A 144,179-nucleotide genomic window follows, 5' to 3' on the forward strand; every position below is an offset into this window, starting at 1 on the left:
ACATTTAGATGTCAGAAGTGAGCATGTTGGGAGGCGTTCCTTCTTCCATCATTGAAGGTTAAGTGACATACTGAAACACTCACTCTGATTTCTTAGCATGTTTCTGAAATCCGTTTCAAGTAAAAACGTCTTGCAGTGGAAATGAGAGTTGGTGCTAGTTCGTTCGCATATATATGAAAGCAGCGTTGTTTCCCTAGTCCAGAAACTGTTGGTTCCCAACGAGCTAGGTGAAGGACGGCTTCCATACATATACAGGTTTGAAAATAGAGCATGTGTAGAGGCCTTATTTCACCCAGCATAAAAGGCAGAGTGACATATAGAAACACATTCTCTGATTTCTCAGCATGTTTACTAACGCCGATTTCAAAGTAAAAGTAGTTAGCTGTGGAAATCCACGTTGAAGCGAGTGCCTCCCCTTAGACATGTTAGTAGCGTAGTTCCCCTAGACCAGAAACAATGGGTTTACTGCAAGTTAGGTGAAGGACAGTTCCAACACACATTCAGCTGTCAGACGTGAGCATGTGGAGATGCATTCTTTCATCCAGCATTGAAGGTAAAGTGACATACAGAAACATTTACTCTGATTTCTCAGAATGTTTCGCAAAGCCGGTTTCAAGTAAAAGCAGTTTGCATAGGAAAACCGAGTTGGTGTTAGTACATTGCCATATATATGAAAGCTGCGTAGTTTCCCTAGTCCAGAAATTCTGTGTTCCCAACAAGCTTGGTGAAGGACGGCCTCCACACTTATACAGATCTGAAAATAGAGCATGTGGAGTGATGTTCTTTCATCCAGCATAAAAGGCAGAGTGACATGTAGAAACACATTCTCTGATTTCTCAGCATGTTTACTAACACCGATTTAAAAGTAAAAGCTGTTTGTGTGGAAAACTGCATTGGAGAGAGTGCCTCCCTTTAGATATGTAAGCAGCGTAGTACCCCTAGACCAGAAAATCTTGTTTTCCAACATTTTAAGTGAAGGACGTCTCCAACACTCATCCAGCTGTCATAAGTGAGCATATGGAGAGGCGTTCTTTCATCCTGCATTGAAGGTTAAGTGACATACTGAAACACTATCTCTGATTTCTCAGCATGTTTCTCAAAGCCGGTTTCAAGTAAAGCGGTTTGCAGTGGAAATGAGGGTTGGTGCTAGGACGTCCCCAAATATAAGAAAGCAGCGTAGTTCCCCTAGTCCTGAAACTATGGTTCCCAACAAATAGGTGAAAGAAGGCTTCCATACATATACAGATTTGAAAATAGAGCATTTGGAGTGGCGTTCTTTCATCCATCATAAAAGGCAGAGTGACATGTAGAAACACATTCTCTGATTTCTCAGCGTGTTTACTAACGCTGGTTTCAAAGTAAAAGTGGTTTGCTTAGGAAAACCGCGTTGGAGCGACTGCCTCCGGTTACATTTGTAAGTAGCTTAGTTCCCCTAGACCAGAAACTCTGGGCTTCCAACAAGTAAGGTGAAGGACACCTCCAACACACATTCAAATGTCAGAAGTTATCATGTGGAGAGGCGTTCTTTCGTCCAGCATTGACGGTTAAGTGACATACAGAAACACTTACTCTGATTTCTCAGTGTTTTTTTCAGAGCCGGTTGCAAGTAAACATGGTTTGCAGTGAAAAACCGTTTTGGTACTAATGCATCCCCATAGATATGTATGTAGCGTAGTTTCCCTACCCCAGAAACTGTGGGTTCCCAATTAGCTAGTTGAAGGACAGCTTCCAAACTCATACATTATCTAAAAATTGAGCATGTGTTGTGGAGTTCTTTCATACAGCATAAAAGGTGGAGTGACATATAGAAACACTAACTCTGATTTCTCAGCATGATTCTGAAAGCTGGTTTCAAGTAAAAGCTCTTTGGAATGGAAAAGCCAACTGGAGCTTGTGCCTCACCTTTTATAAGTAAGTACCGTAATTCCCCGAGACCAGAAACTGGGTTCTCAAAAACCTAGGTGAAAGTTGGCTTCCACTCACATATGTTTCCAAAATGGAACAAGTGTAGAAGAATTCCTTTGTCTCACCTAAAGAGCAAGGCTAAATCTCAAGCACTTACCATGATTTCTCTGCATGTTTACTTGAGTAGATTTAAAGCTAAAAGCATTTTTCGCTCAGATACCTAGTTAGAGCTTATTCCTGCTGTTATATATATCGGTCGTGCAGTGCCCCAACACCACAATTCTGTTTTCCAGCAGTGTTGGTGAAGGGTGGCTTCCACACATATTCAGTTTTCTCTCATCCTCATTCTTCTGCTTAGACATCAATGCAGGTTGTGTATTGTGGAAGCCAAGGAAATTTTTTTTCATTTAGGATCAGCCTCGGAGAAAACTGAGACCTGCTTCTGCTTCTTTTCCCTGGTAGATTTCCTCTTGGTGCATTACCAATCCTCAAGAGTGAGTTCCTTTAACCAAGTAATTATTTCAAAAAAATGAGCAGGTTTCCATATGGCCATTACTTCTTTTATATTCTTGCTTTTTAATACCTCTCTTCCATCTCTTTATCTCCAGGTGTCTTATTTCTATGTCCTTTGGTTTGGGCTGATGGCTAATCAGCATTAGTGTAGAAATTGTTGCTTGATATTACTGATCTATATTCTTTCCATGGATATTTGATTTATCATTGGATTTTAGGGAAGATAGTTTCTTTAAAAAATCTCTGGTAAGTAACTTGCAGAGGACCCTGATTCTGTTGGTCTAGAACTATAATGCTTAATTTCTGAATAAGTGATACTTTCACAGAGCTCAAAATTCCAAAGGTTTGCGTGTCACCTCTGTCCCGAAGACTTTCAAACTTTTCTTTGGGGGCACTCAGAACTGAGTGTGTGTGTGTGTGTGTGTGTGTGTGTGTGTGTGTGTGTGTGTGTTTGTGTGTGTGTGTGTGTCCTTCTGGACTTAGTTTAGCCTGAAATGAGCAAAGGCAAGTACCCCCCATTTTACACAATCAATAGACGACTTTCACAATTTGATACCTTTTAAAAATATATGAACTGTAATGTTGTAGAATTTTACAAGAGGCAGTGACCTTCAGGACTGTCAGCAATGGAGGCAGAACAGTTGGAGGGACAGCAGGTGCTCGTGCTCAGTGGCTGAAGTCACACAACATCCACGGCCACCTCTGGTTAATCTTATAGAGTGGGTGCTGTCTGCAGGCTTTCAGGGCTGTGCCCCCTCCCCACCAAACATATATATTAGGAAAAGTGGTGAGCCTCAGTATGAGAAACAATAAAGAATTTGTAGGGGAAATTGAGTTTATTGTTTTTAAAAGAAAAATTAACATCCAGGTAGTTTAATTTCAGCTCCTAATAGACTGATGTGTTGACATTCACAAGGATGCGTAAACACCTGCAAGATCATGGGGCAGGACCGGAGACTCTGAAGCAGCAATCACCACACACAACTTCCACTGCTGTCCTTGATAGCCTTATAGAATTACTTGATTAAGAAAAGGCCATAGATTTTAAATATCATCATTTTGAGAAACCAGTACTTTTGAAATCTTATATACTAATGTAACTGAATTGGATAAAGAAATGTTAAATGTGTAATAAAGCATCCAAAGAGGTAATGATTACTGAAAACACCACAAATTGAAGAGGACCACAGCATAATGTGCATATATATTTTAATGATCTGGAAGAATCAGCTCAGAAGTCTATTCGAGACATCTAGAGATGATGTCAAAAGTGGGTGTCCTTGGATAGCTTTTTGTGAATGTTAGAGTGAAGTCAGGGTCAGGTACACAAAATTAGTTTAAAAACAAAAGGTGAACCAGATTTCTTTTCAAAAATCTATTGTGTCTTGTTAGAAATCATCAAATCCAGTGTCAAGGGAAGGAAAAAAAAAACCTAGTGACCACGTGACTGTTTCAGGAGCTGGTAGTAAAATGACAGTTGACAATTTTGTAAATTAGATATGATCTTGATGTCCAACTGACCCAAAGATTTTTAGTCCATGTGCCAATAATATATCAAGGAATAAATAGTGATATATGTTTTATCAGCTCTGTTATCCCCCCTTCAAGCCTGCATTTTGATTGGGAAACTAAGAACTTCTACTGCAGGGAGGGGGATTTTCAAAAATGGAGTGTCCCCCAACCGAGAAAATTAAGAAAATGTAGCCATACACTGTAGAGACACAGGGAGATCTGTTGAGCCAGATGACACTTGCTTTACTGTCAACTAGTGGAGGTGCAGCTTTTTGAAGACTTGGGTACCACGTTGCTGCCTTTCTCAAGGTATTGCCAACGGCTCTTGAGAAGCGATGAAGTGAGGCCAAGGAATTAGCCTCCGAATGCCCTTTGCCATGGATGTTGTCTCTATTCGCCACTTTTAAGCTTTAGCTTAGACAAGTTGCCGTGTCTTGCCAAGTGAGCTAAATACACTAAGTACATCTTGAAGCACACGACTCTTTCCTCCTCACTGCAGCAGAGGACCTCTGCATTGGAGCATCCTGAGATGTCATCAATTGTCATTTTTTATGTTCGGAATCATTAAGGATGCTATGTCCACATGGATGAGGAGGGTAAGATTTCATTCTCTAAAGTGTCAATGATGGGTTGACCTTTTCACTTAAAGGGTCTCACATCAACAAATGCGTGTCTGTTCTGGACCAAGAAGAAACAAGTGTTTGAAAAAGAATAGCTTGAAAGGTCAGTGGGACATGTCAGGCATCTTCTTCATGTCCTCAAGTTCGGGTATCCAACATGGTTTTCCTATCCTGAGTGATACTGACAATTTGCCGTGCTCTGTGCCACATGTATACCAAAGGCTTTCCTAAATAAAATATCTAGAAATGGTAACATTCTTGATATGTGTTAAACCGGGGGATGTGAAGGATTTAAAATTAGTCCCTAATGTGCATTGATTTTTTTAAAGACATCAATTTTATAGAAACTTTTGAAGAATTAAAGTGACAGAAAATTACAAAGCACCTTTTCCTTCTGGTAAGAAAGGGTTCTGTATTCCTTTATTGATGAATGTAACATAGAATCAGTACTAATATTGTTTGTATTGTACTTAGTGTTTACAGAGTGATTCACAGATATTCTCCTATTTCATCTGTGCAATGACCTCTGGAAGATAAGATTTCCTAGTTATGCTTTTTAATGTCTATTTTTAACTCTGTCTAAAAGCAGATTGAGCCCCATTTGCTCAATTTAGAAGGCTGGACTGATATTGTGTCAGAACATTCCATGAGGCAGAGGAAAGTAAGAGACTGGGGTTCTACATGATGGAAGCTGCTCCTGAAATGATTTGACCAGCAGTCTTATCCATTTTTCCCAAGGCTGGAAACAAAACATAACCCAAGACAAGGAAAACAAGGATCCCATGTGACTCCAGCCTTGGCACGTAGAGTCACTGCTGTCTTTCTGTGCCTTGGAGAGGAGGATGCTTTGGGACTGTGTTCTACAAACTCTGTTTTGTTTATCTCCACAGTGTCTTGTTTTACTGGCATATGCTGTAACTTGATTTAAATTTCATAGCTTTAAAACAAAAATCAAGATCTCTTTATCATTTATTAACTATTTGGTAAAGAGTTTTTGGTGAATATTGAACTTTATTATTAGGTCTTACCATGGCAATGCACAACACCTAGTTCCCCAGATAACAGCAGTGTCTTAAACATGCTAAAATTGTATTTCCCTCTTACATAAAGAAGTCAAGCAATCGGTAGCCCAGGGCTGGTTTGCATGATGGCCCCTGGGTCAGAGAACAAGATGCCTGTTATCTTCAGCCCATCAACCTGATGGCCCAAAGTGGCTGCCTGAGGGTCAACCATCAGGTCCACATTCCAGGCAGCAGAGAGGAGGGAAGAAAGGTGCTTCAGTTCCCTTTTGGGATGGTTCTGTAAAGTCCCAGGTAGCTTTCCTGCTTTTATCTTGTTTTAGACAGAGGGCTGAGAGACAGCTTGCTATGAGGTAAGCTCAACTCAGGACCAGCCTTCTCCCTCGAGGGGAGGGGAGGGAGTGCGCGGGGAGGAACCGATCATCCTGCACATGGTGTAAGACACCACGATGAGCCGCCGGGGGCCTCTGCAGTCCGCCCATTGCTTTGGGCTGCACTGAGCGGTTGGTAACGATTGAGATTTTCACGTAGAGGTGCGTGTATGCTTGAACAATTGCTCGGTTCATTTAAACTAGTGGCTACCAGAGCACGTTGGAGAACACATTTGTTCTCACCTTCTAGCCAGTGACCCTCCCGCCAGGTTGCTGTCCTGCTGTTCATTTCCACGTTATTTTCCAAGACTTCCAGAGGAAATGTAAGCAGCCTGATGCTCAAATGCTTTTCTGTGTGATTCCCCCCTTGTTCTTTGAAGGAAAAACAAATTGCCCAGAGAAGAGTGGACAAAATTCCAACCCTCCATTTCTTTAAAGCTCTGAGATTTGGTGTTAGGAAATAGAAGAAAATTCCAGAAACACCGTTAAGAAACATTATTTCTTTCAAATGTGATTTTTAACAGCAAAGGACAATATAATTTATAGAACAACTTTTAAGACAATTGAATTGGCAGTAAGTTCACATAATGAAACTTCCAACAAGTCTTTATATTTCTCCTGGAAATTCCTTGGCTATTGGTGTAAATTATTAATAATTAATATCAGCTTTCTATTCTTTCTCTTCCTGTAGTTGTAGAGTTACATGAAAATAGCTTGTTGTGTCACTGAGAAAGCCTCCTGGTCAGCCTTCTAGTTAAACAGCTTGTGTGTGTTTCGGTGGCAGGTGTGCTAAATAGTAGTTTTCAGGCACTTGGGGGATGCCCATCACACCAGCACTGTGGGAGCCTATTTCTCACCCACGACCAGGTGAGACCCTCCTTTCCTCCACTGCCTCGCCCAGCCCCCCGCATTCTGGTTATTTCTCACCACCCAATTTCATCAGATTCAGCCCTGCACAAGCAGAACAAGTCTTGGTTTCTCAAAGACCAGGATCTTAGTTCTAGGTTTTCTGTTAAAGGACAGTGTATAAAATCAGGCAAATTTATGTGTCTATTGAGGCCTCGGGATCTCTGCAATTAAAACAAGAAGTTGAGTTACAATACTATTCTTTTCCACTTCTGAATTTCTATAACTCCACACAATAGCTTTTTTATTAATTAGCTAAAAATTTTTCCAGAATATATTTTCCTAAGATTCACAAATATCTGTTACTTTATATTTAAAGATGCTATATTTAAAAAATGGAATAATTATTTACTTTTAAAAAGTAATTTAAGTCAAGAAATGTTTGATACTGAAAGTTTACTATGAGTCCAAGTATGTAAGCTTAATTTTTGTGGTACTGTCGTTAAAACACACAACGTGAGAGTTGTGGGTTAAGTTTTATCTGGGGCAAAATGAGGACCAGAGCCCAGGTGTCAGCATCTCAGAGAGCTCGGAGGAACTGCTCTGAATTTGAGGGGGAGTTCAGCATTATATGAGATTTCATTGAATGCTGACGTGCAGTCAAGTATACGTTAAGTCAGAGGCTGCTGCTATTCGAGGAACAGGTGTCTCTGTTAATGATTTTAGTGCTTTTCTAGATAGGAGGAGATGCAAGAATTTGGGCTCATAAAATTTCCTGAAAATGTATAACTATCTGAAAGATTTTCTGCCCATTTTCCCAGAGCACAGAGCGCCCCATTCCTGATCTCCACCCTGAACTACTTTCAGAGGGTGTTCAAGGTCAGCAGCTGCAGCGGCTCATGACTTAATCAAATCAGAGGCAGATGACAAGTGCCAATTTTTAGTTGACAATATGTATATATTGTAGGAAAAAATGTTACTTTCCAACCCTACCCCTGTTTTACTTTTAGTTAGAGGTCAACTGATAACTGTTAGATGACTTAAGTCAGATGAGGGGTGAAGGAGTCGTCTCGTGAGCCGGCCAGTGCTCTATGTCAGCCTCCTTGATCACATTCAATTTTCTTTCTGTTCAAACAGCATGCATCTGATTTTATGAAGTTTGGAGACTGTCCTGAGCACATGGGGTCTGGAAGTGGCCCTGTTCCTGTGGTCTTTGTTTATTCTGTGAATTATGGTGTGAATCTTTATGTGCCCAAGCTTCATCATAATTTCAAACTTTAAGGATTTAAATATGAGAGATGGATGCCAAGTTCTGGGAATAGATTTTCAGGATAACAGCCAGGATTGGTAAAAAGTAGGGAGAATGGATACAGCCTTTAAAAAAGAAAAGTTATTTTACAATTTCTGGCAGATAAATTAAAGTCCTTGTTGGGATTCTATCAGGAATGTTTAATTGGGAGACCTACCTCCCATTTTCATGAAATAAAATAATTTTATTATTTGTTTAGTGCCTACTGTCTAACAAATAAGTATCCCCTTTGCATATATTTTTATCATTTAATCTCTACAAAGATTCCCTGGAGAACACACGTGTCACAGGTGAGGGAACCAAGATCATCCAGGGTAAGTGGCTGGAAGGCAGATGGGTTGGAGGGCTTACCCTCCTTCAGGCTGAGACAGAGACACCAAGGTTTATTGACAAGCGTGTAGCTGAAGTGGTTTATTTAATACTTTGCTTCCTTGATGAATTGGATCTCTTGAAATTGTTTATGTCTGTCTTATCTTCCCCTCTCTCCTCTGCCTCAGGACTTCTCCTCGTAAGTAGTATGAATTCAGCCTGAGCTGATTCAGGAAAATCAGAAAATAAAAAATTAGCCCACACAAATGACTTCTTAGTCCTTGTAATTCAGTACTTCCTAAAATTCTCAGAAACGCAAGGAAGGTGTGTTACCTCGGGGACTGAGTGCATTTGAAGTGTGAGAAATATTAAGTGTGATCTGGTAAAGGCTTTCTTTGGCTTCCAATAAATTTGCAAAGCCGTCTCCTTCAGTCGATTTCTGATGAGTTGAGTTGGGAGGGGCATGTGAAATTGGGGCGGGCAGAGAGGTGCAATGAAAACTAGCCACCATCTGATTACCTTTCATTTTTTGTGGGCCAAAAATGCTTGTCTTCTTTTCTTTTCTCCTCCATTCATCCCTTCAGGTCAGGGAGTCGTCTTCAAGAATTTCTTCCTAAAATGTAAAGTAATGATGAAGGCAGTGTGTTTCTGTGGTTGATTTCATTTGATTTGCTTTCATTGTTAAAGATTTTCTGGTGAGGTTCTTATAGCTCTTAAAAGCTGGAAGAGCAGCAATACCAAGGAGAGAAAGTCAGAGAAATGAGTCAGCGGCCCCTGTGAGGTCTGGGGGACGAGGGCAGGAGGTGGGGCGGAGGCAGCACCGTGGCCTCACCTGCAGCCCTGAGGGCAACGTGCGCATGTAAAGCCAGCGTCTCTTGTCACCATGTGTTCTAACAGGACTCCCACTAAAGGAATGCGAGGAGATTTGGGGAGGCCTTAACTTTTACCCTCTTGCCAAACATCTTTAATGCTGACTGTATTTATTCAAGATGACACAGAGATCACCTGCAGAGTGTGAGGAAGCGGTGCTTGCTTCCTGTCTTGCCCGCCCCAGGCTCACTCATCAGACACCTGATTCTTGCAGGCACTGCAGTGCCCGTGGGGGGAGCTCTGCTCCTCGGGGAGCTGGGCACGGCAGTGCGCACATTGAAGCCGGCCGCACCATCGCTGATCCCACTCCAAATGGTGAGATGAGCCCTTTGTGTAAGTAGTAGAGGTGGGATCCAGAGTCTTCCTGTGTTTGAGTTTTGCAGTAAAGCCAACTTGGAGGAAAGAAAGAAAATGCCTACTGTTCCATGACTGTGTCCTAAGGGTTTAAAGCTCACTGTGGAGCACACGTGAGATCTCATTCAGTAAATACTCTGGGGTCTTGATTCTGACTTGTCTTGAATTTGGCATTCTCATGTTATTTCTCTTAAAATATGTCTAAGCAATCATTTTTGTTTGATGGTTATGTGTGCATAAGGGTCCTGAAGAAACTGTTGTGGATGGAAGTGTGGGTACCAGAAGGGCTGGTGGCCCTGGGGGCTGCCCGAGCTCCACACCATTTGTTACCAGCAGTCTTTCAGATTGCATCTTATTCCAGAGCTCATCGGGGCTCCCATCTCTCACTACGTGACTTTAGAGAATATTTGTTCAGAGGGGAGGGGACGGGGTGCTTCCAAGTTTGGGTTCTGGGGTTCCCTGTCTAAAGGTGGCACTGGAACAAATCATTTATTCATGGAGTAATGAAGCCCCCAGTCTCGTGGCTAATTGGGACTCCCAGTCCTTCTTCATTTTAGGAGCTGGAGGGCTTGTGTTAGGCCCCCAAACCTGTTTTTTGGTGAGCTTTCAGTCCTATAACTCCACCTGGGTTGTCCCGTTTCAGTCACATGACTTTGATTTTTGCAGGTAGGTGTGAATCCTGGATAGTGCCTGGGACTTCCTGGTTTCCCCTACAGTAGGGACACTGAAGAAAGTTCACCCCATAAGGTGTGTTCGGGGGCCTCGAGGACAAGTAGGGACCCACAGACAGATGTCTGGATGGGTGGTGATCAGGCCCAAGTCTTGGAAGAACAGAGATTCCATTACTGTTTTAACAGTGAAATTGAAGGAGTAATTCTGGAAGGTCTGATGCAACTGAGATTTAAATTATTATATGGTTTTTATTGTTAGCAGGAGTGGTTTTTAATCCTTAGACCCAGTCCCCCCTATTGACAATAAATATTTTGTAACCTTTCTTTTCTGGTGCCCGGAAGTGAACGTCATAGAAAATGTAACCTAACTATAAATATGATAAACAAATAGACAGGTAGATGGAAAGATGTTTTGCCTAAATTCTTATATTATGGGGTATTTTATATTCTATGCTAATTAGTGACCACTCAGGACAAAAGGCACATACAAAGGGAGTCACTTCTAATAAACTATTTTTCCAACCCTTACCTAACTGGGAAACAAGTGGCTTCAGAATGTTAGAGCAACTCCCAAGTCCCTGGGGAAATCTCCTTGTCAGAGTTACACTTGCTTATGGTGTCCTGTGCCAAGTGCAAGCAGATGCGGTTCGGAAGCTGCCCGGAGGCTGACTCCGGGGATTCCTTCTCCGTCGCAGCTGTGAGGGAGCCTGTCTTTCCTGACCACAACCAAAGAGGCGATTTTGAATCTCTTAAAACTGCCATACCAGTGTATATCACAACCCTCACAAGATACGTTGAATAAAGTAGAAAACTTTAAGTGTCTCCTTTAGGATAGAAATAGGGTATAAAAGAAATAAATTAAAAAATTCTAGTGCCCGAATAAGTGCTACATTACACTGGCTGCATTATAAGGTTAGAAAACTTCATTACCGCTTTACATACCACATCTTGTATTTAGATTTTATTTATCTTTTTTTCCCTAAAGAAAAAACAATCATTTGATGAGTTCTTGTGTCAGAGGTGATGAGCAGAGAGCAAGTGTAAAACCGGGAACCGTGGTGCTGGTTAGTCTAAGACCATCTCCGTCACTGCGCAGATCATCTTTACTCATTTTACTGCACTTTTTGGAATCACCTTCTCACTTGGAAAAACTCCCGTGTCAGTTGGATTTGCTAGTAAAACAATTCTTTTTCTTACCTAGAACATCAGTGATGTTTTCAAGATGATAAAAAAAATTTGCCCATGGCATTTAAACAGTTGCTTGTTCTCGTAACTCATGGCTCACGGTCTCGTATTTGTCACAATTGGAACTGTGTTTTCTTCGTGCAAATTCTCATTGCTTTGGTGACGCAGGGACACTTGTCCTTACTGGATGGAATATGATAGTAGTTTTTTGCATTCTCTCCCTAAATCTGGAGTCCTGTGTTATGTTTCCTGTTAACTTAAAAAATAGGAATATTGTTATTTACCTAAATATCTAACCTCACACCAGTGGTGCATATCAAATTGGTCCAAATAAGAATTCCAATATTAAATGAAACAGTAATTTCACAACCCACTTTTCCAAAAATTTGGATTGATGGTTCAATTATACCAGGGACATTAGCTGTTTTAATTGAATCAATCATTGCTTTCTTCAATAAAATTTTCCATTCCATCTGCTCTTTTGGTTTATTGTTCTTCAGTGTTTCATTTGCTTTCTTTCCCAAAAATATATGATTTTGGCTTTTGTCATTGAAAACCCTTACTGGTTTTGCTACCTCATGCTGGAGAGGAAGGCTTGTGACTGTTTTATAGTCACTGGTTTCATGGTTGTATGAGTGCTTAATGCCACGTTGCAGGGGTGTGGAGACCTAATGAATTGTGTACATAAAAGGCTTAGTCTACACTGAGTGCAGGGTTAGTGTTCACAGCCCATGTCATCAGTATCATAATTAATCCATTACAATCATCCTCTATTAATCAGTGTTTTCCTTCTAACGTCTCCAGGAGAGGAAATGTAGTAGTCTAAATGCAAATCTTTGCCAAACTTTCAGTCAATTCAAAACCTTTAAAGCTTTGCTGTCAATAGGACTGTGTGCCTTCTATCCCTAATTCTGCTCCTCCTGACCCAGGACGCGGTCTCCACAGCTGATCCATGAGACACTGGATTCTTGGTCCCATGGCTCTGTGTGTTCTGGGACTTCTGGGGACTTCAGCACTGTTTTAGGGGCTTTGGGTCCCACCTCTTCATAGCATTGCTGAGATGAGATCTGTGGGTTCACCCTCATTCTTGACTGTATGGTGCATTTTTTCTAGAACCAACACACGCCACCGTGGCAGCACTACTTTGAACACGTGCTGGGGCAGCGTGTGCTTGTCAGTTCTTGGGTTTAAATTTTCTGTTCTAATTTCTATAATGGGGTATATTGACAGATACACTCCATTTAAACAGAAGCTCTGTGGGGTATTCAGCAACTTCTAAGAACATAAATATTCCTGAAGCAGCTAATCTTCCTCCCAACAAGTGAGGAGCAAGCCGGCAAGTCCTGGGGGCCTGTGGCGGCCAAGCTGTGCAGCCCAGGCTGCTCACCGAGGAACAAGGAGAAAATCTTAAAAACCTACTTCCATGCTGTCTTTCACAGAATCTCAGAAATGAACGTTTTAATATCTAAAGAGGGGTGTTTTTTTAAAATAAATTTTTTATTTTTTTCCTTTTTCAGTTTTATCAGGTAGAATTTTTACAGTTCAACTTCACATACACATATTGCATGTAAATACATGTATAGAGCATACTGCATTTTTTAGTTTACATATATGTACTAATTATTGTTTCATAAGAACAGATTAGAGCTTTAGATTTTTAAAATTAGTTACCAGAGGAATAAGGACATCTACAAAAGAATAAACAGAATATGGTAATCCAATCACAAAGGACGGTCAGATGTGCTTGCATATATTCAAGAAATCAAAACAATATTTAGTTCATTTGTGGTCTTATTATTATTGCTATTAATTTTAGATTCCCCATAAATGAAGTCATATGGCATTTTTCTTTCTCTTTCCACCCCACTTCACTTAGAATGACAGTCTTCAGGTCCATCCATGTTGCTGCAAATGGCATCTTTTATGGCTGAGTAGTATTCCATTGTATATATGTATCACCTCGTCTTTATCCAGTCATGTGCTGATGGACATTTGTGTTGTTTACATGTTCCTTGTTCTATGTCCCTTCTGGCAACAATTACGGATTTTAAATATTTTCCACCTTAAAATCCTTCCTGAAGGAGATGTGGTAACTGGAATCAAAAACAGTTACAGCACAGGGTTGTTTGTGATGGCCTTGGGGGCTTGGTAGAAAGGTTGGCAGAAAGGATTTCAGATTCTGATCAAATGAGTCCTCCTCTTGTAGCCCTGCTGACCGCCTCTCTCACGGCCTGCCCTACAAGTCTGACCAGTCCCTTCTGTGAATCCTACTGTATTGTGCACAAATTTTGTCCAATTGGTGTCATCCAGTATGGACCTTAAGTGAGGCACCCAAGCTCCTGTGTTGGTTTCTTCCATCAGCCCTTACTTCCTTGGGAGCCAGGACTGTCTCATTGCCCCAAGGATCCCTAATGCCTAGTGAGATGCATGATAAAGCTGGTACTTAATGAGCACATGGGTCAAATGGAAAAACCTGATGAATAAAAGGCCCTCATTTTTCAGACATGCCTACTTGAGCACATAGGGTAAAATGACATGTCTTCTTGGATTTGCTGTCAAATACTTCAACAAAGGACAAATAAAAGAACAAAGGTCTGAATAAAGGAAATATGGAAAAGTTTGTGAATTCCTTAATCTGGGTGATTGGCTTATTGTACTATACTTACTCATGTATACTTAAGTTAGTTTATAATTTTACTGTCATTAGCTGAATAGCAAGTATTAATGCGTATTAATTGAAATCCTTAGAACTGAACAAACTTACCCCACACAAAATCCTTAATATCCTAGTAGTTTGTCTTTCAGAAATCTTTTCCCACAAAGACAGGAAAAAAGGGAAAGGCAGATCCGTGCAGTATTTCCACGTTGTCAAAAGACCAAAGGCCGATACAAAAGAAGAGATTGTAAAAAAGATAAAGAGGCTGAAATCAATGTCCTGAAAACCTAGCTAACAATCCTAAATGGCCCAACTTAACTAACCTCAGCACTGCTGCATCAAGAATGGGGCAAATAGCACCTAGTGGATTTTTTTTTAATAAATAAATAATAATCCAGTTCCTACCACAGGCAATTATGATAAGACTGAGTATAATTTCTAACACCAACCAGTGTACAAATCATAATTTCTACTTGATTCAAACTGCTTCTTCTATAAAATTTGAATCTTTTTATTCTTAAGACAGATTTGTGGCCTATGACCTAGTGATAAAATTTTCAACTGGCTTGTATTAAAAAAGGTTCACCATAGTGAGAGTTTATTACATCAAGTATTCCTTTTTGGGAAACCCATGTGCCTTGTCATTCTCTTTCATAAGATTTCCTGTGGAAAATTCAATCCTTCATTCAGGAAAAGGCTGAGCAATATATCTCATGGGAAAACCTTCATAAACTGCAACACAAGAAAATGAAAATGACAGTGAGCAGCCCGTGAAGCCGGCAGACACACAGCGCACGGCTGTGTTCCCGCCTCGAATTTCTTTAACCAGCAGGGAAAATGTGCATTTCAAGAAATAGACATAAACAATTTTCAGGACCTGAGCACACAATTTCCCTTTCAGGGTTTAGTGGGCTTCCATTTAATTCTATGAGAAATGTTTAAAACAACAGAACAACAGCTGAGATAGGGTTTAAAGTAACTTTTATGTCTTAGTGAAAATAAAGCCAACTGATAGTTATCATTTTTACTTTATTTGATCTCACTCTCTTACTTTACCTCCCCAACCTCCTCCAGAAAATGATTGTGAACATCCCCTCCTGTGTCAGAAGGCTAAGTAGAAAGTACCAATCAAATGGAGGTGGGCTTTGTTGTTTTATTTTTCAAAACAAACAAGTTTAATTCACGTGATTTAATAATTTACATCAGAAACAAATCTACTCAATAAATGGTAGCCAACACATGTCATCATAGCTGCTCATCAGGTTTGGCCCCACGTTACACACTTTTACATGGACATGTGCCATGTGCTGTCATGGGAAATGGTGAGTGGGGACAGGGCCTCTGCTCTCACAGGGCAGACAGCCTGGTGGGGGAGGCGGTGTTCAATCATTGCCCTTTTTTTTTAATATAATTACAAATTATGGGAAATGCTATTTAAAAAGAACAAAATGAGTCAATGAAAGTGAAAAATACAAGGACAGTATTTAGGCTGAGGGAAGACAGGGAACCTCTTTGAAGAGCTGACACTCCACTGAGACCCAAAGGACAACTCCGGTGCTGCAGGTGAAGGGCAGGGACACATTGATAAAGGGCTGATATCCAGAATATACCAAAATCTCTTTAAACTCAACAAGAAGGATGAACAACCTGATTAAAAAATGAGCAAAATTCCTGACACAGACCTCATCAAAGAAGAAATCTAGATGCCAAAGAAGTCTATGGAAAGATGCTCCACAGCATCTGTCATCAAGGGGCTGCAGACTGAAACAGCGAGGTACCACTGCACACCTGTCAGAACTGCCAAAACTCTGAACACTGACAGCACCGAATGCTGGTGAGGATGTGGAGCGTAAGGAATTCTCATGCATTGCTGGTGGGAATGTAAAATGGCCCAGATACTTTGGAAGACGGTCTGGCAATTTTTTACAAAACTAAACGTACTCCTAACACATGATCCGGCAACTGTGCTCCTTGGTGTTTACTCGACGAAATGGAAACTTATGTCCACACACAAAACTGCATACAGATGTTAATAGCAGCTTTATTCATAATCACCAGAACTCAGAAGCAACTAAGCTGTTCTTCAGTAGGTGAATGGATTAACTGTGGTCCAGCCAGAAAATGGACTATTTTTTGGTGCTAAAATGAAATGAGTTATCAAGGCATGGAAAGACATGGAGGAACCTTAAATGCATATTACTAAGTGAAAGAAGCCAATCTGGGAAGGTTCCGCAACTGTCTGATTCCAACTGTATGGTGTTCTGGGAAAGGGAAAACCACAGAGACTAAAAGATCAGTGGCTGTCAGAGGCTAGAGGGGAAGGAGCAATGAATGAGGTGCAGCACGGAGCATTTTAAGGTCACTAAGACAGACTACTCTGTATGATGCTGTGACGGTGGATACATGTCATTGCACATATGTCCAAACCCACAGAGTGCACACCACCAAGTGTAAATCCTAGTGTTAAGTCTGGGCTCTGGGTGATGATGACGTGTCAGTGCAGGTTCACCCATTGTCGCAAATGCATGCTCTGGTGCAGGCGTCAATAGTGAGGAGGCTGTGGGGACAAACTGCAGTTCATACACTGAATCCAGTCCCAGACACCGCTGTTAATAAAGCTCTGTGGGTGTGTGGAATGTCCGGATGCTCTGGCGTCTGAACAGCAGAGCTGAGCAGCTGCACCAGAGATCAGGAGGTTTGCAGACCCTGAAATATTTACTCCCAAGCTCTTGACAGAAAAAGTCTGCTGAGCCCTATTCTAAACGAATCAGAATTCACCCTGATGAGACAGGACAGCAGGGCCCAAACCAGGCATGGTTAATGGGACTGAAGCAATGTTTTAGTTCCAACACCTTTGCTGAAGTCCTGCAGATCCAGCGACAGACTGTAGCCAGGAAGCGTCTGCAGAAGGAGTCGGTAGAAGACCTTCCCGCCAGGCTCCGGGATGCCGGGGGCCGCGCGCTGCACGGGGGCCAACCGCTTGAAGAAGGCGGACTTGCGGTGGAAGCCGATCAACTCATAGAGCTCGGAGAGGATGCTGCACTGCTGAATTCTCTCCTAGGAATGCTGAAGCACAGGGAGAAAAGCAACAAGCATCTGAACGAAACATGTAATGGAAAAAAGACCCGTAAAAAATTTTCCCTTAAAACAGAGACCGAACGACACAGGAAGGAAGAGGAAGGCTGACTTCATGCACTGATGGGACCGGATGCAGAAATGCAGGGAAGCAGCGCTGTGCGGATGCTCCAGACCCCCTCTGGGCCCCACCTTTCCGCGTTCCGCCTCTCCTTTTACTAGAAAGTTCCGTATTCCCTGAAACAGAGGAATCTGCTACCTAAACATGGGACACAGAGAAGGGAAAGAGGAAAAGGACGGGAAAGTAAAGGAACAACAGTTCATCTACACCCTAGGGTTTGGGCGGGACTTTCACCAAACACACAACCTCTCAAAGCACAGAGCACACAGTGAGAGGCTGACAGAGTGACTGCGACTTCTGCTCCTTAAACACAAGCAACCTGCCAGCACACGCTGTACCCGTTACTGAATCATTACAATCATTTCAGAAACTATTACTACCCCAGCTCACAGGCAAGGAAATCTGAATCTCGGGGAGGATTTATTATCATCCTGGACAAATTCCCATGGCCCAGAAGTGTCAGAGCCTCCGGCAGACCCTGGACTAAAATGCTCCTCATCACCACGGGCCCTGAGCCTCAGGCTGAGGCCACGTTAGGTCTGCACCGGCCCAGAGCACGAGTCTGTGGGACAGGGAGTGGTCCCATTTGAAGTGCCAGGCCAAGGCCCTCAGTAACATATGTAATGAAACCAAATACCCAAACTCATTTCCAAGCACTTCCCTGTCCGGTAGGACTGCTCAGCACATCTGGCTTATCACCTGTGCACAGGCTGTGCAAGGGGCCCAGACAGTGACGTGACGTCCCCATGGAAGTGGCTCAGAGACCGCTTCATCACAGGACAGACTCTCCCGGCTTCCAACGTTAACTCTTCATTCCATTTCCAACTGGAAAGTAAGTTTAGACTTGTTTTCCTCTCCAGAAACAAAGACAGTGGTAACATCAGCGGGAAACTCAAGACTGAGGAAGAGTCTCCTGGACATTTGGAAGGATAGGCTGGGGAGGGAACAGAGATAGGGATCAGAAAGACCCGTGTTCCAGTCCAAAGTCTGCACATCACTCGCTTTGACAGTTTCCTTATTAATACAGGTGATAAAATCTAATTATGATTGTTTTGAAAACTAAAAGAAATAACGTATGCCACTAGCATAGGTGTAAAATCCTCCATGAGTGTTCCAGAAATGGACGTGACCATGGTTAGATACTGTCTGCCAAGTCTTGTGTGCTAAGCTCACATCAGCCAGCCAGAGATGTGCCAGAGAATGCCTCAACAGCCAGCAGCCTTCTCCAACTTGGAAACTCACAGTGTCCGAAGAACAGGCAGTGGTGGATGCTTTGGGACACTGTGGAGGTAGCACTCCAGTGATGACTTTAAAAAGCTGGGGAGAATTTAGGGGACCATACAGTTCAAATACAGTAAACTCATTCCATGTCTACAAATATTCATCTGTAGCCATGGTGATTCAGAGAGGAAATACATATTGAAACGTACATCATTTTCCCACATAAGTGCATCAAAACAATTTGGAAAGAATGTAACTTTCTTCTCTAGATCACACAGTGGGGATTACAAGGTTTGTATTGACAGCACTACGTGTAAATCATCTGCAAACGTAACTGGGTCCATTATCAGTCATCATCATTTGAAGGGAAGGATGGAAAAGAACAAAGCCTAGCTAATACGCTCCGGTAATTTGTTGGGTTACGATGTCACAGAGGAGACGGACAGCTCAACAAGGAACCACTCTGCCGTGATCACGGAGCCGAGGAACGGGATGGGCGGCAAGATGTATGGCGCAGCCGTAGCTGTGCCCGCCCTTCTAGGCAGGTACCCAGTCACTTTGACAAGGTGTCAAAAGTGTATGCCCACGTCCTCATCACCTGTCATGCATTAAAGAGAAATGGAAACCTATAAACGGCCAATAACCTCGGTGGGTACACCGTCCAAAGAGCAACGTCACAGTTTGACAACTGGCCATCCCGGTTCCCTGGGCTTCATTCTTGGAGAACCTTAAAAACCACTCCTCTGTCCTCAAGAAGTGCTGCCTACTTGTCCTATCTTTGGCTCAGGGATACAGCACGTTCACGTGGACTTTAATGTCTGCACAGATTTGACTGTCTTTCTCCAGGTTCACTTGTCCATTCTGAAGAGGCCTGAGTTAAGTCCAAACTCCATAAGATCAATTCCCTCCAGTGACAACTCAACGAGCCTGCAATTACAAACCAACTGAACAGGACTGTCCTCAGCTAAAAATGTCACCCGCCCTTCACTGCTTTCTTAATCTCCTGTCCTGGCTAATTGCAACAGTCTAACACCACCCTCCACCAAGTTCCCCAACTATGTCAAATAGAAAGTAAGGTCCATAAAAGAGGTGACAACTCCATAGTCACATCTGAATTCCTAGCATATATTAATGTCAATAAATAGAACTATGATTATGTCTTCTTTCCTTTAAAACCTTTCTGGTTATTTAAATGAGACCATGGAAGGGAGGTGTTTGGGTCCAGTATCTTGATCCAGAAGACTCTGGAGACATTTTTCTAAATGGCTGCCCACTGATTCATTCAAAACACAACTTCTCTTTCCAGGAGGAGCTGTGATTTTCTGCCAGTTTGTTGTCAGTCTCATGCCAGAAGAGATTTAAACTAAATACTTACATTGGATATGTTATTTTTCCCCGCTTCCAAAAAAATTGACTTTCCTTACTTCCTTGCCTTGAGGAATGCTTTTTTACTTTTCTTTCTAATTCACCCTTTTATAAAGCAGGATTCTCAGGATGTGCTTGGCCTTACATAAGAACAGCCATCCAACTCCCAGTGTGAGAGGCCTGGGGCTCATCTCCTGACCTCCTGTCAAGGCAACTGAAACTCAGTTCAGGAGCCAACTGGCCCCCAGGGCTTCTAAGGCTCGTGTATCTCCCAGAATCCCTGCTTTCTGGTTGACTTGGCTTCTGAGGATTTCCCCTCACTTTCTTGACAATTAGCTGTGCAGCTTGAAAGATGAGGAAGGAAGGTCTTATTTCTTAATCAGCATTTTAAGGAACTTATGTAATGAAGGTTTTCAAGAGTTTCTAGAACCCTCCATTGCGGAGACAGAAAACACACTAGATATATTCTAAATCTAGCTATCATGTGCATTTTTTATTTGCTTTTGTTTTCTTAACTGCTAACAGACATTTTTGAATTAAAAAATAAAATAAGGCCCCAAATAGGATAGAACATTGAAGAGGAAACAAAATTAAAGGGCAAAGACAGAAAAATGATAAGTACTCTACAAAGTTAATAGAAAAAATACACTATGGATCAGATCAGCAGTTCTCAGTAACAGCTAATTGAAACCTGACCATGAGGTAAAATGTCTCTCCTGTCAGGAGACGGCCAACAGAAAACAGAATTAAATCAACAAACTAAAATTCTAAGTCTGGCGAAGTAGAGAAGTCTACCAGCTAAATGTGTTTTCTTCTGGAAAAGAGGGAGACTCACAAGATCTTTTCTGTGGAGCCTGAGCCCAGGTGAGGATGGTGAATTGAGCTCTGTAAGTACCCAATTAGCAAAGTGAGTGATGAATAAAGAGACGTGAGCTTTGATGACAGAGATGATACTACTATTCACTTGTCCTGTAAGTATGTCTTCACGTTCAATGATCAATACCTCGGCGTCCTCAGGGATTGAGATTATAGGAAAATGCACAGCCCGGGCCTAGACCTCCTCTGTGATTGTGGCACTGCACTTAGATGTTTCAAGGGCACCACCAACTCCACCCTCTGCCTCTCCCAGCTCAGTCCCATCACTCACAGATGTGACTGGACCCCTCCTTCAGGGCCCAATTTCCTCAGTCAATGAGTCACACCACCCACACCTCACCTACAAAGTTCTCACTGGCACTCCCTCAGCACTGACTGTGTGCTGGGGACCACGCTGCACATTGTGCACACGTTATCTCACTGGATCTCCACAGAAGTCCTGGGAAGTCGGTATATCACTGCTTCAAGTAATAAGATAAATTGTTTCACTTCCTTGAGTGCGTCATCCAAAGTGACATGGCTACTGAGCCACAAACCTGGGACTGAAAACCATTTGAAAATTGAACACTGCTACACCTCATAGCCACCCTACTCTGACTTATCACATCACCTCCTGCCGAGCCTTCTAAATGTTTCTAAGCATTCTACAAGACAAAAGTGATCTACGAGAGCACCCCTCTCCCCTACTTAAATTCTGACAATGACGTTCCACTTCCCTTAGGAGAAAGCCCCACCGGGCCTGAGCACAGCCCAACGGCCCGGCATCCGCATTCCCTGCGCGGCAGCGCCGCCTCACCCACCACGCAGTGCTACACGTGCTGTGTCCAGGACAGGGATGCTGACTCCGTACAACCCTGGGCTCGTCTTACTCAAACAATGATCAACCTCTTCAGTGCTGACTCTCAGAAAAATGTTTTCTCTGGATGAATCAGTATCTTTTTCCTTACAACTTCCCATCATTGATAATGAGCTCCCCCCAAAAGAGAGAAAACCTAATACTCAGACTCCTTATCTGTAAAGTGTGAATAACAAGGAAATATGAGAGGTTTTAAGCGGAATAATATTCATGTGAGGCTGAGGGACAATTCCCAACATACAGTAAGCACTCAATATGTGCTTACTTAATATTAATAAAATAGATTCCATTCCAGCAACCTTAAATCAATGCTTTATGGCTTTGTCCAAAAGACTACCGACAAACTATTGGACGAACCCCTTTGAGCAGATCCACCCAAGCGTACTGGGATAGGTAAGACTTGACTCCAGTTACAGCTGCAGCCAACCAGCACTACGGGGCGGGGGCAGTTTGCTCAAACTCTTACATGTTGTTTGAGCATTTAGTTGTAGTTATTGAATAAAGACAGGTATTATATAGTCAAAGCTCCTGAAACATAAATCTTCAAAGATTGATGCAAATTAGTTTCAAGTACAACACTCTCACTAGAAATTATTTGAAAATTATAGTCTTAGCTCCTCCACACATCGAAAGGGCATTTTCTTAATGTATCTGACTATATACACTGAAAGGATTGTTTAAAAGAAATTAAGATGAAGCCATAATGAATAAGCTTTCAGTATAATCTGCACAAAGCCCCACCCAAGGGTCTCACTTCTCACTTCCACATAAGTGTTCAGGTAGCTTAACCTGGGTCTTGGTTTCTTATGACACGGGGGTGGGAAGAATTGTGGATAGATTTATGTAGCAAATATAAATCTAGGGTATTTGCTGTGTAGGAATCCTAGAAATAAATAAATTGATATATAGTCCCACCCTTAGGAAGCTCAGCCTTTCCAACTACAACAGCATTAAAAATAAAATGAGAGATACATTTAAGAAAATTTTACAAGATTTGCACATTGAACATTTTGAAGTATCACCAAAAAAAAATTAAAACATCTACATATATGGAAGGCATCCCATGTTCATGGAATGGTAGACAATATTGTTAAAAATGTTAAGACTCCCGAAAGTGATCTACAAATTTAATGGAATCCCTATCAAAATTCCAGCTGACTTCTTTGCAAAAATTGAAGAACTGATGCCAAAATTCATATGGAAGTGCAAGGGACCCAGGTCAGCCAAAACAATCTTGAAAAAGAAGAGCAAAGTTGGAGGACTCACTCAATGGTTACTACAAATCTATAGTACTCAAGTCATTATGGTACTGGCATAAGTTTGGATGCATAAATCTATGAGAAACAATAAAAAATCCAGGGGGGAAACTTACATTTACAGTCATTTTTCCAGAAATGTGCCAACAAAACTCCATTGAAAGAATAGTCTATTCAACAAATGGTGCAGAGACACCTGGGTATCTGAAGGCAAAAGAATGAATCTGGAATCTGGACCCCCGTATTTTATATAACAAATAAAATATTAATTCAAAATGGATCACAGACGGAAACGTAAAAACTAAATGTATAAACATTCTAAAAGAAGACATAGTTTAAATCTTTGTGGTTCAAGGATATGCTATGGCTTCCTAGATACAATACCAAGAGCACAAGTGAAAAAAAGAAAGATAAAATTGACTTCATCAAATTTGAAACCATTTGTTACAAAGGACATCATCAAGAAAGTGAAATGAAAGGGGAAGGGTGTAGCTCAAGTGATAGAGTGCGTGCTTAGCAAGAAAAATAAAATGAATAAATCTAATTACCTCCCCTAGAAAGAAATTGTTTTAATGTTTAAAAAAACTAAAGTGAAACGACAATCTGCAGAATAGGAGAAAAATTTTGCAAAGCATATATCTAATAAGAGACTAGTATCCAGGATATAAAACAAATGCTTACAACTGACCAATACAAAGAAAATCGACCCAATTTTTAACTATGCCATGTATTTAAATAGATACACAATTGGCCAATAAGCATATGAAAAGATGCTCAGCATCACTAGCGAAATCAACATCAAAATGATATCTGATTTTACACTCACTAGGATGGTTATAATCAAAACATGGACAATAACAAGTGTCGGTCAGGAGGCAGAGAAATGGGAACCATCAATACGCAGCCATTGGAAAGGGGCAATGGTGCAGCTTCTTTGGAAAAGCCTGGTGTTTCCTCAAAAGGTTAGAATTATATGGCACAGCAATTCCACTCCTAGATATAGAGTCATCCCTCAGTATCCTCGGGGGGTTTGTTTCAGGAACCCCCCACCCTGGATACCATAATCCAAGGATGTTCGAGTCCCTTTACAATCAGCCATCTGGATCCATGAAGTGGAAACTACAGAAATGGCGGGCCAACTGTACAGCCAACAGAATGAAAATATATTCTCACAAAAACTTGCACATCAATATTCATGGCAGTATCATTCAGAGTAGCCAAAGGTTACAAACAATATCCATCCATCAATGAACGGATAAACAAAATTACCAAGAATAGTCCCACAAACTTTTGGTCATTAAATTTTTGACAAAGTAGGTGAGAACATACAATGGAGTAGACAGCCTCTTCAGAAAATGGTGTAGGGAAAAGTGGACAGTTGAATGTAAATCAATGAAGTTAGGCCACTCCCTCACAGCATACACAAAAATAAATTAAAATGGCTTAAAGACTTAAACATGTAGACAAGACACTATAAACCTCTTAGAAGAAAACATAGGCAAAACATCTGACATACATCTCAACAATGTTTTCCTAGAGCAGTCTACTCAAGCAATAGAAATTCAAGCAAAATAATACAAGTAGGATCTAATTAAACTTACAAGCTTTTGCACAGAAAAGGAAACAAAAAGCAAAACAAAAAGACAATCTATGGAATGAGAGAAAATAGTTGCAATAAATGAAACTGACAAGGGCTTAAATCCCAGAATATGTAAACAGCTTTTACACTTAATAAGAAAGAAAAACAAACAATTCAATTCAAAAATGGGCAGAAGTCCTAAAGAAACTTTTCTCCAATGAAGACATACAAATGGCCAATAGGCACATGAAAAAAATGCTCAATATCATTATCAGAGAAATGCAAATCAAAACTGCAATCAAGACTCAACTCTCACCAGTCCGAATAGCCATCATTCAGAAGTTCACAGACAGTAAATGCTGGAGAGGCTACGGAGAATTGGGAACCCTCCTGCACTGTGGTGGGAATGCAGTTTGGTGGAGCCATTGTGGAAAACTGTATAGAGGTTCCTCAAAAGACAAAAAATTGACCTCCCATATGACCCAGCAATCCCACTCCTGGACATATATCCAGAAGGAACCCTAACTCAAAAAGACACTTTTACCCCAATGTTCACAGCAGCACTATTTACAATAGCAAGACATGGAAACAACCTAAATGTCCACTGAAAGATGACTGGATAAAGAGACTGTAGTATATTTCTCCAATAGACTACTATTCAGCCATAAAATAATAATAAAGTAATGCCATTTGCAGCAACATGAATGGACCTGGAGAATGTCATTCAAAGAAAAGTAAGCCAGAAAGATAAAGAAAAATACCATATGAGATCGCTCACACGTGGAATCTTAAAAAAAAAAATCAAAAATCAAAGACACAGAAAGATAAACTTATCTACAAAACAGAAACAGACACAGAGACATAGAAACCAAACTATGGTTATCAGAGGGGAGAGGGTGTGGGAAGGAATATATTGATAGTTCAAGATTTGCAGATACTGAGTATGTATAGAATAAACCGCAAGTTTATACTGTATAGCACAGGAGAATATATTTAATATCTTATAGTAACTTATGTTTAAAAGAATATGAAAATGAATACAGGTATGTTCCTATTTAACTGAATTGTTGTGCTGTACACAAGAAACTGACACAACATTATAAACTGACTAGACTTCAATGAAAGTATTTTTAAATAGACCAAAAACGAAAAAAAAGAAAAAGGATATTATGAAACCAAAAGAATAAAGTACTGACTCAGGCTACATTATGGATGAACCTTGAAACTTTATGCTAAAATAAGCCAGACACAAAAGGACAAATAGTGCCCTTTAAGGTGAACTGTATCTAAGCGTTTACTGTACTACTTCTGTAAATTTTCCGGAGGTTTGAAGTCTATCAATATCAAAATAAAATGTATTATTCATTAAAATCATAAAACGCTTCCTCACAGGAGGGCTTTAATTATTAAATGCAGAAATGCATGTAAAGCTCCTGGAAAAACACTATGCACGTCCACACACAGACACTGCTGTCACTGCCGCTCAGAGGGTGGTGCCAGCGCTGATGAGGGCTGCCTCCACTCGCTGCCCTGCAGACAGGAGTGAGGGCCTGGGCTCTGACAGGCAGGGTGAGCGTGACCCTGGGTCAGACACAGCCATGCCCCATACTCTGCGTTACCCAACTTTCTTATACAAACTGCAACATGTAATGTAAGGCTACAGGGATTTATCTTACAACACAGGGAATACAGCCAATGTTTACAGTAACTATAAATGGAGCATCTATTGTACACCTGAAACATATCATATTTCAAATCATCTATATCTTTGTAAAAAATTAAAAAATAATTTAAAAATGTTATCACTTTAATATTCAATTCGGTATTTAAGTAACTACTAAACAGCTTAGAATGTATAAAAGCATTTAAGTGTGCTGTTTGTTTACATATTTATTTACTTTCAGCCTCCTGCTAAAAGAGAAATTAAACAATTTTTTTAAACACACCTTAACAACCATAACAACAAAAAGGCAAAACTGAAAGTGAAGAGAAATTGGAGATTCAATACTTAAATGAAACCTGGGGGAGGTAAAGTCATAAAAATGGATTCCCTGGAGTCAGGGCAAGTGTTAAAGGCCGACTAGAAATTCAGCTGTAAGATTCTTGGCAGCTAAAGCAAAAAGAAAAGATCATGGGGGGGTGGTAGAGGGTGTGCTTAGCGTGCACGGGGTCCCGGGTTCAAGCCCCAGGGCCTCCACTAACAGATAAATACACCTAATTACCTACCCCCCCAAAAGAGTCCCAAAGAAAAGAAAAAGAGAAATTTCTTTCCAAAAAAACCTGATATTAAATTTGGATTAAATACTTAAAAAAAAAAAAAAAAGAAATATAGAAAAGATGAATGACACTGTGAAGGAAAAGCCCAGCTGGGCTAACGAGCTAAGTCACAAATCTAAGTGTGATAAGTGTCGGTTTACTGATCTAAGTATTGCTGGGCTAACTCGTAAATCTGAAGTTTAGTGTCAGTTGAATGGGCTAATAAGCTAACTCGTAAATCCAAGGTCAACAATTGTCAGTAAAGTGATCTGTTCCAAATTCATAAGCTTCAGTGTACTGATTCCTTGCTTTTTGTTGTTTGAGCCTTATTGGCTAATAGCCCCTTACTTGTAATTAACCCTATAGAACCTCATGTGCAGGTCTTGGAGGTGCTCAGATCTTCAGAACAGAAGCCCCTCTGAGCCCGCCGGCGTAATAAATCTCAGTGCATGTTTCTTGGCTGGCCTGTTGTTTCTGTAACAACACAAGCGATAATGTCCTTGAGATAAATCTGTGATGGCTGCTGGCAGGTCCCCATGTCTCACGTGGCAAAATCTGAAACATCTTTTTCACCACTCAGAGTCATCATAAGCCCACTCCACACTTCCTGCTGTTAAATGCAGGAGCACAGGCAGGTCCCGGCCTTTGCTCTCTCTGTGTCATCACAGTGAGACAGGATGGAAGGGGCAGAGCACAGCCATTCAAGGAAGGCCACAGCAATTAACAACAAAATGGTGAAGGATTCAACCCCCAGTAGGCCTTGAGGCTCAGGATGAAGAGATTTAACTTCTAGCAGAGCTTGAGCTTCATTATACACCCATTGTAATAGTAACATGGTGAATAACATGCCCCAAGGCACCATGGCAGTCCCAAGGCTAGCCACAAAAGGTCAAAGGGTGGGAAATGGCCAACTCCCTGGGAATCCCAGCCCATTGCCCTTAGGCTGGTCCTTCTATATATTAGCAAATGAAACCACCAAGCCCAAGAAAACGAGCAACACAGCGCCACCTCGCGGTCACCCCTCTCTCTCCCTCTTCGGAGAAAGCCCACACTCTGTGGAGTGTGTACCTACTTTTAATCTGAGCACCCAAACCCCACACCTCGTGGCCTTTCTCTTGCCTTTCAATGTGTCTCTGTGAATAAATCTACCTTTCCTCAACACTGGCTTGCTCTTGAAAACTTTACTGCACAAAGCCAAGGAACAAAATCTGGTGGGACACATCCCAGGGGCTCAACCAAAGCCTGGGACACAGCCCTTCTCATGCCTCACATTTTATTCCTTGTATCAACAGGACTGGGTTGTGAAGGGAGCTCTGAGGCCCCAGCTAAGGGACAGAAGCTGCCCCCAGGGCTCGAATTGGCGGGCAGCCTCTTCCCCAGCAGGAGCCTTGAGGTCTGCACGGTTCTGTGTTTCTCTGTTGTGCTGACTCCACAGCCACAGAGCGTTCTCCCTAGGCCTGTCCCCACAAAACCCTTCTCTCCAAAATACAAGCACATCATGTCACAGTCCTCTTGTTCAACCAGGAAATGCTTAACCCACTTTTTCCCTCCACAGTAAAGTACCTAACTGTCCTCCCTCCCATCCCAACACTTCTTTCTTTGTGAGAACTCTGCACTCCCCACACACCATCCTGAATGCCGGTGCCTTGCTGGCTGGGACCGAGATGTTTCAGTCTCACACAGCCTGCATCCTTTCACTTTCCCCTTGTTACCATAAAAAAGCGTTTCCTGAGTCACCCACAAATCTGATTCTGAACTTCATAAAGTGCTGAGGTTGCAGTCACTGTGTGCATACCTCCCAGGTTTTGACTAAGTTTCCTTCACGAGATCTTCATTAAGGAGCTGCATCAAGAAGTTGAAACAGAATATTCTTACATCTGAGCGGAGGAGCCTGCAAAAAATTTAAATGGCTTTGAAGAGAGAGTTAACCAGGGACAGAGAGGTCGCAGGTCCTAGTCAACAGTGTCATGAGGCAAAATGTTCTTCAAAGGCTCAGAGTGGCTTCTGAATGCGGAGACGGCAGGGAGGAGGTGACACGCAGTGAGTGGGGTGAGTGACACAGGGTACGCTCCCCCAGCTGGGGAAGAATTGGATTTTGTTCTAGTTTTCCAAACAAATTCTTACTACCTTTTTCTCCTATTGTCACATACCATTTCCTACGAATTAAGAATATCAATGTCAGTCATTTGGGACACTTGGGAGAAGCAACACGATGCCATTCACAGGGCTGGGACATGACAGCCACACCAGTCTAGGTTGAAAGACCAGTGGGGGTATTTCCATGGTGATCACGGGCATGCAGCAAACTGCTCAGCTTCAATGACCTCATCTCAAAGGTGGGGCAATAAAACTACCAAGAAAAGTGCGTGATGATTATGGAAGACATCTGTTTACTAGGTAAGTGCCCGTGACAGCTGCAGCTTAATGGGGAATGAGTATGATTAACAAGGCCCTGTCTACCTGGCCACACGCTCCCTGCCTTCCTGCCTTGGTGCAGCAGCAGAGTTTGTTTAGCTGAGATGAACGCCCCCAGAGCAGCCCCGACGGGAAAGCTCGCAGCTCTGCATTGCGAGGCGTGTTCCTTTCCTTCTCAGTGCTGGTCACAGTTTGCTGTCATCTGTTTTTATGATTATCCCTTTTGTAACTTCCTCTCCTCCGGAGTTTTTGCTCAAGCAGTGCAGAGCCAGGTGTGTCTTGTGGCCTGCCCGATATTCTGGGCTGGGAAACAGCCGACTCCACATCTGGTTCTGGTGCTGAATGGAGAGGGCAGAAGGCCCTGGGGCCCATGCTGAACAGAGGCCCCTGCACCCAAAATTATGGTCTGACTTTCGGCAAATTACACAGTCTTCTTTACCCTGAGATTCCTCATCTGTCCATGAAAATAACTTCCCATGGCACACAGAGTTACCAAGATTAAAGGGAATCACCATACTCACAACCTATACAAGGGGCTACCAGTGCATCCTCAACAGACACATGCTGCCTTTACGGCTCTGACACATGCCAAGCGGGGCGGCCGCACACAGTGAACACTGCTAAGTGCCAGTGTGTTAAGTGCTTCATGTGTGCTACAATACTCTTTAGAACTTACAACAATCCCAGGAAGAAACGAATATTATCATGCCCATTTCACAGATTCACCAACAGGTTAAGAGAGGTTGCATTCTAGTCCAAGGCCGTATGGTGAGGAAATGCCGATTTAAACCGGAATCTGGGCCCAGGCCTAGGCTCCGTCTCTCTCCCATCCACCTGACCATTTGCCTATGAATTCCACCTGTCCAATACACAAGTTTGCAGCCGGCCAGCTCTTAAATGCAATGTGTGCCACCATTTGTCAATGTTGGTTAATTACCATAAACTGTTCTCAGAAACCACTACAGAAAAGAAAGGTGGACTTAAGGAATTCTGCATTGCCTTCTCCTGTATTGTGCAGAAACCATTCCCTACACCACCAAATCCAAATGTATGCTTCCTCCATGTTTATGTTTGCACACGGCTTATTAAAGAAGAATGTACCTGCAATAATTCCATTTCGGTTGCTTTCCAAGTTTGCAGATTATCCATAATCAGTCCGTGAATGAAAATACTACAATGTGAATGAAAATACTGCAACCATGTCAGTAAACAAAGAGTGCTGAAACCAAGTCATTAGCGGCTGCCGCCAACTCCCAGCGAGGACAGGCCTGCAGCCCAGCAGCTGCAGCAACTCACAATGGTGCCCTCTGAGCAGACATAGAATAAGAAAGGACAGGATACTGGCCCTAGGTAGCTAGGTGCTTGTTTAAAGAATGAATTCAGGGAGTCCAAAATATTTGCTTCCTCCCATACATAGAAAAGCACTAAATTCTTGAACTTGAGATACCTGGCTTTCTTTAGATAACAAGCAATCTTTTACTGTTCCAACAACCTGGTCTTTGTTGTAAAGCTCCTATATATCCTAGCTCCTCCTCAACCTCTTGGGAGCAGTCCCTCAGAGAGATCTGAGAGGCTGTCATCACGGCTCGAGTCGTCCCGCCAAGTAAAACATAACTCTTAACCTTTAGGCTGCACATGTATTTCAGTCAACAGTTTTGGACACCATGAAGGGACCCAGAGCAGACTTTCTCCACCTGAACTCTCCGAGTATCTGGAGCCTTGGTACCATAAGTGGCCCTTTGTGCCCATCTGCCTCCTCGGGGGGTCCAGATGAATTTGGGTGAGTCTCTCTTGGTTCTCGGAAATCACATATTGTTTGATGATCCTGAGTTTTATTTGGCGGTGTTTCCAGGTAACTGGCCCTCCAGTTGAAAGATACTGTGGTGAATTACCCACCCAGTGGAGACATACTGGGTGGGGCCTGGTTGAAAGATAACGGGAAATACCCACCTTGCGGAGACGTCCGATGTGGGGCTGGTGGAAACATACCAGGAAAATACTCACCCAGTGGAGACGTCCTGAGTGTGTCCAAGTTGAAGGACACTGGGTTCAGGGCTGAGTGGTTAGGTAAGAGGTTGGTCTAATGTTTTCCTCAATTTGGTTACCTCCTTTGAATTTTTCAGGATAAAAGTAAAACTCTTATGAGTAATCTTTCAACTCCAAAAATGGGACCCTCCTCCTGGCTGGTAGCAGCTTTCTCTGGTGACAGAGAATCTTGCAGGAGTGGTAGAGGCAAAGACTTCATGCCATAGAGTTGTCCCTGAGGGAAATCTTACTAGCAAATTTATTGTGAGAACCCGACCTTACAATGTGGAATAGAACTTTCAAAAAAAATAAAAAACAGAAAAGAAAAGAAAAAATGACAGATTGCCAGCCTCCAACTATTACCCCAGCCAGGTTTATGTATGTACAAAACTTACAGCATTAATTGGGAATTAGAAAAAAAAAAAAAACCTCACTATGAAAGTAACTAACCAGGCCTGATAAAAACATTTTTTGGAATTCTGAACTTATACAAACAAAATTCCCGTTAGGGGGAACTTGGATTTCTCTTCCTGTGTCCTTGAAATGTAAACGTTTTATCTTTCTCTGGGTTTTTAAGTGTGTGTATGTATGTATATATAAGTTTACTTTTTTTTAAAGGAAACCTTGGACTCTGCCATACAAAAGGTTCAAGTATTGTGTACATATGGTGGCCACACAAATAAATTGGGATTCTAAGCAATTCTTTGTACCAATTGTCAGATATTTTGCCATCTTAAACTTTGTTTCATCAGCCTGGACCACAAAGGCCTTTAGCTTTTGAAGAGTAAACCCTTGAATTTTATTTAGGCAACACCCCCACTCTCATGTGGAAGAGCCTCTTCATCTTATTGGTTTAAAATCACTATATATATATTATATATATATATTATATAATAATAATATATATATTATTATATATATATATATAAAATGATGGCCATATGATGGATCCTTTAATTTGGAAAAACTTTTAAATTGGTGAGAGTTGAAAGAGATCTCATTATAAACAGCTGTTTTATTGGTATCTATTAAAATCAATTTTAAAGGTAGAAAAATATATCTAATGTTTAAGCTAAGAACTTAGTGAAAAAAATAAAACTGGTTTGAAAAGCTACATTTGTGTTTTTCCTTTCCGATAAATGGTTCTAGGGATGCTAATAAAAACTTAGAATAATTTATGTTAATTAGGTTGAATAACTGGAAAAAGGATTGTTAAAATGTCGAAAAAAAAAGATAAGGGGCTTAACCCAAGTGGATAAATATTTTTATATGATTATTTTGAATGAGATAAATAAAATGGACATTTTTGGATTTAGGTACAAGGTTTTGATACTACACTACATAAAGTAAAAATAAAGGGCCAAAGAGATCACCTACTGCCCCCCAACATTAAAGTTCAAACAAGTCCGTTTTATTTGCCGCAGTTTAAAATATATGTATATATAGACTGAAATACTTGATCAATGATTGGGACAACAGACCAATTAATCAAATTAAAAATTGAGAAGGGTCTAAGCTCTTTGGCTGAAACTTGGGCATCCTAGAGACTTTTCTATAAAATTAGATACAATGCACACACACAAAAAAAATGGCTTCTGGCACTCCTTCTATAAATAAGAATTATTGATTTAAACATAAATATAAAAATTAAAGGTATAAGATTTAATAAAATTGAGATAAAAGTTTGTAAAATTGGTATATTTAAATGGTCTTTATATAAACCTTTTGCTTAATTATGTTGTGGGATAGATCTGTTTCAATGGAAAAACGCTTCCCCTTCTTGGTTTTATAAGTCTGGGCACAAATCTGTCCCTCAGAAAATATTAATTGAACAAAGTAAAAGAAACCAACAGAGTTACATGAGCCGTCCAGTATAACGTAAAACTAAAAACTAATATTCAGTGGCTAATAAAAAAATATAATAAGAGGTTTACCCTGGGTTTAACTTATAACTCAAGGAAAAGAGACCTTACTAAATGCCTTATGCAAGCTTTGGAAAACATGATAAATTAAACCTTAAGGTTTTAAAAGATTGAATTCTTTGTTTACAGCTCTTCTCACTGATAAAAAAAAAAATGCCAATTAAGGAGAGAAAATTGGGTCTGGGTGACAGAGCAGTTCTCTGGGGAATTGGAAGATTGTGTCTTTGTCTTGCAGATCAGAAATGGAAATACAGCAAACAGTGACCTAGGACTGAGCCTAATTAGCTCAACGAAATAAAACTTAAGGCCAAGAAATTTTTGGCATTTTAGAACTCAGAACTCTGACGTGTCCTTCAGACTTTGTCAAGAAATCTTAAATGTCTGTTTCATAAATAGCAAGCCTCAGTGATTTGAGCAAGCAAATTCACTTTACTCCAACTATTATTATACCTATCTTATAAGTAAGTTTTAAAGTGAAGCTATGAGATCTCTAGCTTTTGTCTGTTTATAAGACTGTGTACACATTATTGATGTGAGATATTTCTACAGCTAAAAAAAATCAAAGTCAAAGAGATCTGCTTAATTGACGTAAAACATAAGAGCTTGAAAATTAAGTATTTTTAAAATAAAAACTGAACAAATTGACTTTCAGCGTCACGTGAACTGGAAAATATTCAATATTAAGATAATATTTGATATTGTTTAATTTAAGTATGTTCTAATTAATATAGACATCTTTAAAGTCATCAATATTAAGTATAATGCATTTACTGTACCTAGGTTTAATGAAAGTCAAATAAGATCCTGTTATATCTGTTGCAGAATTGTCAAGAAAAAAAACAGTAATGTGGTGTGGTAAAATTTTAAGTAAATTAAATGCAAATGAGATGAGAGCTTTGGGTAAATTTTTAAAATATATTTTTAAAATGTATGCTTAAGATAATCTCTAAATGTTTGGTATCTTTAAATTCTAGAGTTGTGCTAAATTAAGTCAAATGATAGGATTTTATTAAATAGCTATGCCATTTTCAGATAAAATAAGATTGATATATGAATTACTTTACATATAACTTCCTCTTACAGAGAAAATAAAGGTGTTTAGAAATACTACTAAATGGATGATGCCACACTGAAATAGTCTCAATTATTAAGGGAATGATCTCAGTATCCTAGGAAAGTAAGTTAAATGTGTAAAGGAAATAATAAGAATGGAATTATATTTTGTTAATGAAAAATAGTGACTTTCTTCTGAAGCTGGTTACTTCTGAATGGAAGAGAAAATAAGGGACACACTAATATGAGTATAGAAAGCTATGGAAGGCTTGTGGAAGAGGAACCCTGAGGAAAGAGTTTCATACGTGGTCGGAATTGGCTAAGTTTAGAATCAACTTGGGCAAAGTAAATGAAACTTAGAAGTAAGCAGGTACAAGACTAGATTTGGTTTTCTCGCTGTTAAGAGGAAAAAAATTTCTTAAAATGTTAATCCACCTTCAGTAACAGATTGTAAAACTTCTTATACCACTTAACTGATCTGTTCTGCCATTACCTTTGATGCATTTTCTTGTTAATGAATTAGTACTACGTTACAGTGATCTATATGTTTATCTGACCAAGTGTTCTGAAATCTTTAACAAGCTTCCCAAATGTCAATTTCTAATTAAAGTTCTTTTAATCTCCAGTTAAGTTTGGGATGCTACAGATGGCCCCTGAAACATCCCAAAGAGAGATTTTAATCTAGTAAATTTCATTTGGCATGTTAAATAACACGGTATTGTCAAATGAATAATAAATCTTCTAAGGTTATATTGTATGAGAAAATATTATTAATATAGATATTGTAGAAATTATATGGACTCCCTAAAATTCTGGTATATCTGAAATGTTACCAGTGATAATTCTGGGTATAGTGACCAGGTTTCTTTATCGATTATAGTGTAACGGTGTTTAATCATGATTTTAAATCTTTTGTCATTTATAGACAGTTAATGGTTGTCTTCTGATGGTTTTGCAAAATGCTTGCTCTTCAAGGAGATTTACTGATTTCTAATAAATTTCAAACTATAGCAGTGAACTAAACTGGGTAAGAAATTTTAAATTTCCAATGAAAACTGTGATTAAAAGAATTAGTTACATGGGACTGAGTAAACTGGTGAATATGGTTATAATTTTTGATTTTGTTTAAAATACTACTGGCTTTTAACCTGTTTCCCAGACATAAAGAATCTCTTCTCTTTAAGCTAGCTATGATTAAAAGCAATTTGATAAATTATACCTATGTAATCAGACTTGGAACAGTTATATTTTCTCTCTATCTGATCCCTCAATAGACTAAAAACTCTTAGGTCCCCAGTGGCTCTATCAGACAAATGAGGAAGATCATCTCCTATCAGATATAAGAATCTCAAGGTATTTTAAGGATTTTAAAGAGAAAAGAATTTACCTAAATCTGTAAGGCAGAAATCCATGACAAGCCCTTGACGGGGCTTTCCTGGCCTTAGCAAACTTTATTAACATTCTACACTGAGACTCCTAATTAAAAGTTCCAACACAGCCAATTTAAAAAAGCCTATATGATCAAATAATCAGACAACTTGTAAAGCAATTAATCTTGACATGGCTTTATTTGAGAAAAATGAGGGTAACTTTAGAGAGAAAAAAGATTATATTTTAGTGGATATTAAATTCTAGCTTTGTTAATTGACTTCCGTATTTACTAACACACTTCCCAATCATTCCTTGCTGTTATGTCACATTGCTGTACAGTTTAACTGAATTATTAATAGGATACTCTAGCTTTGTTTCTGAAGCTCACTAATCTATCCTTGGGTAAAGTTCCAATGCCCCATGACCTGCAGCCAGGGGATTATACAAACTGGAACAGGCATGACTTAAAGAACTGTCTCCAACCTGAATGGAAGGACCCTTTATCAGGTACTCTTAAATAGACCATACAAACCAAAGTTGAAGGAAACGGACTTTCGGGTTCATTTCCTATCAGAAATAGCCCCTGCAATGCACTGGCCTATAGAGCACTGCTCACCTTAAAACAATGCCCAAATGGAGAAAAAGCTACCAGGCCAGGATGAGAAGAAGACGATATCTGAGGTAGACAGCTGACCCAAGACACCGTACCAGGCCTGCATAAAAATTACTGTGATAATTTCTCCTACCTTTGATTATGAACTACTCCAATTGTTAAGTTTATGGTAAATTACCTATGTCTAGTTCTTCTGTGTTACCTTTGTGAGTTTCCCTACTCCAAGGCTCTAACTAGATAGCCCTCAGAAACGTTATTCTAAAAAGAAATTATAGTTCTGTTTAGGCCTCTGTTGATCTTACAAGGTGGGAGACCTCACCTGACCAATTAATACCTGCTCTGAGACTGACCATAAATATGAACTTTCTCATAAGATCACTCAAACTCAATCAGAAACACAAGCAAAATTTTAACCCCAAAATACAACTTCCCGACTATTAAATTCTTAATCGTGACTTTATTAACGTTACTAGCTGTATTACTTATATCCTATCTATTTTATAAAATTGTCTGTTACATTTCCTAAAGTGTAACTAGGCCTACAAAATTGATGATGACTAAACATCTTGAAGAAATAGATAAAATTTATAACCCTGAATAAAGTAATTGTAATAGTGTGATTCTAAGTATGGGAATGAGCAATGAAGGGAAAACACTTCCTGGATCATAACAAACAAGTAAGACAGGTGATCCAGAGAATTTTTAGTATCAACAGGGCCTGATAAAAAACTAGCACCTTGAATGGCAACTCAGAAGATTCTTCACCTGAACTAGGATTGAGCCATCCTAGCACCATGGGACAAAATTGGTCATGAAATGTCTCTCAAAACATTGGCAGAATTTAGGACCAAGGGGGAGCACTGTGAATGAAAATACTGCAACCATGTCAGTAAACAAAGAATGCTGAAACCAAGTCATCAGCGGCTGCTGCCACCCCCAAAGAGTGCATGCCTGCAGCCCAGCCTCTCAGCCACTCACAGTGGTGCCCTCTGAGAGGACTCAGAGTAAGAAAGGACAGGATACTGGCCCTAGATAGCTAGGTACTTGCCAAAGGGATGAATTCAATGACACAAATGTTTGCTTCCTCCCATACATAGAAAAGCACTAAATACTTGATCTTGAGATATCTGGTTTTCTTTAGATAACAAGCAATATTTTATTGTTCCAACTACCTGGTCTTTCTTGTAAAACTTCTATATATCCTAGCTCCTCCCCTACCTCTTGGGAGCAGTCCCTCAGAGTGATCTTAGAGGTTGCCATAACGGCTCGAGTCCTCCAGCCAAATAAAACATAACTCTTATCATTTAGGCTGAACGTTTATTTCAATGAAGTCCCAGAATAGACACAACTCATCAATTCTGTAATGGAACACACTGGATCAGGAAACAAAAGCTTGTTTTAGTCTGGAAAAACTACGGTTTCCTCTTTCTTCCTGACATTATACAATCCCACCAGAACTCATTAATTTGCTGTCTGCTCATCTGGCAACGAAACTCAGAGGAGTCAACTCAGCAGAGTGCTCTACTCGGGAGAAAACCCCGCAGCAGCACTGCAGGCTACCTGACTTCCCGCACTCTCTGCTGACCCTTGGTGTCCTCCGTGACAACCAGGAAAACAGAGCTGTTCCCAACAGCTGCGAAGTCCCACACGTTAAATAAATCATTTTAATTTATACGATATTTTACGTATATACCCATCTCTGAAAACAGATTTGCTAGAAGCCCAAATCTTCAGCATCAATCTGCAAAGGCAAATCCGGTCCGCAAGGGAAAACAAGACTTAAGACGAAGCTAAGGCGTCCAAAGTACTCTCCACGACCTAAGGCCTCCAAAGTCCCCTGCAGGACCTTCAACCAAACTGCCTGCAGGCCTGCAGCTGCAGGCGGCAACATGTCTGCTTTTAAAGCAACCCCTTCCTTCCCTCGGGCACTACAATGTCCCTCTACGCCCTCCCTTCTCAGGGTAAGAGCAGCCGCTGCAGAACCTCACAGGGCAGCACTGACAGGACTGGACACAGAGGATCAGAGCTAAACTAAGCCTTCTGATTACACGAGCTTGTCACTCTGTCACTTTACAGACGAAGATATATATATAGAGAGGTGGGGTGATCTTGCTCAAAGTCACACAGCTAATAAGTGGCAAAGTCTATAACTCTGCTCCTCCCTCCAGCGTGACGCCCCAGCTGGGACGCCCACAGGGTTCTCTCATGCCTGCCTGACCAGTCCTTTACTGGCACTCATAAAACACCACAGGGTCTGACCCTTGCCTACTTTTTCAGCATCTTTTCCCTGCAGTCTCGCAGGAACAAGGCGGTTCGGGCCATTGTATGACTTCTGGCTCCCAGAAGCCTCCGTGCTCAGGCTGGTCTTGCCTGTGCATCCAGCACCCTGCTCAGAGGCTCTTCCTCCCCTGCAGGAACACGTTCCCACTCTCCGCATGACACCCCCTCAGGGAAGCCCTCTTCTCACCCTCAGCTCAGCAGGTGTCCCAGGCCACATCCCGAGCTGCCCCATTAGGACTGCGGGTGCCTAGGTTTGCTAGTCAGACCAGCAGCCTCAGAGCCAGGGATTATGCCCGGGTCACCCTGCAAACCTACTGCCCGCCTCACAGCCCCCAGCCAGCAGGTCACCTGAAAGTCGCAGCAAGTGCCCCACCCAATCCCGAAGTCTCTTCATTTGCCAGCACCGCTGATGACTGGTCTCCAAACTTTGGTCAGTTTTGCACAAAACAGCAGCTTCCACTGTGAAGCAGGGGGTTTTCTCTTCTGCTCCCCATCCTTACTGGAAACGTCTAGGGAAATGAAAAGGCCTTTTCTCAACCCTTTTCTGATGACACCCACCCACCCACAATACTCACATGCTCAAGAGTTTTGGGTCTACCTGATTTTGTTTCCCTTACGCTAAGGGGCTCAAAACACTGCGGGATTCTTTCTCTTTTGAGGGTATTTTTACTCAGGTTATCGGCTTTAATCTGTTTTTGTCTCTCTCTTCAATATCCCTAGAAGTTGCCACTTCTTATTCCCTTCAGCAGCCTCCCTCCCAACATCTAGTCTATGAAATCAGCTGTGATGAGGGGCCCGGGGGAAGTCACAGATGATGCAACTAAGGCACAGAGAGGTGACTTAATTTGCCCGAGAAGATCAGCTTCAAGCCCCAACACTGTGTGTCACGTCCCTCTGTTTAACTCTTATGCTAAGCAAGCGATCTATTTGTAGATTATGTTTATAAACAGATGAGGTATGAAAATACATACAAGGACACACATCAACTCTAAGATGTTCATTATCTCCACTATTTTGTTTCTATTTATTTTATTTCTCTTAAAAAAAAAATTAAGAACCTCTGCAGTCAATATAGCAAAATGTTACTGGGCTTTAAATACAGAATATAGAGGTTTTAAGTGTGTCATTACTCATTCTTATTTGTATGTTCACAAGACAAACTGATTTGAAAGTCTCTCTCCCCTCCCCCTACTCACTACTGGCTCTCACCTGAGCTCCCAAACCACACATCTAACAGCCTTTCACTTTACCCACAGCTGTACTCATCAGTTATCCCCCAGAACTCCCTCTACAGCTTTCCCTCCTCAGAGCACAGCAGGATCATCACTTACCTCATTAATCCACCCAGAAACCTGTTCCTTCCTCCATCCTACCTTCACAGACAGCATTCATCCTTTCCTTTTTACCATCTAAACATGCCTTCAATCTGTTCGCTTTTACCCACTGACCATCCCACCGGTCAAGTGGAAGCCACCAACACTGCCCACCTGGACTCACGAGTCTCCCAAGTGGCCCCAAAGCCACTCTCCCCTACTTGAGACAAATGGGATTGTGTCACTCCCACGCTTTTAGGACTGATTTCAAACCCACTGTTCTTAGAAGAAAGTCAAGTTCTTCACCTGATGAAGGTCTTGCCCATCAAATTGTCAGCTCAGGGAGGGGAGGACACGCCCTCTCCCCTAGGACCCGCCCTCTGGCAGAGCATCAGCTTGGGAGGACCTGCTGAGCTACACCAGCCTGTATTCTAACCCTGGTCTTGAGTTCTTAGCAAACTGCTTCACTTATCCATACAAATCCAAGGTAGATTAGAAAGATATTAGATGTTGTGCTAGACTATTGATTTGGGGATTTTGCACTAGCAACCTGCAAGTACATGTTCTAATGATTCTGTCTTCTTAAAACCACACCCAGATTTAAGTAGTATTTTTGGAATGTCTTCGGAGTAAATGGGACTGTAGTTTTACAGACTTTATGTTTTATACCATGAACAACCCGGACAGGGTCACAATTTGAACCGCCTCAGAAGTGACAGAAGACAGGTGAGAGGCACAAAGCAACAGGTCACAAAGATGGTAAGAGCAAAGTTGTTTCTCCAACCCCCCAAAAAATTTTTGAAAGAACCGAAAACTCTGAATTTTGTAAGTAAAATACTATCATATAAAGAAATAAAATAATCCTCTTCATCAGGGTTTCAAGGTCTGACTCCAGAATTTTTAGCATGCCATATTGAATCCAAGCACAGAAAAATCAGATGGACTAGTGGTGAGTAAGTTCCAGGAAAACTGCAGTAATTCCTCCACTTGTAAAAGGACATAAACTCACCTGTCGAAGATGAATGTAAACCGCATTCTGGAGAAATTCGGTAGCTCCCAGGCTCCGCTTCTGGATGGCAAGGACATGGACAGCTTCGAAGCATGCTTCTAACTCAGTCACCAGCATTCTTACACTGCAGGGGGAAACGGAGGCCCTCAGTCAAGAGCAGAGGTGTTCCTGTCGTGTCTCGCAGGCCGTGCCTCGGGGACTCAGTGCCCTGTAGCAGCCCGGCCCCAGGCGAGGACCCGCAGCATGGCCCACCCAAGCAGGAGGTACACTGTGCTTGAGAAAGCCCATCCCCGATGGGGGCAAGAGTGGCTGGTGGTTTTGAGTGAACATATAAATGCCCATAGAAATATGCCTGCATTCATTCAAGTGATACAAGCAACAGTAGCAGGCTATTTAACAAAATTTCAACTGTCAGTGGAAATTTACCATTCCTTTCCACTTGTCCCCTGCACTCTGAGACAGGCTTAGGCTCTCTCACACCGGCAGCTCTGATGCAATAGTTGTGAAGTCGTTTTACTTTGCTGCAAGTGTCCTCGCTCCCCGTGTGGCTGTGACTGTCGTCTCTTAACACAGTCAGATGTCTTCCTGAATCTCTCCCTGCGTTCCTTGCTCCTGCTCCTCAGATCCTAAGATAAAGGGCAAGTGAAGACACATGACCAGAAAAGGCACCGTGGACTTGAACGAAGTCCTCAGTGATCCCCTAGGTGAGTGCTGCCCACTCCTTACCTTCGATTCTCAAGGTTCTGCCCAGGGTGACATCCAGACAGGAAAGCGTCCTAGGCCAATTTAAAGCTGTGTGACTTGGGCCCTGGGACAGGTGCAGGAGCTGGTTCCAGAGCCGTGCCCCTCCCCACCTCTGCTCCCCTCTCTCCCAAGGACCCACTGCCAAGCCCCCAGGTTCCCTGATATTCTGTCCTTCTCTTCTAATCTAATCCAAGCCCTTTTCCTCTTCCTTTATTCCCTAATTATCACCAGCTGAAGTGGTTTTTCAGTCACATTATCTGAAAAAATTTCCGGCAGCTGAAAAAGGTCTCCAGAGGTCAATGCCCATATGCTGGTTCCTGAAGAGAGCCCCTGGTTATGGGGTCCCTCACCAACACCCACGGGGCATCAGACATGTTGCAGAGTCGACCACCCCCAAAAAGAGTTTGCTGTGACCCCAATGCCCACACAGAATCCCTGCTCTCATAAATGTATTTGGCCCACTTATCCGTTACTAAGAAGCAAAAGTAAAAAAATTGCTCATGTTTCTTACTAAAATTATTTATGTGGTGGAAAAAGTAATTGTAATAGAAAAGAATAAATTTGACTGCATGTTAGATCTGTTCATTTGGCTTTAAACCTTTGCTGTTTTCTAGGCTCAGACTTGGTATCTCTGTACCTTTTGTAAAAGAAAGTTGCCTTTAGCCTGAAATATCCAGGAGAGTCTATTCTCCGGGCTCTGATCTTTCACGATGTTAACTCTTCTGCACTTATGTTGAGATGGCAAGTTGCAAAATAGAAAATCAACTTTGGTTTTTTTTGGAGGTTTAAGAGGGGCACCATGATTTGACCCACGTGGACAGCTGCAAGAACAAAGAATTCCAAGGAGAAACAATTCGTACCGCAAGAAGTTTGCAACAACCAACCACATCCCCGCCCCTTTTTAGTATAAAAGCGGACTGATTTCTGACTTGGGGGAGACGGTTCTCCAGCATGTCATTCAGCCATCTTCTGGGTCTGCCAGCTTTTCAAATAAAGTCACTATTCCTTGCTCCAACACCTCAATCTCCCGATTTATTGGCCTGTCATACAGCAAGCAGTACGAGTTTCGACTTGGTAACAAGATGACTGCATTGGAGGTAGTATGTCTCCACTCTTTCCTCGTTTCCAATATGTAACATTCACATCATTTATGATCTAGTTCAAATAATTCATCAAAGACAACCACAAAAAGAAACTACACTCACCTAGCTATGAACACTGAAGTCACAACCTATCAATTTTATATGCTGTTTAACAACACAACTAAAAAACCTAACATAGGGAATTGATTCCACAGAAATAAAATTATTTCTACTCCTTCAAAACATTTTTTTCTTTTCTATTTTATTTTGTTTTGCATATTGAAAAGAAAATAAAAGACAAATCATTTTATTTCACGTATTTTGTTATAGCTACATAATTTAAATACTACAAAGATATTTAAATTGCAATAAAAAATTGTTCATATATTGTACAAAGATATATACACAATCAATGTGGATAAGGAAAGGAATGGACATTTACTAAAAATCCACTGCACATCCAGTTTTTTACAAGCATATCCTGGAATATAAGCTCTATGATCCAGGGGTCCCCCACCTGCATTCTCACTGCTGAGTCCCTTAGTAATCTTCTACCAAGGCACCAGCATAGAACCACGCGATCAGTATTTTAGGTATAAATGAGGAAATTAGCTCATTCAATTCTAAAACAAAAACCCTAAAATAAATACTGAACTTATTTACAGATAAAGAAAATTGGACACAAACAAGTACAGTTTCTTCCCCAAGTTCACAAAGCTAATAACTGGTAAAGGCAAGATTTGAACTCATCTGTCTGATTCTAAAAAATTAGGTGGAAATCCCTTTCGACTGGGGAGGGTCCAGCAGCACAGCCTATCACCCTATCTTTGTTCAGATCTAGCCTTAGACAGCCTGAGACAGCACCCCATTCCTATGGAACTTGAGGGCAAATGATAACAATAAGGATTTTATATCCAGTAGTTTCTTAGGTATCATTTATATAAACTGTCAGCAGGACAGCAGAAAAACTCTGGGAAATATGAGTGGGTCCAGGGCTTTTTGCTGATTAGAAACTCAGTCTTTCAGGACAGATTGACCTTCCCATGAGAGGCCACACGGACCTAAACTAAAGACAGCTGAGCAATGAAAACTAGCAAGACCCTGGAACTCAAGCAAGAAGGATCCCTGCCATCTCCCTCCCTGTTGCCTCTTCATCCACGTGGACACGAAGACAGAAGACCCGGGTTCTTGTCCAAGTTACACCATCATGGATTCTCACCCATAAAATGTTACGACTCTATGCTGTCCTAAGTCCTTTCCAACTCAAATATTTTGACACCAATATCTCAGCAGAATGTCTATGTCTCCACATCCTCTCTTTTATAAGAATAGTTCTATGGCCACAAAGCAGAAATCCAATTAAAAACACCATGCACTAAGCAAGGTGAAAGTCTGCATAAGAGACTTTGCTCTCACGCTCAGTGAATGAAAACTCAGAAAAATTGGTCCTTCTCCCTCAGCAAGTGGTAGGTAGGCTGATTGTGTGTGTGGGTGGGTGTGCGTGTGTGTGTGTAAATCAAATACAATGACGTCTGGGATCTGTACAGATTTTTTTTAAGTTACTGTTATTTCATGAGGATGAGACACCCTTTAAAGTAATTTGAATCAAGTGTTCTGAGAGAGTCTCAGGATCTTTTGGTGGAGGAGGGGAAAGGAAAGGAGGAAAGAAGTAAATGAAGCAAAGGAGTAAGATACTGCAAGTGAAAGGCAAGACATTAATTTTGTTCCTACTTGCATCACAAACAAATTACGGACTGGCTTTGCCCCGATGTCCTGTCGAGCACTGAGTTGCAGATGAAGAGGTGACAGCCCATTTCTCACTGAGCTTGTGACTGTACGTGGCATCTTATAGAAACAAATCATTTATCCTGATCAAACACTCTAGCAGCAGGCCGTAATTCTCCTATTTTGAGAGATAAGAAAATAGGAGTTCAAAGAGGGTAGATAACTTGACAAAAGTCAGAGGACCAGTAAACAAGAGAGGATGAATTCAAACTCAGATCTGAATGCAGAGTCTGATCTTCCCACTCCCAGGACTGGGAAATCCTTAACAAACAGACTCCCCAGCTCCCCTGCAGTGTTCCTGGCGCCAAGCATTTCCCATGGCGATGGACTCCAGTTCTCACAGACACAGTGCTCTGTGCAGCCAATGACCTTGATCAGACCTTGATCATCTACCTGCCACGCCCACCAGGCTTCACCATACAGGTAGGAAAGCTGGCTTTCAAGTGCATACAAAGCCACCCTTGGTCTAACCTGGGCTCTTCTGGGGCTTCTCCAGCCTAAAGGCAGCCATGAAAGTGCTCACAGTTTGTACATGAGCCACACTACCTCTCTCCATCAGTCTCCACACCTATACTTCTTAGCTATGACCATTTTGATAATATTGGAAACAAATATTTAAAAACACAAAAGAAAGGATCCTGGAACAATTACTTAATACTTACAATTTTAAATGATTTGTTACAAAGTGAGTATTTACAAACCGAATCTGCCTTCCTAGGTGTCAGTTTAAACAGTTAAAAAATATAATAGCAAAAAATTCTCACTTAAAAAATTAAGAAAAACATCAACAATAATCTGGAATAAACTCAAAATTAATGCCCATGTTGTACATGGAGAAAACTACAGGACTGTACTGAGGGGTAAATAAGAGGTGTGAATGTAGAGACATCAACATATTGCATGGAGGAAAACAGTTTTGTAAATATGGAAGTTCTCCTAAAAATAATTCAAAACTTAATAAAAATCCCATGAATACTCTTATCTGACTTTTTTTTAACTTGAACAAAATATTTTAGAATTCTTTAGGAATAATAAAGTCATAATAATAGCCAAGAAAGTTTGGGATGGAAGAAAAGAACAAAAAAAATCGCACTGTCAGATAATAATTAATTTTTACAATATGTAAGATATGGCGCTGGAGTAAGGAAGTATGATTGACAGAAATATAGCATGAGCTCAAAAAGAGACTCTAGTGTACATAAGTATTTTGTGCATGTGGGATTTCAAATCAAAGAGCAAATTGTGAATTCAATAATTGTCCTGGGACAATCAGAGAATCACCTGGAAAGAACAAATTCTATTCCTGTCATAATGACCACAAAAAAATTACAGATAGTGGTTTAAATATTAAAATACTAATAACAGCAAATACAACTCATTGCTCACATTAATTCAACTTCTCCTCACTATAAAAAGTACTATTATCATCTCCATCTTAGACATTAAATAAACCTACATAAGATATTTATACCATTATAAGAAAGTATTTCTAAGAATAATAACAAAGATAAAACCCAAAAGGAAGACATTTACTATCTTAAGAATATTTTGAGCCACAACAAATATAAACCTACTGAACAAAATGAAACGAAAGAAATGACAAGGAAAAACTCTGTGATAGATGTTGATGAAGACAAGGGATTAATGTTCATAACATACAAAGAGCTGTCACAAATCAAAAAGAAGCTTCCTCACTTAAATTTGTGCAAAGGACAAAATGGATCATTCACTTTTCAAAAGTCAGATGGCTAATGAGTGAAAAATGCTCAATACCTCACTGGTCATCAAATGCAAACTAAAACAATGAAAAAGCACTTTTGCTCATCTTATTGGTAAATATTTTTAAAAGATATTGTAGCTAGTGTCCATCTGTGGGAGAAAAAACTGTGAGCGACCTTTTTGGAGGATGACATGTCAGTGGATATGTAAACTCTGAAAACGTGTGTACACACTGATTCAACCCCACTTCTAGGAATCGTTTCGTTTAGAAAAAAAATCAGTTCAAATAGATGTAGTGGTTACACTGGTGGGAAGAAAAGCTGAAGTGAAATCATATCCAGCAATAGAGAATTGGTTACATAAGTAATTCTACATTTTTCATTCCACACTGGAGAAGGAATTTCTAGTCACTTGAAAGTAGCCTGTGATGAACATAAATGTCACATCCAGGGACTAAATTTCCAGAAGACTTAACTAAAGGCATGCTCATACAAGATCACAGGAATGTTTGTTAAAGAAAGATGCCAGTCAAACATCCTTTCTGACAGTGGAAAATGGAGAAAACTTAAGTGTCCACCATCAAGACAATGATGCGGTAAATCACGGCGAGTTGTGGGCACTGAGGGGGCCGGCGTTTCCCCGTGGCCCAGGGCCTTGTCCACAGCACTCTCCCACCAATGGTGTCCTTGCACAAGAGACCACACCTGCACATCAGGAGACCCCTCCAGTCTATCTGAAAGGACCGGGTGAGTCTGGAGTGGGAGGACGTCTATGATATACCCCTGAGTGAATAAAGCGAGCTGCAGAAAACATATAGTATGGCCTTATTTTTCAAAAAAGCATATATACACACATATACATAGATTTCTCATATGTATGTATGTATCTATGTATGGGTATATATATATGTCATAGGCATAAAGGTCATGAAATATATACACCATATTGGCAACAGCTTTTACACTCAGGAAATAATGGGAAGGGAGTTAGGGGCCTTCCTCTACCACCACAGTTCTCTTTTCAGTATTTCAGTTAAGTACACTTGGAATTTAAAAGTTTATTTAAGTCCGAAGTAAAATGGACAATGCCTCCAAAGACATAATGCTATACTGGTCATTAAAAATCATGCCAGGGGAGATAGAATATTGTAGAAAAACATGTAATAAGCTGAATGGAAAATGGAGGTCTCCACACAGTAAACAGGCACAGAGTGCTCATTGGTTTTTATGACAGAGCTGATACACACTGATGAAAAGAACAGAAAGTAGATGTTAAAGTGTTCATTATTATTTCTGAGTAGTGGGACCTGGATAGCCTCTTTTGTCCCTTTTTTCAGACTTATTATATTAAATATACATTATTTTTCATCTGTAAAAAGCATTTTTAGATGTGTAGTAACACACATTGGAGAATAATACACGAGTACTTACAGAAACAAATAACTAGGAGACACCGCAGCAGCGCCACACAATGTAGAACGGGCGATCCTGATTAACACCGCGCAGTTACATAAGGACCCACAAAGTGAGAGCACCTGCTGTAACAGGGCGCGGCCCCCTTCTATTTGTCACTTGTGTCTTCAGGGCTGAGGTAGTTCTGAGCATGGCCAGTGTCAGTGTTGGTGTCTGGATGGATGCCACTGGATGTGAGGGCACCTGCAAGCCGAGAGGAATAACAGAAATCATCCTCTGCCTTTTCTGCCTTGTTTCTGTGTTACTTTAAAAGAGAGGCATAAATAAGATAAACTGTTTATCTTCCCTACTGAAATTTCTGTAATGAAACCGTTTTCAAAGTGTTCACAACTTATATTCTGCCTATAACAGACTTTTCATCAAAGCTTCATATTTATTAAATGTTAATTAACTCAGTTAATTAACTCCCTTTTGAAACCTTCTACTATAGAACATGAAATGCACTATGTGAAAGGACCACGCCTGCAGTGACTAGCTTGGCTGTCTTGACGGCAGTGCAGTCCGCCCCCAACATCCCGTGGCTCTGAGCTCCTGATGCTGCTAAGAGAGCACGCTGCCGCCTCAGATGGAGAGAAAGTGTGAAAGCATTTCCTGAAATCTACAGCACTGACAAAACATAACTGACAAATCCCAGGCTCCTTTGAAGCTGTCATTTTCGGTTTCTGGCCAACCCCCGTCAATGAGCAGAACCACCTCATTCCCGAGCAATGGCACTCACTTGGTAAGAAGTTCTGGAGAAATTTCCAGGTATAGAATGTAACCAACTATACGTAGAACTCTGACAAAAGAAACAATGCAATACCCTGATTTTGGAAGACACTCAAAATATTCTCCTAAGCCTTTGTAGCTGGAAAGGTTGGGCTTCTCCTGAGCCACTTATTTATTTCACAGCCAGTGAGCATCTCCCACAAACCCTGTTACCCTGTGTCTGCTGGGAGCATCAGGTACACTCATGCTGTCGATCTTATAAGTCACAGGGCAGAGGCGTGTGTCTCATGGCTGCAGCCATCACACAGGCTCGCCTCCTAGCCTCATAGTTTGAACTTGGCCCAATTTTCTAACCTGTTTATTTGGTATCTGTTCTTCTGTAAGCTGCCTGAAATGCTTTTTGGAACAAGTCAGAAGAATGAGTGGGTAGATAAATGGACAGATGAACAGGTGAGAGATGGGCAGACCGAAAGAGAGACTCCAGGAAAAGGGGAACAAATAAAATTTCCTGTGCAAAACCCTCTTCTAGTCAGGGAAGAAAACCACCACGGAGAAGAGTGAAGAGGCAGGTAGCTTAGGACTGTTTCCTGGATTCCATGAAAAGTCACACCAAGAGATGAGAGGGTAGAACTATAAATAATAAAAGAAATAAAGCACACATGCTTGAAAAATATATCTACAATATGTACTTTCTAAAGAATAGATTCAAATCAGCAGGGCCCAATACCACAATCCTTGGGTATTTACAGAAATGAGAATCCCATCTCCAAACCACAAGGCATCCCTTTGGAGCACTGAGAGTCTACACGGGGCGGTCATAAAGCCATCACCGCAAAATCTATGCTATCCTGCACTTACGAGGAACGAGCAGTTGTGCACGCGTGACAGTTACACCCCACAGCACCTCTAAGGGGGAGGGAAGCCTAGCGAGCCCCATCTCTGCAGGACAGAAAACCAGTCCTGGAGAGCCTAAGCCGACCTACCAGTTCTCCATCTCACAGGACTGGTCACTCCAGAGCAGGACTCGATCTCAGACCCATGTTTGTAACCACAGTACTACCGTGCTTTATGTGCTTTTTGTGTGTATAATACATTTGTTTCTGCCATGAAAGGATATTTAATAAATTTTCGGTTGTCTTGTCTATCTCATTAGCTCACAATCAATCTTTATACTGTTGAATTGTACTCTTTTCCTCTGGAGAAAAGAACGGAAAGAGCGGGGGTCAGAATGTGGTGGAGCTCCATTCTTTATCTGGTATCTCATCTCATCCAAGTCCCCAACCAGGGAGAAGGAGACAATGTTCTCTTCATCTTTTAAAGAGAGGGGTCCACTGATGATGACTTACTCAACCCAAAAACCAAGGCTGGGGGAAGGGCACATGTAGCAACCAGAGCAGTATCAGATGTAGGAAAGTGAAAAGAGCTCACGGGAGGGCTCAGGGGGTCAGCCTGATTTAATTTCAATCGATAAAAAATACCACACTGTAAAAATACTAGCATGCAATGGATTTGCTCTTTCTTGACATCTAGCAAGTTTCCACAGCCCACATGTAACATTATCGTGAACCAGTGAAAGGAAGAGTCTACAGACAGGGAAAATCAATGTCACAGGCAGGTTGAAAACCAGGCTGGAGTTTAGGAAGAGAAAGGGCATAGTTAAGAATTGGGGAAAGGCTGGAGGAAAAAATCATCACAAGGACTCTCAAGCATCATCCTTCAATCATATAATCATTCATTCAAGAGAGAGTTACTGAGGTCCTATTTTGTGCAAGATTGTACACAAGGCAAAGCAAGAGCGCAGCGACCATGTTGGCAGCAAGGGGCGGGGCTAAAATACACTTCTGATCCCGGTACCTTGCACACTTGTCCTCAGTATAAAGGCAAAGAAAAAAAGTAAAATAATATTCTGTAAACTCAAAGCATTGCTGAAAAAAAATTAAAGAAGGCCAAAATACCTGGACAGACACGCCACGTACATTCCTGGATCAGAAGACAGTGCTCTTGGAATGGCAGTGCTCCCCAGAGTGATCCGTATATTCTACGTGGTCTCGATCACAATCCCAGTGGGCTCCTCTGCAAAAACTGATTAGCTGCTGTTATAATTCATATGGGAATTCGAGGGTCTCAGTAACCAAAACGATCTTGAAAAAGAAGAACAACATGAGAGGACTTGTAATTCTCAATTTGAAACTTTACAACTGTATCTCTAGGTGAGATTAGAGGCCATTTTTAAGTTATTACTGTGTTTATCCTTATTTTCTAAATTCTCTAGAATGAATATAATTGTTATAATAAGGAAAATAAAAAGTAAGTTATCTTTTAAAACATGCACACCGATTCATTCATTGGAAATAATATATTCTAACTATAAAGAGGTAAACAAATATCTAGTGAAAAAGGACTACTTAAAAACGAGTGCATTTACATTTTTAAGAAATTGAAAACTGAAAAGCACAAACACATCAAGTTTCTAGGGAGACAAATACAACATATTAACACTTATTTTCAAAAATTCTAATTGAACAATGAAAATTCAAGAAAGGGAAAATCGCGATTGACAGCCAAATGCAAACACATGGAGAGCAAAGGCCTAGAAATCACAGTTCCTTTAACTCTGCTACTACCTCAGTAGGGGAGGAAATTCCTCACTGAGGAGACAGTGGAATCCCATGCATAAGACAGGATACACAGTACAAACTGCACTAGAATCGGGGGTGATTTTCTTAGAAGAATTCTTAAGTTAGAACATTGCAGAAAAACTATAAATACACTGACAGAAAGATTAAAACACACAGTCATATATATTATATAGAAACATATGAAGTCTGCTCCCATGTTACATAGAAATACAAACATATTTGTTCATTTATGGGCACTGATTACTTTTTCCCAGGTAGAATATTTCAACTAAAACAAATAATCAATATTACACCCCTCTAGTCAAAACTAGTTGATAAGTTACTCTGCTATGTAATCATAATATGCCTAAGATAGATCTAAAATAAGTGAAAAAGATCTTTGTATGGTTTCTTGAACTCTTCTCAACATTCCAAACTTAATTTTAAAATAGATCTGAGCAGTATTTCTATATTATCTTTTCCCTCGTGAAATGACCAATACAGTCTGTTGTCAAAATTCTGTCCTTACAATGATTCACGAACATCGTATCCTCACAAAATTGCTGGACAGCAAGTCACTATCCAGACACTGTGACCAAACAAACGAAACACAAGGAAGACAGTGACCCTATTCTGGAGGGCTTACCGTCTGCGTCAACACCGGGGTTTTTATTTGATTGGTTTGATTGGGTAGCAAAATAAAATCAATCAATTATTTTCTTCTTTGAGCATTCTGTAAGTCATGACTCCTTTCAGTGTCATGAGCAGGAAAGACTTAAGCATGACTTGATTAGGTCAAATAGCAACAATAATCACCGGAGAGTGAGTAATAAAGAAGTAAAATGATAGCAATTCTTCTGCCTACATGAGACCTAAAATAAACCTACACTGATATCCGAAAGGAAAATGAGGAGATGAGGTTCCCAATGAGAAAACAAACAAACAAGAAACCAAAAAATGAAAGACTTTTTCATTAACGATTCCAGGCAGTAGTGGAGCATGGTGGTGAAGAGCACAGATGCTTGGGGACAATCATGAGGCTCTGAACTCCCACAGCACTGGGTAGCTTTGACACTCATAAGTCAGTGAAATTTTCTGCATCTCAGCCTCCTATCCATAGACTGGGGATAACAACAGCACCCGTCTCCTAGGACGGTCCTAAAAATTAAGATATTTTATATGTAAATTTTAAATAAAATACCTCAGATTTTAAATATTGCCCCAAAAGCACAAGGAAAAAAGAAAAAGAGATAAATTTGAGTTCATCAAATTTAAAACTTTGCTTCAAAGGACACCATCCAGAAAGTGAAAAAAACAACACTCAGGAGAAAATATTTTCAAATAATTTATCTGATTAGGAATTTGTATCTCCAAATAAAAAACAGTTCCTACAATTCAACAAAAAAGACAACTAAATTAAAAAATGAATAAAGGATCCGAAACGGTATTTTTCAAGGAAAATATACAAATGGCCAATAAGCACAATGAAACGATGTTCAAAATCATTAGCTGTAAGGGAAATCATGTCAAAACTACTAGGAGAAACCGCTTCACACTCACTACATTAGGTTATAATTAAAAAAAGAATAACAAGAACTAATGAGGACAAACAGGAATCAGAGATAGCAGCCCTTGCTGGTGAGAAGTAACGCTGCGTGGCTACTTTGGAAAACAGCCTGGCAGGACCTCAGAGAGTTGAACAGTTGGTTTCTGAATGACCCAGCAATTCTGCTCTGTGGGCACACACGTAAGAGAACTGAAAACAAATGTCCACATAAAAACTCCTACAGGAATGATCAAGGTGCCATTATTCATCACAGCCAAAAAGAAGAAACAACCAAAATGCCTATCACCTGATGAATGGGTAAACAGAGGGGCCCAGCCATACAGTGGAATATTATTCAGCAATAGCAAAGCATGGAGTACTGACCCAGGCAACAACATGGACAAACATTGAAAACGTTACTCAGTGTGAAAGAAGTCAGTCACAATAGACGGTTCCATTTACATGAATTGACTCGATTTACATGAAATGTCCAGCACAGGCAAATCCACAGAGAGAGAAGAGTGGCTCCCTGGGGCTGGGGGAGGATGGGGAAGATGGGAATGAGTGCTTATGCATATGGGGTTTCCTGTTAGGAGGATGAAAATATTCTAAGATTGACTGGGATGCACAATTCTTGGCATAGAGTAAAAACCGGTGTAAATATTAATGGGTGAATTGTATTAAAACTGTTAAGAACAAAAGCACCTCGGGCCAGTACCTTCCCATAGTAGATGCAAATTGCTAACTTTTATTACAGGAAGAAGAAACTGCCCTCAGCATGAAAGCAGGAGATCAGCAAATGTGAGTTAACTGAAACTGGACAAGAGCAGTTCACTTGAAACAGTTGCTGAGTGTATATGAAATATTCAGAATGAAGAAAATCAGTTTGACATCAAGATGAAGCATTCTGCTTCAAATGCAGATCAAGGATTCGGCAAGCCCACCTGCTAGAAATAACCAGAGAAGAAACCTGGTTCTTAAAACAAGCACCACATCCAACAAGGAAATGGTGGTGAGGAAAGCAGTCAGCCAAAAAACTGGAACAGTTTGCTACAAATAATTTCTCCACTGAAATTTCAAAAATAAAATGAAAGTGATGCAATGCTGCGCTGCCCTCACGTGAATGGGCTTCCTCCGGTGCTCGACAGTTCTGTAACCCCGAATGAGAGACTCAGGAGAATCAGCATGGCTCCTGGGAGTCCCCAGGTGACTGCCCACCAGCACGCTGACCACCATCACATCTGCCAGGGTTGAATTGTAGAGAAGAGACCAACTTCTGAAAGGCACAGGAAATGTTGGCAAGGGAAAAAATGGCTGCAGTCAGTCCTGGGACAGAGGCCCTGACAGCAGAGGCCAGAAGGCTGCAGGTGAACTGGAGTGGCCCTGGGGAAGAAGGGACCACAAGGGAGCAGATCTCAATTCTCTTCTCTCTCTCCCTTGGGTAGGAGAGATAAAGCCTGCATCATTCTCACCTGGAACTGTGGGTTATGGCTGGCAGAAGTCGTACCGACATGGAATGATTATTCAAGACTCTGTGGGAAAAGTCCAGAAAAAGAGAAGGAGTAGGGAGCCAACTCCACAAGCCTCTCAAATGCTCCTATATTTACTGTGTATAACGAAAGGAAAAAGTCATTAACAGTTGTGTGATAGTAAGTAGGAACTTGAGGAAAGACAGGAGGAGACAGAGATTGTAGAATCCACAATGAGTACAAAGGCTTAGTGTATCTTTAGGGAAGTCATGGGGTGAGGGGAATAAGATATATTCTTTAGATATGTGAATTACAAAGCAGACCACGAGACCAGCCAGGTCCTTGTTTTGGGGATAATAGACTATCTAAAAGCACACAAGCCCAGCTTTTATAGCTGAGGGCCTGGGTCCTTGCTTTGAAATGAGCAGAGTGCTATCTAAAGCATCAACTATGCAAGCAAAGCATTGTCTCTGCTTTTTAAGGCAAGGAGACAGGAGTGAGGATGCACAGGCTCCTGCTTGCAAAGCAGTTACTAAGCACACATTTTTCTTCTGAACATTGACAGGCGGCTGGGGTCTGTTACAATTTAACCTAATCTTGGGTTCCCACATGTAACCATTAGGGAACCATTATGGAGGACACCCTAGGATAACAAATCCTAGCCCTGGGTCTTTTCCTGCCACCTTCAGACACTCTAGCAGGATCTAGACACATCCCTGACTAACGATCCCACAGAACCACCCAGACTCTTAACTCCTGGTGCTTGAAACTTAATTTTAGCTCTACACAACTTAACAAAGAAAAGTTTCAGAAATAGAAGATATTACATTCTTTTATATCTCATCATATGAACTAATTTTTCTGATTGCTCTAAGCTGCTTCTAATTGGCAAAGCACCTAATTCTGCAGGTGAATTCAGTACTTTCCATTGGGCATAACTTGCCAGTTTGGGCTCGCTGAATTCTCTTGGTCAAATACTGATACACTTAATTGATTTCATTGTTCATCAGTTTCAGCCGGGAGGAGAGGGAGTGTCACTCTGTTCCTCAACCCACCCTCAACTCTTTTCTCATCAGCAACTCAGGCCTCCTGAAAATAAAACAAAGAATTTGTTTCCCTTCTACGCTTTCCACAAACCCAACAGTAAACATCAGCCTGGAGAAAGAATTCAACAAAAATGTTCAAACAAAAATCTATAAAACCTGAAGCAACTCCATCTCCGAATCATGATACACAATGACATGAAAGTAAGTGTGTCAAGCACAAAGCATGCGTGAGCCTGACCACCTCATTTCTATTCTTCAAAGGAAGGAAGGTTTTCATATATTTTATTATCACTCTTTCTCATTGCGTCTGATTAAGCCAAAAATTAGTTTATGAAATAATTAAGCACTGCAATAACAGATTTTTATTGTATCAAGTATAGATGGCATTCAGAGGGGATAGGAAAACCCAGCTCTGTAAAAAATGCAAAATTTCTTCCCCTGTTAAAAACACGTATACAAAATGCAACAGAGAATTCAAATTCTTGCGGAGAGGAGCAAAAGCCACAGAATCAAAGCAAAGTCATTACTATGAGTCAATTCAAAATTCACTAGACAAGCATTCAAAGAATTTTAAAGGCACACTGCAAACCATTCACTTAATGATCTGCAGGCTAGAGGAAGAATTTCCCTCTTTAACAGACAACAGAAATCAAAAGGGTGCCCCTCCAAACAAAGACGAAAGATCAATCAGGTTTTTAACAGTTCTGATAAATCAGCATGTTCTAAAGAACAAAATTCAGAAATTTTAAACATTCATTCAAACCACAATGAAACAAGCACTTAAAAAAAAAGAAAAAAACCCCAAAGAAACTAAGCACATTGATCATGCACTTGGATCAATGAGAACGTCTTTTACCCTTCGAAGAAAGAACAGGCTATAGCCTTTTACTTGAAAATTAACACTACTTTAAAGATAACTCCTAAAACGGATTTCATCATTCATGTTGCCTTGAAAACTCTGAGGCAGTTGTATCTTATCAGAAAAGCAATTCTGAGTCATAGTATGTTACAATTCAGCGCCAGTTTGTTTTAGAATAAAAGAAAAAAGAAAGCTACTGTTCCTCAAATCCTGCACAAAGTGTGAAGGGCCACCCTGCCTCTTTCCCCTCCTGTTTTCAAACCTGATGCTCCCCAACCCTTCTGAAACAAGTGTGAGAACCTCATATTCCCACCAATATATCAAATGACTAAAGAATATTAATTTACTTGTGTAAAAATATGCCTACATCTTGAACTGGAGGAGGAAGGTATCAGAGGGCTACATGGAACTTATTTCTACCTTCCTGAAATCACACACAAACACGTTCACACAGACACAAACACATACACACTGAATTACTGAGCACTTCACAAACTTAGGAATTCCAACTTCTAGAAGATAACTTTGCAGTTAGTTTAAAATACAAAACTGTCAAGTTTGAAAGACTTGATCATCTGCTAAATCATCCAAATATCAATGAGACCCAATTTGCCTTCTCTGTAGAATGTAATTTCCCATGATGTCAAAACAGATCCTAAGAAGTGCTGTATCCAAGACTCGTGTTTATCACTAGCTATGATCGTTTTTAAACAAGTAAACAGATTGAGAAAGGTAAGTCCCAACATTTATTCTTATTGAAATAGCATATGTATTCAATTGTCTATACAGAAAATAGGTCCCATGATGGTGTTTAAGAGCTATTTTGTGTATTGCAATATTTATTTTTAAGTGCAGACAAGGAGGGTGGGTATTACTCAGTTGTAGAGCACCTGCTTAGCATGCACAATGTGCTGGCTTCAATCCCCAGTAATTCCCCCCCCCCAAAAAAAGTGCTTATTTAAAAATAAGAAAAAAGTTATAAAAAAATGCAGACTAAAAACCACTGCAATGTAGAAGCCAGAACTATAATAAAAAACATGTGTTACTATCAAATACTGACTATATGTCAAACACAGGGACAACCACAAATCACCCCTGACAACCATCACGTGTGGTTCTCAGCAACCCTTCTAAGTAGACATGGATGAGAAGCCCAGCACTGGGGATGAGGAGACGGAGCTCGGAGGAGCCGGGGACGCTGACCGTCCTGCTCCCCGTGACAACACGTCAGCCCAGGACAAGTGCTGACAGAGCTGCAGCGAGGGGACATGCAGCTGCGTGGAAACTTCAGGAGCTGGGAGACCTAGAAAACACGAAAAATTGTTCAGTGAAAAACCAGCTCAAATATATTACACTGTGCCACATTCTTTAAAAAGGGAACATGACTGAGACCTTTTTGATGCCTCCGTGTCCTTTATGCCATCATCAGTTATTTGCCCTCACAGCATGACCAGTGATGATCTGGACCCCTTATGAAGTGCACTCAGATGGCAGAGCTTTTAAAGCTGTTTTATGAAGTTTGTAAGACTCTGTCTATGCCTCACACAGGCGGTCATCCATCAATTCTCACCGGTGTGGACGTACCACCTGAAATCACTCCTTTCTGCTTTTTAAAATCCCTTCATCTAATCCAGACTTTTCAACAGCAAAGAATCAGCTCAACCACAGACAGTGAACAGCTTTTCACCAAATGGACTCGAACAGCCCATTGGACTACCTGGAAGCCCTTTTCTTCTATTAAACCCACTTCTGGGTACTTCATCATTTTCTGATTGGTGGAATTGGCCACTGACTGGCCTACACACAGAGCTCCCAGCGTCACATCCAGGGATGGGATAGGACCCTGCTCTTGGGAGAAATCAGTGAGGAAGGCGGACATCCTCCAGTCAGGACTGCACGTGTAGAAGTGCCACAACATGCTCAGAAATTATACCGTCAGCACCCCTGGGCTCCCATGGACTGGTTTCACATTAACCAAACGCATGAGACACTGATGCAAGAAAACCAGAAACTTAACTTATTAATGTAACAGAATATGTGAAACTATGAACCAGACTGAAATATCAGAGTTCAACCATGAGAACAGTTTTTCCTCCACGGCCTAACCACGGGCAGGCAGTAACATGGCAAACATGGACAGAAGCAGAGCAGTAAGGATTTCTAGATTAACTCAATGGACTAAATTTCTGTTATACCAACAGATCTACTGCCTGGAAAACAACGCTAATCATGGTGCACTCTTCATGGACAGTGGCCGAGACACGACTGTGAGCAACTGTGTGAATCTCCTTTCTCTGTCCTTTCTGGGCTTACTGATGCACAGATGTACAGAGATCCAGGTATGCAGATACCTCTAAACACCCAAAGCCCATCCCTGGGAGCCTCAAAACCAGACAGCCAGAGTTTAAATACCAGCTCTGCCACTTACTAGCTCTGTGACCTTGGCCAACTTACCCTCTGTGTGCCTCAGTTTCCACACTGTAAACCTGGGATAAAAATCAAACATTCCTTACTCCATTGTTGAGAAGATTGAAGGATTCATTTCTGTAAAACTCTCAGAAAAGAATGTAGCACATTATTGGTGCTCAACAAATGTCAACTTAATATTAAAGTGATTTACAAGTCTCCTTTCTAATCATCTTCTGTGTTTCCTGGCTAGACTAAGTCCCAAAGAAAATCCTTATTTCTCCTTTTATAAACTCTTGGGGAGCACCCTTCTGTTCCATACCACCACCTGTTTAAACTGAGGGAGGGGACGCCTCCTCCCCACTCCTCTTGGCCACGGAGAGTGCTTCTCCACACCACAGACCCATGGCTCAAAGCTAGCCCTCGTCACACTAACAGGGTGAGGTGTGATTCCGGAGAGACAAGCAGGGTATGTGAAACCGTTCCTTTCCTTCCAGTGCTGGCCACACTTGGGAAGCACACGGGATGCTCAGCTCCATGGCAGGACAGCCCTGTGCATGATGGGGCAGGTCCTCTCAAGGGAAGGCTCGCTGTGGCCCAGAGTTACCTGGGACAGGGTGAGTCTCTAGTTCTGGGACACAGTATAATGACACGCATTTTCCCACAGCCCTGAAGTTCATGGAGTACGTGGCTTCATCAGTAAAAAAGAAGACATATATCGCCTGCTTACTCTTTTCTGTCATCTCTCAGTTGGCTGCTGGAGACAACATGTGTATAAGTATTGGATCCCCTTAAGCCTCAACATATTTGAAGTAACAAAAAATTCTGTGGCTTAACGTTGGTTCAGGGCGACTGTGTAACACTTCTGACTTTGCTGATGCTAAATTATGGGTATAGGAACTATGGAACCTCCTCAAATATCTTTCATCATAAAACCAGCTTTCCTTATTTTCCTGTTTCTTAGTAATTGCCAAAGACTATCAAATGATGGCTTCTCACAAAACAGTAGCTAAAGATTACGAGCCCTCTTGACATACCCACCGTGGTAAACAGTTTACATAATTACTAATTCTCACAATTCTACAAAGCAGATATGAACATCCCCATCTCACAGACGAGGGAAATCTCAGAACGAACTGACTTAGGCTCACGTGGCTCAGTGGCAGCGCGTGCACGCAAAGCCAAGTCAAAAAACTACACCCCTTCATATATGTACCAAATCTCCTACCACCAATTAACACACAGCGGCGGGGTCAATACTCAGGGAACCCAGTACACTTTTCAGCTTTAAGGTGCTCCAGAGGCCACTTCTAGCTGTTTTATAAATTCCCGGCTCACTGGTTTCTAGCACTGGAAGAAAAGTCCGAATTTGCCATTGTTTGCACAGCAAGTCTGAGATGTTCACAGCGAGATGACAGAATAAAACTAAGATATAAGGAGAATAATTTTTCCAGGTAGACAGACATAATGGAGACTGTGCTATTCTGAAGCATTAAGCAAAGAAATCAAAATAAAATAACGTTGTTTAAGCTTTCTTTAACAAACAGGAAAATTAAGAAGGTAAGAAGGTGCAACAGAGCCACCTATGGCTAAAAAGACCTTCCAGGTTACCGGGAAACATGCAACACAAAATTGCCTGTAGGATCAGAAACGAGAATCAGATAACTAAAAGCTTCTGTAGCACATACTGCACTTTGTTTTGGGGTAAGGGAAGGGTATTCAGTATTTAATCTGATATTGCTAATACTCCTGAATATAAACAAAAGACATAGGCTTATGGAAACTCATCTTAGAGGAGGAAAGAAACCAGTCCAGCCTCTTCAGTTTACAGAAGGGGAGACTGAGACCTGGGATCTGTCCTCCTGGCAATCGGCAGCAAAGCTCTCCTAGGCCTCATGTCTTGCACTGTAGCAAAAACCAACAGATCTTTACTAGGCCTATAATCATAAAATAACGTCTGCATTTTTCCAACAGTAGGCAATCTAAGTATCTTGCAAAATACTTCTCAAAGAGCCAGGAAATCGTAAAAGTTTGTTGAAATACAAAAACATTTATTTACATATTAAAACAGCATGAGATTTATTCTATTAAAAAAGTTACATGTCAAATCAATGTTTTGATATTTTAAACCTGTTAAAAGTGCAGGAAAAAAATGAAAATTTTCTTTAATCACAAAAGACAGAAGATTATTCCCTGAAAATGATAAATGTGGATTTTTCTAAACTTAATGGATCTGGTCAGAATCCACGAATTTAAATATCTGAGTGGATGTTACACGGCAACATGAATTCTGAGTTGTAACAATACATATTCTGTGTAAATAATCTTCAAGGTCGTCTGCTTAAGGCAATTTAACTAGTCCCTGTCTCAATAGAATGATAAAGATTTCATTAAAACTTCATAGTGCACTAAAAAAAATAAATGAATCCTTGTTACTTTAAGCCATATTCATATATATCATATATATACATATTGAATATGCATCAGAAATAAGCCACCCCCTTTAGTATTCAGAGTTGATCCTTCTAAAATACCTGTCATTGTGACAGCACATTTTTATTAAGCACCCCTTGGGTGCTTTGTGTACAAGGCGTCTAACTCTCACAGTTAGACAAGGAAAACGATATTACTCAAATTTCACAAATGAGGAAATGTACTTAAGCCATAAAAACAACTTACCTATTCATCATCAGGAAAGAAAGAGTAATGATTTTACTTACAATATTCACTGACAATCTTTTCTTCCATACTAAGACTACATAAAACCAATTCAGTCTTTCTAAGTATTTCTGTCAATAAGGGCCACTAGAGAAAAGCAAGTAACATCACTAGCAATGATTGGACTTTCAAAGCCCACTTCTCTTTTGCACTACAATTATTTTTAATGTTTTGTTTTTAGTGCTCACAGAGCACTAAAATTAAAAAAAAACTAACTTTTAAGTCATTACCTGAGAATAAAACTTTTGTAAAAATGTACAATTTTAATTTATGCCACTCTGTCTCACATTCTCACTGGTGTCTCTCCTTTGAAGTCCTCATCAGGCTGAGATCACTAAAATTGGCCATTTATGGAGTCACAGGATTTCGGGAAAACACTCAACGGGAGGCTGATTACAGGAGCAATTAAAAATGCATCCTGTGCAGCCAGGGTTCCAGCACTGAACTAGCCACTGCCAGCTGTGTGTAATTTGGGACAAGCTGCTCCATCTCTCAATCCCTCAGCTGCAAAAAATGAGACACTGATACCTACCCTCAAACACCTGCTATGAAGTAAAACATGAGGAAAGCATTTTAGCCTTAGGCAGGTGTCCACTCAGAGCGAGGTTGGTCATTATGATGATAAGGATGGTTGTTAATAAATTAAGCTAGACCAGAAAGTAGAAATCACCATAAAGGAGAAACATTTAAATCAATGAGCATTTTCTTTTGGATGGATTGCAGAATATTTTATTGATTTTTTTAATAAACCAAGATTTGTCCATTAATAATAGATTTACAGGTTCATGGACAAGTCTCCAGAAAAAGAATTAGAGGCCTCTAACTTCTGAATACTAAGAAAGTAAAGTTTAGAAAGAATTATGGGGGAGATTATACCTCATTTGGGAGAGTATGTGCTTAGCATGTATGCGGCCCTAAGTTCAGTCCCCAGTAACTCCATTTAAAAACTTTTTTTTTTAAGAAATGGAGAATTAAAGCAAAAAGATGGAGGAATACAGAATTTTTTTAGAGACTCAACTCAGACTTCTGATGGGGAATAAAACATCCATTTCTCAGAGGAAATCTTGAAAACTATGTAAACTGGATCCGAGATGTCTAGTCTTTTAACATTATTCAAGAATTCATATTACCAAGTCTTAAAACTACCTGATAACCCACAGTGGTGATAGTGATCATAACAGCTGCCAACACGGATCGAGCTCCGGCTAGGAATGCTCTGTTCTGACATCTCTGCTCCTGAGGCCTCACCAGGCTGAGAGCACTAACTTCGGACATTCATGAGCATCTCGTGTAAGTCCTCAATTTGTGCTTCTCACTCCCCCCTCACCAGGCCCTCTGAGGGAAGCACTGTTATCATCTTCCCCACCCGCAGTTAAGGCCACTAAGGCACAGAGACTAAACCCGATCCAGGTCAGACTGGCATTAAAGGACGTGTGTATTTCTGCTATTTTAATTTTTACAAAGGAATCTGAGATATCAATTTAAGGGAGACTGTTAAATAATAAAAGTCTGTCTGGTCTCCACTTCAAAGAGCAGATACTATAAATTCCTGATGTAGGATGAGGCTGCCGCCACAAACTGACTCAGCTTGAAATTAATATCCAAGATGAAGCAGCGAATACAAGTAAATATACACGATTGTCAACTACGCTCTCGGGTCTGGGCCCTTCACTGCCTGAACGGCGGTGAAATCCCCACCCAGGTCAGGGAGGGAAGCGCGGCTCTTCCAGGTCACACCCAGGCTTCAAGGGCTGTTTCCCCTCACAGACTGTCATCAACGATTAAAAAGCTCTCAAGATTTTTACACCATGCAAAACTGAAAGATATTTCTGCAGATGGAGCACTTTCTCAGGCTTAAACCTTTTTTGCCTACACTCAGCAAGGGGGAGAAAAGAAACATGACTCTGCAAAGTGTCTGAGCCTCACCACTCACAGGAGTAGAACTGCCTCAGCACAAGATGACAGTTCACATTGCAGGGTGAGAACAAAATAAAGCCACCCCAACCACAGGCACTCCCAGAGACAGCACTCAGCAGTCTTCTGCACACTCATGGTTGTGCAGCCCTCACCACCATCTATTTCCAGAACACTCCATTATCCCAGAAGAAACCCCCTGTCACTATCAGTCATTCCCTAATCCCCCTCCACCCAGCCCCTTGCAACCATCACCTGCTCTCTGCCTCTGCATTTGCTTATTCTGCGCATTTCAGATCACTGAAGTCAACAATATGTGGCCGTTTATGTCTGGTTCCTTTCACTTAACGTGCTATTATCAAGGCTTTTCCATGTTGAAGAGGTATCAGCATCTCTCTCTTTTTTTTTTTTGAAAACGTTAAAGTTTATTAGAAGGTGGTAAGTACTATCAAAAAGACTAGAGTGGAGCATAAGGGGTGGGGATTCAAAGGGAAAAGGGTGGGTTGAGCAGTCAGGGTGGACTTCCCAGGACAGGTGGCCTTTTTCATCTTCCCCTTTATTTTTTTTTCCTTTTTATTCACCCTTACGTATGAATAATGTTCCACTACATGAAGATACTACATTCAGTTCATCCATTCAGCAGCTATATATGGACGACATCCAGAAGAATGAGTGTAAGATGTGACTAGCAGGGGTGGCATTTAAGCAAAGGGCAAGATGTGCTTTAAAAAAAAAAGCCAACAAACAGAGGCACAAGGAAATTCAGTCCGTTTCTGAGCAAAGTGCATGCTTGCTTCGGCAGGACTACCGTGCAGGGCTGGGGAGGATATTGGCAGGAATCACGGGGAGGGAGTCACCTAAGAAGACTCCCCACCGATATCAGCTCAGCCAATTCTCCTCCCTCATGTTTCTAGGTTTCTCTTATTTCATGTAATAGCACTTTAACTACACATCTGATCATGTGCATCAGACCACCTTACCTTGAAGCCACAGAAAATCATTCACTGACCAGAGCAGCTCCAGGACAAAACTGTGATGGACCAGGGAGTCCTACAGCATCCCAGCCTGCAGGCACAAACCCCACATGTGCCTTGGTGATGTCCAGAAAATAAAATGCATGGAAATATCTCACTGCTGGTTCACAACATCTGCCCCCAAATTGCCCCAAAATCATGCTGGCAAAGCACTACTCAACCCTCTCACTACAAAAAAAAAAAAAAAAAAAAAGCTAAGAAGGCAAATTTAGGATCTGCCATTGAAAACCAGCAACCATCAATGCCAGTATCTGAGCTGGAATGCTCCTGACTTCGAAAACCACTGCGCACTTATTTTTCAAACGGGAAAGCATATATGTATTCCACGTAGATGTTATTACAGTAGGATTTTTATTTTCGAAATTTCCAGTTCAACATTAGCACAAGAAAGATTATGTTTCAGCTTTTAAAAAACTCAATTATCTTCCACTTTCTTAATTTTGAACCTATTATTATTTTAAAAATGGAGCTATGCTTCATATTATAAACCAAGTGTTTGGCTTCTGCAAACAAAACTTTTATGACCTCACTATTTCAGAGCAAACTTTAATGATGTTTTGAGAGGTGGGGCCTGGGGCGCTAACAGCCCTTTAAATACTGACAAGGATGTGCTATTAAGTAATGCAAAGGCTCTAAGTCCACATTAACTAGGAAACCAAAGAAACTACACCAAAGCCTTACTTTATCATTTTTAAATATTCCTATTTTTTGAATATTAAATTTCTTAAAAGATATGATTTTTTTGAGAAAGACAACAGCTGTATTAAATTTCCTCTCACCAAGAAAGCAATCTTTATCAAGAGTAAAAACCCCTATGGAAATTCAAAAGATAGGACGTTTCTAGCTAAGTGAACATGCAGATCTGAACACAAACATAAATCCTATCAGATCTCACTCGGACGAGCTCAACAAAGTCCTGGGCTACCCTGGAACTTAGCTCTACTCTTCCAAATTTGGCTGAGCTAAGATCATCACACAAGGCAGGGAAGAAGAGAAGAGGAAAGTCCACCTGGCGGCCTCCATCTGTTTTCTTCAAGCCAAAAGGCGCCGCAAGGGCGGCCCAGCTAACAAGCCCTCCCCATAAGGAAATCCGGCATCCACACGGCCCCTGCCGTCCCCAAGCAGCCCCAACGACCCTCTCCCACTTGTGGCCTCCCAGCCTGTGAATGGTCTTCTAATGTCACTCCCCAGTTGGTGGCAACCCCCCCTTCCCCGCTACACACACACACACACACACACACACACACACACACACACGTGGAGCCAAGGCAGCCTTCCCAAAGCATAAATTTGATTACATCACCCCACTTCAAACCCTTCAGAGGCTCCCTGGTAGAGTTCTAGCCCCACCCCCGAACCTGCTCGCCCATCCTCACCTCAGTACCCAGGTCCCCAGTGACCTCAGGGGCCCCCTGATCTGCTCCTACTTCCCACTTGCCTCCAGGCTCATTTTGACTGTTTCTCAAGGAAGCCTTCCCTCCCTCCAACCTCCGCAATTTGTTCCTCTGTTCCTAGAACATTCTAGGCTAAGTCAACCTCTGACACTGCTAAGCTCCCAAGGAATATTTTGCTTACTAATGTGGGTCCAACCTCTCTCCCCTAGACACTCAGAAGTGTGCATGTTATGAATAAATGAATGATGGGGTGGGTCTCAAAGGGACAGCAAGACCTGCTCTCGTCCGCCCCGACCTTTCTTACTGTAGAATATCAGAAGCAAATCCAGAAGTACCTTTCCTGAGGGTCACTTCCTGCTGACACCCTTCACTGCCTCCTCTGTCAGTTCTAGTAAAACCCAAGCTCTTCGAAAGCCCTCCACCCCAGGCCCTCACCAGTGTCCTCCCCAGCAGGGGCACCCACAACCCTGGACCACACATGGCACTCTCCCCGAGTCCCCACCGCACAAGCCTCCAGGCCTCTACCCGGGCTGCTCTGCCACATGAGCCACAGTCTTCATGCTTTCTACTGGCTGACCCTTACTCTGTCTTCACAAATGAATGTAGAGCCCATTTCTTCCAGGAAGCCCTCTCTGATAATATCCTTTAGGTCTTGGCAGGGCTCCCTCTATAGCAGCACTGCATGGGGACCAACTGGGTGTTTGCTTGCTCCTTTGGGACCACGACCTATTGGGGGCCACTTGGGAAGGAGTGAGATATTACAAGAGGGGTGGGAGAAGCAAAAAGCAAAAATAACACCTGAAGTCCCAAATTCAAGGATTCTTTCTCAGAAAAAGAATAAAATATTTCACATGTGTGCAATTTGGCTACTATTTTTGTGGCTTGCGGAAAGCAAGGACTTGGTGTTCTAGTCCAAAACCCAGGTTACATGCAAAGAAATGTATATATTCATATCCAAAGGAAACCAGAGCTGCTCAACAACAGTTTGCAGTCAGAATTGAAAGGAATTTTGATAAAGGCAATCTCTCTCTCTCTTCTTTCTTTTCTGGCATCATAAAATTTTAGAAGTTTATGCGTGACTAAGAGATGGCTACAGCCCGTGATTCTGCACTGGAGAGTTTGGGCTGAGGAAGCCCAGATTACATTCACTGTGTAAATGCAATCACACCAACAAACTGACAAGCGCCCTTGTGGAGGAGCTGATGTTCCAAAGCAGGCAAACTTATGCAGTAAGAAAACTCTAAATAAGAAGTAAGAAATTCAATGTTCTGTACTCAATTTCATTAGCTATATGGGCCATTACCTGATAGTATATCTTGTCTAATGAAACCCAAAAATAAATTGTGAACGTTGATTTTCTTCATCTGACTGTTTTATGCTAAATTTGGATATCAAACCCACAATCCATACGGACAGCTCAGGCCTATGCTGCAGCACAGCTACATCCCGTAGAAGAAAGTCTATCAAGGGAGAATTGGAAAGTTTCCCTTCAGAAGCTGCTAAGTCTGGTTTTGCACCTGTACATCATTTGCAACCACTTCATCGTCAAAGAAGTAAGACCTTACATCTGTGGGGCGTAAAACACTGCGGTGCTTCAGAACAATCAAAGAACACAGAGCTTTGTGAATCAGTCCTGAGGCATTTAAATCGTACTTTTTCTGAAAGGCCCCAAAACTGACCCACTTCACAATTTCACGTACAACAGTGAGGTACCGGAATTAGTAGAGAAAACACGCCCTTGAAGTCTGACAAGACCCTGCTTGAATCCTGTTACAGCATTTACTACCCTCTAAATGGACCAATAACTTAACCCCTCTGAGAAGGCTTGCCAATCCGCAAAAGGGGGCTGCCACCGCCCACCTGGGAGGCATGGATGTGAATGCAACACGCAAGTAGGGCGGCCGACTGGTACCTGACACGGGGCCTGGCTAGTTTCCCTCCGCTGCCCTTGTCCCCCTTTAAACTTGTGCTGTTTACCCGGTACCAAATGCCCGGAATAGACTGCCCGAATATTCTGTGTATCCCTGGATACATGCCTTACCCTTAGGGGGCCAGAAAAACAACTGCCTCCTCCCCAGTCACTATCAATGTTCTTAAGAGTCTGGATTTTTTTAACCTCTATTTTGCAGGGAGACTATTCTAGAATTTTTCAAGCACCATTCTCCAGGTTGGCTCCTCTCCCAGCGCCCATCCCTTCTCACCTCAGATCCTCTGTCTGCCTTCTGTTCATTGGAAAGCGAGTCAGGAAGAGCGGGGACTCCCTAGGCCTTCTTCCCTCCCTGATATGTTAGTGTGACTACCTTCAACCCACGCCCCAATCCAACTCCAGCTTCTGAGGAGTCTACCCTCCCGGACCCTGCAGACTCTGCAACTTCCCAAGACACACACGTGGCCACGACCCTCCATTCAGATTTCTTCCTGGCTGGCCCTGCCCACCCCCCGGCCCCTTAAGGATAAATGACATTGCCCTGAAAATCCCAAATGCCGCTGACTGACACACGAAAGCTGCATGGTCTGGGCTTTCCTCCAACCCAGGCACAGCCCTGCCCCCCCTCAGCCTCAGTCTGCAGCTCTCAAGATGATCTAATTCACATGCGCGGCTGTGAACACCAGCTAAGAATGACGACTCCCAACGTGTATCTCTAGTCCGGCTCCTTCAACTCAGCCCCAGGCTCATTGACCCGAGTGCCTCTATGAAGTCCAAACTTGGACGAAAAATCGCATCTTAAAAATGCCTCATGTCCAAGATTTACTCTGGAATTCAATTTATGGAAGGTACCTCCCATGCTCCCCATTTTAGTAACAGACCCAGCACTCACCTAGGTGTTTGAGGTCACATTCAATTTCCCCTGTTCCCTCCCTCCAGCCCTGGCCTGGATTATTAGTCCTGTCATTTCCGTCGCTAAGCCCATCTCAAGACTGGTTCTGCAGGGACGACGGCCGGATCCCCACAAGCTCACAGCAAGGTGCACTGAGTCACAGTCCTCCGAAGGGTGCTCCCTGGAGGGGGAGGCATCTCCTGCCACCGGTCACCTCAGAAGGCACTGGATTCTCACAAAGGAGGCCCTGGAGAAGGGACTCAAAGTTCTCCCGTGATCTGAGCTTTGAAGGTCCCGAGGTCTGTTGGAGCTCCTATTAGCAGACACACTTGCCACTGAGCAGATGAGGATGGAGAAGCCCAAGCAAGGCTGTCTTCACTCCGACCCCTGGGCGCTCGTGAGCCACGGGAAAGACCTGTGTCCAGGGCACAGCCCACCAATCACAGATCCCAGCCTGCATTTGCCAACCCGGACAGCCTAGACTCCTTCTACTTGCGAGACTTACTTCTGTTCTGTTCCCCCCGAGAATGTGATGGACTCTTTCAGAATGTCTGGCCTGTATCAAGCGAGACCAAGTCAGTGAAGGATGAAGTGTCCACATTTGGACTAGAGCATGAAAGAAGAAACAAGGCCTCATGATCAGCATGATGGTGGTGGCCAAACCCTTCCCCTGGGTGAGATGAACAAGGGTAGGGGTGAGAATCCAAGGTCTTAGATTGGCCAAAACATCTTCCTTCATGGCTGACTTGGGGTTGGAGACTCACTACCGCAAACTAACGACACGGCCGTCAGTGGGGGACGTCAGCTGCAACAAACATGGAGTCAGCTCTTTAATGCCAACATGGGTTAAAAGTAAAGGCAGGTGCAGGGAGGCCTGCACGGCTGCTGAGGCAAACCACAGACCCGGCTCTGAATGCCCACTGGCTGGAGCAGAGAGGAAGCTACGGTCCCTTTAATAGTCCCTGTGTCCACCAGATCCATGTGAGCCAGCTACTTAGAAGAAGGCCATGTTGTCCTGGTACTAAGAAAAACCAGCCTAGTAAAGGGAACAAAAGAGTGGCATGGATTTTAGACCCACTTCTGCCCCTTTATGAAGGAAAAATAAAGTAAATGGCACGGGGAAGTTGAATGCAAAAAAAAAAAAATAACCAAATGGTGACTGATTCCTCCAACAATGTCCCCTGCAGCTGCTCACCCCCGAGCCTGCCGCTTCCTCACCAGTGACTGCCGGTCAGGAAGCGCCGTCACGCACGTCACACAGAGACAGCCAGGAACCGCGTGCTGAGCACGTTTGTGTAAAAGCAGGAATCGAGCAAGATGCTGCAGACTTTGACTTGACAAGATTAAATACACCATGAAAAGAAACCCTCAACAGCCGCCTAAATCAATTCGCATCTCACTTCTTCAAAACAATCAAACTAATTGAATAAGGGTGCATTTGTCACCAAATATAAGTAGGACCAAACAGGTTCCTCAAAGCAAAGATTTTCACAGGTATCAAACACCAGTGGGTGATGTGCTAACAAAGCAATATTCCAAAAAATTAGAAAATAACAAGATGACTAGGATAATGCATGGATCAAGGCAGCTGAAATGTTTCTGCTCCTTAAAGCAATGGAGACAGCACGGAGGGCGATCTAGCTATTTCCAATGCAGGATATGCACAGCCACCTTTTCAGACGCAACTGCACGGTACAAGAGAAAAAGGAATAAAGAAAAAGGAAAAGAGGAACAAGCGAAAATTAGAAACACACAAGAACAAGAATGACTTTGACAGCAAGTACAAGAATTTACGTGAGTCTGTGAGGCCAGGAACGCGGGGATGGTGAGACCCACCCTCACCTCCTGCTCCAGGGAAGGCAGGGGCCTGAGGGGAGCGACGCTGCTTGGGGATCCCAACGTCGTCAGTGCCCCTAACCAAAACTCCACCTACATGCATCTAGGCAGCTTTTAAGCCACAAAATGTGGTCGCATTACAGGCTGGAAAGTTTTACTCACTCCCAACGAGAGTAGCAGGAGAGAATTAGTCTCTGCTCCTGCTCCAAAGCATTGTTTTAAAAATTAATGACTGTGGAATAATAAAAGCAACAATGGAGTAAAAGTGACTGGAGGAGAACGTGCTTGACCCGAGCTCACTGGCCGCGTTATCTCACTGACGTTCAGATGCTGGCTAAGCCCTTATGGTACCAAAACAGACAGATCCACCAGGAGGGAGTTTAATTGGCTGCTGTATTTTGATGCCGAGAGCCATGCCTGGTACACGAGGTTCTGGGTAAACAATGGTGACAGTGTCAACACTATGGGCTAAGCACACATCCAGCTACTCCGCCAAATCCCAAGGGCAGAGTTCAAAAGGCAAAAACAAGCTGGCATTCTCTGGTGGGTCTGGAGACTCAGAACCAAACAGTTGCTGAGCAAAAATGTCACCAGTGCCTCCTATGACAAAGAGGAGGCACTAGCCATGGGGCTTGGGCAGGACTCCAGGCTTCCACTGCTCACCCACCAGTCTGTCCAGGGAGAGAACATGGTCCCTGCTTACGTTGCACTGATGCAGCTACCTTGACTAAAGCCTGGGGGCTCAGCAGGAGGTGACATTTGAGGTGAACGGAGCCAGCCTCGGTGTAGCCCTATGCTGGCAGCTGTGCCCATAGCAGTGCCCAAGCACCTAAACCTGCCACCTCATCCCCAAGGAGCAGAAGGGGGTGTGGGCGTGTAGATCACAGGGCCCTGCAAGGACAAATACAGATCATGGCCACTACATGTCTCACCCCTTACTAAAGTCATAGAGGTATGTCCGGGAGGAACAGAAAATTCATCCAGAGCCCGCCAGGCACCACACGCAAGTGGGACTCGGGCCCCGTGTGCCTCTCACTCACAGGGCTGGTCTGGACTTTCTTTTTATCAATTCTCTGGCATTTTCTCCTCCAACTTACCAACAACCAGAAAGTAGGATTTGATCTTAGGTAAGTTCATGAATCACAGAGCACTGCCTCCACAGCGGGCCCGGCAGCACGTGCCAGGTCCTCCGACCGTCACCTGTGGTACCGCCATGAGTGCCCTCCAGACTCAAGGCCCGAGGCCGTTGGCCGTGGGGGCACAGCTTCCCTCAATCTCCCCAGCAAAGGGGAACGACTTCTGGGCAAAGGCATCTCACCTCTTCTGACCGAGGGAAAGCATGATAGATACACGGGGAAACAGAGCAGAAGGTGGGGGGTAGTAAGCCCAGGAGAGCTCGTCTGCACTTCCAAGGCAAAAGTGGGGCCGTTGACTTAATCACAGGGACAAAGTGAGGATGAATCTTTCCCTGCTTTGTCTCATACTCCGTGATACGCCTTTCCCTGCATAAGGAGTTCATCCGGAATTCCCTGGAGGTGTTTCTGATGTCCTAACTTGGCATGATGGCTGTCGGGGAGGAAGAGAGGGCCTGAACCCAGCAGGTGCTGGGCCTGGGAGGCAGGAGACACCGGCTCCAGACCCAGCACAACCAGTGACTCGTTCGGCCTCTCGGGATTCAGCATCTCATCTATAAGCAAAGGGATGAGAATGTCCCAGGACAGGCTGCATAACAAAATTGAAATGAGAGCCATTTAAAGAAAGCTTCAGTTGCCACATTTAAAACGGTAAACAAAGAACCAATCAAACAAACAAAAAACAGATACTAGAAACTGATTTTAAGAACAGATCTTACTTAATCTGCTGTATGTAAAATAGTATCATTTTGACATGTAATCAATATATGAAAGTAACAAGATAGTTTACATACTTTTTACTAGACAAGTCTCAGCGTCTGATGTGCATTTGACCTACAGCACATCTCAGCTCAGACCAGCCTCTTCCCCAGCGCTCATAGCATCAGTGGCTGTGGCTACTCTATTGGACAGCAACTCCAGGGGTCCCACCAGGGGTCCTGGCTGAAAAGCTGGAGGAAGTCTCCACACTGACCCTAAAAGGATCTCTCTGAAACAAAGGCAGATTCACTTTTAAATGTCTGTAAACCGTCGGGCTGCACCTCCCTCCGCCCTTGGGTACAAGACAGCCCTCTTCCTTGCTGATCCCTTCCTGGATGTAGGGAAGGAACCCGGCACACAGCCAGGGTGGCCGGGCCTCCAGGTAGACTTACCTGCTGTCTGTGTCCAGTCCCATGAAGTCCTCCTTCTCAAACAAGGTGCAGAGGAGGGGGATCCTTTCCCCAGACTTGTTGGGGTCCCATCCAGCCACTTGGACTTGAGCAAGATGAAGAGTGACTCAGTGAAGTCCTTGATCCTCTTCTCCACCACCCTGCAGTCCTCGTAGTTTGAAGTCCACGTCGGTGCGCAGCTGCTCGGCTACCTCCCCATGCAGCACAAAGACAAAGAGCTGAGAGTCATTAAGCGAGGTGCCATACAGCTCCTCTGCACATGGAGCTTCTCGAAGGCCTTGGCCGAGAGGCAGTCGGTAATGGTGACAAGGCCCACGACCGTGCGGTGGGTCTGGAAGTCACTCCACGCATTCTCGAACGCATAGTGGTGCCTGTAGTGGATACAGAGTGCCCACTGGGAGCCGCACGGTCTGATCTGGCTCACCAAGGAGATTCGTTTATAGATGCAAAAGAAATTGTCGTCTGAAATGATCCCCACGGGTTGGAAGACCACGGGGAGAGTCTCGTATTCCTCAGCACACTGCACGTAGTCAGGGATGCTCATGTTGCAGGCCCTGCAGAGAGGGGAGAGGAGATCGAGGTAAATACTGTGCTGTGGGCTGCGGGCGCCTCTGGGTTGCGGTGACCTGGTGTGTACCAGCCAGAAGGAAAGGGAAGCACAAGCAAAGCCGGGGGTACAGTTTGTCCTCAGAGTCTGTACATGGATACCGTAGCTCGAATCACATTACCCAGCTTTTGGTCTAGGCTTCCTGCCCCTGCACAGAAGGGTCATCTCTTGTTTACTGTTTCCAAGCACCTAGCAAGACCCTGATGCAAAGTCAGTGCTCAACACTGCTGAATAAAGAAATGAACAAAGGAACTGCTTTCCCCAACCCCCTTCAGCAGATTATAAAGAAAAGAACCGCAGTAGGATCAAAAGATCTGGATTTCAACACCAATTTATTTGAACTCCTAAACTGCAGAATAATGGATAAGAAAACTTGCCTTGTGGAGGAGGGTACAGTTCAGTGGTAGAGCACATACATAACATGTACGAGGTCCTGGGTTCAATCCCCTGTACCTCATTTTAAAAAATGAAACAAATGAATAAACCTAATTACCCTTCTCAAAAAATATTTTTTAATTCAAAATTCAAAAAACACCTTGCAATTGACACAACATTGTAAACGACTATACTTCAATTTAAAAAAAATCCCTGCCTTACAAGAATATATCTGGATTACGGAAGTTTGCAAATGTAAAATGCCTAGGGTACCACCTGCATAAAGAGGGGGGACTGTACAAATTTACTATCCCTCCTTTATGAGCTATATTTCCTTTGAGGGGTGTTATAAACTCTCAGAGCTAATTTTCTCAGATTAAAAAAACAAAACAATACTTGATTCTCAGTACTGCTGAAGAATCAGATAAGCCTGTGAAAGCATCTGACCCACAGAGTTTACTCAATAAATGTTCAATGAATGAATAAACAAGCAAAGTGAATGCTGCTCCCTGCCACAGACCATCATAATGGTACTTCCTGGAAATCCCAAGCCCACGTTACACCTGACTACACACTAAACATGTGGGTGACCTGGGCAGGCCTGTGTGCTTCTCTAAGCCCCAGTTTAATCATAGATAGAAATGAGGGCAATAACACAAACCTGAAAGGGTTAGTAAGTCAGTAATGAATTGTACCCCAACTTTGCAAGATGGAACCATTAAGGAAAATTGGGCAAAGTGTCCATAGGTCCTCCGCATATTATCTCCTACAAGTACAGGGGAACCTACATTACATCTCAAAATAAAAAGTCTAATATTTTAAAGAGGCTATTGAGGTTAAATGAGCTCATTGTCTCAAATAAGGAACACACAGTACAAGTACGACAATGCCTAGCCCATGAGATACACTCAGTTAACATTCCCACTGAACCCACTAATCCCTCCAACTTCAGAGCACGAGGATGGGTCCTCGTGGCCAAAGGCCACTACACCTGAAGCTAACAAAGCTAATGGTCCCCACTTCCAAGAGCCCCTGTCACCACCCTTGTTCTAATTTTCTATTTGTAATATTTTTTTATTTAATAGAAACCCCCAATTGCATAGCCTTCAGGTCACCAAAACCTGACCACAGAGATCATGATGGCAGCCCTCCTTCATGAAACAATAAAATGAAAAGCCATTTCCACAATACCTCTGTGTAAATCTACTAGGGAACTTCATCCTGGACTGAGGAAGAGGACTGGGGAGGAGGGGGCAATCTGGGGCACAGAGAACTATCGGCCACCTGCCCCACGATGGACTTTAGACTCAACCCTCGCCCTCCAGGTAATTCAAAATACACACCGACAGAGTGCTATGGACAAGATTTTTTCTTAAAGAAATCCCTGACTCCCTAGCAGGTCTTGTTTCTACCGAGACACAGATGGCTTATGTGTATAATGTTTCACAAAAGCCTTAAAATATTATCACCCCAACTTGACACATTAAGAAACTGAGGTAGAGAAGTTTATCATATTGTACAAGATTAGAGGCCACGTCAGACACCGTATTTAAACCCAAGTCCCTGTTCCAGTGCTCACACTAGAAAGTGTGACACGCTGCCCCTTTCCTGCCCTCTCCCTGCAATAAATTTCTGAAGAGTCTTTTCTGTGCCACCTGGAATCACAATAACTTCAATTTTCCACAAAGAGCTATGTCACTCCCTGGAGGACATATCAAAATCTAAAGGGTTCGGATGGGAGGAGAGATTTGCATTTTCTGTTTCTCAAAGGAAACATGGCTTTAAAAGAAACTGAAAAGCACTTATCTAGTCTAAGCCCTCATTGTGCAGAGAAAGAAACGGAAGTTCAGAAGAGATGAGGAAAGGGCCTTATTAACAATTATTGCTTCAGCGCAGCATCAAGCCAGCCCTGGGCACTGCTGGGGGAGGATCTGGGAGACCCAGGAGAATGAGTGTTAGAAAAAGGAAAGAGAAGAAGCATACAAGGCCCTGTCTCTACACCACCATAACATGAAGTTCCACCAAATTACCCAGTATGGGTGCAGCCAATATTAATGTGGGCTAAACAGGTTATAGAAACCTGGAAGTCTCAACCATTGTGCAAATTCCAACACTTACTCTGCTTTTTTCCCAGTTCAAGCATCAACTCAGTGGGCACTCTGTTCCAGGAACTACACGAGGCCTGGAGTTCTCCCAAGCACAAATCTCTATTATCATGTGTGCAAACCACATAAAGCCCCACCAGAAGAAAAGTGCCCACAGATAAGATGGAATTACTGAAGCTGAAAGCAGTCAACCAGCGTATGTTACTAGGAAAAACGATGCTGCTAGAAATGGACTCATGGGCATAGAAAGCCAACTGTGGTTAGCAGGCAGGAAAGGGGGGATTAACAGATACACATTAATAAATATAAAATAAATGACAAGGACCTACTATATAGCACAGGGAACTATATTCAATTTCTTGTAATGAGTTGTGCTAAAAACAATCTAAAACAAATGTATATACATATGCATATGTTTATAACTGAATCTCTGCTGTACACCTGAAACTAACATTGTAAATTGACTACACTTCAATAAAAATAATTTTAAAAAATAAGTATAAATAAAATCAACGCCATTAAGATAAAATTAAAGAACACTCTTATCCCCTTAGCTGTAGGTGGTGGAGAATTCTGGTTACAAGCACCAAGTCCACTGGATCACTCCAGCACTGACTGTCACTCTTTCTGACCATCAGACAGTCACTTGGCTTCACTGAGGTTACTTTTCTCTTCTGTAAAAGGCTACAGTGGCAACTAATGATGTATAGAATCTCATCATTCACAAGCCCAACAATTAGTGAGGACTTCCCATGGGCCAGGATTTGGAGAGATGAAAAGATAGGGTCCCAGATATATTCATAGGTAGAAGAAGTTTATGCCATAAAGACATTTATTCTTCCTGTTTTGATAGACAGATTCAATGCAATTCTGATTAGAATTCCTACCAGGCTTTTCATGGAATGTAACAAGTTAATTTATGGTCAGGAACAGCCAAGAAACTTCTTTAGAACCACCACTGGGGAGGGGTGGATAGGTCATTCATTTCCACTGTTCTTTCTGAAGTGATGAAAACGTTCTGGAATAATAATGGTTGCACCACTGTGAATATGCTAAAAGCTGCTGAATTGTACCATTTAAATGGGTGGACTTCATGGTGTGTGAACAATATCACAATAAAGCTGTTATATGAAAAAATATTCCTTGACAATTATTTTTCCCTATATACAACTAGTCTACCCCACAATTTAATAAAAACAAAAAACCAAAACAAACTAAACTGTGCCAGGAGCTTTTTAGGACTGCAATGTCCGTGGGTCTCCAACGCCTCTGGTGGTGCTGTTCCTGTTAACACACACTAGCTGGGCTGGGCTAGTTAGGGACTGTAACTATGTTTTTAAAATCGACTGTCACACGTTTCACCCTGGGAAAGGGAAGGAAGGAGCATGACACAGCCTCATGCCTTCAGCTCATTTTTAACTGAACCAAGCCCTGCTTTCAACACTGTAATTCCTGGCACTATAAAAACACGTGACATCAACAAGCACCGCCATCATAACACCTGAAATTGTTCAAGGTACTTACCTGGGGCAGAAACACTGAGGGGGGAGACGGAAAATCCCTCAGCACTGGCGCTCCCTTTTCCAGACTCCACCAGGAGAAACTGGGCTTTACAGCCGGAGGCTCTAAGCCCGGGGTGCAGGGCGCATGCCGCTGAGCTTGTCCTCAGGGAGCTGGAAAGGGAGAGGAGGGCAGCCCCGTGGTCACAGGGCAGGGAAAGCGTGGGGGGGCGCGGGCTGCAGCCCTGCTCGGAGGCCAGCCCGAGCCCCAGCTGCCCGCCCCCCAGATCGGGTCCGCAGAACCCGCCCACCCGGGACACAGCCCTCACAGGGGCAGGGACAAGCCGGCGGCCAAGGAGAGGAAGCCCAGGAGGATAGGACTCGTGGGCGGGAGAGGGGAAGGTGTCGCCAGCCGCGGACTGAGGGGAGCCTGGCTGGGGCGAGAAGCGGCAGGTGCACACCTGGCCCTGGACAGCTGTGGCCGGGGCGCCGGGGTAGGTGGCGCGAGCAGAGGGGTCTGGCCCGAGCAATTCAGCTGAACACACGCAGACTCGCTCCCTCGCGGGCTTTGACACGAGGACCGCCCTCCCGCAGCCGCCTGAGCCCTTTCCCGGGAGCCCCCACCTTGCATTTCCACAGCCAGAGGCCCCGGCCTCGGGCAGGAGCCAAAGGCCTACCGAGCGACAGAGCTGAGAAGACTTTGTGGCCGATTCCCAGCTCGGAGCTGGAGCTTTCAACCCGCGGTCCAGCTGGCACCGACTGCGCATGCGCAGGAAGGCCAGAGATCCTCTAGGTTCTGTGATAGAGGCTGGGGCATCGATGGAGGGTGAAGATGGGGGAGGAGGAGAGGAGGGGAAAAGTGGAGGGAGACAGATGGACAGGAGGAGCAGAGAGTAGGTAGGGATCTGGAGAGGGGAGGGGAGTAGCGGAGATGTAAAGAAAAAGCTTTACTTCTGGGGCACCCCGAAGGAGGCGGCAGTCCTGCCTCTGTACCATTCTGTAACCCTTCAAGGCCCGCAGCTCAAGTTTTACCTCCCTGGTCCAGCCCTCCAGCCGATGCCTCTGCAGAACCCCTACGGGGATCACACCCGTTGTCCCCACGCGGAGCTGGGTTTCCTTTAGCTCTGGGAACCAAGCACCCGCAGGTGTTGTCTCTCAGAACTACCTTGGGAAGTGTACATATTCCCCTTTTACAGGCTGGGAAACAGGCAGGCACGATCTCTGCCTTAGCTCCACTGTCTCAGGTGTTGGCCTTGCGGGGAGCGGGAGGTACACGATCAGAGCCCCAGACAGAGCAGACTGCCTGATTTTTGGTGCATAGTCCCATCCCTCCTGGGTAAAACACACCTAACCCAAGTGTAACCATCAAGGGCTCACAGTAGGTTCCTGGGTGTGGGAGAGCTGTCCTCAGTTCCAGTGCCCAGCTTGCTAGGTAGACAGGAGAGTTACCGAGTGCAAATTCATTCTCCTCAGTGCAGGACAGGCCAATAAGTTGGAAGACCCGCTGCTGGGGCATGGAAAAGCAAGTTTCTGTAGAGCTAGATGGCAAACTAATGTCCTGGAAAACCATCTCCCCAAGTCAGAATTCAGGCTCGTTTCCTACGTGCTTGGTTGTTGCAAACTTCTTGGTGTAGGAATTCCTTGTTGTTAGAATCCTTTGTTCTTGCCGCTATCTGCCTGGGTCAAATCTCTGTAAACCTCCAACAAAACAAAAGTTATTTTCTATTCTGTAACTTGTTATCATTTTATGAAAGGAAAAGTGTTAAATATCCTTAAAGGTCAGAGCCTTCAGAATAGGCTCTTCTGTATATTTCAGGCTCTAGGCAACACTGTTTTACAAGCAAGATGAAGCCTAGGAGAAAGAGCATACGGTTAAAGTCAAATGAAAAAATCTAATATGCAGTCAGATTTGTTCTGTTCCATTACCCGGGCAGAAGCCACTTGAGGATTTAAATCCCTTTAAGTTAAAAATAACTAAAACTTTAAAGGAATTTACATGCATAGGTGGGAATGTTCATAGCATATCTGGAAAAGCACCCAAAGGATAGTAAACAGTGGCATCTCCAGGGACGGCTGGAAGAACAGAGGATGAGGGAAAACTTCTTTCACTTGTGTATTTTTGTGCTGTTTGAATTGTTTTTAACCATATGCATGTGTTTCTTTTTCAGTTTAAAAAAAGTGTAATGGAGCAAAGTAGTAACAAGTTCAGCAAATACAGCAGCCATGGAATCACTGAGCCATCACTTTTGATTTCAGCCAGGAAGCATTTATTGACTCTCTCCTATGTGCCCAGTGCTGTTTTAAAACTTCTTTTATTATTATTAATTTTATTATTATTATTATTGTTGTTGTTGTTATTTATTATTATTATTATTATTATTATTATTATTATTATTATTATTATTATTATTATTATTATTATTATTATTATTATTATTTTATAAAATAGTTACATGCTATCCCTCATCCCTGCCCATGGCTGGTGGAAAACCAACTGAGTTTTTATTGAGTTGTTTTCCAAGGAGTAGAGATGAGTTATAAACTGAACACATCTTCAGGGCAAAACAGGTGGAGTGGTTTTACAGCATGCAAGACAGCTATGAAGGGTTTTCAATAGAGGCACCCAGACGCTGAGAGAGAAATCCTCCAGGACCCTACAAAAAGCTGCCCAAACTTCCTTCTCCATGGCACTACTGAAATAGGAAAAACAAATCTGACTCCATATTAGATCTGTTCTTTTGACTTTAAGAAAGTCAAGTTAATAAGCTCCGGTCTTTTCATGGGTTATGATGTCACAGAGGAGATGGACAGGTTAACAAGGGACGACTCTGCAGTGATCACGGAGCCGGGGAGCGGGATGGGCGGCAAGATGTATGACGCAGCCGCAGCTGTGCCCATGCTTCTAGGCAGGAACCCAAAGTCACCTCGACAAGGTGTCAAACGCGTGTGTCCACGTCCTCATCACCTGACATGTATTAACGAGAAATGGAAACCCATAAAATGCCAATAACCTTGGTGGATACACCGTCCAAATTGCAAAGTCACAGTTTGACAACTGGCCATCTCGGTTCCCTGGGATTCATTCTTGGAGAACCTTAAAAACCACTCCTCTGTCCTCAAGAAGTGCTTTCTTCTTGTCCGATATTTGGCTCAGGGATACAGCACGTTCAAGTGAACTTCAATGTCTGCACAGATTTGACTGTCTTTCTCCAGGTTCACTTGTCCATTCTAAAGAGGCCTGAGCTAAGTCCATCCTCCGTAAGATCTATTCCCTCCAGTGACTACTCATTGAGCCTGCAATTAAAAGCCAACTGAACAAGACTGTCTGTCCTCAGCTAAAAAGTTCACCCACCCTTCACTGCTTTCTTAATCTCCTCTCCTGGCTAATTGCAACAGACTAACACCTCCCTCTACCAAGCTCCCCGACTATGTCAGTTTGTCTCCCCAAAGAGAAAGTAAGGTCCATAAAATAGGAGACAACTCCATAGTTGTTGCCGACGAAATGAATCAGAGAGCTGCTGTGGTGCAAAATGTCTCCCGAGATTCGGGTTCCTTTATTTTTTATACCATCTACACAAAGGAGTAACTCTTGCCAATCACAGAGAGTAAACATTTTTTAGGTTGACACATGTGCACTACATCTAAGGCTTCCTTATCTTAATTACACTCAGACTCTCCTGTTCCCAGGCCTGTTCCTTTTGAGGAACTACTAAACATTCTTGTCTGCAAGCAATGTTTCCCCTGGGAACGGGCAGAGTCCCTTGGCAGGAATTTCTGTTTGCAGACAAGTCCGGCCACTTCTGTGAAATGTCCTGCTTGCAGGCACATCCACAGCTTCTATGCTAAGTTTCCTTCACATAGTTACCTCTGAATTCCTAGCATATAGTAATGTCAATAAATAGAAATATGATTGTGGCTTCTTTCCTTTAAAAAATTTCTGGTTATTTAAATGACCTTTGGAAGAGATGTGTTTGTGGTCCAGTATCTTGATCCACAATACTCTGGAGGCCTTTTTCGGAATGGCTGTTCACTGATCCACTCAAAACACAACTTCTCATTCCAGGAATAGCTGTGCTTTTCTGCCAGGAGTTTGTGGTCACTCTCATGCCAGAACAGCTTTAAACTATATCCTTACTTTGGATTTGTTATTTTTCCACTCTTCCAAAAATATTGACATTCCTTACTTTCTTGCCTTGAGGATTTTTTTCCCTAGTTCAACCTTTAGTAAACCAGGCTTCTCGGGATGGGCTTGGCCTTACATATGATCAGCCATCCAACTCCCAGTGTGAGAGGACTTGGGCTCACCTCCTGCCCTCCTGTCAGGGCAACTAAAACTCAGTTCAGGAGCCAACAGGCACCCCAGGGCTTTTAAGGCTCGCTTATCTCCCAGAATCCCTGCTTTCTGGTTTGTCTTGGCTTCTGAGGATTTCCCCTCACTTTCTTGACAATTAGCTGTGTAGCTTGAAAGATGAGGAAGGAAGGTCTTATTTCTTAATCAGCATTTCAAGGAACTTGTGTAATGAAGGTTTTCACGAGATTCTAGAACACTCCATTGCCAAGACAGAAAACACACTAGATATTTTCTAAATTTAGGTATCATGTGCATTTTTCTTTGTTTTTGTTTTCTTAACTGCTAACAGACATTTTTTAATTAAAAAAAATAACGCCCCAAATAGGATAGAACATTGAAGGGGCATACAAAATTAAAGGACAAAGACAGAAAAATGATAAATACTGTATAAAATTAATATAATACATACACTATGGATTAGATCAGCAATTCTCAGTAACAGCTAATTGAAACATGATCATGAGGTAAAACGTCTCTCCTGTCAGGAGATGGCCAACAGAAAATAGAATTAATACAACAAACTAAAATTCTAAGTCTGGCGAGGTACAGAAGGCTACCAGCTAAATGTGTCTTCTTCTGGAAAAGAGGGAGGCTCACCAGCTCTTTACTGTGGAGCCTGAACCCAAGTGAGGGTGGTAAAGTGAGCTCTGTAAGTACCCAATTAACAAAGTGAGTGATGAATAAAAAGACGTGAGCTTTGATGACAGAGATGATACTACTATTCACTTGTCCTGTAAAGTATGCCTTCACGTTCAGTGATAAAACCTCGGCATCCTCAGGGATTGAGATTATAGGAAAATGCACAGCCCGGGCCCAGACCTCCTCTTTGAGCTCGTGACATTGCACTTAGATGTCTCAAGGGCACCTCAAACTCCACCTGCAAAGAGCTGACTTCACGGTTCTCCTCCAATAGCAGTCCTGCCCAGGGCCCCTGGTCGGGGGACAAGGTCTCCCTCCCTACCCCAGCTCAGGCCCATCACTCACAGATGTGACTAGACCCCTCGTTCAGGGCCCAGATTTCCTCAGTCATGGAGTCCCACCACCCACACCTGTCCTACCAGGTACTCAATGGCACTCACTCAGCACTGTCTTTGTGCTGGGGACCACGCTGCACACTGCGCACACGTAATCTCACTGGATTGCCACAGCAGTCTTGGGAAGTCGGTACATCACTGCTTTAATTGATTAGATAAATTGTTTCACTTCCTTGAGTGCATCATCCAAAGTGCCACGGCTACTGAGCCACAAACCTGGGACTGAAAACCACTTGAAAACTGAACACTGCTACACCTCGCAGCCACCCTACTCTGATTCGTCACATCACTTTCTGCCGAGCCTACTGAATGTTTGCAATCATTCTACAAACACAAATGTGATCTAAGAGAGCACCCCACTCCCCTACTTAAAATCTGTCAATGATGGTCCACTGCTCTTCAGAGAAAGCCTCACCAGGCCTGAGCACAGCCCAACGGCCCGGCATCCTCGTTCCCTGCGCGGCCACGCCGCCTCACCCACCATGCAGCACAGTGCCGTGTCCAGGACTGGGATGCTGACTCCGTACCACATGGGGCTCGTCTCACTCGAACAATGATCACCCTCTTCAGTGGTCACCTTCTTCAATGCTGACTCTCAGAAAAATGTTTTCTGAGGATGAATCAATATCTTTATTTCTTACAACTTCCAGTCATTGATAATGAGCTCCCCCAAAAAGAGAGAAGACTTAATCCTCAGTCTCCTTATCTGTAAAGTGGGAATAACAAGGAAATATGTACGGTTTTCAGAGAAATAAAATTCATGTGAGTCTGAGGGACAATTCCCAACATTCAGTAAGCACTCAATATGGGCTTACTTAGTATTAATAAGAATATGTTGCATTCCAGCAACCTTAAATCAATGTTTTAAGGCTTTGTCCAACAGACTAATGACAAATAGTTGGACGAACCCCTTTGAGCAGATCAGCACATGTGTATTGGGAGAGGTAAGCACTGCCTCCAGTTACAGCTCAAACTCTTACATGTTGTTTGAGCATTTAGTTGTTGTTATTGAATAAAGACAGGTGTTCTTTAGTCAAAGCTCCTGAAACATAAATCTTCAAAGATAGATACAAATTAGGTTTCAAGTACAACGTTCTCACTAGAAATTACTTGAAAATGATAGTCTTAGCTCCTCTGTACATCAAAAGGGCATGTTCTTAATGTATCTGACTATATACACTGAAAGGATTGTTTAAAAGAAATTAAGATGAAGCCATCCTACATAAGCTCTCAGTATCATCTGCACAGAGCCCCACCCAAGGGTCTCATTTCTCACTTCCATATAGGTGTTCAGGTAGCTTAACCTGGGTCTTGGTATCTTATAACACAGGGGAGGGAAGAGTTGTGGATAGATTTATGTAGCAAATATAAACCTAGTGTATTTGATGTGTAGGAATCCTAGAAATAAACAAATTGATATATAGTCCCACCCTTAAGAAGCTCAGCCTTTCCATTTACAACAGCATTAAAAATAAAATGGGAGATACATTTAACAAAAATTTACAAGATTTGTACATTAAACAATTTGAAGTATCACTGAAAAAGTTTTAGAAGATCAACATATACGGAAGACATCCCATGTTCATGGAATAGTAGACAATATTGTTAAAAATGTTAAGACTCCCCAAAGTGATCTACAAATTCAGTGGAATCGCTATCAAAATTCCAGCTGACTTCTTTTCAAAAATTGAAAAACTGATCCCAAAATTCATATGGAAGTGCAAGGGACCCAGGTCAGCCAAAACAATCTTGAAAAAGAAGAGCAAAGTTGGAGGGCTCACTTTAATGGTTACTACAAATCTATAGTACTCAAGTCATTATGGTACTGTCATAAGTTTGGATACATAAATCTATGAGACACAGTAAAAATTCCAGGGGGGAATCTTACATTTACAGTCAGTTTTCAACAAGGGTGCCAACAACACTCCATTGAAAGAATAGTCTATTCAACAAATGGTGCAGGGAAAGCTGGGTATCTGCAGGCAAAAGAATGAATTTAGAATCTGAAACCCCCTATTGTATATAACAAATAAAAATTAATTGAAAATGGATCACAGACAGAAACATAAAATCTAAACCTATAAACTTTCTAAAAGAAGACATAGTATAAATCTTTGTGGTCCTAGCATAGGTTATGGTTTCCTAGATACAATAACAAGAGCAGAAGTGATAAAAAAAAAAAAACCAGATAAACTGGACTTCATCAAAATTAAAACCAATTGTTACAAAAGAAATCATCAAGAACGTGAAATGAAAGGGGAAGGAGGTAGCTCAAGTGATAGAGTGCATGCCTGGCAATAAATAAATAAATTAAGAAAATAAATGAATAAATCTAATTACCTCCCCTATAAAGAAATTGTCTTAATGTTTAAAAAAAGTAAAGTGGAAAGACAATCTGCAGAATAGTAGAAAAAACTTGCAAAGCATATATCTAATAAGAGACTAATATCCAGGATATAAATCAAATGCTTACAACTGACCAATACAAAGAAAATCGACCCAACTTTTAAATTTACCAAGGAATTAAATAGATACACAAATGGCCAATAAGCATATGAAAAGATGCTCAGCATCACTAGTCAAATCAAAATTAAAATGAGATCTCATTTTACACCCACTAGGATGGTTATAATGAAAACACGGACAATAACAAGTGTCGGTCAGGAGGCAAAAGAATGGGAACCCTCACTATGCAGCCATTGGAAAGGGGCAATGGTGCAGCTTCTTTGGAAAAGCCTGGTGTTTCCTCAAAAGTTTAGTGTTATCATATGGCTCAGCAATTCTACTCCTACATATAGGGTCATCCCTCAGTATCCTCGGGGGATAGGTTTCAGGAACCCACCACCCTGGATTCCATAATCCAAGGATGTTCGAGTCCCTTTACAATCAGCCATCTGGATCCATGAAGTGGAAACTACAGATATGGCGGGCCAACTGCACAGCCAACAGAATGAAAACATATTCTCACAAAAATTTGCACATCAATATTCATAGCAGTATCATTCAGAGTAGCCAAAAGTTACAAACAATATCCATCCATCAATGAATCGGTAAAAAAATTATCAAGAATAGTCCCAAAAACTTTTGGTCATTGAATCTTTGACAAAGGAGGTGAGAACATACAATGGAGTAAAGACAGCCTCTTCAGAAAATGGTGTAGGGAAAACTGGACAGCTACATGTAAATAAATGAAGTTAGACTACTCCCTCACAGCACACACAAAAATAAATTCAAAATGGCTTAAAGACTTAAACATGTAGACAAGACACTACAAACCTCTTAGAAGAAAACGTAGGCAAAACATCTGACATGCATCTCAGCAATGTTCTCCTAGAGCAGTCTACTCAAGCAATAGAAATACAAGCAAAAATATACAAGTGGGGTTTAATTAAACTTACAAGCTTTTGCACAGCAAAGGAAACAGTAAGCAAAACAAAAAGACAACCTATGGAATGGGAGAAAATATTTACAATAAATGAGACTGTCAAGGGGTTAATTCCCAGAATATATAAACAGCTTTTACACTTCATAAGAAAGAAAAACAAACAACTCAATCCAAAAATGGGCAGAAGTGCTAAAGAAACTTTTCTCCAATGGAGACATACAAATGGCCAATAGGCACATGAAAAAATGCTCAATATCATTATCAGAGAAATGCAAATCAAAACTACAGTCAAGTATCACCTCACAGCAGTCAGAATAGCCATCATTCAGAAGTTCACAAACCATAAATGCTGGAGAGACTGTGGAGAAAATGGAACACTCCTACACTGTGCTGGGAATGCAGTTTGGTGGAGCCATTGTGGAAAACAGTATGGAGATTCACCAAAAGACAAAAAATTGACTTCCCCTATGACCCAGCAATCCCACTCCTGGGCATATATCCAGAAGTAACCCTAATTCAAAAAGACCCCTTCCCCCAAATGTTCACAGCAGCACTAATTACAATAGCCAATATATGGAAACAACGTAAATGTCCACTGACAGATGACTGGATAAGGAGGTTGCAGTATATTTATACCATAAACTACTACTCAGGCATAAAAAATAATAAAATAATGCCATTTGCAGTAACATGAATGGACCTGGAGAATGTCATTCTAAGAGAAGTAAGCCAGAAAGAGAAAGAAATATACCATATGAGATCGCTCACATGTGGGATCTAAAAAAAAATAAAACAACCAACAAACAAAAAGATAAACTTATCTACAGAACAGAACCACAGAGACATAGAAACCAAACTATGGTTACCAGAGGGGAGATGGTGTGGGAAGGGATAACTTGCGAGTTGAGGGTTTGCAGATACTGATTATGTATAGAATAAACAGCAAGTTTATACTGTATAGTACAGGGAAATATGTTTAATATCTTATAGTAACTTATGTTGAAAAAGAATATGAAAATGAATACATGTATATTCCTATATAACTGAAGTGTTGTGCTGTAAACAAGAAACTGATGCAACATTATAAACTGACTAGACTTCAATGAAACCATTTTTAAATAGACCAAAAACAAAAAAAAAAAAAAAGAAAAAAGATATTATTAAACCAAAAGAATAAATTACTGTTTCAGGCTACAACATGGATGAACCTTAAAAATGTATGCTGAAATAAGCCAGACACAAAAGGACAAATACTGCCCTTTTATGTGAAGTGTATCTAAGTGTTCTTTGTACTACTCCTGTAAATTTTCCGGAAGTTTGAAGTCTATCAAATTAAAAATAAAGTGTATTATTCATTAAAAACATAAAACGATTCCTCACAGGAGGGCTTTAAATAATAAATGAAGAAATGCATGTAAATCTCCTGGAACAAAACTTTGCACGTCCACAGTCACTGCTGTCACTGCCACTCAGAGGTTTGTACCAGCGCTGATGAGAGCTGCCTCCACTCGCTGCCCTGCAGACAGGTGTGAGGGCCTGAGGTTTGACAGGCAAGGTGACCTGGAACCTCAGTCAGACACAGCCACGCCACAGACTCTGTGTTACCCAACTTTCTTATACAAACTGCTACATGTAACGTAAACACGCTAGAGGGATGTATCTTACAACATAGGTAATACAGTCAATGTTTTACAATAAGTATAAATGGAGCAACTGTTGTAAACCTGAAACATATCATATTGTAAATCAGCTATACATTTAGAAAAAATTAAAAAATAATGTAAAAATGTTATAACTTTAATATCAGTCCAGTTTTTAAGTAACTACTAAACAGCTTAGAATGTATAAAAGCATTTAAGTGTGATGTTTATTTACATATTTATTTACTTTCAGCCTCCTGCTAAAAGAGAATTTAAACAATTTTTTAAACACAGCTTAACAACCATAACAACAAAAAGACAAAACTGAGAGTGAAGAGAAATTGGAGATTCAATACTTAAATGAAACCTGGGGGAGGTAAAGTCATAAAAATGGATGCCATGAAGTCAGGGTAAGTGTTAAAGGCCGACTAGAAATTCAGCTGTAAGATTTTTGGCAGCTAAAGCAAAAAGAAAAAGATGAAGGGGCGGGTGGTAAAGCTCAGTGTTAGAGCGTGTGTATAGCATACGCGGGGTCTGGGTTCAAGCCCCAGGGCCTCCACTAACAGATAAATACACTTAATTACCTACCCCCCCAAAAGAAAAGAGCCCCAAAGAAAAGAAAAAGAGAAATTTGTTTCCTAAAAAAACCTGATATTAAATTTAGATTAAATACTTAAAAAAAAAAAAAGAAAAATAGAAACAAATGAGTGACACAAGCGATAATGCCCATGAGATAATTCTGCGGTGGCAGCTGGCAGGTCCTCATGTCCCACGTGGGAAAATCTGAAACATCCTTCTCACCACTCAGAGTCATCCTCAGCCCACCCCACCCCTCCCCCTGTTAAATGCAGGAGCACAGCCAGGGCCGGGCCTTTGTTCTCTCTGTGTCATCACAGTGAGACAGGATGGAAGGGGGCAGAGCACAGCCATTCAAGGAAGGCCACAGCAATTAACATCAAAATGGTGAAGGATTCAACCCCCAATAGGCCTTGAGGCTCAGGATGAAGAGATTTAAGTTCTAGCAGATCTTGAGCTTCATTATACACCCATTGTAATAGTAACATGGTGAATAACACGCCCCCAGGCACCATGGCAGTCCAAAGGCTAGCCAAAAAAGTCAAATGGTGGGAAATGGCCAACTCCCTGTGAATTCCAGCCCCTTGCCCTTAGGCTGGTCCTTCTACTTATTAGCATATGAAACCACCAAGCCCATGAATACAAGCAACACAGCACCACCTAGGGGTCACACATCTCTCTCCCGCTTCAGAGAAGGCCCACACTCTGTGGAGTGTGTACCTACTTTTAACCTGAGCATCAAACCCCAACACATCGTGGAATTTCTCTTGCCTTTCAATGAATCTCTCTGAATAAGTCTACCTTTACTCAACAGTGGCTTGCGCTTGAATAGTTTCCTGCATGAAGCCAAGTACCCACATCTGGCAGGGCACATCCAAGGGGCTCAACCAAAGCCTGGCACACAGCCCTTCTCATGCCCCACTTTTTTTTTTCTTGTATCAACAGGACTGGGTTGTGAAGGGAGCTCTAAGGCCCCGGCTAAGGGACAGAAGCAGCCCCAAGGGCTCGAATTGGCGGGCAGCCTCTCCCCCAGCAGGGGCCCTGGGGTCTGCCCGGTTCTCTGTGTTTCTTTGTTGTGCTGAATCCCCAGCCACAGAGCGTTCTCCCTAGGCCTGTCCCCACAAAACCCTTCTCTCCAAAATACAAGCACATCATGTCACAGTCCTCTTGTTCAACCAGGAAATGTTCAGCCCACTATTTCCCTCCCCAGTAAAGTACGTAACTGTCCTCCCTCCCATCCCACCACTTCTTTCTTTGTGACAACTCTGCACTCCCCACCCACCATCCTGAACGCAGGTGCCTTGCTGGCTGGGACCGAGATGTTTCAGTCTTACACAGCCTAAGTCCTTTCACTTTCCCCTTTCTACCTTAAAAAGCCTTTCCTGAGTCTCCCACCCATCTGATTCTGAACTTCACAAAGTGCTGAGTTTACGGTCACTATGTGCATACATCCCAGGTTTTGACTAAGTTTCCTTCACAAGATCCTCATTAAGGAGCTGCATCAAGAAGTTTAAAGAGGCTATTCTTACATCTGAGCGGAGGAGCCAGCATAAAATTTAAATGGCTTTGAATAGACTGTTAACCAGGGACAGAGAGGTCGCAGGTCCTAGTCAACTGTGTCATGAGGCAAAATGTTCTTCAAAGGCTCAGAGTGGCTTCTGAACACGGAATTGGCAGGGAGGAGGTGACAGGCAGTGAGTGGAGTGTGTGACAGAGCTTACGCTCCCCCAGCTTGGGAAGAATTGAATTTTTTTCTAGTTTTCCAAACAATTTCTTACTACCTTTTTCTCCTATTGTCACATACCATTTCCTACGAATTAAGAAAATCAATATCAGTCATTTGGGCCACTTGGGAGAAGCTACACGATGCCATTCACAGGGCTGGGGCATGACAGCCACACCAGTCTAGGTTGAAAGACCAGTGGGGGTATTTCCATGGTGATCACGGGCATGCAGCAAACTCCCCAGCTTCAATTACCTCATCTCAAAGGTGGGGCCAATAAAACTACCAAGCAAAGTGCGTGATGATTATGGCCAACATCTGTTTACTAGGTAAGTGCCAATGACAGCTGCCGCTTAATGGGGAATGAGTATGACCAACGAGGCCCAGTCTACCTGGTCACACGCGCCCTGCCTTCCTGCCTTTGTGCAGCAGCAGAGCTTGTTTAGCTGAGATGAACGCCCCCAGAGCAGCCGTGACGGGAAAGGTCCAAGCGCTGCACGGCGAGGCGTGTTCCTTTCCTTCTCAGAGCTGATCACAGTTTGCAGTCATCTTTTTTTATGTTTATCCTTTTTGTAACTGCCTCCACCCTGGAGTTTTGCTCAAGCAGCACAGGGCCAGGTATGTCTTGCTCCCTGCTAGATATTCTGGGCTGGGAGACAGCCGAGCACACATCTGTCTCAGGTGCTGAAAGGAGAGGGCAGAAGGCCCAGGGACCCATGCTGAACTGAGGCCCCTGCACCCAAAATTATGGTCTGACTTTGGGCAAATTACACAGTCTTCTTTACCCTGAGATTCCTCATCTGTCCATGAAAATAACTGCCCATGGCACACAGATTTACCAAGATAAAAGGAAACCACCAAATTCACAACGTATTCAAGGGGCTACCAGTGCATCCTCAACAGACAAATGCTGCCTTTACGGCTCTGACACACGCGAAGGGGACGTCCACACACAGTGAACACTGCTAAGTGCCAGTGTGTTAAGTGCTTCATGTGTGCTATAATAGTCTTTACAACTTACAACAATCCCAGGTACAAACGAATATTATCATGCCCATTTCACAGATTCACCAACAGGTTAGGAGTGGTTACATTGTAGTCCAAGGCCCCATGGTGAGGAAATGGCGATTTAAACCTGAATCTGGGCCCAGGCCTGGGCTTCATTTCTCTCCCATCCACCTGACCACTTGCCTATGAATTCCACCTGTCCAATACACAAGTTTGCAGCCGGCCAGCTCTTGAATGCAATGTTTGCCACCGTTTCTCAATGTTCATTAATTACCATAAAGTGTTCTCAGAAGCCACTACAGAAAAGAAAGGTGGGCTTACGTCCCTGCCCACAAAGAAAAGGAATTCTGCCTTCTCCTGTAATGTGCAGAACACCTTCCCTACACCACCAAATTCTTTTGTAAGCTTCCTCCATGTTTATGTTTGCACTCGGCTTATTAAATTAGAAGGTACCTGAAGTAATTCCATCTCGGTTGCTTTCCAAGTTTGCAGATTATCCATAATCATTCTGTGACCGAAAATACTACAGTGTGAATGAAAATACTGCAACCATGTCAGTAAACAAAGAATGCTGAAACCAAATCATCAGTGGCTGCCAACACACCCCAGCGAGGACAGGCCTGCAGCCCAGCCTCTACAGCCACTCACAACGGTGCCCTCTGAGCAGACTCAGAATAAGAAAGGACAGGATACTTGCCCTAGATAGCTAGGTGCTTGTCTAAAGAATGAATTCAGTGAGTAAAAATGTTTGCTTCCTCCCATATATGGAAAAGCACTAAATTCTTGAACTTGAGATACCTGGCTTTCTTTAGATAACAAGCAATCTTTTATTCTTCCAACAACCTTGTCTTTGTTGTAAAGCTCCTATATATCCTAGCTCCTCCTCAACCACTTTGGAACAGTCCCTCCGAGCGATCTGAGAGGCTGTCATCCCGGCTCGAGTCCTCCCGCCAAATAAAACATAACTCTTAACTTTTAGGCTGCACATGTATTTCAGTCAAAAGTTTTGGACACCAGAAAGGGACCCAGAGCAGACTTCTCTCCAGCTGAACTCTCCGAATTACCGGAGCCTTGGTACCAGCATTGGCACTTTGTGCCCATCTGCCTCCTTGGGGAATCCAGATGTATTTGGGCGAGTCTCTCCTGGTTCTCGGATCTCCCATATTGGTTGATGATCCTGAGTTTTATTTTGCGGTTTATCCAGGTACCTGGCCCTCCAGTTGAAAGAGACTGGGCGGAATTACCCACCAAGTGGAGACATACTGGGTGGGGCCTGGTTGAAAGATAACAGGAAACACCCACCTTGAGGAGACGTCTGAAGTGGGGCTGGTGGAAACATACCAGGAAAATACTCACCCAGTGAAAACGTCCTGAGTGGGTCCAAGTTGAAAGACACTGGGTTCAGGACTGAGTGGTTATGTAAGAGGCTGGTCTAATGTTGTCCTCGATTTGGTTACCTCCACTGAATTTTTTGGAATAAAAGTAAAACTCCTATGAGGAACCTTTCAACTCCAAAAATGGTACCCTCCTCCTGGCTGGTAACAGCTTTCTTGGGTGATGGAGAAACTTACAGGAATGGTAGATGCAAAGGCTTCATGCCATATTGTTGTCCCTGCGGGAAATCTTACCAGCAATTTTATTCTGAAAACCCGACCTTACAATGGGGAATAGAACTTTCAAAAAAAAAAAAAATTAAAAAAAAAAAACACAGAACAGAAAAGAAAAAGAAATGACAGATTGCCAGCCTCCAACTAATACACTAGCCTGGTTTATATACGTACAAAACTTACAACATTAATTAGGAATTAGAAAAAAAAAAAACTCACCCTGAAAGTAACTAACCAGGCCTGATAAAATATTTTTTGGAATTCTGAACTTATAGGAACAAAATCCCATTTAGGGGGAACTTGGATTTCTCTTCCTGTGTCCTTGAAATGTAAACGTTTTATCTTTCTCTGGGTGTTTTATGTGTGTGTATATATGTATATATGTGTTTCTTTTATTTTAAACGAAACCTTGGACTCTGTCATACAAAAGGTACAAGTATTGTGTACATATTGTGGCCAAGCAAATAAATTGGGATTCTCAAAAATCCTTTGATTGTACCAATTTTCAGATATTTTGCCATCTTAACCGTTGTTGCATCAGCCTGGACCACAAAGGCTTTTAGCTTTTGGAAAGTAAATTTTGAATTTTATTTAAGCAACACCCCCACTCTCATGTGGAAAAGTCTCTTCATCTTATTGGTTTAAAATCACTATATATATATATTATATAATAATAATATATATTATTATATATATATATATAAATTGATGGCCATATGATGGATCCTTTAATTTGGGAAAACTTTTAAATTGGTGAAAGTTGAAAGAGCTCTCATTATAAACAGCCGTTTTATTGGTACCTATTAAAATCAAGTTTAAAGGTAGGAAAATATATCTAATGTTTAACCTAAGAAATTAGTTAAAAAAAAAAAAAAACTTGTTTGAAAAGCTACATTTGTGTTTTCCCTTTCCGATCAATGGTTTTAGAGATGCTAATAAATACTTAGAATAATTAATGTTAATTAGGCTGAATAACTGGAAAAAGGATTGTAAAAATGTCAAAAAAGATAAAGATAAGGGGCTTATCCCAAATGGATAAATATTTTTATATGGTTATTTTGAATGAGATAAATAAAATGGACATTTTTGGATTTAGATACAAGGTTTTGATACTACACTATGTAAAGTAAAAAAAAAGGGGCCAAAGAGATCACCTACTGCCCCCTAACATTAAAGTTCAAACAAGTCCGCTTTAGCACAGTTTAAAATATATGTATTTATAGAGCTAAAAAAAATACATAATTATAGACTGAAATACTTGATCAATGATTGGGACAACAGACCTATTAATCAAATTGAAAATTGAGAAGGGCCTAAGCTCTTTGGCTGAAACTTGGGAATCCCAGAGACTTTTCTATATAATTAGATACAATGCACAAAAAAAAAAAAAAAAAAGCTTCTGACACTCCTTCTAGAAATAGGAATTACTGATTAAACCTAATATATATAAAAATTAAGGGTACAAGATTTAATAAAATTGAGATAAAATTTGTAAAATTGGTATATTAAATGGACTTTATATAAAACTTTTGCTTAATTATATTGTGGGATAGATCTGTTTCAATGGAAAAACGCTTCCCCTTCTTGGTATTATAAGGCTGGGCACATATCTGTCCCTTAGAAAATATTAATTGAACAAAGTAAAGGAAACCAATAGAGTATCGTGAGCCTTCCAATATAACGTAAAATTAAAAACTAATATTCAGTGGCTAATAGACAATAAAATAAGAGGTTTATCCTGGGTTTAACTTATAACTCAAGGAAAAGAGACCTCACTAAATACCTTATGCAAGCTTTGGAAGACATGCTAAAGTAAATCTTAAAGTTTTAAAACATAGAATTCTTTGTTTACAGCTCTTCTCACTGATACAAAAAAGCCAAATTAGGAGATACAATTGGGCCTAGATGACAGAGCAGTTCTCTGGGGAACTGGAAGCTTCTGTCTTTGTCTTGCAGATCAGAAATATAAATACAGCAAACAGTGACCTAGGACTGAGCCTAATTAGCTCAATGAGATAATACTTAAGGCCAAGAAATTTTTGGCATTTTAGAACTCAGAATTCTGACGCGTCCTTCAGCAATTGTCAAGAAATCTTAAATGTCGGTTTCATAAATAGTAAGCCTTAGTGATCTGAGCAAGCAAATTCAGCTTACTCCAACTATTATTATACCTATCTTATAAGTAAGTTTTAAACTGAACCTATGAGATCTCTAGCTTTTGTCTGTTTATAAGCCTGCGTACACATTATAGATGTGAGATATTTCTACAGCTGAAAAAAAAAATCAAAGTCAAAGATCTCTGCTTAATTGACGTAAAAAAAAATAAGAGCTTACAAATTAAGTATTTTTAAAATAAAAACTGACCAAGTTGACTTTCAGCGTCACGTGAACTGGAAAATATTCAATATTAAGATAATATTTGATATTGTTTAGTTTAAGTATGTTCTAATTAATATAGACATCTTTAAAGTCATCAATATTAAGTACAATACCTTTACTGTACCTAGTTTTAATGAAAGTCAAATAAGATCCTGTTATATCTGTTGCAGAATTGTCAAGAAAAAAAATAGTAATGTGGTATAGTAAAATTTTAAGTAAATTAAATGCAAATGAGATGAGAGCTTTGGGTAAATTTTTAAAATATATTTTTAAAATGTATGGTTAAGATAATCTCTAAATGTTTGGTATCTTTAAATTCTAGAGTTGTGCTAAATTAAGTTAAATGATAGGATTTTATTAAATAGCTATGACACTTTCAGATAAAATAAGATTGAAATATGAATTATTTAACATTTGACTTACCCTTACAAAGAAAGTAAAGGTGTTTAGAAATATTAATAAATGGTTGGTGCTACCCTGAAATAATCTCTATTATTAAGGGTATAATCTCAGTATCCTAGGAAAGTAAGATAAATGTGTAAAGGAAGATATATGAATGTAATTATATTTTGTTAATAAAAAATAGTGACTTTCTTCTGAAGCTGGTTACTTCTGAATGGAAGAGAAAATAAAGGACACACTAATGTGAGTATAGAAAGCTGTGGAACGCTTGTGGAAGAGGAACACTGAGGAAAGAGTTTTGTACGTTGTCAGAATTGTCTAAGTTTAGAATCAACTTGGGCAAAGTAAATGAATCTTAGAAGTAATCTGGTACAAGACTAGATTTGGTTTTCTCTCTGTTAAGATGACAAAATTTTCTAAAAATGTTAATCCACTTTCAGTAACAAATTGTAAAGCTTCTTATACCACATAACTGACCTGTTCTGCTTTTACTTTAACGTATTTTCTTGTTAATGAAAAAGAACTACTTTACAGTGATCTATATGTTTATCTGACCAAGTGTTCTGAAAACCTTTAACAAGCTCCCCAAATATCAATTTCTAATTAAAGTTCTTTTAATCTCCAGTTAAGTTTGGGATGCTACAGAGGGCCCCTGAAACATCCCAAAGAGAGATTTTAAAGTAGTAAGTTTCATTTGGCATGCTAAATAACATGGTATTGTCAAATGAATAATAGATCTTCCTAGGTTATACTGTATGAGAAAATATTATTAATATAGATATTCTATAAATTATATGGATTCCCTAAAATTCTGGTATATCTGAAATGTTACCAGTCATAATTCTAGTTATAGTGACCAGCTTTCTTTATCGATTATAGTGTGACGTTGTTTAACCATGCTTTTAAATCACTTGTCATTTATATACAGTTAATTGTTTCCTTCTAATGATTTTGCAAATTGCTTTCTCTTCAAGGAGATTTATTGATTTCAAATAAATTTCGAACTATAGCACTGAACTAAACAGGGTAAGAAATTTTAAAGGTCTAATGAAAACTCTGAGTAAAAGAATTAGTTACATGGGACTGAGTAAACTGGTGAATATGGTTATAATTTTTGATTTTGTCTGACATACTACTGGCTTTTAAACTGTTTCCCAAACATAAAGAAACTCTTCTCCTTAAGCTAGTTATGATTCACAGAAATTTGATAAGTTATACCTATGTAAGCAGACTTGGAACAGTTATCTTTTCTCTCTATCTGATCCCTCAAGAGACTAAAAACTCTAAGGTCCCCAGTGGGTCTATCAGACAAATGAGGAAGATCATCTCCTAACAGATATAGCAATCTCAAAGTATTTTAAGGATTTTAAAGAGAAAAGAATTTACCTAAATCTGTAAGGCAGAAATCCATGACAAGCCCTTGACGAGGCATTCCGTGCCTAAGAAAACCTTATTAACATTCTACCCTGAGACTCCTAATTAAAAGTTCCAACACAGCCAATTTAAAAAAAGCCTATATAATCAAATAATCAGACTTAGCTTGTAAATAAATTAATCTTGATTTGACTATATTTGAGAAAACTGAGGGTAACTTTAGAGAGAAAAAAGATTATATTTTAGTGGATATTAATTTCTAGTTTTGTTGATTGAGGTCTATATTTACTTAGACATTTCCCAGATCATTCCTTGCTGTTATGTCACATTGCTGTAAAGGTTAATTGAATTATGAAAAGAATACTCTAGGTTTGTTTCTGAGGCTCAGTAATCTATCCTTGGTAAAGTTCCAATGCCCCATGACCAGCAGCCAGGGTATTATAAATACTGGAACAGGCATGACTTAAAGAACTGTCTCCAACCTGAATGGAAGGACCCTTTATCAGGTACTCTTAACAAGACCATACACACCAAAGCTGAAGGAAACGGACTTTCAGATTCATTTCCTATCAGAAACAGCCCCTGCAGTGCACTGGCCTATAGAGCACTGCTCACCTTAAAACAATGCCCAAATGGAGAAAAATCTACCAGGTCAGGATGAGAAGAAGACAACATCTGAAGAAGACTGCAGACCCAAGACACCGAACCAGGCCTGTATGCCAATTACTTTGATAATTTCTCCTACCTTTGATTATGAACTACTCCAACTGTTAAGTTTATGGTAAATTACCTATGTCTAGTACTTCTGTGTTACCTTGGTGGGTTTCCCTACTCCAAGGCTCTAACTAGATAGCCCTCAGAAACGTTACTCTAAAAAGAAATAATAGTTCTGTTTAGGCCACTGTTGATCTTACAAGGTGGGAGACCTCACCAGGCTAATTAATACCTGCTCTGACCCTGACCATAAATATGAAATTTCTCATAAGATCACTCAAACTCAATCAGGAACACAAGGAAAATTTTAACCCAAAAATATAACTTCTCGACTATTAAATTCTTACTCATGACTTTATAAACGTTACTATCTGAATTACTTATATCCTGTCTATATAATAAAATTGTTGTCTGTTACATTTCCCAATGTGTAACTAGGTCTACAATATTGATGATGGCTAAACATCTTGAAGGAATAGATAAAATTTATAACCCTGTATAAAATAATTGTAATAGTGCGATTCTAGTTATGGTAATGAGCAACGAAGGGTAAACAATTCCTGGATCATAATAGACTAGTAAGACAGGCGATCCAGAGAACTTTTAGTATCAATAGGGCCTGATAAAAAACTAACACCTTGAATGGCAGCTCAGAAGATACTTCACCAGAAGTAGGAATGAGCCATCCTAGCACCGTGGGACAAAATTGGTCATGAAACCTCTCTCAAAATATTGGTCGAATTTAGGACCAAGGGGGAGCACTGTGAATGAAAGTAGTACAATGTGAAAGAAAATACTGCAACCACGTCAGTAAACAAAGAATCCTGAAGCCAAGCCATCAGCAGCCGCTGCCACACCCCAGCGAGTACATGCCTGAAACCCAGCCTCTCAGCCACTCATATTGGTGCCCTCTGAGCAGACTCAGAATAAGAAAGGACAGGATACTTGCCCTAGATAGCTAGGTGCTTGTTAAAGTATGAATTCAGTGAGTCCAAATGTTTGCTTCCCCCCATACATAGAAAACCACTAAATTCTTGAACTTGAGATACCTGGCTTTCTTTAGATAACAAGCAATCTTTTATTGTTCCAACTACCTGGTCTTTGTTGTAAAGCTCCTGTATATCCTAGCTCTTCCCATACCTCTTGGGAGCAGTTCCTCAGAGTGATCTGAGAGACTGTCATCCCGGCTCGAGTCCTCCCGCCAAATGAAACACAACTCTTAATTTTAGGCTGAACGTTTATTTCAATCAAGTCCCAGAATAGACACAACTCATCACTTCTGTAATGGAATACACTGGATCAGGAACCAAAAGCGTGTTCTAGTCCTGAAAAACTACTGGTTCCTCTTTCTTCCTGTCATTATACAGTCCCACCAGAACTCATTACTTTGCTGTCTGCTCATCTGGTAACCAAACTCAGAGAAGAGTCAACTCAGCAGACTGCCCTACTGGGGAGAACAGCCGGCAAAAGCACTGTGGGCTGCCTGCCCTCCCGCACGCTCTGCTGACACCTAGTGTCCTCTGTGGAGACCAGGGCAACAGAGATGTTCCCAACAGCTGCAAAGTCCCACACGTTAAGAAAATCATTTTATTTTATATGATATGTTACGTATATACCCATCTCTGAAAGCAGCTTTGCCAGAAGCCCAAATATTCAACATTAATCTGCAAAGGCATATCTGGTCCCTAAGTGAAAACAAGTCTTAAGACGATGCTAAGGACTCCAAAGTTCTCTCCACGACCATCAACCAAGCTCCCTGCAGGTCTGCAGCTGCAGGCGGCAACATGTCTGCTTTTAAAGCAAACCCATCCTGCCCTCGGGTGCTACAATGTCCCTCTACGCCCTCCCATCTCAGGGTAAGAGCAGCCGCTACAGAACCTCACAGGGCAGCACTGACAGGACTGGACACAGAGGATCAGAGCTAAACTAAGCCTTCTGATGACACGAGCTTGTCACTGTGTCACTTTACAGTTGAAGATATATATAGAGAGAACTGGGGTGATCTTGCTCAAAGTCACACAGCTAATAAGTGGCAAAGTCTATAACTCTGCTCCTCCCTCCGGCGTGACGCCCCAGCTGGGATGCCCACAGGGTTCTCTCATGCCTGCCTGACCAGTCCTTACCTGTCACTCATAAAACACCACAGGGTCTGAACCTAGCCTGCCTTTTCAGCATCTTTTACCTCCAGTCTCTCAGGAACAAGGCTGCTTGGGCCACTGTATGACTTCTGGCTTCCCAAACACTCCGTGCTCAGGCTGGTCTTGCCTGTGCATCCTTCCCCCTGCTCAGAGGCTCTTCCTCACCTGCAGGAGGATTTTTCCACTCTCTGCAGGGACACCCCCTCAGGGAAGCCCTCTTTTCGCCCTCAGCATTGCAGGTGTCCCAGGCCACATCCCGGGCTGCCCCATTAGGACTGCATGTGCCCAGGGGACTAATCAGACTAGCAGCCTCAGAGGCAGGGATTATGCCCGGGTCTCCCTGCAAACCTACTGCCCGCCTAACAGTCCCCAGCCAGCAGGTCACCTGGAAGTCACAGCAAGTGCCCCACCCAATCCAGAAGTCTCTTCATTTGCCAGCACCGCTGAAGAGTGGTTTCCAACCTTTGGTCAGTTTTGCACAAAAAGGACCTTCCACTGTGAACCGGGAGGGGTTTTGCTTATGCTACTCACCCTTACTGGAAACGTCAAGGGAAACCAAAAGGCCTTTTCTTGACACTTTTTTGATGACACCCTCCCACCCACAATACTCAAATGTTCAAGAGAATTGGGTCCACGTGATTTTGTTTTCCTTACGCTAAGTGGCTCAAAACACTGCAAGGTTCTTTCTCTTTTGAGGGTATTTGTACTAAGTTTATAGGCTTTAATCTGCTTTTGTCTCACTCTTCAGTATCCCTAGCAGTTGCCACTTCTTAATCCCTTCAGCAGCCTCCCTCCCAACATCAAGTCTAGGAAATCAGCTGTGATGAGGGGCCCAGGGGCAGTCACAGAAGATGTAACTAAGGCACAGAGAGGCGACATAATTTGCCCAAGGTGATCAGCTTCCACCCCTAACAGTGTGTGTCACGTCCCTCTGTTTAACTCTTATGCTAAGCAAGTTAACTTTTTGTAGATTATAGTTATAAACAGATGAGGTATCAAAATATACACAAGGACACACATCAAATCTAATGTTGTTTAGATGTTGATTAACTCCACTATTTTGTTTCTATTTATTTTATTTCTCTTAAAAAATTAAGAACCTCTGCAGTCAATAATGCAAAATGTTACTGGGTTTTAAATCCAGAATATAGAGGTGTTAAGTGTGTCATTGCTCATCCTTATTTGTATGTTCACAAGACAAAATGATTTGAAAGACTCTCTCCCCTCCCCCTACTCACTACTGGCTCTCACCAGAGCTCCATGTCCACACATCTAACAGCCTTTCATTTACCCACAGCTGAACTCATCAGATTTTCCCCAGAACTCCCTCTGCAGGTTTCCCTCATCACAGCACAGCAGGGCTATCATTTACCTCATTAATCCACCCAGAAACCTGGGCCTTACTCCATTCTAACTTCACAGACAGCATTCATCCTTTCCTATTTACCATCGAAACATGTCTTCAATCTGTTCGCTTTAACACACTGACCGTCCCACCGCTCAAGTGGAAGCCACCAACACTGCACTCCTGGACTCACGAGTCTCCCAATTGGCCCTACAGCCGCTCTCCCCTACTTGAGACAAATGGGATTGTGTCACTCCCGCGCTTTTAGGACTCTTTTCAAACCCACTTTTCTTAGAAGAAACTCCCAGTTCTTCACCTGGTGAAGGTCTTTGCCATCAAACTGTCAGCTCAGGGAGGGCAGGACACGCCCTCTCCCCTTGGCCCCACCCTCTGGCAGAGCATCAGCATGGGAGGACCTGCTGAGCTACACCAGCCTGTATTCTAAACCTGGTCTTGATTTCTTAGCAAACTGCTTCACTTATCCATACAAATCCAAGGTAGATTAGAAAGATTTTAGATGTTGATCTAGACTATTGATTTGGGGATTTTGCACTAGCAACCTGCAAGTACATGTTCTAATGATTCTGTCTTCTAAAAACCACACCCAGATTTAAGTAGTACTTGTGGAATGTCTTCGGAGTAAAAGGGACTGTAGTTTTACAGAATTTATATTTTATAACATGAACAACCCGCACAGGGTCACAAATGGAACCGCCTCACAAGTGACAGAAGACAGGTGAGAGGCACAAAGCAACAGGTCACAAAGATGGTAAGAGAAACGTTGATTCTCCAACCCCCGAAAAAATTCCTCAATGAACTGAAAACTCTGAATTTTGAAAGTAAAATACTATCATATAAAGAAATAAAATAAATAATCCTCTTCATCAGGGTTTCAAGATCTGACTCCAGAATTTTTAGCAGGCTATACTGAATCCTAGCAAAGGAAAATCATATACACTAGTGGTGAGTAAGTTCCAGGGAAACGGCAGCAATTCCTCCACTTGTAAAAGGACATAATTCACTTGTCAAGGTGAATGTAAACTGCATTCTGGAGAAATTCGGTAGCTCCCAGGCTCTGCTTCTGGGTGGCAAGTACACGGACAGCTTCGAAGCATGCTTCTAACTGAGTCACCGGCATTCTTACACTGCAGGGGGAAACGGAGGCCCTCAGTCATGAGCTGAGATGTTCCTGTCTTGTCTCACTGCCCGTGCCTCGGGGACTCAGTGCCCTGCAGCAACCCGGCCCCAGGCCAGGACCCGTAGCGTGGCCAATCAAGCATGAGGTGCACTGTGCTTGAGAAAGCCCATCCCCGATGGGGGCAAGAGGTGCTGGTGGGGTTGTGTGAACCTATAAATGCTCACAGAAATACACCTACATACAATGAAGTGATACAATTAAGAGTAGCAGGCTATTTAACAAAATTTCAATTGTCAGTGGAAATTTTACCATTCCTTTCCACTTGTCCCCTGCACTCTGAGACAGGCTTAGGCTCTCTCACACCTGCAGCTCTGATGCAATCGTTGTGAATTCATTTTGCTTTGCTGCAAGTGTCTTCGCTCCCCTTGTCGCTGTGAATGTCGTCTCTTAACAGAGTCAGATGTCTTCCTGGATCTCTCCCTGAATTCCTTGCTCCTGCTTCTCAGATCCTAAGATAAATGGCAAGTGAAGACACATGAGTATAAAAGGCACTGTGGACTTGACTAAAGCCTTCAGTGTCCCCTAGGTGAGTGCTGCCCACCCCTTACCTTCGATTCTCAAGGTTCTGCCCAGGGTGACATCCAGACAGGATAGCGTCCTGGGCCAATTAAATGCTGTGTGGCTTGGGCGCACGGACAGGTGCAGGAGCTGGTTCCGGAGCCGGGCACCTCCCCACCTCTGCTCGTCTCTCTCCCGAAGCCCCGCTTCCAAGCCCCCAGGCTCCCTAATCTTCTGTCCTTCTCTTCTACTTTACTCCAAGCCCTTTTCCTCTTCCTTTATTCCCTACTTATCCCCAGCTGGAGTGATTTTTCAATCACAGTATCTGAAAAAATTTTCTGCAGCTGAAAAAGTGGTCTCCAGAGGTCAATGCCCATATGCTGGTTCTTGAAGAGAGCCCCAGGTTAGGGAGACCCTCACCAACACTCACAGGGCATCAGACTTGTTGCAGGGTCGACCACCCCCAACAAGAGTTTGCTGTGACCCCAAGGCACGCACAGCATTGCTGCTCACAAAAATGTAGTTGGCTCATTTATCCATTATTGAGAAAAAAATTAAAAATTGTTCATGTTCCTTACTAAAATTATTTATGAGGTGGAAAAAGGAATTGTAATAGAAAAGAAAAAATTTGACTTAATGTTAGATGTTTTCCTTTGGCTTTAAAACTGTGCCCTGTTTTCTAGGCTTAGACATGCTAGCTCTGCACCTTTTGTAAAAGAAAGTTGCCTTTAGCCTGAAATATCCAGGAGGGCCTATTCTGCGGGCTCTGATCTTTAAGGATGTTAGCTCTTCTACACTTATGTAGAGATGGCAATTTGCAAAATAGAGAATAACCTGTTTTTTTTTTTTTTTGGAGGTTTTAAAGGGTCACCGTGATTTGACCCACATGGACAGCTGCAAGAACAAAGGATTCCAAGGAAATCAATTCGTACAGCAAGATGTTTGCAACAACCAACCACATCCCCACCCCTGTTTAGTAAAAAAGGAGACTGAATTCTGACTTGGGGAAGAGGGTTCTCCAGGATATCAGTATGCCATCTTCTGGGTCTGCCAGCTTTTCAAATAAAGTCACTATTCCTTGCTCTAACACCTCATCTCCCAATTTACTGGCCTGTCATTCAGGAGGCAGAACTAGCTTTGACGTGGTAACTAAATGACTTCATTGGAGGTAGTATGTCTCCACTGTTTCCCCATTTCCAATATGTCACAACCTATAAATTTTATATGCTGTTTAGCAACACAACCAAAAAACCTAACATAGGGAATTGATTCCATGGAAATAAAATTATTTCTACTCCTTCAAATCTTTTTTCTTTTCTATTTTATTTTGTTTTGCTTATTGAAAAGAAAATAAAAGTCAAATCTATTTATTTCATGTATTTTTGTTATAGCTGCATATTTTAAATACTAAAAAGATATTTAAATTGCGATAAAAAATTGTTCATATATTAGTGTAAAGAAATATAAACAATCAATGTGGTTTAGGAAAGGTATGGATATTTACTAAAAATCCACTGCACATCCAGTCTTTTACAATCATATCCTGGAATATAAACTCTATGATCCAGGGGTCCACCACCCACATTCTCACTGCCGAGTTCCTTAGTAATCAACTACCAAAGCACCAACATAGAACCACGTGATCAGTACTTTAGGTATAAATGAGGGAATTAGCTCATTCAATTGTATAAAAAAAAAACCTTAAAATATTTACTGAACTTACTTACAGACAAAGAAAATTGGACACAAAGAAGTACAGTTTCTTCCCCGAGGTCACAAAGCTAATAACTGGTAAACGCAAGATTTGAACTCATCTGCCTGATTCTAAAAACCAGGTGGAAATCCCATTTGACTTTGGAGGGTCCAGCAGCACAGCCTATCACCATATCTTTGTTCAGATCTAGCCTTAGACAGCCTGAGACAGCACCCCATTCCTTTGGAACTCGAGGGCAAGTGATATCAATAAGGATTTTGTATTCAGTAGTTTCTTAGGCCTCATTTATATAAAGTGTCAGCAGGTCAGCAGAAAAACTCTGGGAAATATGAGTGGATCCAGAGCTTTTTGCTGATTAGAAACTCAGTCTAACAGGACATAGTGGCCTTCCCATGAGAGGCCACATGGACATAAACTAAAGGCAGGTGAGCAATGAAAACTAGCAAGACCCTGGAACTCAAGCAAGAAGGACCCCTGCCATCCCCTGCCCAGTTGCCTCTTCGCCCGCATGGACACGATGGCAGAAGACCCAGGTTCTTGTCCAAGTTACAACATCATGGATTCTCAACCATAAATATTTACGGCTCTATGATCTTAAGTACTTTCCAACTCAAATATGATTAAACCAATATCTCAGCAGAATGTCTATATCTCCACTTCCTCTCTTCTAATAGGAGAATATTTCTATGGCAACAAAGCAGAAATCCAATTAAAAACACCATGCAAGAAGCCGGGAGAAATTCTGCATAAGAGACTTTGTTCTCACGCTCAGTGAATGGAAACACAGAAAAAGTGTTCCTTCTCCCTCAGCAAGTGGGAGGTAGCCTGATTGTGTGTGTGTGTGTGCGTGTGTGTGTGCGTGTGTGTGTAAATGAAATACAATGAATTCTGGGATATTTACAGATTTTTTTATCTTACAGTCATTTCATGAGGATGAGACAACCTTTAAAGTTATTTGAATCTAGTGTTCTGAGAGAGTCTCAGGCTCTTATAGTGAAAGAGGGAAAGGGGAAAGGAAAGGAGGAAAGAAGTAAATGAAGCAAAGGAGTACGAATACTGCTAGGGAAAGGCAAGACATTAATTTTTTTCCTAATTACATCATACACAAATTATGGACTGGCTTTCCCCCAAGTCTTGTCAAGCACTGAGTTGCAGAAGAAAGGTGACAGCCCATTTCTTACTGAGCTTGTGATTGTACGTGGCATCTCATAGACACAAATCATTTACGCTGATCAAACACTCTAGCAGCAGGCTGTAATTCTCCTGTTTTGAGAGACAAGAAAACAGGAGTTCAAAGCGGATATATAACTTGACAAAAGTCAGAGGACCAGTAAACAAGAGAGGATGAGTTCAAACTCAGATCTGAATCCAGAGTCTGCTCTTCCCACTCCCAGGACTGGAAAATCCTTAACACACAGGCTGCCTAGCTCCCCTGCAGTGTTCCTGGCCCCAAGCATTTCCCATGTTAATGGTCGCAAGTTCTCACAGTCACAGCGCTCTGTGCAGCCAATGGCCTCCATCGGACCTTGATCATCTACCTGTCACGCCCAACAGGCTTCTCCACAAAGGCAGGAAAGCTGGCTTTCCAGTGCATACAAAGCCATCCCTGGTCTAACCTGGGCTCTTCTGCGGCTTCTCCAGCCTAAAGGCAGCCATGAAACTGCTCAGAGTTTGTACATAAGCCACACTACCTCTCTCCATCTGTCTCCCCAAATATACTACTTAGCTATGACCATTTTGATAATCTTGGAAACAAATTTTTAAAAACAGAAAAGAAAGGATTCTGGAACAAGTACTTAATACTTACAATTTTAAATGACAATTTACAAAGTGAGTATTTACAAACCGATTCTGCCTTCCTAGGTGTCAGTTTTAACATTTACAAAATATAATAGCAAAAAATTCTCACTTACAGAATTAACAAAGACATCAACAATAATCTGGAATAAACTCAAAATTAAAGCCCATGTTCTACATGGAGAAAACTACTGGACTCTACTGAGGAGTAAAGTAAGAGGTGTGAATGTAGAGACATCAACATATTGCATGGAGGAAAGCAGTTTTGTAAAGATGTACGTTCTCCTAAAGATAATTCAAAACTTACTAAAAAATCCCATGAAAACCCTTATCTGTTTTTTTTTTAACTTGAACAAAGTATTTTAGAATTCTTCAGGAATAATAAATTCATACTAGCCAAGAAAATTTGTGATGGAAGAAAAGAATCAAAAAAATCACACTTTCAGTTATTAAATAAATTTTTACAATATGTAAGATATAGCGCTGGAGTAAGAAAGTAAAATTGACAGAAATAAACCATGAGCTCAAAAAGAGACTCTAGTGTACATAAGTATATTGTACAGTTGGGATTTCAAATCAAAGAGCAAAGTATGAATTCAATAATTTTCCTGGGACAATCAGAGAATCACCTGGAAAGAACAAATTCTATTCCTGTGCTAATGACCACAAGAAAAATTACAGATATTGATGTAAATATTAAAATACTAATAACAACAAATGCAACTCTTTGCTCATATTAATTCAACTTCTCCTCACTATAACAAGTACTATTATCATCTCCATCTTAGAGATTAAAAAAACTTACAGAAGAGATTTATATCATTATAAGAAAGTGTTTCTAAGAATAATACCAAAGATAAAACCCAAAAGGAAGACATTTACAATCTTAAAAATATTTTGGGCCACAAAGAAAATAAAAAAAACTACTGAACAAAATGAAAGGCAAGAAATGACAAGAAAAAGCTCTGTGATACATGTTGATGAAGACAAGGGTTTAATATTCATAACATACAAAGAGCTGTCACAAAGCAACAAGAAGCTCCCTCACTTAAATGTGTGCAAAGGACAAAAGGGATCATTCACTTTTAAAAAGTCAGATGGCTAATGAGTGAAAAATGCTCAATACCTCACTGGTCATCAAATACAAACTAAAACAATGAAAAAGCACTTTTGTTCATCATATTGGCAAATATTTATAAACGATAATCTAGCTAGTGTCCATCTGTGAGAGAACAAACTGTGAGTGACATTTTGGAGGACGACATGTCAATGGATATGTAAACTCTGAAAAACGTGTGTACACACAGACTCAACTCAACTTCTAGGAATCATTTCATTTAGAAAAAAATCAGTTCAAAAGATGTACTCATCAGAGCATTTACACAGCACTGTTTACAATGGTGGGATGAAAAGCTGAAGTGAAATCATATCCAGTGATTGAGAATTGGTTACATAAATTATTCTACAGCTTTTCATTCCCCACTGGAGGAGTAATTTCTAGAGTCACTTGAAAGGAGCCTGTGATGAATGTAAATGTCACATCCAGGGACTAAATTTCCAGAAGCCTTAACTAAAGGAATACTCATACAAGATCACAGGTATGTTTGTACAAGAGGGATGCCAGTCAAACATCCTTTCTGAAAGTGGAAAATGGAGAAAACTTAAGGGTCCAACATCAAGAAAATGATGCGGTAAATCACGGCAAGATGTGGGCTCTGAAGGGGCCGGCGATTCGGCATTGTCCAGGGCCTTGTCCACATCACTCTCCCACCAAAGGTGTCCTTCCACAAGAGACCACACCTGCACATCAGGAGACCCCTCCTCTCTATCTGAAAGGACCGGGTGAGTCTGGAGTGGGAGGACGTCTATGATATACCCGTGAGTGAATAAAGCGAGCTGCAGAACACATATAGTACGGTCTTATTTTTCAATAAAGCATATATACACACACATATACATAGATTTCTCATATAAGTGTATGTATGTAGGTATGTATGTATTTATGGGTATATATATATGTCATAGGCATAAAGGTCATGAAATATATACACCACATTGGCAACAGCTTTTACACTCAGGAAATAAGGGGAAGGGATGTAGGGGCCTTTCGGTACCACCACAGTTCTCTTTTCAGTATTTCAGTTAAGTATACTTGAATTTAAAAGTTTATTTAAGTCCGAAGTAAAATGGACGATGCCTCCACAAGACATAATGCTATACTGGTCATTAAAAATCATGCCAGCGGAGATAGAATATTGCAGAAAAACATGTAATAAGCCGAATGGAAAATGGAGGTCTCCACACAATAAACAGGCACAGAGTGATCGCTGCTTTTTATGACAGAGGTGATACACACTGACGAAAAGGACAGAAAATAGATGTTAAAGTGTTAATTACTGTCTCTGAGTAGTGGGACAAGGATACCCTCTTTTGCCCCTTTTTTCAGACTTATTATATTAAATACACATTACTTTTCATCTGAAAAAAGCATTTTTAGATGTCTAGTACCATGCATTGGAGAAAATACATGAGTACTTACAGAAACAAATAACTAGGAGACACCGCAGCAGCTTCAAACAATGTAGAATGGGCGATCCTGAATAACAATGCGCAGTTACATAAGGACCCACAAAGTGAGAGCACCTGCTGTAACAGGGCATGGCCCCCTTCTATTTGTCAGTTGTGTCTTCAGGGCTGAGGCAGATCTGAGCACGGCCAGTGTCAGTGCTGGTGTCTGGATGGATGCCACTGGAGGTGAGGGCACCTGCAAGCCGAGAGGAAGAACAGAAATCATCCTCTGCTTTTTCTGTCTTGTTTCTTTGTTACTGTAAAAGAGAGGCATAAATAAGATAAACTAAATCTTCCCTGCTGAAATTTAAGTAATGAAACCGTTTTTAAAGTCTTCACAGCTTATATACTGCCTATAACTGTCTTTACAACAAAGCATCATATTTATTAAATGTTAATTAACTCAATTAACTCCCTGTTGAAACCTATTAAAGAACATGAAATGCACTACGTGAAAGCACCACGCCTGCAGTGACTACCTCAGCTGTCTTGACGGCAGTGAAGTCAGCCCCCACCATCCCGTGGCCCTGAGCTCCTGATGCTGCAAAGAGAGCACGCTGCCTCCTCAGATGGAGAGGAACTGTGAAAGCATTTTCTGAAGTCAACAGAACTGACAAAACATAACTGACAAATCCCAGGCTTCTTGGAGGATGTCATTTTCTGTTTCTGGCCAACACCCGTCAATGAGCCGAACCACCCCATTCCGAGCCATGAGACTCACGTGGGAAGCAGTTTTGGAGAAATTTCCAGGTATAGAATGTAACCAACTATACATAGAACTCTGACAAAGGAAAAGATGAAATACTGTGATTTTGGAAGACACTCAAAATATTCTCCTAAGCCTTAGTAGCTGGAAAGGCTGGGCTTCTCCTCATCCACTTATTTATTTCACATCCAGTGAGAATCTCCCACAAACCCTGTTTCCCTGTGTCTGCTGGGAGCCTCAGGCACACTGTTGCTGTCGATCTTATAAGTCACAGCAATCTTATAAGTCTTATATTTCTCACGTCTGCAACCCTCACACAAGCTCGCCTCCTAGCCTCACTGTCTGAACTTGGTCCCATTTTCTCACCTGTTTTTTGGTATCTGTTCTTCTGTAAGCTGCCTGAAATGCTTTTTGGAACAAGTCAGAAGAATGAGTGGGTAGAGAACTGGACAGATGGACAGGTGAGAGGTGGGCAGACAGACAGAGAGACTCCAAGAAAAGGGGAACAAAGAAAATTTCCTATGCAGAACCCTCTTCTAGTCAGGGAAGAAATCCGCCACGGAGACGTGTGAAGAGGCAGGTGGCTTAGGGCTGTTTCCCTGGATTCCATGAAAAGCCACAACAAGAGATGAGAGGGTAGAACTATAAATAATAAAAGAAAAAATGCATGCATGCTTGAAAAATATATCTACAATATGTACTTTCTAAAGAATAGATTCAAATCTGCAAGGCCCAATAACACAATTTTTGGGTATTTAGAGAAGTGAGAATCCCACATCCAAACCAGAAGACATCCCTTTGGCACACTGAGAGTCTACACGGGGTGGTCATAAAGCTGTCTCCGCAAATCCATTCTATCCTGCACTTACGAGGAATGAACAGCTGTGCTCGGGCTGCCCACGTGCGTCATTTACACCCCACAGCACCTCTAAGGGGGAGGGACGCCTAGCGAGACCCGTCTCTGCAGGACAGGAAACAAGTATGGGAGAGGCTAAGCCGACCTACCAGTTCTCCATCTCACAGGACTGGTCACTCCAGAGCAGGACTCGATCTCAGAGCCATGTTTGTAACCACAGTACTACCGTGCTTTATGTGCTTTTTGTGTGTATAACACATTTGTTTCTGGCATGAAAGGGTATTTAATAAATTTTCGGTTGTCTTGTCTATCTCATTAGCTCACAATCAATCTTTATACAGTTGAACTGTACTATTTCAAAAAGAGTACAACGGAAAGAGCAGGGGTCAGAATAAGAGGGGTTGCATTCTTTATCTGGTACCTCATCTCATCCAAGTCCCCAACCAGGGAGAAGGAGCAAATGTTTTCATCTTTTAAAGAGAGGGCTCCAGTGATGGTGACTTACTCAACTCCAAAACCAAGGCTGGGGGTAGGGCACAGGCAGCAACCAGAGCAGTATCACCTGTAGGAAGGAGAAAAGAGCTCACGGGAGGGCTCAGGGGCTCAGCCTGATTTAATTTCAATTGATAAAAGAATACCACAGTTTGAAAATACTACCATGCCATGGATTTGCGCTTTCTTGACATCTAGCAAGTTTCCACAGCCCACATGTAACATTATCATGTACCAGTGAAAGGAAGAGTGTACAGAGAGGGAAAATCAATGCCACAGGCAGGCTGAAAACCAGACTAGATGAAAGGAAGACACAGGGCATAGTTAAGAGGAGGGGAAAGGCTGGGAAAAAGACATCATCAGAAGGACTCTCAAGCATCATCCAACAATCATATAATCATTCATTCAACAGAGGGTTACTGAGGTCCTATTTTGTGCAAGATTTTTCACAGGGCAAAGAAAGAGCGCAGCCTACATGGTGGCAGCAATTGGCAGGGCTCAAATACACTTCTGATCCCGGTAACTTGCACACTTTTACTCAGTATAAAGGCAAAGAAAAAAAGTAAAATAATACTCTATAAACAAAATGCATTGCTGAAAAAAATTAAAGAAGTCCTAAATACCTGGACAGACACACCACGCACATTCCTGGATCAGAAGACAGTGTTCTTGGAGTGGCAGTGCTCCCCAGAGCGATCCATACATACAACGTGGTTTCGATTACAATCCCAGCAGGCTCCTCTGCAAAAACTGACTAGCTGCTACTACAATTCATATGGGAATTCGAGGGTCTCAGTAACCAAAACGTACTTGTAAAAGAAAAACAACATGAGAGGACTTGTAATTCTCAATTTCAAACCTTACAACTGTATCTCCAAGTGATATTTGAGGCCATTTTTTAGTTATTATTGTGTTTATCCTTATTTTCCAAATTCTCTAAAATGAATATATCTTTTACAATAAGAAAAATAAAAAGTAAGGTATCTTTTAAAACATGCACACCGATTCATTCATTGGGAAAAAAATATTTTAATTATAAAGAGGTAAACAAATATCTAGTGAAAAAGGACTACTTAAAAAAAAGAGTGCATTTTCATTTTTCATAAATTGAAATCTGAAAGCACAAACACATCAAGATTCTAAGGAGACCGATGCAACATATTAATATTTATTTCCAAAATTCTAATTTAACAATGAAAACTCAAGAAAGGTAAAATCATGTTTGACAGCCAACTGCAAACACATGGAGAGCAAAGTCCTAGAAATCACAGTTCCTTTAACTCTGCTACTACCTCAGTAGGAGAGGAAATTCCTCACTGAGAGGACAGTGGAATCCCATGCATAAGACAGGATACGCAGTACAAACTGCACTAGAATCAGGGGTGATTTTCTTAGACGAACTCTAAGGCTACAACATTGCTGAAAAACTATAAAAACATTGGCATGCATATTAAAACACAGTCATATATATTATACAGAAACATATGAAGTCTGCTCCCATGTTGCATAGAAATACAAACATATTTGTTCATTTATGGGCACTGATTACTTTTTCCCAGGTAGAATATTTCAACTAAAACAAATAATCAATAATACAATCCTCTTGTCAAATCTAGTTAAGTTACTCTGCTATGTAACCATAATGTGTCTAAGATAGTTCTAAAATTAGTGAAAAAATCTTTTTATGGTTCCCTGAACTCTTCTCAAAATTCCAAGCTAAATTTTAAAATAGATCAGAGCAGTATTTCTATATGATCTTTTTCCTCGTGAAATGAACACAATCTGTTGTCAAAATTCTGTCCTTAAAATGGTTCACGAGCACTGTATCCTAAAAAAAACTGCTGGACAGCAAGGCACTATCCAGACAATGTGACCAAACCAATGAAACACAAGGAAGACAGTGACCCTATTCTGGAGGGCTTATATATGTGTCAACACAGGGGTTTTTATTTGATTGGTTTGATTTGTTAGAAAAATAAAATCACTCAAGTACTTTCTTCTTTGAGCATTCTGTAAGTCATGACTGTGTTTTTAGTGTCATGAGCAGGAAAGACTTAAGCATGACTTGATTAGGTCAACTAGCAACAATCATCACTGGAGAGTGAGTAATAAAGAAGTTAACTGATAGCAATGCTTCTGCCTACATGAGACCTAAAATAAACCTACACTGACCTCTGCAAGGAAAATGAGGAGATGAGGTCCCCAAAGAGAAAACAAACAAGAAATCAAAAACGGAAACACTTTTTCATTAACGATTCCAGGAAGGAGTGGAGCATGTTGATGAAAAGCACAGATGTTGGGGACAAACATGAGGGTCTGAACTCCCACAGCACTGGGTAGCTGTGACACTGATATGACAGTGAAATTTTCTGCATCTCAGTCTCCTGTCCATAGACTGGGGACAACAACAGCACCCGTCTCCTAGAACAGTCCTAAATTAAGTTATTTTATATATAAAAGTTTAAATAAAATACCTCAGATTTTAAATATTACCCCAAAAGCACAAGGAACAAAGAAAACAGAGATAAATTGGAGTTCATCAAAAGTGAAAACTTTGCTTCAAATTCCACAATCAAGAAAGTGATAAAACAACACACAGGAGAAAATTTTTTCAAATCATTTATCTGATTAGGAATTTGTATCTCCAAAAAAAAAAAAAAATCTCCTACAACTAAACAATACAAAGGCAACTCAATTAAAAATTGAATAATGGATCTGAAAAGGTATTTTTCAAGGAAAATATACAAATGGCCAATAAGCACAAAGAAACGATGTTCAATATCATTAGCTATAATTGAAAGCAAGTCAAAACCACTAGGAGAAACTGCTTCACACTCACTACAGTAGTATATACTCAAAAAGAGAATAACAAACAGTAATGAGGCCACAGAGGAAGCGGAGATCCCAGCCCTTGCTGGTGAGGACTTAACACAGCGAGGCCACTTTGGAAAACAGCCTGGAAGGTCCTCAGAGAGTTAAACATTTGGTTTATGAATGACCCAGCCTTTCTGCTCTCTGGGCATACACGTAAGAGAACTGAAAACAAGTGTCCACATAAAAACTCCTACAGGAATGTTCACGGCGCCATTATTCATCACAGACAAAAAGCAGAAACAAACAAAATGCCTATCACCTGATGAATGGGTAAACAGTGGGGCCCAGTCATACAGTGGAATATTATTCAGCAATTGCAAAGCATAGAGTACTGACCCAGGCCACAAGTTTGACAAACATTGAAAACATTACTCAGTGTGAAAGAAGTCAGTCATAATAGACGGTTTCATTTACTTGAAATGACTCGATTTACATGAAAATGTCCAGCACAGGCAAATCCTCATAGAGAGAACAGTGGCTCCTTGGGGCTGGGGGAGGATGGGGAAGATGTGAATAACTGCTTATGTATACGGGGCTTCCTGTTGGGGGATGAAAATGTTCTAAGATTGACTGGAATGCACAATTCTGGGCATAGAGTAAAAACCGCTGTACATTTTAATGAGTGAATTGTATTAAAACTGTTAAGAACAAAAGCACCTAGGGCCAGTACCTTCCCATAGTAAACGCAAATTGCTAATTTTATTACAGGAAGAAGAAACTGCCCTCAGCATGAAAGCAGGAGATCTTCAAATGTGGGTAAACAGAAATTGGACAAGAGCATTTCACTTGAAACACTTGCTGAGTTTACACGAAATATTCAGAAATAGGAAAATCAGTTTGACATCACGAGGAAGCATTCTGCTTCAAATGAAGATCAAGGATTCGGCAAGCCCAGCTGCTAAAAATGACCAGAGAAGAAACCTGGTTCTTAAAACAAGCACCAGAGCCAACAAGGAAATGGTGGTGAGGAAAGCAGGAGGCCGAAAATCTGGAACAGTTAGCTACAAATAATTTCTCCACTGAAAATTCAAATATAAAATGAAAGCGACGCAATGCTGTGTTGACCTCACGTGAATGGGCTTCCTACGGTGCTCGACAGTTCTGTAACCCCGAATGAGAGACTCAGGAGAATCAGCATGGTTCCTGGGAGCCCCAAGTGACTGCCCACCAGCACGCAGACCACCATCACATCTGCCAGGATTCAATTGCAGACAAGAGACCAAGTACTGAAAGGCACAGGAAATGTTGACCGGGGAAGAAAAAGCTGCAGTCAGTCCTGGGACAGAGGCCCTGTGAGCAGAGGCCAGAAGTCTGCAGGTGAACTGGAGTTGCCCTGGGGCAGGAAGGGACCACAAGGAAGCAGATCTCAATTCTCTACTCTCTCTCCCTCGGGTAGGAGAGATAAACCTGCATCTTTCTCACCTGGAACTGTGGGTTCTGGCTGGCAGAAATCTTACAGACATGGAATGATTATTCAAGACTGGAAAAAGTCCAGCAATCGATAGGGAGTAGGGAGCCAACTCCACGAGCCTATCAAATGCTCCCATATTTATTGTGTATAATCAAAGGAAATAGTCATTAACAGTTGTGTGATAGTAAGCAGAAACTTGGGAAAAGTGGGTGAGACAGAGATTACAGAATCCACCATGAGTACAAAGTCTTAGTGTATCTTTAGGGAAGTCATGGGGTGAGGGGAACAAAATACATTCTTTAGATATGTGAATTTCAAAGCAGACCACCAAACCTGCCAGTTCCTTGTTTTGCGGATAACAGACTATCTAACAGCACACAAGCCCAGCTTTTATAGCTGAGGTCCTGGGTCCTTGCTTTGCAATGAGCAGAGTGCTATCTAAAACCTCAACTACGCAAGCAAAGCATTGTCTCTGCTTTTTAAGGCAAGGAGACAGGAGTGTGGATGCACAGGGGCTTGCTTGCAAAGCAGTTACTAAGCATAGTTTTTCTTCTTAAAGTTGACAGGCGGCCTGGGTCTGCTACAATTTGTTAACCCAATCAAGGGCTCCCACATTGAACCATTATGGAGAATATCCTGGGATGACAAATCCTGGTTTTGGGTCTTTTCCTGCCAGCTTCAGCCACTCTAGAAGGGTCTATGCACATCCCTGAATAACGATCCCACAGAACCACCCACACTCATAACTCCTGGTGCTTGAAACTTAATTTTAGCTCTACACAACTTAACTTAGAAAAGTTTCAAAAATAAAAGATATTATATACTTTTTATAGCTCATCATAGGATTGATATTTCTGATTGCTCTAAGCTGCTTCTACTTGGTAAAGCACCTAAATCTGCAGGTGAATTCAATACTTTCCATTGGGCATAACTAGCCAGTTTGAGCTCGTTAACTTCAATTGGTCAAATATCGATACACTTAATTGATTTTATTGTTCATCAGTTTCAGCCGGGAGGAGAGGGAGTGTCACTCTGTTCCTCAGCCCACCCTCAACTGTTTTCTCATCAGCAACTCAGGCCTCCTGAAAACAAACAAAAAAAAAGCATTTGTTTCCCTTCTTCTACACATTCCACAAACCAAACAGGAAACATCAGCCTGAAGAAAGAATTCAACACAAATGTTAAAACAAAAATCTATAAACCTGAAGTATCTCCATCTCCGAATCATGATACACAATGACATGAGAGTAAGTATGTCAGGCACAAAGCATGCGTCAGCCTAACCACCTGATTTATATTCTTCAAAGGAAGGAAGGTTTTCGTATTTTTTATTATCACTCTTTCTCATTGCTTCTGATTAAGCCAAAAAATAGTTTATGAAATTATTTAGCACTGCAATAACAGATTTTTGTTGTATCAATTACAGAAGGCATTCAGAGGGGATAGGAAAACCCACCTCTGTAAAAAATTCAAAATATCTTCCCCTGTTAAGAACACGTATACAAAATGCAACAGGGAATTCAAATTCTTGTGGAGAGGAGCAAAAGCCACAGAAAAAAAAACAAAGTAATACTATGAGTCAATTCAAAATTCACTGGACAAACATGCTCAATGCATTCAATGAATTTTAAAGGCACACGGCAAGCCATTCACTTAATGATATGCAGGCTAGAGGAAGAATTTCCCTCTTTAACACACAGCAGAAATCAATAGGGTGCTCCACCAAACAATGACCAAAGAACAATCAAGTTTTTAACAGTTCTGATAAATCAGCATGTTCTAAAGATGAAAATCCAAAAATTTTAAACATTCATTCACACCACAATGAAACAAGCACTTAAAAAAAACAAAAAACCCCAAAGAAACTAAGCACATAGATCATGTACATAGATCAATGAGAATTTCTTTTGCCGCTGGAAGAAAGAACAGGCTATAGCCTTTTCCTTGAAAAATAAAACTACTTTTAAAGATAAATGTTAAAACACATTTCATCATTCATGTTGCCTTGAAAAATCTGAGGCACTTATATCTTATTAGAAAAGCAATTCTGAGTAATAGTAAGTTACGATTCAGTGCCAGTTTGCTTTAGAATAAAAGAGAAAAGAAAAGCTAATGTTCCTCAAATCCTGCACAAAGTTTGAAGTGCCTCCCTGCCTCTTTCTCCTCCCGTTTTCTAAGCTCATGCTCCCCAACCCTTCTGAAACAAGTATGAGAACCTCTTATTCCCAATATGCCAAATGACAAAAGAACATCAATTTATTTGTGTAAATATATGCCTACACCTTGAACTGGAGGAGAAAGGTATCAGAAGTCTATATGGAACTTATTTCTACCTTCCTGAAATCACACACACAATCTTTCACAGAGACACAAACATATTCCCCCTGGATTACTGGGCACTTCACAAGCTTAGGACTTCCAACTTCTAGAAGATAAATTTGTAATTAGTTTAAAATACAAAACTGTCAGCTTTTGAAAGCCTTGATCATCTGCTAAACCATCCAATTATCAAAGAGACCCAATTAGCCTTCTCTGTAGAATGTAATTTCCCATGATGACAAAACAGACCCTAAGAAGTACTGGATCCAAGTCTCGTGTTTATCACTAGCTATGATCGTTTTTAAGCACATTATCAGATTCAGAAAGGTTTGTCCCAACAACATTTATTCTTCTTGATATAGTATACGTGTTCAAATGCCTATACAGAGACTATGTCCCATGATGGTGTTTAAGAGCTCTTTTGTGTATTACAATATTTATTTTTAAGTGCAGACAAGGAGGGTGGGTGTTACTCAGTTGTAGGCCACCTGCTTAGCATGCAAAATATCCTGGCTTCAGTCCCCAGTACCTCCAAAAAAATAAATAAAAATAAGTGCATATTTAAAAATGAGTAAAGATATAAAAAATGCAGACTAAAAACCACTGCAATCTAGGAGCCACAATTGGAATAAAAAAACAAGTGTTTCTATCAAATATTGACTATATGCCAATCACAGAGACAACCACAAATCACACCTGATAACCATCACGTGTGATTCTCAGCAACACTACTAAGTAGACATGGATGAGAAACCCGGCACTGCGGATGAGGAGACGGGGCTCGGAGGAGCCGGGGACGCTGACCGTCCTGCTCCCCATGACACCGCGTCTGCCCAGGGCAAGCTCTGACAGACGTGCTCTGAGGGGACACCCAGCTGTATGGAACGTTGGGGCACTGGGGAGTCCCAGAAAACACAAAAATTGTTCAGTGAAAAACCAGCTCAAATATATTACACTGTGCCACATCCTTTAAACAGGGAACATGACTGAGAATTTTTGATGCCTCTGTGTCCTTTCTGCCATCATTAATATTTGCCCTCTCAGCGCGACCAGTGATGAACTGGACCCCATATGAAGTGCACTCAGATGGAAGATCATTTGAAGCTGTTTTATGAAGTTTGTAGGACTCTGTCTATGCCTCACACAGGCGGTCATCCATCACTTCTCCCCGGTGTGGATGTACCACCTGAAATCGCTCCTTTCTGCTTTTTAAAGTCCCTTCATCTACTCCAGACTTTTCAACAGCAAAGAATCAGCTCAACCACAGACAGTGGACAGCTTCTCACCAAAGGGATTTGAACAGCCCATCGGATTACCTGGAAGCCCTTTTCTTCTATTAAACCCACTTTGAGGTAGTTCATCATTTTCTGATTGGTGGACTTGGCCTCTGACTGGCCTTCTCAGAAAGCTTCCAGCCTCACATCCGGGGATGGGATAGGACCCTGATATTGGGTAAAAAAGTGCTGAAGGCGGACATCATCCAGTCAGGTCTGCACGGGTAGAAGTGCCACAACGTGCTCAAAAATTATGCAGTCAGCACCCCTGGGCTCCCATGGACTGATTTCACATTAACCAAACGCATGAGACACTGATGCAAGAAAACCAGAAACTTAACTTATTAATGTAACAGAAGACGTGAAACTATGAACCAGACTGAAATATCAGAGTTCAACCATGAGTACATTTTCTCCTCAATGTACCAATCACGGGCAGGCAGTCACATGGCAAGCATGGACAGAAGTAGAGCAGGAAGGGTTTTTAGATTAACTCAATGGACTAAATTTCTGTTATACCAACAGATCTACTGCCTGGAAAATAACGCTAATCACGGTGCACTCTTCATGGACAGTGGCCGAGACACGACTGTGAGCAACTGTGTGACTCTCCTTTCCCTGTCCTTTCTGGGCTAACGGATGCACAGAAGTACAGTGATCAAGGCATGCAGATAGATCTAAACACCCAAAGCCCGTCTCTGTGAGCCTCAAAACCAGACAGCCAGGGTTTAAATGCAAGCTCTGCCACTTACTAGCTCTGTGACCTTGGCCAACATACCCTCTGTGTGCCTCAATTTCCACACTGTAAAGCTGGGATAAAAATCAAACCTTCCTTACTCGCTTGTTGAGAAGATTGAAGGATACACTTCTGTAAAACTCTCAGGAAAGAATGTAGCACTTTTATGGTGCTCAACAAATGTCAACTTAATATTACAGTGGTTTACAAGTCTCCCTTCTAATCATCTTCTGTGTTTCCTGTCTAGACTAGTTCCCAAAAAAAATCCTTATTTCTCCTTTTATAAACTCTTGGGGTGCACCCTTCTGTTGATCTCACCATGTCTTTAAACTGAGGGAGGGGATGCCTCCTCCCCACTCCTCTGGGCCATGGAGAGTGCTTCCCCCTTCACACCCCTGACACCTTGCCCACAGCTAGCCCTCCTCACACTAACAGAGTGAGGTGTGATTCCAGGGAGACAAGCAGGGCATGTGAAACCCTTCCTTTCCCTCCAGGTTTGGCCACCCTTGGGAAGCACCCGGGATGCTCAGCTCCATGGCAGGATATCCCAGTGCATGATGGGGCAGATCCTCTCAAGGGAAGGCTCGCTGTGGCACAGAGATACCTGGGACAGGGTAAGTCTCTACTTCTGGGACACAGTATCACGACACTCATTTACCCACAGCCCTGAATTTCATGGAGAACGTGGCTTCATCAGTAACAAATAAGACATTTAACGCCTGCCTACTCTTTTGTGTCATCTCTCAGTTGGCTGCTGGAGACAACATGTGTATAAGTATTGGATCCCCTTAAGCCCCAACATATATGAAGTAACAAAAAATTCTGTGGCTTAACATTGTTTCAGGGTCACTGTGTAACAGTTCTGACTCTGCTGATGCTAAATTATGGGTATAGGAACTATGGAACCTCCTCAAATATCTTTCATCATAAAACCAGCTTTTCTTATTTTCGTGCTTCTTAGTAGTTGCCAAAGACAGTCAAATGATGGCTTCACACAAAACAGCAGCAAAAGTTTAAGAGCCCTCTTGACATACCCACTGTGGTAAACATTTTACATAACTTCTAATTCTCAGAATTCTACAAAGCAGATACGAGGGTCCCCATCTCACAGACGAGGGGAAGACTCAGAACGAACTGACTCAGGCTCAAGTTGCTCAGTGGCAGCACGTGCAGACAAACCCAAGTCAAAACACTACACCCCTTCTTATATGTACCAAATCATCTCCCACCAATAAGCACACAGCAGCGGGGTCAATACTCAGGGAACTCAATACACTTTTCACCTTTAAGGTGTTCCAGAATGCGCTTAGAGCTGTTTTATAAAATTCACGCTCACTGGTTTCTAACACTGGAAGAAAAGTCCGATTTTGCCATTGTTTGCACAGCAAGTCTGAAAAGTTCACAGCGAGATGACAGAATAAAACTAAGATATAAGCAGAATAATTTTTCCAGGCAGACAGACACAATGGACATTGTGGTATTCTGAAGCATTAAGCAATGTAATCAAAATAAAATCACGTTGTTTAAGCCTTCTTTTAAAAACAGGAAAATTAAGACTGTAAGAAGGTGCAACAGTGCCACCTATGGCTAAAAAGACCTTCCAGGTTGCCGGGAAACATGCAACACAAAAATTGCCTGTAGGATGAGAAACGAGAATCAGGTAACTAAAAGCTTGTGTACCACATACTGCACTTTGCTTCAGGGGAAGGGAGGGGTAGTCAGTATTTAATCTGATATTGCTAATACTCCTGAATATAAACAAAAGACACAGGCTCATGGAAACTCATCTTAGAAGAGGAAAGAATCCAGTCCAGCCACTTCATTTTACAGGAGGGGAGACTGAGACCTGGGATCTGTCCTCCTGTCAATCCGGAGCAAAGTTCCCCTAGGCCTCATGTCTTGAACTGTAGCAAAACCCAACAGATATGTACTAGGCCTATATTCATAAAAGTCACGTCTGTATTTATCCAAAAGCAGATAATCTAAGTATCTTGCAAAATACTTCTCAAAGAGCCAGAAATCATATAAGTTTGTTGAAATACAAAAACATTTATTTACATAGTAAAACAGCATGAGCTTTATTCTCTCTATTAAAAAGTGACACGTCAAATCAATGTTTTGATATTTTAAAACTGTTAAGAGTGCAGGAAAAAATCAAAATTTTCTTTAATCACAAAATTGAGAAGCTTACTCCCTGAAAATGATCAATGTGGATTTTTCTAAATTTAATGGATCTGTTCAGAATCAGACGAATTTAAATGTCTGAGGGGGTGGTTACACGGCAACATGAATTCTGAGATGTAACAATACATATTCTGAGTAAATAATCTTCAAGGTCGTCTGCTTAAGGCAATTTAACTAGTCCCTGTCTCATTAGAATGATACAGATTTCATTAAAACTTCATACTGCACACAAAAATAAAAAGAATCCTTGTTACCTTAAACCATATTCATATATATCATATATAAACATATTGAATATGCATCAGAAATAAGCCACATTCTTTAGTATTCAGAGTTGATCCTTCTAAACTATCTGGCGTTGTGACAGCATATTTTTATTAAGCACACCTTGGGTGCTTTGTATACAAGGCGTCTAACTCTCACAGTCAGACAACTTAAACAATATTACTCAAATTTCACAAATGAGGAAATGTACTTAAGTCATGAAAACAAATTACCTATTCATCATCAGGAAAGAAAACAGTAAAGATTTTAGTTACAATATTCACTGACAATCTTTTCTTCAATACTAAGACTACATAAAACCAATTCAGTCTTTGTAAGTATATCTGTCAATAAGGGCCACTAGAGAAAAACATGTAACATCATAAGCAATGGTTGGACTTTCAAAGTCCACTTCTCTTTTGCACAATAATTATTTTAAATGTTTTGTTTTAATGCTTACAGGGCACTAAAATAAAAAAATACTAAATTTTTAAGTCATTACCTGAGAATAAATCATTTCTGAAAATGTGCAATTTTAATTTATGCCACTCTGTCTCACATTCTCACTGGTGTCTCTCCTTTCAAGGCCTCATCAGGCTGAGATCACTAAAATCGGCCATTTATGGACTTAGAGGTGTTCGGGAATGCACTCAATGGGAGGCTGATTAGAGGAGCAATTAAAAATGCATCCTGTGCAGCCAGGGTTCCAGAACAGAGGTAGCCACCACCAGCTGCGTATTATTTGGGACAAGCTGCTCCATCTGAAAATCCTCAGCTGCAAAAAAGGAGACAATGATACTTACGCTCAAACACCTGCTATGAAATAAAACATGAGGAAAGCACTTTAGCCTTAGGCAGGTGTCCACTCACAGCGAGTTTGGTCATTATGATGATGAGGATGGCTGTTAATAAATTAAGCTAGACCAAAAAGGAGAAATCACCATAAAGGAGAAACATTTTATGTCAATGAGCATTTCCTTTTGGATGGATTGCAGAATATTCTATTGATTTTTTTAATAAAACAAGTTTTGTCCATTAATTATAGATTTACAGGTTCATGGACAAGTCTCCAGAAAAAGAATTAGAGGCCTCTAAACTCTGAATATTAAGAAACTAAAGTTTAAAAAAAAAAAGGGAGGAGATTATACCTCATTTGGGAGAGTATGTGCTTAGCATGCATGAGGCCCTAAGTTCAGTCCCCAGTAACTCCATTTAAAAAATTTTTTTAAGAAATGGAGAATTAAAGCAAAATGATGGAGGAATACAGAATTTTTTTAGAGACTCAACTCAGATTTAAGATGGGGAAAAAAACATTCATTTCTCAGAGGAATTCTTGAGAACTATGTAAACTGGGTCTGAGATGTCTAGTCTTTTAACATTATTCAAGAATTCATATTACCAAGTCTTAAAACTACCTGATAACCCACAGTGGTGATAGTGATCGTAACAGCTGCCAACACGGATCGAGCTCCGGCTAGGAATGCTCTGTTCTGACATCTCTGCCCCTGAGGCCTCACGAGGCTGAGAGCACTAAATTCGGTCATTCATGAGCATCACGTGTAAGTCCTACATTTGTGCTTCTCACTCCCCCCTCCCCAGCCCCTCTGAGGGAAGCATTGTTATCATGTTCTCCACCCGCAGTCAAGGCCACTGAGGCACTGAGACTAAACCCGTTCCAGGTCACATCGGCATTAAAGGACGTCTGTATTTCTGCTGTTTTGCTTTTGACAAAGGAATCTGAGATATCAATTCAAGAGAGACTGTTAAATAATCAAGTCTGTCTGGTCTTCACCTCAAAGAGCAGATACTATAAATTCCTGATGTAGGATGAGGCTGCCGCCACAAACTGACTCAGCTTGAAATTAATATCCAAGATGAAGCAGCGGATACACGTAAATATTCACGAGTGTCAACTCCGCTCTCGGGTCTGGGCCCTTCACTGCCTGAACGGGGGTGAAGTCCCCACCCGTGTCTGGGAGGGAAGCGTGGCTCTTCCAGGTCGCACCCAGGCTTCACGGGCTCTTTCCCCCCACAGACTGTCCTCAATGATTTAAAAGCTCTCAAGATTTTTACACCATGCAAATCTGAAAGACATTTCTGCAGATGGAGTAATTTCTCAGGCTTAAACCTTTTTTGCCTACACTTAGCAAAGGGGAAAAATGAAACATGACTCTGCAAAGTGTCTGAGCCTCACCACTCACAGGAGTAGAAAGGCCACAGCAGAATATGACTCTTCACATTGCAGGATGAGGCCAAAATAAAGCAGCCCCAACCACAGGCACTCCCAGAGACAGCGCTCAGCAGTCTTCTGCACACTCACGGTTGTGCAGCCCTCACCACCATCTATCTCCAGAACACTCCATCATCCAAAAAGAAACCCCCTGTCCACTAGTAGTCACACCCCATCCCCCCTCCACCCAGCCCCTTGCAACCATCACCTGCTCTCTGCCTCTGCATGTGCCTATTCTGGGCATTTCAGATCACTGAAATCAACAATATGTGGCCGTTTGTGTCTGGTTCCTTTCACTTAACATGCTGTTATCAAGGCTCGTAGATGTTGAAGTGGTATCAGCATCTCGCTCTGTTTTTTTTTTTTTTTTGAAAACGTTAAAGTTTATTAGAAGGTGGTAAGTACTATCAAAAAGAGTAGATTGGAGCATAAGGTATTGTGTTTCAAAGGGAAAAAGTCGGGTTGAGCAGTCAGGGTGGACTTCCCATAACAGGTGGACTTTTTCATCTTCCCCTTTATCTTTTTTTCTTTTTTATTCACTCTTACGTCTGAATAATGTTCCAATACATGGAGATACTACATTCTGTTCATCCATTCAGCAGCTATGTATGGACGAGGTCCAGAAGAATGAGTTTAAGAGGTGACTAGCAGGGATGACATTAAACAAAGGGCAAGATGTGCTTTTAAAAAAAAGCCGACAAATGGAGGCACAAGGAAATTCACTGCGTTTCTGAGCAAAGTGCATGCTTGCTTTGGCAGCATTACCGTGCAGGGCTGGGGAGGATATTGGCAGGAATCACGGGGAGGGAATCACCTGAGAAGACGCCCCACTGCAAGTAGCTCAGCCAGTTCTCCTCCCTCATCCTGTATTGTTAGAGCCATGTTTCTTGGTTTCTCTTATTTCAAGTAATAGCACTTTAACTACACATCTGATCATCTGCATCAGACCACCTTACCTCCAAGCCACAGAAAATCATTCACTGACCGGAGCAGCTCCAGGACATAACGGTGATGTATCAGGGAGTACTGCAGCATCCCTGCCTGCAAGCACAAACCACACATGTGCCCTGGTGATGTCCGGAAAATAAAATGCATGGAAATATCTCACTGCTGTTACACGACATCTAACCCTAAATTTCCCCAAAATCATGCTGTCAAAGTATTACTCAACCCTCTTACTACAAACAACAACAACAACAACAACAAAAACAGCTAAGAAGGCAAATTTAGGCTCTTCCATTGAAAACCAGCAACCATCAATGCCAGTATCTGAGATGGAATGCTCCTGACTTCAAAAACCACTGCGCAGTTACTTTTGAATCGTGAAAGGCCCATATGTATTCCGTGGATTATATTACAGTAGGATTTTTCATTTCAAAATTTCCAGTTGCAACTTTAGCACAAAAAAGTTTATGTTTCAGATTTCAAATAAATCAATTATCTTCCACATTCTTAATGTTGATCCTATTATTATTTTATAAAGGGAGCTATGCTGCATATTATAAACCAACTGTTTGGTTTCTGCAAACAAGACCTTTATGACCTCACTATTTCAGAGCAAACTTTAATGATGCTTTGAGAGGTGGGGCCTGGGGCGCTCCCTAACAGCTCTTTAAATAATGACAAGGATGTGCTATTAAGTAATGCAAAGGCTCTAAGTCCACATTAACTAGGAAACCAAAGAAACTACACCAAAGCCTTATCATTTTTAAATATTCCTATTTTTTGAATATTAATGTTCTTAAAAGATATGATTTTTTTTGAGAAAGATAACAGCTTTATTAAATTTCCTCTCACCAAGAACGCAATTTTTATCAAGAATAAAACACCTATGGAAATCCAAAAGACGGATATTTCTACCAGAGTGTATATGCAGATCTGAACACAAACCTAAATCCTATCAGATCTCAAGCGAACGAGCTCAACAAAGTCCTGGGCTACCCTGGAACTTAGCTCTTCTGTTCCAAATGTTGGCTGAGCTAAGATCATCACACAAGGCAGGGAAGGAGAGAAGAGGAAAGTCCACCTGGTGGCCTCCATCTGTTTTCTTCCAGCCCAAAGGCGCCGCAAGGGCGGCCCCGCTAACAAGCCCTCCCCATAAGAAAATCCGTCATCCACACTGCCCCTGCCGTCCCCAAGCAGCCCCGACGCCCCTCTCCCACGGGTCACCTCCCAGCCTGTGAATGGTTTTCTAATGACCCCCCCCAGTTGGTGGCACCCTCCCGCTCTTCCCCGCTACACACACACACACACATACACACAGAGCAACGGCAGCCTTCCCAAAGCACAAATTTGATTACATCACCCCCACTTCAAACCCTTCAGAGGCTCCCTGGTGGAGTTCTAGCCCCACCCCCGACACTGCTCACCCAGCCTCACCACAGTTCCCAGGTCCCCAGTAACCTCAGGGGCCCCCTGACCTGCTCCTACTTCCCACTTGCCTCCAGGCTCATTTTGACTGTTTCTCAAGGAAGCCTTCCCTCCCCCCAACCTCCACACTTTGTTCCTCTGTTCCTAGAACATACTAGGCTGTCAACTTCTGACACTGCTAAGCTCCCAAGAAGCAAATACATTTTGCTTACTAATGTGGGTCCACTCTCTCTCCCCTGGCCACTCAGAAGTGCTCGTGTAATGAATAAATGAATGACGGGGTGGGACTCCAAGTTACAGACATTCCTGCTCTCACCCATCCCGACCCTTCTTTCTGTAGAATATCAGAAGCAAAACCAGAAGTAACTTTTCTGAGGGTCACTACCTGCTGACACCCTTCACTGCCTCCTGTGTCAGTTCTAGTAAAACCCAAACTCATCCAAAGCCCTCCACCCAAGGTCATCTCCAGTGTCCTCCCCAGCAGGGCACCCTCCACCCTGGACCACACAAGGCACACTCCCCGAGTTTCCACCCCACAAGCCTCCAGGCCTCTGCCCGGGCTGCTCCTGCCACGTGAGCCATCCTCTTCATGCCTTCTCCTGGCTGACACTTACTATGTCCTCACAACTGAATATAGAGCCCATTTCTTCCAGGAAGTCCTCTCTGATAATGTCCTTTAGGTCTTGACTGGGCTCCCTCTACATCAGCACTGCATGGAGACCAACTGGGTGTTTGCCTGCTCCTTTGAGACCACGACCTCTTGGGGGCCACGTGTGAAGGAGTGAGAGATTACAAGAGGGGTGGGAGAAGCAAAAAGCAAAAATCACAGCTGAAGTCCCAAATTCAAGGATTCTTTCTCAGAAAAAAAGAATAAAATATTTCACACGTATGCAATATGGTTACTATTTTTGTGGCTTGTGGACAGCAAGAGCTTGGTGTTCTAGTCCAAAATCCAGGTTACATGCAAAGAAATGTATATATTCATATCCAAAGGAAACCAGAGCTGCTCAACAACAGTTTGCAGTTAGAATTGAAAGGAATTTTGATAAGGGCAGTCTCTCTCTCTCTCTTTTTTCTTTTCTAGCATCATATAATTTTAGAAGTATTTGCGTGACTAAGAGATGGCTACAGCCCGTAATTCTGCACTGGAGTGTTTGGGGCTGAGGAAGCCCAGATTACATGCACTGTGTAAATGCAATCACACCAACACAAAGACAGCGCCCTGGTGGTGGAGCTGATGTTCCAAAGCAGGCAGCCTTATGCAGTAAGAGAACTCTAAATAGAAAGGAAGAAATGCAATGTTCTGTACTCAATTTCATTCACTATAAGGGCCATGAACTGATAGTATATCTTGTCTAGTGAAACCCAAAAATAAATTGTCAACGTCGATTTTCTTCATCTGACCGTTTTATGCTAACTTTATATATGAAACCCTCACTCCATACGGAAAGCTCAGGCCTACGCTGCAGCACATTTACATCCCGCGGAAGAAAGTCTATCAAGGGAGAACTAGAGAGTTTCCCTTCAGAAGCTGCTAAGTCTGGTTTTGCACCTGTTCGTCATTTGCAACCACGTCATCGTCAAAAGAGTAAGACCTTACCTCTGTGGGGCGAAAAGCACTGCGGTGCCGAACCATCAAAGAACACTGAGATTTGTGAAACAGTCCTGAGGCACATAAGTTGCACTTTCTCTGAAAGGCTCCAAAACTGACCCACTTCACCATTCCACGTACAACAGGGAGGTACCGGAATTAGTAGAGAAAACATGCTCTTGAAATCTGACAAGGCCCCGCTTGAATCTTGCTACAGCATTTACTAGCCGCAAAACAGACCAATTCCTTAACCCCTCTGAGAAGGCTTCCCAATCTGCAAAAGGGGGCTGCCACCACCCACCTGGGAGGCATGGATGTGAATGCAACACGCAAGTAGGGCGGCCAACTGGTACCTGACACGGGGCCTGGCTCGTTTCCCTCCGCTGCCCTCCTCCCCCTTCAAACTTGCTCTGTTCCCCCCGGTAAGGGTCAAGCCCCCGGAACAGACTGCCTGATTCTTCTGTGTGTCCCCGGATACATGACTTACCCTTAGGAGGCCAGAAAAACAACTGTCTCCTCCCCAGTCACCATCAATGTTCTTAAGAGTCTGAGAATTTTTAACTCTATTTTGCAGGGAGATTATTCCAAAACTGTCCAAGCACCATTCTCCAGGTTGACTCCCCTCCCAGCCCCCATCCCTTCTCACCTCAGATCCTCTGTCTGATTGCCTTCTGTTCATGGGAAAGCGAGTCCAGTAGGGTGGGGACTTCCTAGGCCTCCCTCTCTCCCACACAGATGGGTGTGACTACCTTCTCCCCACTCCAACTCTAGCTTCTGAGGAGACTCCCCTCCCGGACCCTGGACCCTGCAGCCACTGCATCGTCCCAAGACGCGCACACGTGGCCACAACCTTCCCTTCAGATTTCTTCCTGGGTGGCCCTCCCCATCCCTCCGCCCCTTAAGGTTAAATGGTATTGCTCTGAAAATCACAAACGCTGCCGCTGACTGACACACCAAACCTGCATTGTCTGGGCTTTCCTCTAACCGAGGCACAGCCCTGCCCCCCCTCAGCCTCAGTCTGCAGCTCTCGAGATGAGCTCATCCACCTACACGGCTGTGAACACCAGCTAAGAATGACGACTCACAACGTGTATCTCTAGACCGGCACCTTCACCTGGGCCCCAGGCTCATAAACGAGAGTGCGTCTTTGAAGTCCTAACTTGGATGACAAATGGCATCTTAAAAATGCCTCATGTCCACCATTTACTCTGGAATTCGATTTCTGGAGGTACCTCCCACGCTTCCCATATTAGTAACAGCCCCAGCACCCAACTATGTGTTTGAGGTCACATTAAATTTCCCCTGTTCCCTCCACCTAGCCCTGCACTGGAATCTGTCTTGTCATTTCCATCGCTAAGCCCATCTCAAGTCTGGTTCTGCAGGGACCACGGCCGGAACCCCACAAGCTCATAGCATGGTGCAGTGAGTCACAATCTTCTGAAGGGTGTTCCCTGGATGGGGAGGCATCTCCTGGCACGGGTCACCTCAGTAGGCACTGGATTCTCACAAAGGAGGCCCTGGAGAAGGGACTCAAGGTTCTCCCGTGGTCTGAACTTTGAAGGGCCCGAGGTCTGTGGAAGCTCCTAATTAGCAGACACACTTGCCAGTGAGCAGATGAGGATGGAGGAACCCAGGCAAGGCTGTTCTCACTCTGAACCCTGGGCTCTCAGGAGCCACGGGAAAGGCCTGTGTCCAGGGCACAGCCCAGCCATCACAGATCCAAGCCTGCATTTGCCAACCCGGACAGCCTAGACTCCTTCTACTTGTGACACTTACATCTGTTCTCTTCCCCCCGAGAATGTGATGGACTCTTTCAGAAAGCCTGGCCTGTCTCAAGCGAGACCAAGTCAGTGAAGGGTGAAGTGTCGACATTTGGACCAGAGCATGAAAGGAGAACAAGGCCTCATGGCCAGCATGACGGTGGTGGCCAAACACTTCCCCCAGGTGAGATGAACCAGAGTGGGGGTAAAAATCCAAGGTCCTAGGTCGGTCAAAGCTTCTTCCTACACGGCTGATTTAGGTGTTGGAGACTCACTCGGCAAACTAACGACACGGCCGTCAGTGGTGGACGTCAGCTGCAACAGACACAGAGTCAGCTACTTACTGAAAACATGTGTTAAAAGTAAAGTCCTGTGTAGGGAGGACTGCATGGCTGCTGAGCCAAACCACAGACCTGGCTCTGCATGCCAACTCGCTGAAGCAGAGAGGAAGCCACGGTCCCCTTTAGCGGACCCTGTGTCCACCAGATCCAGGTGAGCCAGCTACTTAGGAGAAGGCAATGTTGTCCTGATACTCAGAAAAAGCAGCCTCGTAAAGGGAACAAAAGAGTGGCATGGATTTTAGACCCGCTTCTGCCCCTTTATGAAGGCAAAGTAAAGTAAATGGCACTGGGAAGTTGAATGCAAAAAAAAAAAAAAAAACGGTGACTGCTTCCTCCAACAGCTGCTCACCCATGAGCCGGCCACTTCCTCACCAGTGACCGCCGGCCAGGCAGCACCATCACGCACGTCACAGAGCGACAGCCAGGAACCGCGTGCCGAGCACGTTTGTGGAAAAGCAGGAATTGAGCAAGATGCTGCAGAATTTGACTTGACAAGATTAAATACTCCATGAAAATAATCCCTCAGCAGCCGCCTAAATCAATTCGTATCTCACTTCTTGAAAACAATCAAACAAATTTAATAAGGGCGCATTTGTCACCAAATATAAGGAGGACCAAACAGGTTCCTCAAAGCAAGGATTTTAACAGGTATCAAACACCAGTGTGTGATGTGAAAACAAAGCAAACATTCCAAAAATAAGAAAGTAAAAAGATGACTAGGATAATACATAGATCAAGGCAGCTGTTAAGTTTTTGTCTTTTAAAGTGATGGAGACTGCACGGAGGGCGATCCAGCTATTTCCAATGCAGGGTGTGCACAGCCCACCTTTTCAGATGCAACAACATACTCAAAGGCCAGTACAAGAGAAAAAGGGAAAAAGAAAAAGGAAAAGAGGAACAAGCGAAAATTAGAAACACACAAGAACAAAAATGAATTTGACAGCCTGTACAAGAATTTACGTGAGTGTGTGAGGCCAGGGACGCAGGGACAGTGAGACCCATTCTCACCTCCTGCTCCCGGGAAGGCAGGGGCCTGTGTGGAGCAGTGCTGCTGGGGGACACCAAAGTGGTCAGAGTCCCAAACCAAAACTCCACCTACATGCGTCTAGATAGATTTTGAGCTACAAATTATGGTCACATTTCAGGCTGGACAGTTTTACTCACTCCCACCAAGAGTAGCAGGAGAGGATTAGGCTCTGCTCCTGCGCCAAAGCATTGTTTTATAAATTAATGACTGTAGAATAGTAAAAGGAACAATGGAGTAAAATTGACTGGAGAAGAACGTGCTTGACCCGAGCTCACAGGCCGCGTTATCTCACTGACGTTCTGATGCTGGCTGGGTGCTTTTTGTACCACAACAGACAGACCCACCAGGAGGGAGGTTTAATGCGCTGCTGTATTTTGTTGCTGAGAACCATGCCTGGTACACGAGGTTCTGGGTAAACAATGGTGACAGTGTCAAACACTATGGGCTAAGCACACATCCAACTACTCTGCGAAATCCCAAGGAAAGACTTGAAAAGGCAAAAACAAGCTGGCATTCTCTGGTGGGTCTACAGACTCAGCGCCAAGCAGTTGCTGAAGAAAAATGTCACCAGTGCCTCCTATGACAATAGAGGAGTCAATGGCCACTGGGCTGGGGCATGGCTCCAGGCTTCCACTGCTCACGCAGCAGTCTGTCCAGGGGGAGAAGTTGGTCCCTGCTTACGTTGCACCGATGCACCTACCTGGACTAATGCCTGGGGGCTCAGCAGGTGGTGACAGGTGAGGTGAACGGAGCCAGTCTGGGAGAAGCCCGGTGCTGGCAGCTGTGCCTTCAGCAGTGCCCAGGCTCCTAAACCTGCCACCTCATCTCCAAGGAGCAGAAGGGGAGTGCGGACATGTAGATCACAGGACCCTGTGAGGACAAGTACAGATCACGGCCATGACATTACTTGCCCCTTCCTTAAGCCATAGAAGAATCTCCGGGGAGGAACTGAAAATTCATCCAGAGTTCGCCAGGCAACACACGCAGGTGGGACTCGGGTCCCCTGTGCCTCTCACTCACAGGGCTGTTCTGGACTTTCTTTTTATCAATTCTCTGGCACCTTCTCCTCCAACTGACCAACAACCAGAAATTAGGATCTGATCTTAAGTAAGTTCAAGAATCACAGATCACCGCCTCCACAGCGGACCCAGCTGCACATTCTAGGAGCTCCGACCGTCACCTGTGAGACCGCCATGAGCGCTCTCCAGACTCAAGGCCCAAGGCCGTAGGCCGGGGAGACACAGATTCCCTCACTCTCCGCAGCAAAGGAAGACCACCTCTCTGCAAAGGCATCTCAACCTCTCCTGCCCGAGGGACAGCATGTTGGACACACGGGGAAACAGAGCAGAAGGTGGGGAGTAGGCAGCCCAGAAGAGCTCGTCTGCACTTTCGAGGCAAAGTGAGGCCTTTGACATAATCACAGGGACAAAGTGAATATGAACCTTTCCCTGCTCTGTCCCAAACTCCGTGACAAGCCTTTTCCTGCATAAGGAGTTCTTTCGGAAGTCCCTGGCGGTGTTTCTGATGTCTTAACCTGGCATGGTGACTGTCAGGCATGAAGAGAGGGCCTGAGTCGTGCAGGTGCTGAGCCTAGGAGTCAGGAGACACAGGCTCCACCCCCACCTCAACCGGAGCCTCATTCTGCATCTTGGGATTCAGCATCTCATCTATAAGCAAAGGGATGAGAGTATCCCAGGACACGCTGCCCATCAGTAATGAAATGTGATCCATGTAAAGAAAGTTTCCCAGTTGCCACATTTAAAAAGTAAACAAAGAACTAAACAAACAAACAAAAACAAATACTAGAAACTGATTTTAAGAACAGATCTTACTTATTCTACTGTATGTAAAATACTATCATTTTGACATGTAATCAATATAGAAAGTAACAAGATAGTTTACATTCTTTTTCCTAGACAAGTCTCAGCATCTGATGTGCATTTGACCTACAGCACCTCTCAGCTCAGACCAGCCTCCTCCCCAGAGCTCCTAGCATCAGTGGCTGTGGCTAATCTATTGGACAGCAACTCCAAGTGTCCCACCAGGGTTCCTGTCTGAAAAGTGGGAGGCAGTGTCCACACTAACCCTAAAAGGATCTCTCTGAAACAAAGGCGGATTCACTTTTAAATGTCTGTAAACCGGCGGGCTGCACCTCCCTCCACCCTTGGCTACTAGACAGCCCTCTTCCTTGTTGATCCCTTTCTAGATGTAGGGAAGCAACCTGGCACAGAACCAGGGCGGGCGGGCCGCCAGGTAAATTACCTTCAGTCTGTGTCCAGTCCCATGAAGTCCTCCTTCTCAAAGAGGATGCAGAGGAGCGGGATCTTGTCCCCAGAGTTGTCGGGGGCCCCATCCAGCCACTTAGACTTGAGCGAGATGAAAAGAGACTCAGTGAAGCCCTCGATCCTCTTCACCACACTGCAGTCCTTGTAGATTGAACGCCACGTCGGTGCGTGTCTGCTCGGCTACCTCCCCATGCAGCACAAAGACAAAGAGCTGAGAGTCATTAAGCGTGGTGCCATACAGCTCCTCTGCATGTGGAGCTTATCGAAGGCCTTGGCCAAGAGGCAGTCGATAATGGTGACAAGGCCCACGACCTTGCGGTTGGTCTGGAGTTCGCTCCACCCATTCTCGGGCGCATAGTGGTGCCTATAGTAGATACAGAGTGCCCACTGGGAGCCGCAGGGGATGATCCGGCTCACCAAGGAGATTTGCTTATAAATGCAAAAGAAATTCTCCTCTGAGATGATCCCAACGGCTTGGACCACCACGGGGAGAGTCTTGTAGTCCTCAGCACTCTGAACGTAGTCAGGGATGCTCGTGTTGCAGGCCCTGCAGAGAGGGGAGAGGAGATCGAAGTACATACTGTGCTGCGGGCTGCGGGCCCCTCTGGGTTGCGGTGACCTGGTGTGTACCAGCCAGAAGGCAAGGGAAGTCCAAGCAAAGCTGGGGGTACAGTTTGTCCTCAGAGTCTGCACATGGCTACCGTAGCTCGGATCACATTACCCAGCTTTTGGTCTAGGCTTCCGGGCCCTGCAGAGAAGGATCATTTATTGTTTACTGTACCAAGCACCTAGCCAGACCCTTACGCATAGTCAGTCCTCAAAACTGCTGAATAAAGAAATGAACAAAGGAACTGCTTTCCCGAACCCGCTTCAGCAGAATATAAACAAAAGAACCACAGTGGGATCAAAACATCTGGATTTCAACTCCAATTTATTTGAACTCCTAAGTTGCAGAATAATGGATAAGAAAACTTGCCTTGGGGAGGAGGGTACAGTTCAGTGGTGAGCACGTGCTTAGCAAGTACAAGGTCCTGGGTTCAATCCCCAGTACCTCATTTTAAAAAATGAAACAAATAAATAAATCTAATTACTCTCCTCAAAAAATATTTTTTAATTCAAAATTCAAAAAACACCTTGCAATTGACACAACATTGTAAACTTGAGTATACTTCAATTAAAAATAAATCCTTGCCTTACAAGAATATATCTGGATTATGGATATGTAAAATGTAAAATGTCTAGGGTACCACCTGCATAAAAAATGGGAACTGTACAAATTTACTATCCCTCCTTTATGAACTATATTTCCTTTGGGGGGTTTATAACTTCGCAGAGCTAATTTTCTCAGATTAAAAAAGAAAATATTACCTGATTATCAGTACTGCTGAAGAATCAGATAACCCTATGAAAGCATCTGACCCACTGAGGTTAGTCAATAAAAGTTTGTTGAATGAATGAATAAACAAGCAAAATGAATGCTGCTGCCTGCCACAGACCATCATAATGGTACTGCCTGGAAATTCCAAGCCCACGTTCCACCTGACTCTACATTAACCATGTGGGTGACCTGGGCATAACTGTGTGCTTCTCTAAGACCCAGGTTAATCATGAATAGAAATGAGGGCAATAACACAAACCTCAAAGGGTTAGTGAGTCAGTAATGAATTGTATCCCAACTTTGCAAGGTGGAACCATTAAGGAAAATTGGGCAAAAGACCATAGGCCCTCTCCATATAATCTCTTACGACTACATGGGAATCTACATTACATCTTAAAATAAAAAGTCTAATTTTTTAAAGAGCCTATTGAGGTTAAATGAGCTCACAGTCTCAAATAAGGAACACACAGTACAAATAGAACAATGCCCAGCCCATGAGATACACTCAGTTAAATTTCAAACTGAACCCACTTGTCCCTCCAACTTAAGAGCACGAGGATGTGTCCTCGTGGCCAGAGGACATTGCACCTGAAACTAACAAAGCTAATGTTCCCCACTTCCAACAGCCCCTGTCACCACCCTAGGTCTTATTTTGTATTCATAATTTTTTTTTCTTTTTATTAAATAGAAACCCCCAGTTGCATAGCCTTCAGGTCACCAAAAACTGACCACAGAGATCATGATGGCAGCCTTTCTTGGTGAAACAATAAAATGAAAAGCCATTTCCACAAGGCCTTTGTGTAAATATACTAGGGAACTTCATCCTGGACTGAGAGGAAGAGGACTTGGGAGAGGGGGCAATCTGAGGCACACAGACCCATGGGCCACCTGTCCCATGATGGACTTTAGACTCAATCCTCACTCCCCAGAAACTTCAAAATACACACAGACAGATTGCTATGGACAAGATTTTTTTTTTTTTCGAAGAAATCCCTGACTCCTTAGCAGGTCTTGTTTCTACCGAGACACAAATGGTTTATGTGTATAATGTTTCACAAAAGCCTTAAAATATTATCACCCCAACTTGACACATTAGGAAACTGAGGGAGAGAGGTTTATCACATTGTGCAAGATTAGAGAGAGGCCACGTCAGTCACCGTATTTAAACCCAAGCCCCTACTCCAGTGCTCACACTAGAAAGTGTGACATACTGACCCTTTCCTGCTTTCTCCTTGCAATAAATCACTGAAGAGTCTTTTCTATGACACCTGGAATCACAATCACATCAATTTTCCACAAAGAGCTATGTCACTCCTTGGAGGACTTATCAAAATCTAAAGTGTTGGGATGGGAGGAGAGATTTGCATTTTTTGTTTCTCAAAGGAAACATGGCTTAAAAAGAAACTGAAAAGGACTTATCTAGTCTAAACCCTCATTGTGCAGAGAAGGAAATGGAGGCTCAGAAGAGATGAGGAAAGGGCCTTATTAACAGATATTGCCTCATCATAGCACCAAACCTTCCCTCGGCACTTCTGGGGGAGGATCTGGGAGGCCCAGGAGAATATGTGTTAGAAAAAGGAAAGAGAAGAAGCATACACGTCCTTGTATCTACAACACAATACCATGAATTTCCACCAAATTACCCAGTATGGGTGCAGCCAATATTAAGATGGGCTAAACAGATTATAGAAACCTGGAATTCTCAACCATAGTGGAAATTCCAACATTTAATATGCTTTTTTCCCAGTTCAAGCATCAGCTCAGTGGGCGCTCCATACCAGGGACGACAATAGGCCTGGAGTTCTCCCAAATACAGATCTCTATTACCACGTGTGCAAAGCACATAGAGGCCCACCAGAAGAAAAACGCCCACAGATAAGATGGAATTACTGAAACTGAAAGCAGCCAACCAGCATATATTACTAGGAAAAACGGTGCTGCCAGAAATGGATTCATGTACATAGAAAGCAAACTGTGTTTAGCAGGCAGGAAAGGGGGGATTAACAGATACACATTAATAAATATAAAATAAATGACAAGGACCTACTATATAGCACAGAGAACTATATTCAATTTCTTGTAATGAGTTGTACTAAGAACAATCTAAAACATGTATATACATATGAATATGTTTATAACTGAATCTCTGTTGTACACCTGAAACTAACATTGAAAATTGACTACACTTCAATGAAAATAATTTAAAAAATAAGTAAAAATAAAAGCAACGCCATTAAGAAAAAAATAGAAGAAAACTCTAATCCCCTTAGCAGTAGGTGGTGGAGAATTCTGGTTGCAAGCACCAAGTCCACTGGATCACTCCAGCACTGACTGAAATCTTTCTCACCATCAGAGAGTTACTTGGCTTCACTGAGGTTACTTTTCTCTCCTGTGAAAGGCAACAGTTGCAACTAACGATGTATAGAATCTCATCATTCACAAGCCCCAAAATTAGTGAGGACTTCCCATGGGCCAGGCTCTGGACAGATGAAAAGATAGGATCCCAGATTTATTCATGCGTAGAAGAAGTTTAAGCCATAAAGACATTAATTCTTCCTGTCTTGATAGACAGTTTCAATGCAATTCTGATTAGAATACCAACCAGATATTTCATGGAATGTAACAAGTTAATTTAGGGTCAGGAACAGCCAAGAAACTTCTTTAGAACCACCACTGGGGAAGGGTAGTTAGGTCATTCATTTCCACTGTTCTTTCTGAAGTGATGAAAACGTTCTAGAATAATAATGGTTGCACCACTGTGAATATGCTAAACGCTGCTGAATTGTACCATTTAAATGGATGGACTTCACAGTGTGTGAAGAATATCACAATAAAGCTGTTATATGAAAAAATATTTCTTGACAATTATTTTTCACTCTATACAACTAGTCTGCCCCACAATTTAAGAAAAAGAAAAAACCAAAACAAACCAAACTGTGCCAGGAGCTCTTTAGGACTGCAATGTCCCTAGGTCTTCAACGCCTCTGGTGGTGCTGTTCCTGTTAACACATACTAGCTGGGCTGGACTACTTAGGGACTGTAACTGTATTCCTAAAATCAGCGGTCACATGTTTCACTCTGGGAGAGGGAAGGAAGGAGGATGTCGCAGCCTCATGCCTTCAGTTCATTTCTAACTGAACAAAGCCCTGCTTTCAACACTGTAATCCCTCTCACTACAAAAACACGTGTCATCAACAAGCACCGCCATCATAAAAACTGAAAGTGTTCAAGGTACTTACCTGGAGCAGAAACACTGAGGGAGAAGAAGGAAGCTCGCTCAGCACTGGCGCTCCCTTTTCCTGACTCCACCAGGAGAAGCTGGGCTTTACAGCTGGAGACTCTCAGCCCGGGGAGCAGCACCCACGCTGCTGAGCTTGTCCTCAGGGAGCGGGAAAGGGAGAGGAGGGGAGCCCCGGGGTCGCGGGGCAGGGAAAGTGGCGGTGTGTGGACGCGGGCTGCAGCCCCTCTCGGAGGCCAGCTCCAGCCCCAGCCGCCCGCCCCCGTTTGGGTCCACAGACCCCGCCTGCCCGGGACACAGCCCTCCCAGGGGCAGGGACGGGCCGGCAGCCGAGGAGAGGAAGCCCGGGAGGAGAGGACTCACGAGCGGGAGAGGGGAAGGGGACGCCAGCCGCGGACTGAGGGGAGCCCGGCAGGGGCGAGAGGCGGCAGGTGCACACCTGGCCCTGGGCAGCTGTGGCCGGGGCGCCGGGGCAGGTGGTGCGGTCAGAGGTGCCTGGTCCAAGGAATTCAGCTGAACACACGCTGACTCACGCCCTCGCATACTGTGACACGCAGACCGCCCTCCCGCAGCCGCCTGACCCCTTTCCCGGGAGACCCCAACTTGCACTTCCACAGCAAGAGGCCCAGGCTTCTGGAAGGAGCCAAAGCCTACAGGGAGACAGAGTTGAGAAGCCTTTGGGGCCGATCCCCGGCTTGGAGCTGGGGCTTCGAACCCGGCAGTCCAGCGTGCACCGACTTCGCATGCGCAGGAGGACCAGGGATCCTCTTGGTTCTGCGAGAAAAGCTGGGGCAGCAATGGAGGGATAAGATGGGAGAAGGAGGAGAGGAGGGGAAAGTGGAGTGAAACAGATGGACAGGAGGTGCAGAGAGAAGGGAGGGATCTGGAGAGGGGAGGGGAGTAGCGGAGATGGGGAGAAAAATCTTTACCTCTGGGGGCACCACAAAGGAGGAGGCAGTCCTGCCTCTGTACCCTTCTCTAACACTTCAAGGCCCGCAGCTCAAGTTTTACCTCCCTGGTCCAGCCCTCCAGCCAAGGCCTCTGCAGAACCCCTACAGGGATCACACCCGTTGCCCCCACGCAGAGCTGGGTTTTCTGTTGCTCTGGGAACCAAGCGCCCGAAGGTGTTGTCGCTCAGAACTACCTTGGGAAGAGTACATATTCAGCTTTTACACGCTGGGAAACAGGCAGGCACGATCTCTGCCTTGGCTCCACTGTCACAGTTGTTGGGCTGGTGGGGAGCGGGAGGTAGATCAGAGCCCCAGACAGAGCAGACTGCCTCAGTGTTGGTGCATAGTCCCTATCCCTCCTGGGTAAACCACACCCCACCCTAGTGGAACCATCAAGGGCTCACAGCAGTTCCCTGGGTGTGGGAAAGATGTCCTCAGTTCCAGTGCCCAGCTTGCTAGGTAGATAGGAGTGTTACCGAGTCCAAATTCATTCTCCTCAGTTTAGGACAGGCCAATAAGTTCGGAGACCAGGTGTTGGGGCATGGAATAGCAAGTTTCTGTAGACCTAGATGGCAAACTAATGTCCTGGAAAACCATCTCCCCAAGTCAGAATTCAGGCTCCTTTCCTACGTGCTTAGTTGTAGCAAACTTCTTGGTGTAGGAATTCTTTGTTTTTAGAATCCTTTGTTCTTGCACCTATCTGCCTGGGTCAAATCTCTGTAAACCTCCAGCAAAACAAACGTTATTTTCTATTCTGCAACTTGTAATCTTTTTATGAATGAAAAAGTGTTAAATATCCTTAAAGGGCAGAGCCTTCAGAATAGGCTCTCCTGTATATTTCAGGCTCTAGGCAACATTTTTATACAAGCAAGATGAAGCCTAGGAGGCAGAGCACAGTGTTAAAATCAAAGGAATAGATCTAATATGGAGACAGATTTGTTCTTTTCTGTTACCGGGGAAGAAGCCACTTCAGTATTTGCATCACTTTAAGTTAAATATAACTAAAACTTTAAAGGAATTTACATACATAGGTGGGAATGTGCATAGCATATCTGGAAAATCACACAAAGATTAGTAAACAGTGGCATCTCCAGGGAGGGCTGAAAGAACAGAGGATGAGGGAAAACTTCTTTCACTTGTGTATTTTTGTGCTCTGTTTGAATTTTTTTAACCACATGCATGTATTTCTTTTTCAGTAAAAAAAATTGTAATGGAGCAAAGGAGTAACTAGCACAGCAAATACAGCAGCCATGGAATCACTGAACCATCACTTTTGATTTAAGCCAGGAACCATTTATTGACTCTCTCCTATGTGCCCAGTGCTGTTTTAAGTATTCCATTATTATTATTATTATTATTTTATTATTATTATTATTATTATTATTATTATTATTATTATTATTATTATTTTATTATTATTATTAATTATTAATTTTATAAAATTGTAACATGCTATCCCTCACCCCTGCCCTTGGTTTGTGTAAAACCCACTGAGTTTTTATTGAGTTTTTTCCAAGGTGTAGGGAAGGGTTATAAACAAAACACATTTTCAGGGCAAAAGAGTCGGAGTTATTTCCAGCAAGCCAGATATCTATGAAGAGTTTGTTATAGAGGCGCCCAGAGGCTGAGAGAGAAAGCCTCCAGGACCCTATAAAAAGCTGCCCAAAGTGCCTTCTCCATGGTACTACTGAAGTAGGAAAGAACAAATCTGACTCCATATTAGATCTGTTCCTTTGACTTTAACAAAGCCAAGTTAATATGCTCCAGTCTTTTCATGGGTTATGATGTCACAGAGGAGATGGACAGCTCAACAAGGAACCACTCTGCCGTGATCACGGAGCCAGGGAACGGGAAGGGCGGCAAGACGTATGATGCATCCTCAGCTGTGCCTGCGCTTCTAGGCAGGTACCCAAAGTCACCTCGACAAGGTGTCAAATGCTTGTGACCACGTCCTCATCACCTGACATGAATTAAAGAGAAATGGAAACCTATAAAATTCCAATACACTTGGTGGGTACACCGTCCAAAGAACAAAGTCACAGTTTGACAACTGGCCATCAGAGTTCCCTGGGATTCATTCTTGGAGAACCTTAAAAACCACTCCTCTGTCCTCAAGGAGTGCTGAATATTTGTCCTATTTTTGGCTCAGGGATGGAGCTCATTCAAGTGAACTTCAATGTCTGCACAGATTTGACTGTCTTTGTCCAAGTTCACTTGTCCATTCTAAAGAGGCTTGAGCTAAGTCCATCCTCCATAAGATCTGTTCCCTCCAGTGAAAACTCATCGAGCCTGCAATTAAAAGCCAACTGAACAAGACTCTCCTCAGCTAAAAAGTTCACCCACTCTTCACTGATTTCTTAATCTCCTTTCCTAGCTAATTGCAACAGACTAACAACTCCCTCCACCAAGCTCCCCAACTATGTCAGTTTGTCTCCCCAAACAGAAAGTGAGGTCCATAAAAGAGGTGACTCCATAGTCACCTCTGAATTCCTAGCATACAGTAATGTCAATAAATAGAACTATGATTATGGCTTCTTTCCTTTAAAACCTTTCTGGTTATTTGAATGAGACCTTGGAAGAGAGGTGTTTGCGGTCCAGTATCTTGATCCACAAGACTCTGGAGGCCTTTTTCGGAATGGCGGTTCACTGATCCATTCAAAACACAATTTCTCATTCCAGGAGTAGCTGTGTTTTTCTACCAGGAGTTTGTGGTCACTCTCATGCCAGAACAGCTTTAAATTATATCCCTACTTTGGATTTGTTATTTTCCCCTCTCCCAACAAAATTGACTTTCCTTACTTTCTTGCCTTGAGGAATTTTTTTTCTTAGTTCACCCTTTAGTAAACCAGGCTTCTCAGGATCTGCTTGGCCTTACATAAGATCAGCCACTCAACTCCCATTGTGAGAGGCTTGGGGCTCAACTCCTGCCCTCCTGTCAGGGCATTTGAAACCCAGCTCAGGAGCCAAACGGCCCCCCAAGCGCTTCTAATGCTCGCTTACTTCCCAGAATCCCTTTCTTGTTTGTCTTGGATTCTGAGTATTTCCCCTCACTTTCTTGGCAATTAGCTGTGCAGCTGGAAAGATGAGGAAGGAAGGTTTTATTTCTTAATCAGCATTTTAAGGAACTTATGTAATGAAGGTTTTAACGAGTTTCTATATCACTCCGTTGCCGAGACAGGAAACACACTAGATATTTTCTAAATTTAGGTATCATGTGCATTTTTTCTTTGCTTTTCTTTTCTTAACTAACAGATACTGTTTAATTAAAAAAATAAGGCCCCAAATAGGATAGAACCTTGAAATGGCATACAAAATTAAAGGGCAAAGACAGAAAAATGAGAAATACTCTACAAAGTTAATAAAATACATACATAATGGATCAGAGCAGCAATTCTCAGTAACAGCTAATTGAAACATGACCATGAGGTAGAACTTCTCTCCTGTCAGGAGATGGCCAACAGAAAATAGAATTAAAACAACAAACTGAAATTCTACGTCTGGCAAGGTACAAAAGGCTACCAGCTAAATGTGTCTTCTTCTGGAAAAGAGGGAGGCCCACCAGCTCTTTAATGTGGAGCCAGAGCCCAGGGGAGGGCGGTGAAGAACCGCCCTGTAAGTACCCAATTAGGAAAGTGGGTGATGAATAAAGAGACGTGAGCTTTCATGACAGAGATGATACTACTATTCACTTGTCCTGTAAAGTATGTCTTCACGTTCAGTGATCAATACCTCGGCGTCCTCAGGGATTGAGATTATAGGAAAATGCACAGCCTGAGCCCAGACCTCCTCTTTGAGCTCGTGACATTGCACTTAGATGTCTCAAGGGCACCTCCAACTCCACCTGCAAAGAGCTGACTTCACGGATCTCCTCCCATAGCCGTCCTGCCCAGGGCCACTGGTTGGGGGGCAAGGTCTCTCTGCCTCTCCCAGCTCAGGCCCATCACTCACAGATGTGACTGGACCCATCCTTCAGGGCCCAGATTTCCTCAGTCACCGAGCCCCACCACCCACACCTGACCTACCAGGTACTCACTGGAACTCACTCAGCACTGACTTTGTGCTGGGGTCCATGCTGCACACTGTGAACATGTTATCTCACTGGATCTCCACAGCAGTCCTGGGAAGTCGGTACGTCACTGCTTTAATTGATTAGATAAATTGTTTCACTTCCTTGAGTGCGTCATCCAAAGTGAAACGGCTACTAAGCCACAAACATGGGACTGAAAACCACTTGAAAATTGAACACTGCTACACCTCGCAGCCACCCTACTCTGACTCATCACATCACCTCCTGCCGAGCCTTCTAAATGTTTCCCAGCATTCTACAATACAAAAGTGATCTATGAGAGCACCCTACTCCCCTATTTAAAATCTGTCAATGACGGTCCACTGCCCTTAAGAGAAAGCCCCACTGGGCCTGAGAACAGCCCAATGGCCCGGCATCCTCATTCCCTGCACGGCCAGGCCACCTCACCCACAACGCAGCTCTACACTGGCCATGACCAAGACAAGGATGCTGACTCCGTACAACCTGGGGCTCATCTCACTCGAACAATGATCACCTTCTTCAGTGGTCACCCTCTTCATTGCTGACTCTCAAAAAAATGTTTTTTCAGGATGAATCAATATCTTTTTCCTCACAACTTCCAGTCATTGATAATGAGCTCCCCCCAAAAGAGAGAAGACCTAATTCTCAGTCTCCTTATCTGTAAAGTGAGAATAACAAGGAAATATGTGAGGTTTTAAGAGAAATAATATTGATGTGAGGCTGAGGGACAATTCCACCATACAGTAAGCACTCAATATGTGCTTACTTAATATTAATAAGAATATATTCCATTCCAGCAAACTTAAATCAACGTTTTATGGCTTTGTCCAACAGACTACAGACAAACTGTTGGATGAAACCCTTTGAGCAGATCAGCACAAGCGTACAGGGAGAGGTAAGCGCTGACTCCATTTACAGCTGCAGCCAACCAGCACTATGGGGCGGGGGCAGTTTGCTCAAACACTTACATGTTGCTTGAGCATTTAGTTGTCATTATTGAATAAACATGTGTAGTTTAGTCAAAGCTCCTGAAACATAAATCTTCAAAGATTGATGCAAATTGGGTTTCAAGTACAACACTCTCACTAGAAATTATTTGAAAATGATAATCTTAGCTCCTCTGCACATCAAAAGGTCATGTTCTTAATGTATCTGACTAAATACACCAGAAGAGTTGTTTAAAATAAATTAAGATAAAGCCATCCTGAATAAGCTGTCAGTATCATCTACACAAAGCCCCACCCAAGGGTCTCATTTCTCATTTCTCACTTCCACATAGGTGTTCATGTAGCCTAACTTGGGTCTTGGTTTCTTATAACACAGGGTTGGGAAGAGATGTGGATAGATTTATGTAGCAAATTTAAACCTAGGGTATTTGTTGTGTAGGAATTCTAGAAATAAACAAATTGATATATAGTCCGCCTGAAGAAGCATAGCCTTTCCATTTACAACAGCATTAAAAATAAAATGAGAGGTACATTTAACAAAAATTTACAAGATTTGTACATTGAACATTTTGAAGTATCACCGAAGAAAACTTTAAAAGATTTACATATATGGAAGGCATCCCATGTTCATGGAATAGTAGACA

General features: G+C 42.2%; 1 long non-coding RNA gene across 3 annotated transcripts; it reads right to left on the bottom strand.

Moving 5' to 3' along the window:
• Window positions 1–15,490: 15,490 nt before the first annotated feature.
• On the bottom strand, window positions 15,491–72,033 carry LOC141577135 (uncharacterized). Of its 3 annotated transcripts, XR_012505757.1 has the most exons (7): window positions 71,843–72,033; window positions 50,212–50,397; window positions 47,507–47,731; window positions 41,173–41,372; window positions 40,747–40,870; window positions 18,036–18,270; window positions 15,491–17,206 (listed from the first exon to the last, which is right to left on the bottom strand). It is a non-coding gene; the product is annotated as an uncharacterized LOC141577135 (long non-coding RNA). The 3 variants fall into 3 exon arrangements; XR_012505755.1 differs by lacking the exon at window positions 18,036–18,270 and having other exon boundaries at window positions 15,492–17,206; XR_012505756.1 differs by lacking the exons at window positions 18,036–18,270; window positions 71,843–72,033 and adding an exon at window positions 53,893–53,975 and having other exon boundaries at window positions 15,492–17,206.
• Between the last annotated feature and the right edge of the window lie 72,146 nt (window positions 72,034–144,179).

This window comes from Camelus bactrianus, chromosome 3 (assembly GCF_048773025.1).
Source record: "Camelus bactrianus isolate YW-2024 breed Bactrian camel chromosome 3, ASM4877302v1, whole genome shotgun sequence".
NCBI classification, from domain to species: Eukaryota; Metazoa; Chordata; class Mammalia; order Artiodactyla; family Camelidae; genus Camelus; species Camelus bactrianus.